This window comes from Pezoporus occidentalis, unplaced genomic scaffold (assembly GCF_034315485.1).
Source record: "Pezoporus occidentalis ecotype Australia unplaced genomic scaffold, CSIRO_AGI_Poc_V1 ctg1, whole genome shotgun sequence".
Classification (NCBI taxonomy): domain Eukaryota; kingdom Metazoa; phylum Chordata; class Aves; order Psittaciformes; family Psittacidae; genus Pezoporus; species Pezoporus occidentalis.
In genome coordinates this window covers 86,200-208,095 of record NW_026912778.1, presented here as the reverse complement: position 1 = coordinate 208,095, position 121,896 = coordinate 86,200, and the positions used below count along the sequence as shown (strand labels likewise).

General features: G+C 37.9%; 1 protein-coding gene across 2 annotated transcripts; it reads right to left on the bottom strand.

Moving 5' to 3' along the window:
• Positions 1–6,899: 6,899 nt before the first annotated feature.
• GUCY1A1 (guanylate cyclase 1 soluble subunit alpha 1) lies at positions 6,900–42,812 on the bottom strand. Of its 2 annotated transcripts, XM_062604106.1 has the most exons (10): positions 42,651–42,797; positions 30,648–30,767; positions 20,859–21,267; positions 18,016–18,077; positions 16,383–16,441; positions 14,644–15,353; positions 12,671–13,156; positions 12,055–12,198; positions 9,747–9,901; positions 6,900–7,929 (listed from the first exon to the last, which is right to left on the bottom strand). In XM_062604106.1, the coding sequence occupies exons 3-10, from the start codon at positions 21,105–21,107 to the stop codon at positions 7,728–7,730; spliced, it is 2,067 nt and encodes a 688-aa protein (XP_062460090.1). In that variant the 5' UTR covers positions 21,108–21,267; positions 30,648–30,767; positions 42,651–42,797; the 3' UTR covers positions 6,900–7,727. The 2 variants fall into 2 exon arrangements, with proteins under 2 accessions (XP_062460090.1, XP_062459297.1); XM_062603313.1 differs by lacking the exon at positions 30,648–30,767 and having other exon boundaries at positions 42,651–42,812.
• Between the last annotated feature and the right edge of the window lie 79,084 nt (positions 42,813–121,896).

Below are 121,896 nucleotides of genomic sequence, written 5' to 3'. Positions count from 1 at the left end.
TCCAGATGGATTCCAGATATAAGTAAAATTGCAAAAGTTCAGACTTTACTAAGATTGTGCAAAATAATTTTAAAATTTGAACTATTGACATAGTTCATGAAAAAAAAAAAGTAAAAATGTGAAAATGGAGTATGTGTGTTGGAACTTCCATGTAAATAAGTTAACAAATGACAGCTTTTAAAATCTTCTAAAATCTCATGTGTTGCTTGGTGAACTTTCAAATCTGTGTCAAGATCTGTTAAAATTGCTCATAAGTGAGGAGACAGATTATTTTTCCCCTTCTTGGTAGCTGGTGCATAACCATTAGAAATTTTTGGCAAACTTTGTGATCATCTCTGCAAGAAGCAGTAGCAGGAAATTGGAGGAGGTATCGGTCAGAGCTTGGTCGGGCTGGGGGGGGCGAGTTATCGGTCGGCTGGTGGTGAGATGATGTATTCTCTTCCCTTGTTATTTCCTTTATCATTATTATCACTGGTGGTAGCAGTAGTGATTTGTGTTATACCTTATGTTCTTATAACCCGGTATAATAATTTGGCAAACATCATCTCCAAGAACAGTAGCAGGAAACCCTGCTTTTGGGTCATATAGGTATAATAATCAATTCTACTAAGTTTAACACATTCCCAATCTACTGGGAAAACCGATTCATCATTTTTTAAAGAATGACCCAGAACAAAAGTTTCAATGTAACCAGTTAAAACCATAGAAATAGTGTGCTAATTTTGAAAGGAGGAAAGAAAATTTCTAGGAAAGAATAACCAAGCGACTGGTTGAAGATGCCTGCGTAGAAAACCAGACAAAAGCTAAGAGATGAAATCTCTAAGAATCTCTTAAATCTCCAAGAAATTGGCAACAGAAATGGTACAATAAATCATGTTGCTGAAACCAGACAAAAGGCTATTTTTCCCCATACCTGAGAAGGGGTCAGCTAGTCACCAGTTAACTCGGGTTCAAGTACATCAGGTCTCCGTCTGCTTTTCTGATTTGGTAGCAAGAAAGTTTTGGAAAAGTGGGAAACCATATCCTATAATACAAATGTTGTCGTTACATGTGCTTTGTAATCTTTGTGTGCCTATTGGTGGTAGTGAATTTACACTACTGGAAGATCTAAGACAACACCTGGGAGTTTTGCCCTCTGATGTTGTGTAGTCTTCCTCTTCACATACCTATAAAACAGTTTTGAGAACACAAATTGTCAAGGAAGTCCTGACAGCACATCCCAGGCAGGAAACAAGGCCTAACCCTATCATTATCAGTACTGCTAGGTCACATGCATCATGCACATAATGCAACCATTTGGACTCTATCTGATGCGCTTCCATAAAGCATGCAGCTTGTTCATTATAGCACACAGTCTCATTTCCATTTTGGAGCCCTCATACACTAGGTACAGCTTCTGATCTTGCTGCTCAAGATTCTTTTTGGTATTCAGGAGTGGGAGGGTAGCCGTGACACTAGCCACAGCTGGGATGTGTATGAGATGGAAAGGAGCCTTTTAGAAAGTTATTTTTGTAACTGAAATCCTACCAGGCAGCTTCACCACTTTGTGTCTTCCTGAACATGTTTCTCATGAGGAGTTTCCTGCACTGGCCATCAGAAAGCCAAAAGAGTTGCAGTCACTGATTACAGGAAGAAAACAACTGCTGTACTTTTTAAGTGGTGGTATACATATTTTTTCCTGATTTGAGATGCTAGCTTCATCTGGAAATTCTTGGTGAGATCCATGAAAACAAAGAGTAGCATGAGATCCTTTTATTGTGTATGAAAGAGCAGTTGCAGAGACAGTGACTTTGGGAAAACAACTAGCTGGCCAAGAACATCTACATTCAGTTTAATATGGTTTGCATTAATACACGAGCACTATAAAACAAAGTACTGTAATAAGATGCATTTTTTTACTTTGGACTTTGCTTTTACAGTTTATATTGTTACCGTAATCCTGAATAAAAATGCTGCCTCACATGGTATTGCTGGATTTCACTTACTGAAGATGGAGTTACTTTACTGACATCAAACTGAACTATGGGTATTTTCTAGTTATCTGTTTCGAATCGTAATGGTCTGAGACTTGACATTGGGTATTGTAATAATAATACTTCTCAGGTACAGAGAAATTCACTTAAGATCACTTCAGAAAGATTCATTATTTGGTTTAAACCAAACCAGACAACTTGTTCACTCACTTCACCCCCCCTTCTTGCCCTCCCCCTACTCCCAGAGGGATGGAGAGGAGAGTCAAAAAGAATGCAACTCCCACGGATTGAGATAAGAACAGTTTAGTAACTAAGGTATAACACAGATCACTACTGATACCACCAATAATAACAATGATAAAGGAAATAACAAGGGAAGAGAATACAACACTTCACCACCAGCCAACCGATAACTCGCCCCTCCCCCAGCCCGACCAAGCACCGACCCATACCTCCTCCAACCCCGCAGTGCACCAGCCCTTCTGGCTAACTCTCCGTTACATCCTGGGCATGACGTGCTGTGGTATGGAATACCTCTTTGGCTAGCTTGGGTCAGGTGTCCTGTCTCTGCTTCCTCCCAGCTTCCCCTCCTCGCTGGCAGAGCATGAGGCTCACAAAGTCCTTGGCCAAACCAAAACATCCTTGTTATCAGCTCTGTTCCCAGCCTGAAAGTCAAAACACAGCACTGCACCAGCTACCAAGAAGGAGAAAAATGACTGCTACTGCTGAACCCAGGACACTACTGTACCACTACACACTATTTCACTGTGCCATTACATTCATCTTCCAATACTGGTATTGACAAGCTTTGACTGAAACAGTCCTCAATGTGTCAGTGCTGTTCTGTAATGCCATAACCTGTGCAGACTTGAGAAACTCTGTGGGCTCTGCCCATTCCTGTAAGGTGAATGTAATCTTAGCAATGTACAGCCAACTAATCATATATCCAAATCTTCCCTAATACCTTCTGCAATCAGTGAAAAGACTTCTGTTGATTTTTCTAGGCTTGTACTCCAAAGCTCCTGGGAATGTTACTGTCCTTGATATTTTCTTTGGCAGGTTTTGTTCAGGCTGAAAAATTCAGAAGAGTGAAAGTGTATCTATGACTTAATCTGCCCCCTTTCACATCCTTGGGATGTTACAGCATGTGTTCCTCTGCGTTATTTCCTATTAACATGCTTTCAGGATAATCATATAAACATGGCAGTTCTTGGTGTAGGGGCACAAGAATTTGTAACTTTTTACTGCTTAGAAGATGGGAAATAATTTCAGCACAGATCTTTGAAGGAGGCTTATAATGGTGCTACAAAGCACTGTGGTTATTTCCACTTATATTAGGAAACAACTGGCTAAACTTGACTTCACTTTAACCACCAAAAGCAGATGAGACACAAAACTTTATCAGGTTCTTTACTTTGTCTGAGATTTTTTCACAGTTTATTATTTCTTCAACTGGCTCTGCAGTTTCATGTTCTAGCCTAAGTACATGTTTAACATTCAGATCATACTGTTTGTTTTTGGGAGAGTATGGATCTTTAAACCACTGCACCTCAATGTAGCAGTAGTTCTGGAACCGCTGACTATCTTCCATCTTATGCTTCGTAATCAGAACAATGCTGAGTAATGTAAGCCAGTGAGTTTTACTCTCTGCCTTTGCTTGGCAGAAAAGAACTGTGATTTAACTCATATGAATGGATTAGGAAATTAAAAAAAAAAAAAAAGTTTGTATCTGAGTATTTCCTTCGTATGTATTTGTGAGCAGCCATACCATGGGAGACGGTTTTAGAGGTATCTAAAGACTGTTGTCACACACATCTTGCAGACTTCTTTAAGAGGTAGAAAAGAAAGTCCTAGCTTTCACTTCAGAAACAGCCTCAAAGTTAAGTTTGGTTCCTGCCAAGCTGACTTCTGATAAACTGGAACAGAGCTTTGACAGCAACATGGTTCTTTGCTATAGGGCAAATAGCCACAAAAATTATTGCTGTAGCAGGAAACAAAAACTTCCCTTCCACTGTTTTTGCAGAACAATGAGCAGGCACAAATATTGGGAGGAGCTACAGCCTGCTAGGTTATAGGATGGGTGGGGTTTGAAAAATGGTCCTCTTGCCAAGATTGAGGAGAAATTCCCCTTAATTATGGTGGCCTTCAGCTGGAAATACTGAGTCGACCTCCTGTACTACCTGTTGCAGCCATTTCTGCAGAGAATGCAGAAGAAAATGTTGGGAGAAATAAACTGGATTTCGGGTGAGGTCTGAATTCTTCCTTTGTAAGATTTCACAGGAAAATGTAGATCTGTCCTGGGGCTCTATTATCTGTGCACTTCACTGTTCTATCAGTTTCTGTGACTTTGTTTACTTTGGTTTTACACAGTAGTTCAGAAAGAAACCATCAGCTCCACACTAATTGCACTTCCTCAGACACCAGCAATGAGAGTTTCTTTTCAGCGTCTCCCTGAAATCTTACCAGGACTTGCCTGCTAAAATAAACGAAATAAATTCATTTGAATTCTTTTGCTATAGCTTTTACTTTCACTATGTCACTGTTAAGATTCAACGGTCCCACTTGTTATTTCTTTCAAGGGCCATGAACACCTTTGGCAAAGTAATTGCACTATGACAAAATCTATCTTCCATCACATAGTGATGGAATCAGCCCCTCAGAATCTTCATGAACTAATAAAATAAAGGTAAAATAAAAATTCATATAGTAACAAAACTGCTTCTGGACATAATACTAAGGTAATTGTATACTTATATAAACAGCATTGCATCCAAATACAATTTTGTTGTACAATTGTTGTACAATAATGTACAACATCCTACTATCCATCAGTTAAAAAACAACTGGTTTATTTCCTTGCAAAATCTCCCAGTACAGCAGAATTTAAATTACCTTCCTTTTCTTTATCTCAGAGATTTTCTTACTGTCTGATTCCTTTTTATCCACTGACTTTAAGTGAAAAGATTACTTAAAAAGTGAAAGGACATTGAAGATCCAAGTGAAAAGATTAGTTGAAAATAATTATCCCTTCTTAGATACATATTCATTCAGCAAAAGACTTAAAACAGAGGAGCAGTTTCAGTGAGACTTACATTCTAAAGTTATACTTAAAGCTAAACATAGACTTGTGGGTTTTTTTGCAGAATGAGTCTGAACACAAGTACATTTTAAAGCACTTTTTGAATCATTGCCTTAAATCCATGCCTAAATCCTACTTACTTCCTTGAGATTCAAGTAAGTTGCTTTATGTGTATACGTAAGTGCTTTATCCAGTTTCTTCTCTGAACTAAGGCTGAAGTAGTAAACATGGGAATATTCGGAACTTTTCAGAAAAAACAAAAAAAGTAAATTTAAAAGGATTTCTACAGCAATTCTATCCTAGCTGGTAATGTAGCCTAGTGTGTATTAAAAAATAGATATAAAAACTAATGTTGGAAGATGAATTTGATCTGTAATCAGATCAGTTATCTGCATTAATACAAAATTATTAATTCACTCCCTTTGGCCTAGGGCACATTTAATTTTACAAATATATACTTAGGAAGGTGTCAAGGACATCCTACTGAATGACAAAGGAACATCATCCAGTCCAGCAATATTCTTTCCTAGGGACAGAACAAAATTCACTACCAAGATTCCCTCCCATTCGGTAGATATGAAGAAAGAAAGGTTTTTTTTTTTATTTAAAAGCCTATTTGTTTTTTAGCATTCAACAGTTGATGGGGATGGATAAATTCCTACTGACTTCAGTCATTACTGGCTTAACATATGAACTTACTGAAGAGTCAGTACTCAAATACTCTGACATTTTAAAATCCAGGAGTAGCCCCATGGGACTGCTACTTGCCTCTGGGTATTTATGTCAATAGAACAGAATTTTCCAACCAAAATAATACTGCAAAGATCACTTGCCAAGATTTGCATAGTTCTTGTTTCCTTGAAACACTGCTGTTAAAAATGTTACAAATGCATCTGCTTGTATATGTGCATGTATATGTATGTTGTGTTCAAGAGAGAGATGGGTATATATATAATATATAGACTTTCAGGTTCCATTTTTGTGTCAAAAAACTATTTCTAAGTGTGTTGGTGGGATATAGGAGACCTCAAGCAATAGCAGGATTCAATGTTTCAAGTTTTGTTCAAATGCTGACTACAGGAAATCTGAATTAAAATATTCTTTTAAAATGTTCTTTGTGCTAGTTCATTATCAGAATTTTTCCCCAAGCCTTTGATGGTACCTGTTCTGTGTGAGATGGTACATGTTCTGTATGAGTTTCTACTCAGATAAAACACTCAAATAAGAAACTGACACAAAACAGGATATCAAGCTTCAGAATGAACCAGACAAGTTCAGAAAACAAACAGAATGGCACCTTAGTCTAATGTAATTGCTCCCTGTAAATGTGCAGAGAGCAAAATCTGATTAAGTGGCAACTAGCTTGAAGAAAGACTTTTATGGCTTGATATGTCTGAACCCAAGAGTTTAAGAGGTTAGAATAATAACTAATAATATTTGAAGCTACTGGAAATATTTGTATGTATCTAAGCAGTGCAGTTCCTCACCCTGCAGCTGGGATCAGAGAAATTTCTGTGCATATGGATCTGCTAGTCTGAGAGGCAGAATCCTAAACTCAGAATTTGCAACTAACTCTACTCCGCCTGTTCTTGAGGCAGACCCGTGAGAGTTCTCCACTCACATTCCAAGTTTGCAATATGTGTTCATACGTTTTAAAGCATTTTTGTTTACATGTAGATTTCCTTGGCATCTTTAAAGTAAGTGTACCATAGGAATTTCAATAACATGTCATACCCACATTGCTGTCCTTGAATAAGGCTCATAGCTTTAAACTAGTGTGCTTCTGTTCCATTTTATACAGTCCCACTGAAATTTCCTTTCGAAGTAAACACTCCAAAGCATGTTTTATTACATATCTTTTTAAGCATTTCAAATTTAAATTACAACAAAAAGAAACCATTTATTGCTCTAATACATAATAGCAAGTGGATATTATTTTTTAAAGTAATTTAAAAACCCCAAGAACTAAAATATTGTTCGATGATTACAGAAACTTTAGTATGATTATACAGTGTTTTAATCTATATTCATTTTATACACAAAGTTCATGAAACAGTAAGCAGCAACTCTGCTAGATATATATATATATATGTATTAGCTACAATTAGCAGCCTGATCCAGAAGATGCTGAGCACCCTCAACATATTGACTCTGATCAGTGTTAGATGTCAGCAGCTTCTACGATGGGGCCCAGAAGATGCACTGGAAGGAGTATGTAATAGCAATGACAGTATTTTAATGGATATTTTCTTATGGAATCACTAAGAAAATACATTTGAATAGTCATTGATAAGCACCAGCTCACAACACTGCATTTGGCTGCATCACTTGTACATTACATTTCCTGACACACTGCATGTAGAATACATCTAGAATCCTCAGCACAGAGAAAACCAAGAGTTGTTACACAGCACTTACAAATTACCACAGGGAAAATGTAGTTTTTAGTAGCACTTTCAACAGTGAAGTTGCAATATTATTTCAGTGACTATCTTCCTTATGCAAAGGAAAAATAAAAAGTAGTCAGTGACATACTTCCTGAAATTTTAATACTGGCTTTCAGGTGTTAACAACCTAAAGTGCTTTCATGTTTCATACATTTAAAAAAAAATTCAATTTATTAAAAAAACCCAAAATATTTATAAATTTATTTTATACACTTGCGAATATACAATTTAGTCTATTCCTGTTTCCTCACCCAAAAAATTGGCATTGCCATCTCCCATATCTCTTTTTGGAAACCAAGTCTGTGAGCCTGCTTCTTGAATATAAGCATCCAGAAAATAGCAAATTCCAGGGATATCACTGGGAAAATTAGGTGGAAGCTCTTCTCTTGAGCGAGGCGTGAACACAAAACCTGGATATTCCTTTAACATCCTAGAATAAAGACAAATCCTCCTGATTAAAAATGAATCAGTCACTAACTGTAATTACAAGTACAGACATTCAGTAATCCTTCATGAAAGTCGGGGCAGAATCTAATTTAATATTTGTAAGTTATTTACTGAAAATATAACACCACCAACACTACCACCCGCCCTGTTTACCTGGTAATCTTGATAGCCTATTAACTTATACCAGCACACACAGGAATATTGCCTCTTCTTTTTGTCTTGTCAATGCTTTCCACATAGGCGCTGTTTGTTGTAAATACTTTCAAAAATTATTTGGTACTGAAAGCTAGCTCACATTTGCACATAAACTGGCACCCTAATTAATGTTTCAACTAATGAAATATTGAAACGCTTATTAACTATTCAGATCTATTCAGATCCTCTTGCTAGTTCTAACAATTTTGCTTTTAAACACATGCACCCAGTAAACCCAGTGGTATTATATATCTGAAACACAAATTGTTAATCTGTAGGGATAAATACCCATGACTGGTATCTAAGTTACCCGTAACTTATATAACATACCCACAACGTAAGATGCCCGTATCTGGTATCTAAGTTTCCAAACAATTACTGCAATATACAGGAACTGTGCAAGGTGCCATAATGTTTTCAATATGTGTTTAGAACTGGTGAAGGAATCAAAATGAAAAAAAAAAAACCCACTCAACAAGAAGGAGGTTAACACATCATTCGCTCAGGGAAAAAAAACAAACATACCATGATAATAATAGTTTTCTATTTTCTAGGGGCTCAGAGAATGAATTTCAACAGTACACTAATTTCAAATATTCTCTTGAGATGAATACGCAGCCATGCAGAAACCTACTTGTGCCACAAGTTATAAGCATGTCATGTGTGGACAAAGTGTCTAAAGGAGAGATGCTGTATTTCCCATGGGAGAGCCTGCTAGCTGTCTTCATAATTACATAGTACACATTACTAAAAATTTCTTATCTCAGTGGGCATGTAGTGACAGGACTAGGGAGAATGGCTTTAAACTGAAAGGTTTACATAAGATATTAGGAAGAAGTTCTTCACTATGAAGGTGGTGAGTCACTGGAGTAGTTGTGTCTGCCACAACTGGTGAAGTTGTTGCTTCCCCATCCCTAGAAGTGTTCCAGGACACATTGGATGGGGGCTCTGAGCAACCTGGTTTAGTGGAGGGTGTCCTTGCTCATGGCAGGTATTTGGAACTAGATGATCTTTAAGGTCTCTTCCAATCCAAACCATTCTATGATTCTGTGATAAACAGTACAGCTGAAGGTCCATACTAAAAAGCTTAAACTCAGTTGAGATCAAGACCCTTATAAACTAAGCCGTGGCATGGCTGATTCATTGCAACCTATGAATTCATCTTCCCTGACTAAAAGAGAACGAAAATGTGTAGGGTTATGTTTAACAGCTCTTCAGCTAGGTTGTATTCTCAAGGGCACTTGCAGCTAGTTTGGCTTCCAGTTCACACTGAAAGCCACAGAGCTCAAAAAGGAGCCAACTATATGGGGGGGGGGGGAAGGCAAGAGATATGCAGCTGCAGGGTAAGAAGAAAAACTGGCCCGGACAGCCCATTTATCTTAAATATAACATCAAAAAATAAAGAAGAGTCAGCTTTTGTTTCACCTTTTTTCTTGGTGCTGCTGATTGGATTCTGACTGAAAATAATCATGGTGCATTCATGAGCAATCAGAGAAAAAGGAAAACAGCAGTACTTGGGGCGGGGGCGGGGAGAAGAGAAGGAAGATAATGAACTATTACAGTAACAACTTCAGATGGACATTTTACAGATATGAAGCACTGTACCTGTAAGTTGTTGGGCTGACATTTATTTTTCTAGGTATACTGCAAGATTCAAACTTATTGGCAAGGGTTACATTGTTTCCAAAAAGGCAATAACGGGGCATTTTAACCCCAACAACTCCAGCAAAGACAGATCCAGAATGAAGGCCAATGCGCATCTTTAAATAAAAGACACAAAATAGCATTATTAAGCAAAACAAAATGGTTAAAGACAGTTTTATAAATCCATCCTCTATTAAAAAAATATAATGAGCTACTAATATACATTGAGCTAGTACAGTCTCCTTAAAATGTCTGTATTCTGGTCACCACTGCTTGTGGAGAGGAAACAGCTTGAAGTTTACCTTGCTTTTTGCATTTATATTATGTAATCCTTCACCTGATATGACTGTGATAATGCTGGTCTCTGTGGCAGTATATTGACTTGGAAATATCAGTAGGAATTACTATAATACTTGGATGCTTTCCTGGGAGGAATTACATGATACAATTTTGTTAAACTGGCGACAGTTAATGAATAGTACTTGCTTCGCTGTTAAGGTCAGAAAGACAAATCTTAGGGAATAGTAAAGACAATATATATATGCTGTAGTTCCAACTGAACTCTATTGACAAGCTCAGACAAACAGTAAATCCCAATCCCTGGGTATGGACTTTTGATAATTAATTATACAGTAGCTGAAACGTTTTGATACCTCTTCATTGTAACTCATACTCAGATTTTTGAGTTTTGCTTAGCTGGTGCTACTTTCTGTGTTTTTAGGTTCCTTTTTTTGGGATGTGCTCCTTTTCTTATGTGCATTATACAGATGCAGACATGTTTTTTTTCAGAATAGCACTCTGACACAATAATGGCAAGATGTCAGGAAGCTTGCACATATACTACATGTGCTACTTTTACATACTGAGAGACTATCATATCATTATGAAGAATTCACAATTTCTAATTTTAAGTGAAAAGCAGAAAAGCCTGCAACAAAAGCAAAATCCACCCACACACCAAAGATAGCTGAAATAATGTACATCGATATACAAGTCTGATTTAAAATAAGCGGTTTGCAGTCATGCTTTTTCTTTGACAACTGATACATAAAATGACAGTAGACTGTGTGATATATTTTGTGCTTTGCAAAACAACTAATGCTTTCATAATGCATTTCATTAAAATAGATGCATGCTTTTGTTAAAACCAGAAAGCTTCAGTTTTCTTTACGAAGCTTCCAGTAAGTACTTATACAATTTTTTCTCCCTATTTTATTAAAAAATGTAATAGCATTCCTCATTCAAAATTACAGAGGTAGCTTTTTCATGGAAATTATAAACATATTATAATATTGTCAAGATGTTTCCAGATTTCTTAAGCTTAACTTAATTTGATATTGTGAAATACAAAAAGAACAACATTTATTTATAATATAATACTGCTGTTCTCTGTGATAGATGTAGAGTGTGTAATCCTCTTAATAATCATTTTCTTTGTCTTGGAATACAAATATTCCTTAATCTAAAATCAAAGAAGCCTGAAGTTTTCTAAATGAACAAATGAACAGATAAATGTTAAAAATGAGCAAATGAAAGAAAGACATAATGAACTGAGACACCTGTATTAAAAATAATAGGACCCTATTGCAGGATATTTTAACTCAGAAGAATGTCCACATCATTTATAGGCTTTTCTCTTCTTTTTCTCAGTGAGAGGCGAACCTACATCAAAAGTTCAGCAGATGTGTATGTCTTCATTGAAAGGAAGCTACAAATATAACTACCACTGAAACTAACACTTGGCTTTAACAGCACTAACACCATTACCTTATAGTAATGATGGCTCAGTATCTGGCTGTAAAACAAGAATAGCAACAGAATCCTTTAAAGACGTGTGGATTAGTGCAGTCAGAACAGGTCTTTGATGATTCGTCTTTATACCTGTTACCTCAACACAGATATTCTCACTGGGTCTAATTCTGAGAGAGGATTAATCTTCTCATTAGAAAATGTAACAGAATATTCCATGCCACTTGAAAACTTACTGCTAATGAGAGAAGAACTGCAGCACGTCAGTGTGCACCTGTTAATTTCACTGCATTCAAGTTTTTTGGATTGATTTTCAGATCTTTGTTTCATCTTTACCCTTCCACAAAACTTTAATTCATGTAACTCAAAAGATCAGCTTCTCCAGTCGTGCACACTTGATTCCCAAATGTGTCTGAGTTAATGCAATGACAAGAAATTTCCTCAAGACAAAAACCCGAATAGCAACTAAACAAACAAAAATGGCTACTTTAACCATATAAAACAGAATAAAATATATGACCTTGATAGGTTCTCCATGGGGAGACACCACCTCATCTGACAGCTCCATCATCTTCAGGGCCATCAGCGCTATTTGAACAGCATGTGTTTCACTTTCTTTGTGTAAACCTCCAGCGACACAGTAGGCATCTCCAATAGTCTCAACCTAAAACAGGCATTGAATCATAGAATAGTTATGGTTGGAAAGGACCTTAAGATCATCTAGTTCCAACCCCCCTGCCATGGGCAGGGACACCTCCCACTAAAACTGCCACCCAAGGCTCTTTGTTCCCTGCTGTTAGACTGTGACACGTAACGGAATAGTCTGTGGGTTCAGTAAGAACTGTACCTACATATTGACTGGGTCTTATTTGTTCTGCTGATTTAAGTCCTGCCCAAATCCTGCAATATCATTCAAAAGGAAAAAATTACACAACTTGTATTTATTGTTTGCTAAAATGCTTTCCTTTAACGGCTGATTCTATTGATTATTTTTTTATTAGATCTCTTAAATGTCTTTTTTTTTATAATGATGGTTAGGGGAAATAAATTTTGGACTTCTATTGTCCTTTGTCCAGTTTAGTCTTCCATTTCCCTTTCTGCCCTAGAATCCCATAGAAATGAAATAAATTGTGTACCTTGTAGACATCTAGCTCTCCACATTGGTAATCAAAGCGGGTATACAGCTCATTAAGCATGGTGATAACCTGCATAGGTGAGCACTGGGAACAGATGGCAGTGAATCCCACAATGTCAGAGAAAAGCATTGTGACATTACTAAATTTCTTGGCTTGCACAACTTGTCCCTGCCACAGCTGCTGAGCAACCTCTCCAGGAAAAATTGAAAACAGAAGATCTACGGTCTTCTTCTTTTCTTCTTCAAGGGCTTGATGGGCCTGCTCAAGGGTTGCCTTTAACTTTCCTAACCTCTTCTTTAGTCCATCCTGAGCTCTGGCCTGCTCCCCTATCAGAACAACATCTCTCAATGCATTGTGAATGGGAATATCTGAGAGGTACAATCCACGTCCTGTAAAATCTTCTAGTCTGTCCACACAAGGAGATCCCAGGAATAGGATGGCACTGGATTCAAAAATATAGATCATCTGCCCTTTAAGATCCATTACCTGAAACAGTTAAAGAAACAAGAATTCATGCAAAACATGCATGGCAGTGGTTTAGAAACAAGTTTTAGAAGAAATACATTTGTCTTAAACCTAGGAAAATGAGACTGGTCCATAGTCCCTATATTTTCAGTTAGTGGCTTAAGAGAAAACATAGGGTGCTAAATCATAGGGCTATCAAATAAGTTTATTTTGCTTGAGCCTTCTGGTACGAAAGTTAAGACCACAACTTAAACATCTAATTGTGTTTGAGTATCAGTATCCGTTTTAGCTCAGGAAGGAAAGAAAAACAAAAAGAATTTTGTGTATTTTCACCAACTGATAAACTGTTAATGACTATAGTGGCCTCTCAATTTCTGCTAATAGCTCTAGTAGTTTCGTTCATGCACTACTTTCTTTGTAAGAGACAGTGAGAAAATCTGCTTCAATTTTATCACAGGATGTTCAGTACTCGCTGCAATTTAAAACTAAAGGCATAAATGGCAGAAATACCCCATTTTAATCATCTAAAAAAAGCAAAATATTTTGTGTGAAGTGTTTATATGTCCCTTCTGTATTCAGTTGTGTAATGCGCAAGGTGCTGCAAAGCTCTGCTTAACGTTGCTTGAAAGATCATTTTTTCAAGAAAACCTGTTACATGCTAACAGAGATTTGTGGATTTAAATACATGCAAAAGGAACTCAGAGTCTACTACCCCTTGTAATCATTAAACTATTTCCTAGTGCAGAAATGGATCTGAGACAAAGTAGCTGTTCAGTGCCACATTTTTTCCCACTTCAGTAATAACTGAGTGAAACCTTTATTACTGTTCTTCATTTAAATTCTTGGAGTGCTGAGGCTGAACAGCTAATTCATCCTGGAGTACCTCAGGTATATATAAGATGGAATTCATCTGAGAGGCAGTGATGAATAAAACCAGTCATTGAATATTCAATATTTTTTACTGTCCCAGGTCATTTGCCACAGACCCAGCTTCAGCAGAAAGCAAGTAATCCCATCAGCTGAAACTAAGTGGGACCTTTGGTGATTGTTTCTGATGAAAACATCAAAATATCAAAGCTGCCAAAATACCAAAGGGTGAATGAGCACAAGAAATGCCTACATCTTTCCCCAAACCACAGAACTGCTGTTTCCACATGACTGAGGGGCACTTTGGGAAAGCTTTCCCTGCCACTGCCTTTGCGTTGGAAATGCCCTTATTCTCAACAGCATAGCCTGTCATTTGCTTTATCTCAATTTACTGACTTAATCTCAATATTTTTTTTTTTATAAAATCAAGTTAACAGTCAGATTTTACTTGTCCTAAAGCAGAGTTTTGACTGAATATTCGCTTCACAAGCTGAATTACATTACAGCGCTCAATAAATCACTGTTCTTCAGTTGTATTGTATGTAAACAATGCAAAGTGCACTGTGTTCAGTGGCTATTTTCACTCTTACCTGTAGAAACCAAACTTCTCACAGAAGTAATGATTATAAAAAGTCTCTTACCATGGATGATTTCATATCAGTATTATCCCATCTTCTGACTCTTACAGTAAACTGCATATTTAGCATTGTCATTATTCCACTAAACGTGCAGCTTACTTTCGGGGTAAGAATTTCAAAATACTCTTCAAAATTGGGCTTAGCTTGAAGTTCTCGCCTGGTCAAAAGTCTTTTTATCCCATTTCCAATCTGAAGAACTGACATATCCTTGTCGAACATAAAATGAAATGGGAAAGTCTTACAGAACATAGAGGCAGGAATCACAAGTGAAGACTGTGGTTTACATGGAGATAAGGAAGGTTTTGTACTTTTGACTTGTATAGAGTACAGCAAATAAGGCTGATTAGCAAACTCAGTGCAGTCATTATGGAAACAAGGAGGCATGAGCATCACTTCCACCTCAGTTTCATATAAAACATGAGCTGCCGCTTTAATAATACCAGATAGAATAAGACTTGTGATTTTCTTAGGAAAGAAATAATACACATTTAAGAAGTCCTGATCTTTCTCCAGGCATAATATGGAAGCATCTTCAAGTCTGTCCTTTTTTCCTGCTTCTTGGCTGTGGCCACTCTGCTTCAGCAGAGTGGTGAAACTATTCAAGAAGTCCTTAAGGGTTCCTCCAATAACACCTAATATGTGTTCATCCTCTTCATAGCATATTTTGAATAGCTCTTCACCAAGGGATTCCCGTAGAGTCTCCACAGGAACACCTGCATGGAATCACATTTTAGTCAGAACTGCACTCATCACACTGAATCGCAGGCTAACCTCCACTAGACCAAATCAAATTAGCAATAACCTTCCCTGATCCAGCAAGGTCACCTGAGGGCCCTCTCTTTTAGGAGTCCTGCTGTAACCAAAGACATACTCGTGGTGTCCGCACAACAGGGAGACAACAGGCTGTAGTTTGGAAAGATCCAAGACTCATGTTCTTTGTCAAGATGTAGACAGAACGAATGCACATTTTGGCACAGGATTTAACCCAGTTCCCTTAGCTCAATATAAAAAATTAAAATAAGAATTTAAAAACTTAAAACAAGAACACAAAGGAAGAATAAAATAGGATCTGTGCACCCACACAGATACAAATACTATGCCTGATCCAATAAATTAAATGACCCTAGGAATACTCCGGGACACTGAGGCCAGTTGGCACAGCACAGCTCACATTTTTGCTAGAAAATTTGTTTTAACAGCACAGCTGCAAGCAGACTGATGGTTGGGAATTTTCCAACTCCCCAACTGTTACTGGGAATCATTTGGAAAAGTGTTATCTGTCACAGGCCAACTGCGTGCCAGGACCAGCTTAACAGTTCAAGTGTACAAAAAACCATGTTTCCGTTTCCTGGAAATGTTAATTTACTATTACAGATGTAGCCAGAGAGTTCCATATTGCAAATTACAGCAGTTCTCTTCCAACAGACTACAGTCGTTCAGAAGAAAAGGATCAGTGTAAGACTGTAACTTACTACTGAACATATGTTTCAACTCCTTCTAGATGTTGGGTTTTAGGGGTAGATGATTCTATGGCATCTCAAACTTGGGAAACTGTTAGTTGCAGAGATCCCAGTTCAGCCTCTGTGTTGCCAGCATCACTGAAGCCCTTACATGGAGGAAATTATTTCTTAGTAGCAACCCTAATTTATATATACATATGTTATTTTATATACATGATAGCTGAAACCAAGACAATAATATATATGTTTTTATATATATATTATTAAATGAGATTATATTACCTGCTGCATTTGCATGATCACTGATTATTTTTTCAAAATCTTCTCTATCCCCAGTTTTTCTGTAAAGATCATAAAAATAAAATAAATACTATGAAAGTCAAGACAAACCTTGTAAAAAATAGGAAGTAATGGCAGTTACCTACCCTGTCTTTAATGTGTATCAACTAAGCCTTGCTGATCAAATAGGCAGTTATTCATTAATTCAAAATAGGGTCTTGGTAGGATCTTAGATTATCCCGTGTATTTGTGATAAGTTAAAGTCTTAGTGGTTTGAGCTCAGATACGGATTGAGGCCAAATGCTACGACCCACCATTGATTAAAAACTCTTAGGTTGCAACAGTCCTGTTTTTTCATTTGGTTAAGGTTTTTTGCTTGAAGCCACAACTAAATTTCATAACACATTTTATAATATAAATGGAAGTTATATTCAAGCATTTAATTACATTGTGTTCAATTCAAAAGAGATGAGAGGGCATTTCTGTTTTGAGAGGAAATACCAGTAATATCTATAAACTTCAAAATGATTTTTTCATTGGTAGTAATTCAGATTCTGTGATACAAAACTGCATCCCTCTGAGGTCAATAAACATCTACCTGAATACCCAAACCACAATGATGAGAAGAACATTAGATTAACCTGCATATAAGAGATAAGCTTTTGGTGCATGCTTTCTGGATTTCTTCGTTTGAAATATTGTTGATGTATTTATGTGCAAAAGCAATACAGATATTTAGATCTGTTTTACATTTGCATTACTGCATCATTCAGAATAGCACAATACTTTTAGGTTTCAAACTACTACGCCAGGAAGCAACACATAATTAACGATGGGGAAAACACTCATAGCAATATGCCAGTCAGTAATTGCAATGCATATATGACCAGCTATCTTTGGTTCAGTCTATGCATGTAAACTGCTTTGAAAATATCAAGTATAATTTAAAAGATACATTGCAATTATCTGTTCTTATCATGGGGAGCAATAGTGTAGTTTTCAGTTTTGTTTTGTTCTCCACTTTTTTTTCATTCAATAAATTGAATCCCCAGCGTGTAACAAGATGCTAAGAAATTCTCACTCCCTGAGAGGCTCAGATGATTAATACTGGGTTAGTACTAAGGAGTGCTGAAAATCAAGGTGAGTTCCTCAGAAACAGAAACAAGAAGCCAAGTGAGCCCAGCGAAAACATGTATGTCAGTATGTGTAGCATATCATTGTTCAGAAGCCATTTTTTTTTTTTTTAATAGTAACTGTTTGCATTTAAAAATCTTTTTCTGGGATCTTAGAAGCATTGGGACAGATCTATATACAAGTGCATCTACCTTTCCATTTATGCCTGACTAGTCTCTGACTTCCTCCAAAACACCTGCGTATTTTTCACAGTTGTTGCCTTTCTCCCTGCACAAATGGCTAAATTTGCTCGTTAACTTTATGAGTGATATAAATGTTTGTGAATATTTTTAAATAAAATCATTATTAACTTACATTACATGAAATGTTACACACCAGTAGGACATAATAACTGAAAACAGATTCCAGAATCCCGATTCCCAATTAGCACTCCAGCCCTTATGAACTGTCTGCAGAACAATTTTGCAGTGAAGTGAATTTGAAACCCATTACACATACATACCTGGTTTCTTTTATTTTGTGTTTTGCGAGTGTCCTCTGAAGTGCAAGATTTAGTCTTTCAAACTGGGGAACAAAAAAAGGTATGTTGATTAAATGTAATTGCTGAAAATTTAATCATAACATTTTCATACAGAGAAGAATTACTTCACTGTCCTTGGGGCTAATATCCCAAGTTTTTTACTGTGAGGGTTGTGAGACACTAGAACAGGTTGCCCAGTGAAGTCGTGAATGCTCTATCCCTGGCAGTGTTCAAGGCCAGGCTGGACAGAGTCTTAGGTGACATGGTTTAGTGTGTGGTGTCCCTGCCCATGGCAGGGGGGTTGGATCTAGATGACCTTAAGGTCCTTTCCAACCCTAACTATTCTATGATCCTCTGATTCTAACAGAAAAGATAGTCATATTCTGCATTATGCCCAGAACAAAACAGTAAAAAGTAGCTCTTATACATAGTAACTTTTCTTGGAATATTAAGAGTTATTTTTTTCAGGACAATTTTCAGAAGTGCAAAGATTGAAATTGCAAAAGGTAACAGAGTTTCAAATGCAGCTATAAAAGATCAATACAGCATTCTGTGCTTCAGATTACCTCATTTTCTTATTTCAAGACTACAGCATTTCAAGACAATGTTAGAATAATTTATTTTACATTTGTACAAAAAGAATAATTTTGGCTATGTATGCTGCAAAACTAAATATCCTCCAGATGAAAATCTAGTCACTGTTGATAACCTTTGTAAGAGGATTCCACAATAAAAGACCCTTTAGAGTACCATGAAGATTTATTTATCTTAATTTACCTCAATCCCATGGTTCCATATTCTTCCTGTAGTTCCTAATTGGAAGAGATAGAATACTTTCCAAACATGCATATTTCAAATTGCTGGGGCCAGTAAAGCTGTCTTATGTGTGTAGTTTCTGATCACTTGAAATTCAAACTTCCATAAAGACAGGGTCGTAGACTAGTGTCATGACACAATTTGGCTGTGGGGCTTGCTGTAGTCTGTTTTTTCTTTGGTTCTCATTCCCTGAAGAAACTAGCATTTTCTATTCCATCCTTTCTGTATTTTGAAAAGGAAAGTCTGCACACTCAAAGAAAATACCATGTGAAAGCAAGGCAGTATATTCGGGAGACTTTTTCCAAGCAAAAATCTAAACTGAGTAACTTTTCTACCATGTATATGAACACAATGTACACAATGTCTGCATATAAACTGGTACAGTAAGTGGAATACCTTCCAATTCATTACTTACCAAAGTCACCTGTATTTCTGTAAACACCCAAAGAAGTAAATCTAACAATAACACATACCACACTATCTCAGATTTAATCAAAAGTTATTCTGGATGTGCTATGTCCTGGACTTCCACGCACAACTCACTTTTTCATGGGGAGTCCCTGAATCAACTGGGGCCATAATGTGGCCCCTGTAAAGTTTCCAATTTATAAAGATTATGTTAATTACTGATTGTTAAGTAAGGCACTGTAAAGTATCAAAGCAATGAAAAGTTATGTTCTGAAATAAGCAAAACCCTTCTACAGAGAACTGGGACTGGCAAGCTGATCAGGACTCCAAATCAGCATGAGGACAGATTACTATACTTGGACAAAGTTCCAATGAATATGACTTGAATAACTGGAAATAGCAGTGACAGTAATCTTGAAATTCAGTAGCTCCTGGGGTAAACGGTCATAACATTCTTGACTTTGCTAAGCTTTTGTCGCAGCTGATGTACTAGCTTATTGGGATTATGTAATAAACAGCTGCATGTATCTATACTACTCTTTAAATTAAAAAAACCTCACGGTTATTTCGTTAAGAAACCCAACAACAACTATATACTAAAGAAGCAATACAGCAATGCTGACACCACAGAAAGGGTCCTTCGCCAGCTCATTCTTGAGTTAAAGGTCTTTTCCTTTATGTATGGAAAGGTCAGTTTAAAGGGATGAATTTCTTCTGTAAATGCAGCAGAGGTGAAAGGGCGTCTATCAAAAAATGTATGTAGAGTTTTAGTGAAAGAGTAATAGATGAAGAGTTGTGAAAACAGATCTGAAAACAGATTTAACAAAACTCCAGCACTTTTTAGTAAGGAACACTGAATGTACAAACAATAGAATTGTAATTAAATGAGTATATAGACTTGGCCATTTGCCATTTGTAGCCCCAATATATCACAGACAGTTCCTTCACACTTTCAACAGAATCTGAGGCAAGCCCAAGTGTTGAATATTATGAAGCTGCATTTTTCGTGTTCTTTTTACAGAAATAAACTATATTTATCTCCACTCAAGCAAACCATTGTGCATGCACTGTATCTGTTTTCAGTTGAGTTGAGCAGAGACATAAGAATACCTTTGTGGTAAACATAGAGGGTTTTAAAAATAGTATGGCAGGAGGTTAGCATCACGGCACATGAAAACAGCTCTTTTAATTTTAATGCACTTAGCAGTATGGATTCACTTAGTTGAACTGATGAGGTGACCACATAATTTACATAATTAGGTAACACGGCAGAGTTTCTCTAATTGCATCTCTAAAGCAAAATAAATTGCTACAGAAATACATGGATTTTAAAGGAATAATTAAAATGATGAATGGAATGTTGCCAATACAAGGCAAAGCTATAGGGAAATACAGTGGAAGGGATGGTGTGTACAAAACTGATTGTGGCAAAATTGTATCCAGAAGGAATGGAAGAGGATGAAATGAGGATTTAAACTATACAGAACTACATAGGAACACAAACTCTGTAGTCAAAAGACTTCCTAAAGGCTGGCATAAAATGCTTTTTTAGTATTTATAACTGAATGCTATTACAGTATTATTATGCAGGATCTGTTTACCTCAGGAAAGATTAGTTTGCAGATGCTTTCAGTTAATGTGTGCAGGTACACTCTACTTCTGCTTGTTTTCCTTTGTGGAAGGTTTCCGTGAGCATCTTTTTCATGGACTTCTTTGCAGATGGGCAAAGCTGCTCTAGAGCTGTTTTCTGCACAATCCTTGTCACACTCCTCAGTAATGTGACTTTGAGTCAGTAAGGAGAAAGGACATTCCCCTGTGATCTTCAAGTCTTTCAGTTTTGTACAGAACATACTGTACGAAGTCTCTCCTTTGAGATTCAGTACTTGGCTTTGTGTTTAATGGTTCTCTTCTGTTACCAACAAGCGCAGAAGATGCCAGAATAGTAGATAAGGCAACCGCTGTGGAAGATTATCGGTAGCTATAAATCACCGCAGGAACAAATGTATGCCCCTGCAAAACAAGAGGAAAGAAAAGAAAAATTAAAAACATTTATTTTCTCTTTTAAATTCCCATGATGTGCTAGTTTTATCCTATGTGCATTACAACAATGGCTTTTTCTAGGACCTTGCTCAGGAAAGCATTTAAGCTCATGTGGCATTTTAAGTATATAATCCCTACTGACTTCAGTGAATCAGGTAATTAAAGTTGCGTGCATGGATAAGTTCTTGGCTGAATTTGGGCTCTAGTGATTAAGGCAGAGAAGTTGTTTTATCTGATGTATCTTTCATCACATTGATGGATGAAGCTTCTGAAACAGTAGAGAACAAAATTCTAATGAGAAAACCTTTTAAATTCTTCATAAGCAGCTATTAAAAACTACATGATATGGCACAATGAAAATGATTTGTTATGGATACTTAAATTTCAATTTACTTGATGCCCAAGACAGCCTTTCTGTATCAGAGAGATGTATAACTAAAGTTAGTACTTGTACTTCTGGAATAGAAAACCATCCAAGACCAAAGGTTAGCACATTGGGTAAAAGCCACTGACTGATGACAACTACCCTAATGGGAATTTGACCACATAACTGAAGTGGCTTGGAAACACCAAGGGATTTTTATGCTTTTGAAGGTAATACCTTTCAAACAACACATTTAAATAAAAAAAAAAAATCTGAAATTCTCATTTTAATAATTTTAATAATAAATATTTGTTATGTGTATTTCAGGCTGAATATTAAAAATATTCTTCCATTAAGGGCTTTATTTTCTATTAAGTGTATTTGATTGAATCAGATCCTCTCATCCTCATATAATACTCAAACAAGAGAGCTTTTGGCTGCTCTGGGAGAAGCTGATTTGTCTCTCTGGAGATATGGTACGATAACTCTTTCTTTCAGAGGCACTATGGCTTTAATCAGCCTGTGAACCACACTGCTTATTTCTGCCCCCGAGACAGCCAAAGGGCTTTTAGGGTCACACAGCAACTGTACCAGGGTTAAAAATAACTAATTCCCTGATACAGGTTATGAGCTGCTTCTTTTGAAACAGCTGGAATAAATGGCACAGCAGAGGAGTGCTGTAGACCTAGCACAAGTGGCATGAATACAAGGAGAAACAGGACGAAGCTACTTTGGACCTCATGCTGCAGAAAAATACTTGGCAGAAAAGGCTCTTTTAAAGCACACTGTAATACTGATGGTGTTAGACCAGCTTCTAGTGGACATCTATCAGAATTATTAATGTATTATTTTAAGAATCAATAAACACAATGCTAAGAACAAGAGGTTGAAAAATGTTTACATAACATTCTATATTTCTGATTTCAGTTTTTTCATAGAAACTAGTTTGTTTTCACTGCATGGATATTAGTAATGCTTTATTTTTTATTACTGAATACTGTTGTGCAGCAAATGAGGCAGTGAAAAATTTCCAGCGAGAACCACACTTTCAATACATAAATATATGCAACACTTTATAACGTAAGCACATTATATACATGTAAAAGTACTTTTATTCAGGAGCTATTATATAACCGTGCATTACTTTACATTACTTAACCTTTGTATTACTAAACAAGAAAATTATTTTTCTGTTTCTAGAAGACAATAATCTGGAATTACTTGGGGGTTCAATTCCATGATAGCATGTTGCATTTTAATTAAATTACATTTGATGTGGTAGCTAGAATCTGAAGGAAGTGATGCCATTATTTTACACTTGGAAAACCTGCAATCTTCGCAAGCTGCCAAGTGGGAAGGAGAGGTCCCAGAAGAAGATTTTGTGCCAGGACTTCTGTTCAGGGGCAAAATGGGCACTGATGTCCAGTCAAAGCTGATGGACATGTACCTACTGTGTCTGCAGTTTCTTTTTGCAGTACAGCCTGCCACCCTTTGTGCCACAGGACACTCGCATTCAACCTCTTCCAGCCCTGGAGGGGACTAGAATTTATGCCCTTGCTCTGAACATGACTCTGTGCCCCTTCCAATTGCGGTTTATGACAAAATCATCACTGATTTGCAAGAAAGTGGCAATCCCTCATGTTTCTAGTAATAATACTGTTGTACAAAACCAGTAGCATTAACATACAGATCTTTAAATTCCAAATAATGATGACACAGTTCCTAAGGAAAGCTTCCTACAGAACCATTTTTCTAAGTACCCTGATGTTCTTGTTTTCCCAGAAACAAATGGGATGGTCCTTTGTGAACATTTATCCCAGTTCAAAACCAGTATCAACAATTTTCAAGCAGTGAGCAATTCAAAACTCTTGCTGACCTCTGCAATGGCAAGACCCCCTTAATCACATCTTTAGAGAAACAAACTGGAAAACCTAATTCCATGACCTTCGGAGGATTCAAATACTGAAAAAAAAAACACCAAAAACCAAAAAAAAAAAAGCCAAACCAAACCAAACCAAACCAAAACTCTCCTGCATGTACTAGGTCTTCCTTTATTAAAACACCAACTTTGTATCTGGTATCCTAAGTACATCTTGCCCTTAATATATTAACTAAAATTCAGGAAAAAAAAGTCTACTGTGTTATAGGGAAACCTGTCTCACTCAAACAGTAATTAGACAGTGTTTTTTAAGGCCTGACAGGAGAAAGACAATGAATCACCAGTGTAGAGTCTACAGAAGGAATTCCAACAGTATAATGGACCTTAAAAAGATAGAAGAAAGATGGCACATACCACAGGTTAAATCTGACATTTGCAGCTGTGTTTCAAGAATGAGGAACAGCAGCCCTCCCTTTGTTCACAGTGTTTAAAGACATTTTCTAATCATAACAAAAAAATATTAGGAAACATGGGAAAAGTTTCTGGGTTTAATTCCTCTCCAAATATGCTTTGAGAGATCTCATCCCAGGGGAGCAGCAGTGTTTCATGTGAATTCTCCATCACTGCCATATTAATTGATGTCATATTTACCTTGGGAAGCAAATTTAAAATTAAAATTAAATAATCTCCTGTGAGATCAAACTACAAGCGACCAATTTATTCAGTGCCTGGCTGAATGCAACATGGCACTGTGCCACTCAGAAAAATGAAGATGACTTTACATAGTATAGTCATAGCAGCAGAATAACTTGAGGGCTCAAAATGCTTTGTGCAAACATTTCATTGTACTTTTCCATCTATACTTGTCATAAGGCCAAAATGCTTTCCTATATGCTTATTTTTACTAGTTGCTTTTGAATATTTACTTCTGCTAGAACATTTCTTTGACAGGGCCATGAAATACAATGCAATTAATCAACCGTACATAAACCCCCCCTAATATTAATACAGCCATTTATAAGAATCACCACTTGTTAACAGTAGCTAATGATGGTTTATAATCTTAGCTTATGGATATGGCACAAAAATCAGAAGCAATATTAAATACTTTTTACTTCAGAGTCCCTTGCTTGAGGGAACAGAATATGGTATGATGCTAAAATGTCACTTCTTGGTTTTAATCACACATATCACTTTGGTAGTTGAACTGCTGCATGTTGAGCAAGAATTAAGAAAAAAAAATAGTTTGTTTTGCAGCAGTCAGAAGATACCACTGACGGGATCTACCTTTCTTCAGCACAAGTGTGACTGCAGTGCTTGCAGGAGCTCAGTGTGGTCTGGTAGACATTGCCTCAATAGAAGCAGCTGTTAATTTCTAGCTTGCCTTTAGGGCAGACAGAGTCTTGCAATTCCCTCTCAGATCCAATCATTATGGGATGTAGAAATCCCTGCCTTTTGCCCCTTGCTAGTCATTAGGCCTCTGCACAGAGAAAGGCAGGAGCTTCTACTCACAGGCAAAACACAATCATCTTCTAGCAAGACAGGTTAGTACCCATCATCCTATCAATCAGTAGCAGCTCATTGTGGATTCAGTTGCTGTGCCTCTCAGCAGACAAATACAGGGAAAATAACTAAATCCTATAATTTTGTCTTATTAATCTAAAGTGCAATATCCACACTTTATTTTTTCTACTTCAAGTGCTGTGTGTAGCAACAGAATCAAAGCCCTTGTGATTTGTCTGTTTCCAAGGATTTTAAGGAGGCTTCTAAAATACTCAGAGACAACTGCACAAGTCCGCATCAGTAAGTTAATATTTTAAGAAGTCAAAGTAAGTATTTCTTAGGCTTATTAAATTCTGTACAGATAAGAAGCTTTCGCTGGCTGCTTCACTGTTAAACACATTCAGAGGGCAGGGCACACACCTTCAAAGCATTAATTTGTTTGGGTACTGCTGCTTTAGAGAGCACAAGATGTAAGTAACTGGAGCAGACAGGGAAATCTGATTTCAGATTTCCTAGTGGTAGCGGGTGACGCCTAACAGAAAAGTTCAGTTGTTGACTTAGGTTGAGGACATCTTGGAAAAAATGTGTCCTTGTGAAGAGGAGTGAAATGTTTTCCTGCATCTCCCCAGTCAGCAACTAACCCATCAACTGAAATGTGAGGATGCTTCATTTACCTCTTTCCAGTAATTTGGTCCTGTCATTAACACACTAATTACATTTGCTAACCTACCACGGGATAACCGTGTCATTGCACAAGAATAATTTAAAAACCGTATCGTGTATAACTTGCATATTAGGGAAAGCGCACAGTAGGGACGGGATTTCTAAATCTGCAGCAGCAACATAAATGTAATTAAAATATTAATCAAACTGTACTGCATAAAGAACATAACTATAGAAAGAAATTGCAAAGCAGAGGAGTTGAGCTCTAGGAGATCCCAGATACAGGTGACCATTCAATCCTAAATCATGACCACCCTTGTGTAGACACTGGCATTACTTATACTACAAAGTAGTACCCTTTTTCCAGCAAGATCTAGCCTCTTTCACAGCACAGATTTTTGCTACTTGAGCAAAGGCAATAACTGATGAAAAGGGTATTATCCTCTCTACACATCAGGATGAGACATAATATTGGACAGTAGACTTCACAGTAATTTACTGGTACCCAAGAAATTGCTAGATTCAGCAAATTCCACTCTAGCTCTCAAAATATCTTAATCAGGCATCAACTTTTCTGCTTGTTCCCGCAAACTTCCACCCTTCTTTTTGACGAGTCATCCCTAGTGCGGATCTGTCAATATCCCAGAGCCCTTTGGAGTAGTTTTACCATTTTTTCTCCAAAGCACTGATTGCCATTATGTGCTGTGCAAGCCCATTTCCAGTGTCCTTACAGCCAGACATAGCTCTGCCTGGGGCTATTTCTAAGATAAGTATACTCAAAAGTTTTCTGTAAATCACAGTATACTTTTGGCAGTAAGGAAATACCACAGGACACCACAGCACTTACTGAACTATCTAATGGAACTGCAGTGATAGCTAAGTGTCCTGGGTTCAGCAGTAGCAGTCATGTTTCTCCTTCTTGGTAGCTGGTGCGGTGCAGTGTTTTGACTTTTGGCCTGGGAACAGAACTGATAGCGATGTTTTGGTTTGGCCAAGGACTTTGTGAGCCTCATGCTCTGCCAGGGAGGAGGGGAAGCCGGGAAGAAGCAGAGACAGGACACCTGACCCAAACTGACCAAAGAGGTATTCCATACCACAGCACGTCATGCCCAGGAGGTAACTGGGAGTTAGCCGGAAGGGCTGGTGCACTGCGGGGTTGGAGGAGGTAGCGGTCGGAGCTTGTTCGGGCTTGGGGGCGAGTTATCGGTCAGCTGGTGCTGAGGTGTTGTACTTTCTTCCCTTGTTATTTCCTTTATCATTATCATTGGTGGTAGCAGTAGTGATTTGTGTTATACCTTAGTTACTAAACTGTTCTTATCTCAACCCGTGGGAGTTGCATTCTTTTCGATTCTCCTCTCCGTCCCTCCGGGAGCAGGGGGAAGGCAAGAAAGGGGGGGAAGTGAGCGAATGAATTACCTGACTGGGTTTAAACCACAACACTAAGCTAAGTACTTATTAACAGTCCAAACATTTTAGTAAATCCAAATTCATCCTAGTGACTGTCCTACATGACTGCTTAGGGCAAGCTAAAAATCTAGCCCTTGATTGCAAGAAAGACTTTCTCCCAACATAATGTGGAATTTCCTTACCTTTCCAACTTTTTTATCAAGTGTTTTAATAAACAGAGAAACACGATCAAGTGTTTCCTCTGTACTCCAGGTTGAATGGATTGTGACCTGTGTTGCTGCAACATTAGATAGCTACAAAGTCAGGAGATTAAGAAAATAATTACCTTTGTTTTCAGAGAAGAAAATAAGTTATCTCCTTTTCCATCTTGTCCCTGTTGTAATCAGCAGAAAATAAGTTTCAAGGAATACATAAGTGAACTTCAAAACTGCTAATATGTCTCATTTTAAGGTCATTATGAGACAGACATTTCTGCTGCAAGTGACAGGACAAGGAAATGGCCTTAAATTGTGCCAGGGGAGGGTTAGATTAGGTATTAGGAAACATTTCTTTACTGAAAGGGTTGTCAAGCACTGGGACAGGCAGTCCTGGGAAGCGGCTGAGACTTCCCCTAGGGGTATTTAAAAGATGTGTAGATGTGGCACTTAGGGATATGGTTTAGTGATGGACCTGGCAGTGGTAGCGGATGTTCTTTAAGGTCTTTTCCAACCTATATGATTCTGTGGTACTATAATATGATTTGTGCAATACGATCTGTAATAAGGTACCTTGATATTGAAAACAGTGTTCTTAAAGACAGGGGAAAATCCTGAAGTATCACTGAATTTCTGGTACTAATTTTATGACTGACTCATTTCTCTCTAATGGTCTGAAGCAAATCCCTGGACCCAAATATATCCCTGGGAGAAGCCCAGACTCCAGATGTGAAAGTTATATTGCAGACACATCTCTGCTTTCAATTAAAGGCACAGGGGGAGTCCTAATTACTGCACCCACGTTTTGGCATGTAGCTAAAGGAAGGACTGATTCCCAAATGTTGTTTATAAAAATATCTATTTGTCATTTTAAGTATCGCATGTACTTTCATAGGGTAAATGTTTTCCTACACCAGGACCAAATAACAGGGAGGCACGCTGAGAAGATAGCGTGGGAAAAATACTCTCTTCCTGTGAGTCAAAACCTATCTGTGAAAACACTCCATAGCAAGCCCAGCAGGCAGCCTCACAGCACCTGATTCTCTGCTTCCCTGCTCACACGCTCAGGCAGAGACAGCAGCCTTTGGTTGCGGCACATCTTCGGACCCTCACACCAATTCGAAGCATGGCTTGTGGCACCAGATAAGCAGCTTATGATGGAGGTGCTACCCCTGAAAACCCCAACCTGCTTACACTGTGGGAGCTCTTGAAGGTGATTGCTCATGGGCATTTTTCCTGAGGCAGAGTCAACGATACCTCACAAACACTAAAAATAACCTGCTGTATGTAGCCATAACACATTAGTTAGGTTGTTTGGTTGTTTTTTTTTTTAATGAGAAATCCTGCTATTGAACTGACATAACTGTTGACACCTCAAATGACCTGGGTACCCAGATGAGGAAACTATTGAAACAGAGGAGGTGCTGCAGTGAGGGCAGGCAAAACCAAAAGCAACCCACAGTGTCTGGAAACGATTCTCACACTTTAATATATTTTAAATATAGCATTTAATCTACATTTGCAGTCCATGAAAGTACAATACTTTTATAAAAATCGTAAGAAGAAAGATAAGGTCTTCAGAAGCCTTTCAAAAATTAAAACTTGTCCTGAGGACATGTGGTATTTATGACAGTTATCAAGAGTTAGATGTAAAGACGTAAGTCTTGCCTACAGCAAATGGAATGTAAATTAGAATCCACAAAAGGAGAAGGGCTGTGTTTCTACAATATGAAGTAATTATCAACAGTTGTTCTTACTGATTCTTTACAAATACCTACTTACAACTGCATCTCTCAAACTTACTGATGCATAAAACTTCTCTCATATAACTGGACTTCAAATGCCCACAAAATCTGATTTTTACTTAATTCATAGATCAAACTTTCTTTTTAGGAGCAGGGAATGTAAAAAAAATACTTGCGATTATTCTAATAAGAGTAAAATCGAATAAGTTTTTATCTCGCACTACTTTTTTACTGAAATTTTTAGCTAGCATACATGACTTAGCCAGGATTGCTGTATCATGTAGAATAAACTATTTAAAACATCCAAATTTCCAATGCATTAAGTAACTTCTCATTTGAGAACCATGGTCTGGATTAACTGTGAAGCATGATGATAAAATAATTATCCTACTTCTTCAAAGACACTTATCTTGCTGAGACTCCTACATGCATGCATTCATCTGATTGAAATTCAGTGTGGGGAACTGCTTCCTCAACTGACACACAGGTTTGCATAAACACCATTATTGTTGTTATTTTCCCAAAGATACTGAAGCATTGTCAAGTAATACAAAACACTGATTGTAGTGTGGTATGACGGTGCTTATGGTTAAACATTCCCTTTGTGTTCACAACTTGAAATTACAACGAAGAGCAAGTTTTATAAATAAAGGTCTCTGAACTCTGTATTTCTTAAAGAACTGTTTGAAAACTAGGTCTGCAGAAAGCAAAGTGTTTCATTAGTAGATTTCAATTGCAGAGTTTTCTGACTGAATATCTGCCACCTGCCACTTCTGTTTAGAATGTCGACACAATCATTTTTGCACTGAACATCACTGACAACTACCTTTCACATTTATTTTTAGTTAAGCACTCATGCCAACTACTGTTGAAGTCAATAGCTGGTTTCTGGACATAGCAGAAATAAGATTAACCTAACAGGTCTGTGACTTTTATCACAGAAATACTGATTTGCATCTCTCTTATTTTTGAAGCCAAATAAAGCCCAGGCTTTTTTTTGTTTTGTGTTTTCACAGCTTGGTGGGCAGATGTGATGGTAAACACTGAACTGAGGTATTTGAGATTCTGGAGAAGTCAAAAACTATGCATGGAAACCTAACAACAGGAACTTCTAATTAGTGAAAATCATTTATCCCACACCAGCAAGGTTATGTCCTTGTCATTTTTCTGATAGAGAAAAATATATTGACTGAAGAAGAGTATTCAACCGGAATAGATGAGTGAAGAGCTGTTTTCACAGCCATCATGCAGCTACTGATTCTGTTTTAGCTAAAGCCCATGGCAAAGAAAGCAGCTCTGAAGAAAAGGAGAAATCAGCTACTTTCCCAATTGTTCTCTTCCATGGTATCGGCAAGGCAGGACCAGCAGGCACCTCGTTTTTTATTAAATGCTTACAAAGTTTCTGCTAGAAAACAGGTTTAAAACCATTTAAATTGCTGATTTGGGCATGTGCATTGTAAATGAGTACCTTAATTTTTTATTTCCCTGATTGGCCTGTCATTTTTCTCAAAAATGTAAGGGCAGCTACAGCTATTCACAGCCCACCCCTTTCAAAATCTGCCAATTTAAATAAAGATATGAGCAGTAGATCTTACCTTTGAAAACCACAGTTGCAAAGCCTATCAGCCCATCCTCTGAGACTGAATGCTTTAGGAATAAATTACAATTCCAATTTCCCTGTTGAGCAGATCACTTAGTTGCTTTCTAATACTACTCTGGAAAATACAGCAGATATGCATTTAAAGCAGAGAAAGGTAGGTAATTATGGCAAATATATAAATTTATATTATCTTTGAAAACACAGGCTTCTTTTTCACTAAAATTACAAAGCAAAGTAAAGATAAGAAGTTTTGTGAAATACTGAGCTTGCACATGTGGTATTAAGAGAAATTAATGCTGTGATTTAATCACAGCAAATATGCCCTCAATGACTAAGGTTAGCCTGATGTTAGTGTATACCACCGCTATAACAAAACTAAATATTATAGAAATCAAGACGCAGATTTTGGCTTCCTGTAGACTGTTCAATCTGTGATGCTTGTTATTGCCTCCAGTGCAATTGCTGGGAGTTATCAGAGTTACTGATCCTTCAAATCCTTCCGTTCAATTTATTCTACTTCTCTTTTAAGCATGTGAAAGAAATCAAATTGCACAGATTTCTCAGATTACTTTTGCATAGGAAACGTCAGCAAATGCAAATGACAGCAGCAGGGAGAATAAACCATGCAAACATAACTCAGAGATAATGCCATGTTTGCCACATACTCTGTAAGTGGAACTTCCCCTTGGCCTTGATGGTAGTGGTAGAGATTGAGGTGAAAATGTGGCCCTGCAGAAAAGTAAGCTGAAAGTATTTATGGGTCATTCAGCTTTGACACATCTATTTAAAAGTGAAAGGACCGTATAGGACAGACTATAGCAAAAATCTAGGTTATTCAGATCTAGAATTGTGAGATCCTTTATAAAGGAATTTCTTATTTAAATAATACTTCCATTGAAAATCAGAGGATTATTGAGGCATTAACACAAAAAAAAATACATGACATATATGCTACTTCTCCAAACTTTCAGGGGTGCTAAACAATGAAGATCCATCCTTATGTCTAAAAAAATACTATCAATTTGAATCATAGAATATGATTGAATCAATCAGTGCTGCTTCCCCAGTTATAATAGATGCATTTAGAAAGATTTGTCATGCCTTAAACCATGCTTTATACTGATTCAAGTGCATTAACTGTTGAATTGCAGCTTCTTATAACGGTATCAAAGCTGAATATTAAATCCCACAAAAATAAAAATAATGTCATCCATCTTTTTGGAAGTTTTGAGTCTGCTTCAGTTCCGGTTATTTCAGTGATGGAGTGCTGAGCACAAACAGGCACAGGAGCATATGCCTGGCTTGAAATACTTGCGAATTCCATTGATATTCTCTCATTTCTGTGGCAGACATTTCAGATTAACAGAGATTAAAGAGATTAAGAAATTTGGAGTAATGAAAATCCAAGAAAGCGTTAACAAAGAACACACTGCAGAATCTCTTATCAGATGTACAATCACTGGCCTCTAATTTGAGGTAAAAATTCAGGGTTTAAGTATGTAATAAAAGTAAATTAGATGTATTTAAACCACAAGGATTCTCCTGCTACTTTTCCCACAGCCTTTTGTGACTTTTGGGGAAAGACTCTCAGGTCTTTGTCTCACTAGGAAAATGCAGATAATTTTTCCATAAAAGAAGGGGGATGATTTCACCAGAGGATTTGGATTTTCCAAAAGACTAGAATCATATGAAAAACTTTTACCAAAAAAATATGTCATGCAAACTAGTAAGCTTCTATAATACACAACATGAACTTTGTACATTGTAGGAATAATGGGTAATCGTCCTGGAGTTATTATGGATACATGGTGGACAACTGTCCATAGTTTTTCGTTTCACAACCTGTGTAACTGCATTGACTGTAACAATGTTAACATCACAGATTCTGCTATTTCAGAACAGAGTCTGAAAGATCAAAACTTTGCTCCAGTCCTCAGACAGCAGTTTTTCTCATTTATCATAGCACTATTTTGCAATACCTACTGTCTTTCATTATGTCAGAGAGAAAAAGGAGAGAAGGAAGATACAGACGATTTTGTTTCAAATGCCACTGATTTAAAGACCAGATACACACTGTTACTGATTTAAGATTTCATAGTTTTGCATTTTTTTTTCTTAAAGATATTTCACTTCTCTTTCGTAATACGTTTATAAGGAGGCTCTTTTCTTTCTCCATCAGGCCTTCTGAAATACCAGTTAGTGCTGCACAGGCATCTGAGATCCTGGGATGGAAGCACTACTTACCTAGCTTACTTGAAAGCCCTGACCTGCAGTCCAATGAGGCAGCACAGAAGTGCACTAATGTCACTAATCACCAAGAACTGGAAGCCAGGCTCTCCTTGCACTGTGCCACCACAGAAGGTAAGGAACTATAAGGGGACTCAGTTTCTTAGTTCAAGGAGTGGCAATTTATGCTTCAGTGCTGGCAGCCTTTGGGTTTCAGTGCTCAGGAAAAATGAGCACAGAACACAGCTTGAGAGTCTTGCTCTAGAGGGTAGGGCTTCAAATGTGAGCATCAGCTAAGGAGAAGTAGCAGCAGATAGGCTTGTGGAAATAACAGCTGACTAATGGACATTGCCAGTCATCCTTGAAGGTTAAAATCTGAACGCTCAAGTGACAGGCAATGACTGTGTGGGATCTTGGCTGCACTGACGTTATTGAGGTAATGGAGTCATCTCAGTTGTACTTCACTGAGGACCAAAATTAATATCAAATGTAATTGATAAACATCTTTATCTCAACACTTCAGCTTGTGCAATGACAGATAAACTACCCAGGTATTGCGAAGCTCAGTTTTAATGTAGGACCTATCCCACATCAAAGGTCCTTCAAGTACTTTTTCCCACCAAAATGTAGAAGAACAACCACTCTGTATGTTCTGTTTTCTAAATCTGTAAAATGGGCATCTACCACTGAATACCTGTTTTTTTTTTTCATTATATTAAGAAACTACATTCATTTCAAAAATGGAGCCAGGTTACAAGATGTCTCCAACATGCCATGTCGCATACTGGCACTGTGAATAATAGCTCAAGCTAATACAGAAAACATTTCATCTGTTTCAGAGGTGAAAGGAGAGACAGACTGGACAGTGAACTGTGGGTGAAAACCTAAAAATGAACCAAAATCAAATTCTGGCCCTGGCAAGTCCATATGTACTCAGAGTAGTACTTCAAATGGGTTTTAAATGGCATTGAAATAGAGTACCCTGTAAAGAAATGCTCCTTTGACTGGAAAGTTAAGGGTTTTTGTTTACTGGGTTCTCGATAAAAGAAAAAATCTAACAGATAACAAGTTTTACCTCTGTATTTGTGTATGCGCACAGACAGAGAATGCTACATAGCCAGTTCCCCCTTCTTCTAGAAATATATGAAATTCCATGATGAAAAGGCTGAGGGACCATGTGTATAGTTAAGCAGGTGGGAGAGAATGAGAGGCATGAGTTTCTAGAGGATATAACTACAAACCTAAGTTTAAGGATAAAGAATGGTAGCATCTCCTCCATGAAGAACTTCTTGCCAAGATGTAGACAGTATTTTTTTTAAGCCTTTTGGCATTCTGAAGCATCCGGAAGCACCATGAATCTCGTGGAGTGTACACTCTCGACAGGTAAAAACAAAACAGGAAAGAAAGTTTGCTGCACTGTGTATAATCTTTCTTTACATGGGGTCAGAAACCTTTGACATTTCCGCTTACAGTTTAGGTGATGTTGAAAATCCAAAACATTGTTTTAAATGTTTGTACCCGGCAAGTTCTAGTGAGGCAAAAGCACTAACTTTACAAGTGTCCTGTGACAATGGAGAAATTACGTTCTCACAGTATCACGCGTATCTCTGCATCATATTCACGTTGTAAACCCCTGCTCTAGGTTTTTAACTCTGTTTATAACAGGCATCTAAATCCCACACTGCCCATACTATATTAAACTGACAACAGGATTCCATTCCTAATTAATGCAGCCTCTTTGTTAAAAGACAGTACCAAATCTAAGTTTAGCATTAAAGATCTGAATGCATTTATTAATATTTTACTAAAGATTATGAGTGGTTTTCATGATTGCAGAGTAACAGTTGGAAAAGAAAACACTGAGGATATGTTATAGAAAATCGTGCAAAAACCGTCTTATTTTTGTGCATTTATTCCAGCATTAGACAGATCAGCCATTTAAAATACAGTACATTACAGAAACTGCAGTACAACTATTTTTTTTAAATATTTCAACCCATTAGATGCTTTTCTGCCACCACTACTCTCATTTCAGTTTCTTACCTCATTTTTTCCCTATCCCACTTTATTGCTAACAAAAATCTGCCCACAACATGGGCAGGGATGGATGTTATTTTTTAGTTTTTACTACATGTAAATCATAATCCTGTATTCCATCAGTACTCCTTGCTCTTCACCACTTCAAAGCCTATCTGAAAAAAGACTTTTAGCTTTTAATTCCCCTCTATCTATCATTTAAACCTAATTTTGCTTAGAACTTAGTATTACTTAGGACTGCAAAAAAGGGAAGGAAGATATCATGAAACCACATTTCATATATTACATTAATCAAGCATTAAAAACATTTTTAATGGTATTTGCTATGCCAGTCTCTAATCTTCTAAGAGAATGAATATTCTGTGATGATGCCCACCACTATCTCACACATGATACAGTTGCACACTTCAAACTTTGACTAAGCTGTGATGTTATGTTTGGTGGTGTTATGGTCAGTGACTTTTTCCACATATAATTGACTATTACTGCATTTTCCACAGATTTGGAGCATGTAACATGCAGAGTAAGTGCAGAGGTGATTTAAGTTGATGCCGATTTTCAGATCACCTGTAGACTCTGTGTCCTACTACAAATGTAGTCTCTGCCTCCTTGAGCCTACCAAAATGTTTTGCAAGCCATGCCTAACTTACGACTGGAAGACTGCTCTCTATGCTACTTCACTGCCACCACACTTCCAAATGTTTTTTCTCTGCGAAGGGAAATATTTCATTACCTTTTAGCATTCGTGTAGGCTGCCTTTCAGTCAGTGAGATCAATACTTGGTCAGCATGTGAAAGTTCTTATGGAGGTTTTGCTTAAACCTAAATAATGGTATTTAACCTTCTGTCTGGTGAGTTCATCCTTGGGCAGGTTGCTCAGCAGACAGATTGTGCCAGTTATTTTGCATTCTGCTTCTTCTCTGTCACTATTGCTAGGTGTATTATTTGCCTACTTTAACCTCCCAGAAGGTCCAAATTAAGATCAGGGCAATACCCAAATATAGAGTAAAAGATGATATTTGACCTGAAGGGTTTGCCTTCTGAATAGTTAAGACAGAAAAATGGGATATGAAAAGAAGGGGTCAGATGCCTCTTTTAGAAGTGGGGAAATAAGTCATGCTGGAAATCACAAAAGAAAGGCTGCTGCTGAGCTAGGAAGTGAATGTAGACTTCTTGAACTGAGTTGCACAAGTTTTTTTGGCCAGGAGTTTAGCAGACCTGAGTGATTTACAAAAATCAGGTCAAAGCTGATAAAAACTTGAAGTCAGATTTTAAAATAAATATGAGAATACTGCACATTTCTACAAGTGAAATCCAAATATACTTTGCAGGTAGGATTTGTAAAAGGCTGTAGGTGCTATATATAAAAGCAGAACAAAAAAGCTGTCCTCACCCTATAGGTTCATGGCTAACACACACTTGGTTTAACTTCACTTTCCCATTTCTAAAGGCTCTGTAATTACTTATAGGAAAGGCATTTCCTCTTGGCTGGTTTTATTAGTACTATGCAACCTGTTTGAGAACCTTTAACTGCAATAAAATAAGGAATAGCTTTAAACTGAAAGAGGGGAGATGTAGATTAGACATTAGGAAATAATCCTTCACTATGAGGGTGGCACAGGTTGCCCAGAGAAGTCGTGGATGCCCAATCTCTGGCAGTGCTCAAGGCCAGGTCGGAAAGGGATTTGAGGTGGTGTCCCTACCCATGGCAAAGGGGTTGGAACCAGATGACCTTTAAGGTCCTTTTCAACACAAACCATTCTATGATTCTATGATAAAATTAACTGTAATTATTCTATCATGATTTCCTCAAGATTTTGAGGGGAAGAAAAGAAAAAAATCAGTTCCACATTGACCAAAATCCTTGAGAAGCTTCACAAGACAATCCCTCCCTTCATACCACCCTTCCCATGTGAATCCCATTAGAATTTCCTAAAACCCTACCTCTAAATATGCTTTATGAGCTCTACAACCAAACGGCTATATTTTCACCAAAATTTGAACAGTTTATCAATGCACCAAATATTTTTTTCTCAGCATGAGGCAAGTGGTTTTGCACTCTCAGCTTACAAGTGCAAATCGACAACTACAAAGACCATTTTGGCAAAAGAAAAAAATAAGTTAATTTAAAGTTAGATTGATGCATGCTTTCTCCAAAGACAGGGAAATTTTAGCAGTGCTATTTAAAACAGGATCTGCAATGAGTATTTTAGGCTCCAGGGTGCCTGCAGTCAGGACTAGGGAGCCACACAGCTATTAATATAAGCAGACACCCCTCCCTGTTAACCAGAAGGCAGCAACTGGGTATATTGTCTCGTGTTTTCAAATCATAGGAATAATTATGAGCAACTGCAAAATCACAGTTTTTCCAAGCACCGAACTGGAAGTCTTTCTGAGGTGTTCCTCCATTGTAGTCAGGCCTTTACTATTGCTTTTTCATGTGCGAAGAGTTTCTGTATTTGCCGAGGAAAGAAACCAACTTTCCCTTAAGAACTTTTGTCAGTCTCCATCTGTATCAAGTGCCAAGTGAAAGGTGAGGTTAAAATTAAATTAAAGATATCTTTACCTCAGTCAGCATTAGAAAGGCAGTCATCACTATATAACACACTACTATCTAATATACCATAGGGAAACCTGCTATTCATTAAAAACAGGGAGTTTAACAGCAACTACTGTATGTGGCATCACAGAAACCATAAGTTTTACTGCACCCTCTGGAAACGATGACATTCCAGAATTAAACCAGAAAGATTCCCACAAAATATATTTTCTCCACAAGAGCAGGGAAATATATTTTTGTTCTGAATACCTCAGAATGGACCTGGGGAAGAGATTCACTTCATAAATGTATGTTTCTTTCAATTTCCTTTTGTGGAAGAGAAAATAATCAAAGGATTTTAGCACACTGCTTTCTAGTAAGAAATTTTTACTCACTGAAACAATTGGATGACTTGCATGGGATATTCCCTGAAGCTCTCTAATACAAATAACTGTCAAGGGCTAGATTCTGCAACATCTTTGATAACATCTTTGGAACTGGTTCCAGCCTCCTCCATGATGATGCACACACCCTGCTTTCTCGATTACAAGCCACATAATTAAAGCTCTCTTCCTGAGCCGCTGCATAGCTGACCTATTTTCTATATGGACTTGTCCAAAACAATCAATAGACACAGCCATGCATAAAGTGCAAGGCATAGCTGAACAGCAGCCAGAGAGGGTTTCGGACAGCCCTCTGCCCTGTAGCCCCATGCTGGGATGCAAGTCTTCAGGTATTTTTCCCCTTGCCCTAGGGCACAGAAAAAGTGGTCCTGGCACTGAATCAGGGACAGCATAGCATTCCCTTCACATTCAGGTAGATACAAATAATAGGAGGTACATACAGCAGGTCTCATGAAAAAAGTACCCTCTCAGAAATCATATGTACAGTCACAACTTGGTTATCATCTAGGGTTAGTGTGCTGCCTGTAAGAAATTAACCTAATGGTGCAGACTTGCACGAGAAAGTGGCTACTTCTAATAGCAGGGCACCATTCTCTTGGAACAGATACTTCTAGTATGAACATGCAAGAAGAAAATCAACTCACAACGCTAGGGCATTCAGTGCGCTTAAAAACCCTATCATATAATAGGAAATATGAATGAAAAATAAGTGGAAGTGTGTATCACAAAAGACTATGCTCTGATAGGGTGAGAATGTCCCAAAGGCTGAAGGCCTGCGGAAGCCCTAAAGCTCAAATTCACCTAGTGTCTGAAGCAATGAACAGGACTTGGTGAGGTATAATGTCCTGGGTTCAGCAGTAGCAGTCATGTTTCTCCTTCGTGGTAGCTGGTGCAGTGCTGTGTTTTGACATAGGAAAGTGTACAGATTCCTGTGTCTCATTCCTGTGATGCTTTGGCTGAAGGGACACAAGCTGGGAAGTTAGGGGGTCTGTGTTTTATACCAGCCTGCCCTATGGAAAGCAAGGATGGGCTAGCCCTCTACAGTGAAGTAGAATTAACCTGTAAAGAATGTATTTGTTCTGACTTAGGCCATGAAGCAGCAGAGCAACTGACAGCACTGAAACCTGCATTCCTATGAAAAGGGAGTAGATGTCAGCTTGCTCCGGACTCTGCATCTGCAAAAAGTAAGTGAGCATCCTGTGTGAGCTCTTATAAATGAGCAGCCAAAATGACAAAGAAGAATTAACACTAAGCTAAGAGTAGCATCACCTGAGCAGGACAACAAAACAATGGGAAGAAGGGCATATTACCAAACGAGTAGCAATCAATACCTGTGTTACAATTAAAATGCTTTGTTAGAGATATTAACATAGTCTATTCAATTGTTTCATAGCAGGTAGATATATAAGCAAAAAACTCATTAAAAATATCCCTTCTCTAGCAAATTTTGCTGCCTGTATTCAAAAATAGATAAATAAAATTCTTTGTTTATGCCCTATCTAGAAACCCTGGTCAGAAGCCCAAGTCCATTTATGCACATGATCAAATTCTACAGGAATTTTAAAATTAAGTAGATACTAATATCCGGTCCAGAACAGTGATGCTTTCTTGATCAAAGACTTATGCCCTGAACACTGACTGAAAAATACAGTATCTGTTCAATGATAATCTCGAATCTTTGTTCTACCCGTCACACAAGACTTCCTGAATAAATCTCATATGCATTAGAGGCATATCTCAGATGCTCAAAACATGCTGAATAGAATATTTAATGTGACGTAAATGTGAGATTTGGCTTAATTTAAATTTCAAGTGCTAAAAATCTTAATTGCAACACTAAGCATCTAAATAAATGCAGTGAATTTTAATAAACATATAGACAATAAAGGTCTTTAAAAAGGAAATCGTACAAAATGTGCAAGGAATTCCAGCAAAGGAGCTCTAATGGCAGCTCTCCACAGCTCAATTTTCATTTGCTAATAAAATGTGCAAGCTGAAACACAGTGATTTCTAAATATCATTACAACAAAATTTCTTATAACACATCCTGTAGTTTCCGATTAACTGTTTTAAAGACTTATTTTTACCTCTGTTGAACTCTTCTTAAATGAGTAAGTTTGTATAAAAAAAGGAAACTGGCTGCTTGTCTACAGAGTAGATGCAAAATGCATCCAGTATCTTCCAATACATATTTCCTTGTTGATAATTTAGAATATTTTGTCAGTTTCCTTAGATTACTGAGGTGCTTTTTTTTAACAAAATTAAAATTTATAACATCTCTTGGTTAACAATTCATTTCAGTTATAAGCAAAATAGCTGCACTTGCTACAAACTCGACTTCGACTTCCTGGATTGCTTATTTTGAGTCCCAGTATTTTTTTTAGATTTGCAAACATATGGCATTTATCTTCATAAAGGCTGTGGTATTTTATGTTGCATTATGTGACAACCCCGTTTTTTTGACTGCTACTGCTGTTTTGAGTATTATATTTTATTACAAACTCTTACTTATGTTTTGATTTCACTATGGGATCTGTTTTGCAACAGCTTGTCATAGAATGGTTAAAGACAGGTTTCTTAAAGAAAGCATTAATCAGAATAAGATGCATACACAAGACTTCAGTACTTATTCTTATGGACACAACATTAAAGACCAACCTTGACTTCTCATTTTTAACAGTTCATCAAAAAATTAATTGAATAATATAAGTGAATACTCAGCAAGTGAACCAGTGAGAGAGGGGATGGTGAGCCATTTTATTGATAATGTCAAAAAAGGCTAAAAAACCCACTGCAGAACTAAATTCCTTACTTTCTCCTGCAGCATTTGCCTCATGATCTTGCACTTTCATGACTAGCAATAGCTGCAAGCTACAGAATTCCACTGGAAAAAATACAACCATGAGATCTCAAGATGTGATTTTCTTCTTTCTTCTTCCTTACATTTCCTGCCTGCTTTAAATCAGCATGATTTCAGCAATTGCTTTTCTCTTCTGAGAATTTGCAGTGTAGTCTTTTGTACCACCATTACGGTATTCCTCATGCTTTCTTACAGTCATCTAGTTCATTTAAGGTTCTTGCTATTGGCAAAGCAAAGCAAAGAGAACAGTCATCAGCACTGCAGAATGTATTGCCATATGTAGCACCCCAGAGCAACACAATCCAAGCAAGACACTTTGCTACTATAAGGAGAACTTCCCATGCTTGCATTTGTAACACATCAGCACACACTCTCTGGTTGCTTAAATGGCTTAACTTCTCTGAGTGAATAATTGTGTAAATGGTCTGTTACTGGAATCTCTTTCCAGCATGGGCTGGTACCACCTTTTGTTCCTAACCCTGGAAAAGCAGCAGACCCATTAATGTGATTGAAAGTGTATGCTGCCCTATGCCTACTTTCTGTAGTATGGAAACAAATCGTCTTAATCTAACTACAAGAAAAGGGAGTGGCTCCATTGGGAGTCTTAGGAAAACCTGTAGGATTAGACCATTTCCAAATAAGTAAAACACTGTTCTATTCATAGAAAAATAATTAAAGTCTACACTTGTTATGAAAATGTGCGCTGTTACATTTTTCTGTAACTCTGTATTCTGAGACTTCACAGTGGAAAATCTGACTGAATAAAAATGTCTTTTTTTCCTACTAGTATTTCAACTACCAGAACTCTTACCAGTTCTCTTTAGACTAACCCATATGCAGGCCAGTGTAACCTGCAGTCCAGTGAAAGTGCAGAACCCAAATCAAGCATTGCAGACAGTTAATTTCAGCGTAGTACTCATAGTTAGCAGTACTGAATCCTTGCTTAGGAATTTTTTCCGGTTAATTCATCCTTCGAACTTAGAAAGCCATCGCCCTATATACACAAAGTGACCAGCTCTGAAAACAGAGCCATTTTAGGAGGAGCATTAGATCGAACTTGAGAGAGCACATACAATGTGTAAAAGTACTCCTTTACAGCAGAAAGAAAACTTTTCAAGTGTCTCATGTTTATACATAGAGATGATTTTATGCAAGGACTACTAGGCCTAGGCTAGTAACGGCCACTGAACTTCAGCCACAGAAACAACTCTTATCCACTCAGAAAAGGAATTAGAAGTGTAAAGTCTTGACAAAAACAGAAAGAATGGTGTAGCAATGAAAATCGACTGAAAACGTAAACTGCCAATCATAATGAATACAACACAGTCTAGGGTTTCATTTTTCCTTCCTAGAATAAAAAGAAATGAAATAACAAATGCAAAAATGCAGTTATTATTAAAATATCGAGTATGTGATTAAAGACCAGGTTTGTGTCTTTGTGTCATGAAATGCAATGATACGAATTACTCTGAAAACCAGATAAGAAACCTTACCTAAGTACAATGCAGTAACACTAGCTTGAATAGGTTTGAGTCGCTTGACGGGCAGCGGCAGTTAGCAAATTCTTAGAGAGCCTCACAATGCACAAAGGCAGACAAGCACCCCTCCTGGCTGGAGATCTCTGCGAGCTGCCAGATGGCTTCCAGCCCCAAATCGCGACATAACGCCGCTCAGGACCACATCTGGCTCAAGGCAAGGTGCACAGGGGGCTCGGGGCGCTGACAGGAGGGGGCCTCCGCGCCCCACTCCCAATCACGGGGCTCAGCCCCACACCGTGAGCCGGCCGAGAAAACCGGCCCCGGCCCTGCCCCGAGCTCCCCTCTCCCCGCGGGCACGGCCCGCCGCCCTGTCCCAGCGCTGTCCAGGGTCCCCGCCGCGCCGCCCCGCTCCGCTCCGCGCCCCGCTCCGCGCCCCGTCCGCGCCCCTCACTCACCATGTCGCGGGGAGTACCCGCGGCCGCGCAGCCCCGCGGAAGGGCTGTGTGAAGGGCAGCGCTGCCGATCCCTGCCACCGCAAAGGTGTATTTGGGGAGCGGGCGCGGCACGGCGGCGGGGCCGCCCCGGCGGGCGGGAGGGGGCCCGGCGGGAGGGGCCTCCCTGCCGGCCCAATCAGGGCCGGGGCGGGCGGCCGCGGGCCGCGGCGGGGGTGGTGACGGCCCGGGGAGGGTTTGTCGCTGCCCCCCGGGCGCCCCGGGAGCGCGGCCCGGCCCCCAACAGCCGCGCCCGCGGAGCGCCGGCGGCACGGCGCGGGGCTGGCGCAGCGGTGGCTGTACGCGGGGCTGCAGCGGGGCTTCGGAGGGCGCGTTTGAACCCGGCTTCGTGCAGCGCCGCACGGAGCTGGGTGTCGAGAAATGTCACTTGCGCAGTCAGGAGGTTCAGCCTGCGGCTCCCGCGCGGGTAGGAGCTGGTGGCTGCAGGGGTGGCAGGGCGTGGTGGTGGCTGCTGTGTTTTGCACACAAGCATCCTTCCGAACGCTCTTTAGTTTGAAAATCGTGTGCTAGCTTATTCGTTTCGTTTGCACTTCCCCTACCACTGCTTCGATGTACTCGTCGATGGTGATGACACTGTGCAGCCCGTAATATATACGTTTTCATTCTAGCTTTGGATTGTGACTATTGAAACTAACAGCCAAGCGATGACAGAAAAGAAACAATACCTGTCCAGATAAGCACAGAAAACAAGAATCATTCAAAATACCGGATAGCCAGGTTCAATTACAGATACAGATTCATGAAATAAATACAGATTCACGAAACGCTTTTTATAGAGGTGCCCAGGTCTGAAATTATAATCTTAATTCTTGCATGTCACCACTGAAACAGAATGACAACTCCACACTTCTTAAGTCTTCACAAATGCCATAGCGCATTTATAGCATTTTCATCGCGAAAATATCAAGACAGTTTTTGGAAGCCCAAGGTCAAAAATAGTTATTTTGTTGGAGATGGAAAACCAGCAGTGACTGACCTCATAGTAGTGTTAGTTGCCTTAACAAATCTCATGGAAAGAAACAAGATCCACCAAGAAAAATGGCTTCTGTAAGCTGAAGGATAAGTTTGGAGGAGCAGCATACCTACACGGCAAGAGAAGAAGGGGTGTCATTTCTAGTAGCTCACTGCTGTACCTTAGCAAGCTAGTATGAGAGAGTTGAAATCAACCAAGCCAAAAGCAGCCCATCTCCAAATGGTTTTGAACAGAACAGTTTTACACAGAGTATCAAAGCTCAAGGTGTGAATGTTTTGTTGCTTCTTTGACTGTAAGAACTGAAAAATACTTTAACAAATGTGTCTGCTGCGCACCATGCTTCCCTTACTGCAGTGTTAAAAGGAAAGAAACCTGTCAGCTGGAGTATGGAACTGATGAATTCCTTCAATCACCGGTTAGTCAGTTGAAAATAATCTGCCAAAGCCGATTTTATTGCCATTTCTGAAGTTATTGACAAGCGATGTGAAACTCAATTGAGTGCTAAATGGTCTAGGAGATTGTGTACCTTATAAAATTACTCTGTTAATGGATAATGTATCGATGCAGCCTGTTGCTTTCAGAAACAAAAGATTAGTCCCAAGGCAAGGTTTGGTCTTGCTGATGTTTGCCTTTACCTGCAAATCACCCTAATTCTTGCTGTTCTCTCTTTTCTTGCCTCAGGGAACCGTCTTTTTTTTTGTAAAAAAATAAAGTGGAACCAGCTTCTGAGCAATTGATATAAATAAATTCCATTACCAAGTTTCTGTTCCAAAAAGGAGTAAGAACTCCTATATCAGGGCGTACTATGCAGATTTAGATGTGCTGAACACTTCAGTGTAAACCTGCTGTGCCCAGTGTGGCAAATTGATGTTAAGCGAGAAAGGTGAATTTGGACATTTGGTAGGTAACTGGATCATCAGCACCCAGAGGTCTCTCACAGTTCTTGAAAAGCCATCATTCAATTGCTGTACGTACTTGTAACGGCTTGCAAACTGGCACCAAGTAAAAACCAAAGAAAATGCTTATAGGTAAGCATTTGGAAGAATAAAGTAATATTTCAACTTCTATTAATTGAAACATTTATGTAAAGCAGTATTCATTTTACTTTAGTGATTGAAAATTTAGTCCTTGAAACAAAAATAGCTAAATTTCTTCCATAAAATCCTACAAATACCAAAAAGACCATTTCTATCAAGAAACACTTATGTCACACTTAAAAATGGCTGCATTTTCTTCAGCTTCTTTAAATTAAAGGTCTCTTTTTGACAGATAAAATAGAAAGATTATATTATATGTAACGCTCTGAGATATATGTATAATCAAATATAAGGGCATCATATTTCAGAGTATAATTAGCACTCTTAAACTGTCATTTACTGGCATCTGCTGTATTTAAATCAAGTTCTCAAAATCAGATGTCTTCAAAGAAGCACCTCTCAAATTTATCATCTCCCCCATGGCAACTGAAATTTCTGAGAGTACAGAAAGCTGCAGCCCAAAGCTGTGGTGCTAGGCAGCTGATGGCTCAGCTTTGGTGGCTTCAGGCACCAGCAACACAATGGGACTGGAGATGCTGGCAGATCACAGAACTGCAGAAAGACTGAGGTTGGAAGGCATCTCTGGACGTCAGCTAATCCAACCCTGCTGCTCAAAGCAGGGGCGACCACAGTACGTTGTTCAGGGCAGTGGCTGGTCAGGTTTTTAGCAGATAACCTCTGTAGGCAATGTGCTGAGTGTTTGACAACCCTCACAGCAAAAAAAGTTTTTTCTTCTATTTAAATGGAATTTCCTGGTTTTGCCCACAGCCTCCAGTCTTTCCACAGGATGCCACTGAGAGCAGTCCAGCTCTGTATTCTTTTCTCTCCCATCAAATATTTATGCAAGTGGGTAAGTCACCCGAAGCCTCCCCTTCTCTAGGCTGAACAGTCACAGCTGTCTGCACCTCTCGTCATATGTCAGGTGATGCTGTCCCTTAATCATCTTAGTAGCCCTTTGCTGGGCTTACTGAATTGAATCCATGTCTCTCTTGTATTGGGGAACCCAGACCTCAACCTAGCACTCCAAGTGTGTTTCACCAGAGCTGAGTAGGAGGGAAGCATTATTCCCCTCCACCTGCTGACTGTGCTCATCCTAAAACAGGCCATATGCTGCTTATTGCAGCCCAATTGATATTATTTGCATTTATCACCAACACTACAAATAGCATTGTTGCAACTGTGCAGTGCCCCAGTTCAGTTAGTAGTCCATTTGGCTGTAGTACTATGCTTATTTAGGTTTTCAGCTCTTGAATTTTATTTGCTCAATCAAAGTCCTTCTTGTGGTCTCCCTGGCTCAGTTCACCTCTAGCTGGTGAACCCAGGAGTGATGTGGCTATTCTTTTTTCAAGGTGAGGGCAAACTTAATCCTTGCCTTAACTGTAATGCTTGGCTTTGTAGATTTGACCCATTTTCATATTTTTTTTCGGGTCATGTTTCTTGTTTGTTATTGTAATTTCTACTCCATTCTATAATGGTACATTTTCAGTATTGTTATTCAACGACATTTATTGGAGACTTACATGAAGAACACATTAGCTTTTCATTCCAGTGCAGAGGCAGTGCACATGACATAGAAATGTGACAGTCACCTGATCCATGGCACTAGTAATCAAATTAGGTTTTACAGAACAAAAAAAGACAATTTTTCCTGAAGGTTAAAGGAGAATTTGAAAACCTAAAAAAAAACCCCAAAATTGTATCATGTATCTTTTCAAGAACCTTCTAAGATCAATCTAAGTGCCAAGGGTGTGCTGCCAACTGAGGAGTTAATTTCATTTTGCAGTATCTAAAATACAACTGTACTGAGGTTACATGTGGGTTTTGGATACCTCTGCCACCTGCTTAGTATCCTTTTATTTCTTCAACTGTTCTTGCTATAGGGAGTTGAAAACACCATAGAAAACATACTATCACTGATGTGCCTGAAGGCATCTACTGGACTTTCTATTAAAATTAAATAAAATTCAGAGGAGGCTTCAGTGACTTATCCACATCTAGCTTCATTTGTCCTTTTCTGGACAACGTAAAATCATCTCAGAAGTTACTTGTTGTTAAGTCTTATAAATATTTTCCTCAATATTAAAATGCTTTCCCTTCACTCTCTTCCACAGAAGGACTCCTTTTCACATAGTACATGTCATATTCTTACAGCTTTGGGCAGTCAAACCTGAGTATTTGCCTACCTTTTCACCAAGGAAAGTTTTGTGCAGAGTTTCAAGTCTGCCTTGAAGAAGGGGTTTGTTTTGTTGAATGAATAAAAGCACAGGTTCCCCATTCTTTCACAGACTTCATGCGCATGCAAGCAAGCTGTCTGGGAACACAAGTTTTCTGAGGCTCAAAAGCATTTTTGTGGCTGCTGCAAGTTTTCTTGGTGAATTGCTGTTTCCTGAAGGGCAGGCTGGATTTGTTTTGTGTCCTCTGAAAACATGTCTGTGTCTTGTGTAGACAAGACAATTTTGTGAAGTTCTTATGGTATCACCATGGAAAGTCACAGAAATATTACAAAGGTTCTAACAGCATCATCAGATAAATAGGATTCTCAGCCTTCATCTTCACTGGAAGTTACAGGTAGTCAGATTTCCTGTGGAAACATCTTTCTGCCAGTTGGATTTGCTTTCTTGCCCAGTATTCTTTTTTTTTTTCAGTTGGAAGATGGATATCATTCTTGTTTGTACTGATTGAATATTAGTACCTCTTTTTAGACAAGGAAGTAGTGCTACTTGGCCAGAGGATAAATTTATTTAATTTCTTAAGTCATATTTAGGAAACTCTCAACTTTAAATACAAGTTTCAGCTTGAGTAATTGAAAACTCTTTGCATCCTCCTCTAATTCTTATGGCATCCTTCCTGTTGCAAGTGAATTGTTATGAAATCTTTGTCATGTGTTCTACTAAACATCAGCTATGCCTATGCGGTGTGATCCCGAATAATATTTCAGCTCCCTGCTCTAGGTGCGTGCCCAGACAACAACCTAACTTTGTCTTGGATGAGCTCTGCGAATGCATTCATTTCCATTGTGCATTGAGGAAGCCCAGGCAGGCAGGAAAGCAGCTGCAGAGTGCTCCCAAAGAGAACACAGAGCCTAGGGAATTAGGAGTACAGGGAGTAAACACCATAAAGTGCCTTTAAGCTGCAACAAGTTTCAGCCTTTTTCACACTTTATCTTCAGGTTAGTTAACTGATTCCTCAAGGCACAGGAATTCAAGTTTACCAAACTTTTGGTATTTCTTCATATGCAAGAAACTTGATATAGATTTTATATAGATTAGATTATTCATCTATTTAATGCATTTGTTACAGTTGGGAAAGACACAGCTATACTAGACAGTGGTGGAAAACTTGTCCTGAGACAATTTCAAACCATTTTCCCTGCTATTTAACAGCCTTTTACTGATGCTGTATGCCAGTTATTATATACAAAAAAAAAAAAGAAATTCTAAGCTACTCATTTTTGAGAAATGTTTATGTACTGTAGCCCACTGCTGTAATGCCACCCTTTTTCCGCAGTCTCCGAATATCAGCTTAATTCAGCTGTTAAAATTATGTGGGAAATAAAAAACCTGTGCACAAGTTGGCAATCACATCTGAGGTATTCTCCTCTTATCTGCCATCTTAGTATTATTGAAAATAGGATGAAGTATTATTCTTTAGCATAACAGTAGTTCCCATTCAATATTTCAATCCTTGGTATTCTAAATTAGATGAAGTTGCATTACTACATCATTATAAAGATTACTCATTCACTTTTTGTTAAGGAGATTCTGTTTTCATTGTGTCAAGTACAATGTGTTCCAGTAATTTCTTTACGTTTGGATGCTGTGAGAGTACAAACATATGCGAAGATCCAACTTCCTATACACATAAACTCTCAATTTTCTATAGATATAATTGCTCATGAAAACATTCTTGAGTGAATTCATGAAGCTTCTCTTTTGCAGACTGTTTTGCAAACATCTGGATCCATTACTGATTTTGTGGGAAACTGTCATGAGCAGTTAAAGAGACTTTATTCCAGAAATCCTTTTTTGTCAAAAGAAAATGGAACACAGTACTGAATCATCACCACTGAGAATGCAGAGCATTATTTGCAAATTAAATTAGGTTAACTTCAGTTTTGCAAATGCTGGTTCGTATAGATAAGGATGTCTCTTGTATTCAAATTAATTACCATGGCAAATGCCTACTGACCGCACTGTAAGAAGGTAGGGTTTCTTGTTTTCAGTGTTTGTTCCGGGATCATTTTAGTTTGAAACCTCTTAGCTTGGTTTGCACAGAGTTAAAATGAATGGCAAAGGTATTATCATCAACAAAATCTAGCTCTCAGCAGTTGCTGCTGAAATCTGGAAATTTTGAATAGGCTTATCATGCTACTGATTGGAGTAGGTTTTCTAACTCATCAGAAAAAGCCTGCAAACACCCTACCCCCTCTCCCCTGCCTCCCCCCCCCCCCCCCTTTAAACTGTGTTGTTTAATTTTTGTTAATGCAAATAAACACTGAGCTACGGTGACCTCATTAATCTCAATTCGTCTAGTCAAAGAAATCATGGCTAGGTAATGGAAACCTATCTCAAAATTCATATGGAGGAAAAAATAGTAATTCAGCCTTTTTTCAGGTTGTTCTTTTGGAGAAAAACAGAAAATAAAACAAAGAAGGAACATCCTTCTCACAGGACTTCTCATGTGGACTACTCACATGCAGGTGGTCTTATTTTTTTTCCTCTGGGAACTCAAGCAAATGGGAACTGCATTTTCAAGGAGTTTCCTGTTTTCCAGTTTTCCTTCTCCTGCCTGCCAGATCTTTCCTTTTTTCCCCCCTTCCACTTCCCTGCTCCCTGCACCCCTTCAATTCATCCATCCCCTTTTTTTCCTTTTTTATTTCCCAGCAATAGTGTGAGCTACTGTCCGGTAACTTTCCTCTTCTTTCATTGCTTCTTCCTTTTCATTTTCCTCATCTGGTAGGAATAACACATATATTAAAGCCAGACAGAAATGGAATGTCTTACAGAGAACTGAGAAAGGAACTGCCTCCTGTCGCTCTCTGCAGCAGCAGAGTACTTCCTATTAAGCACCAGGAAAAAGTTATTCCAATAATCTTGGTGAAACTCAATGCATTGTGTCAGCTGAGCACTGATAGTGTAAGAATAACCACGTGTTAATTATTTCAAGACAGATGAAAGCATATTATCACAAAATGTTGATTTCTCCCCCCACCCCAATATATGTGCATCTTTCCCTCATTCTAAAACTTTCTGAAGTATTTTTTAATACATCCCACACCTTGGTAGAAATCTTCTGTTTTATATTAGGCATGAACATCTGTCATTTTCCCTTTACCTCACACTTTATTAATCACAAAGAATTAGCTCTTTACAGTGAACATTGTCCTATAATGAGCCTGACACTCCTTTTGTTCTATAGACCTTTCCATGGAATAAGTCTATGAGTAAATTCTTTGTCTAAAGTCAGTACAAAGTAACATTTATGCTCTCAGTTTTGAATAACTAAATATGATAATAAGACAACAAAAGAAGGAAATCTGAAATTGGCTTCATATAATGACTAGAACCAGAATAAGAAAAAGAGAAAAGATGCCAAGTTCTGAAAAGCCTGAAGAAGTGCTACCTGGCAAAAGATAAAATTACAGGTAAGAAGAATAAAAAAAATGTGATTATTAATAAGAGAGCATCACTTGAATGATTTTATTTTTTTTGTCTCTGAATTTCAAATTTTATACACATTATCTGTTCTATGAACATTTCCACTGCTAGGTTACACCAAATGCCACTGCACCTGCTGCAAGACAGTTAATAGTAAAAATATGTCCCTGCACTTCCTTGGCTTGTAGTGTCCGAACTATTGCTCACAAAGTGAATGGGGAGAAATTCAAAAGCTTTGAAAGTATGTATGTTTGATATGAAAAAAGTCCTGAAATCTAGAGCTCTGTTTTAGAAGTCTTGCACAGCTGGAAAATGCATCCTCAAAATTGAAGTAAAACAAGTCCTTCAGCCATCAGACTAAAAGGCATGTTTCCTCAGATAAAGATCATATGCACCTGTTAACCCCATCACTTCCCCTAGTACTTATTTAATATCATTAGGTTTAACGTGATTTCCTTGAGACAGCTCTTTAGGTGAAAAGTATGAAGAAAGTGATGTGAAAGTACATTTTATTACGTTTGTAATATTTTCAAATTATGTACTATACAGTACCAACCAGGAAAATACAAAGCACATGGTCTTACAGACACATGCACCTATGTTTAGTTTCCTCCTGCACACCCAGATGCTGCCACCAGGACCACCCTGTGACATTTCTTGTAACAGAACCACAGCTCCTTTACTTTGAATCTGAATTTAAAACCCTTCATTTTAAAATCTATTTTTTAAGTGAAAACATGAAGGATGGAAAGACCTTCTATTAAGCATTCTGTAAGGATTTGTTCTGTTTACAGTGGGTTTAGGAGTATGGGTAGGTAAACAAGGCTTCAAAGTTGGCTAATCTTTCCCCTAAGGAAAGGAGCTATCACAGGCATCATCACCATGGACTAAGTTATATACAAAGCTATGGATCTTTTCAGTTAGCAAGGCACTATATAAATACCATTGCAGCTTAATTAGAATCATTTGTAGGTGGTATGTGAAAGCTTGTCATTTTATAAATGCTTTCCTAACCTCAGAAGTATATTTAGTTATCTTTCCTGATTAGGAAAAACATGAACACACACCACAAAACAAACAATCAGAAGCCAAGGCAAAAATTAACAAAGCATTGATGAAGTTAAAGATAATTTTATGATCCTGGTCTGTCCTAAGTCTCCTTCCATTTGTTTTGTTTTTTTTTCAGTGAAAAGACTTTTTAACAGACCTTTCCAGTAAATACCCAAATAAGAAAAAATGTTTCAGGATGAGGGAAAAAAGATTCAATAAGATTGTTTACCTGTCATTCTGTCTAAGAAAAAATGATTAATTCAGTAAGCTTTAGAATGAAGAATTGCTTCACAGTTTCTGGATGTGGTGTTTCATCTATTTGGATAATGCAGATAGGAGCAGGAATTTTTTGGCAATAATTTAATTTTTTTTTTCAGTTTTTAATATGTAATTTAACTTCAAATATAATTAAACCAGAAAAGTTTCATTTTATTCAACTCTAGAAATGCACATCTTGAATGCCATTTGCCTAAAAAAGAAAATAATTCTGCACTTTCTAAAAAAGTTGTAGTTCTGATAAAGTGTGAGCTGCTGAAGCATATGAGAAGGGATAATGGGCAGGCAGCATACCGTGAACTGGATGCTAACCTTTCCAAATGAGAAGCACTGACTTTACAAATCTACTGGTTTTCAATTCTTCTGAAATCTCCTCAAGTAACTCCTTGATGAGTATAGATTTTTGTATCACAGGCCACTAGTAATTTATAAAGTACAAAGCACTGTAACCTCCTGAAAGTCAATATGTAGTCTAAAGGTTGCTTTAAATTATACTCAATATGAAACACCCTATTACAAAAATTATAGGAATCAGGGAAGTGTCAGAACTGCCATATTGAAATTTTTTTTTACAGTTGGTCTGTGCTGGCTGCGCACAAAATTTGCTCCTGTTGGTATACAGAGTGGCCACACCTTATGCTTAAATCTGGAGCTGGTGCTGTTAGAAAACATGTTTTTGTGTTGATGGGTCTTAATGCTAAAATAACTAATACCAAACCTGTTCTAGAATATGTTGAAAATTTTCATCCGCTTAATTTGTACCATCTTTAAGTACAAATTTTTAAGTTCTTTATAACTACTATGTGAGTTTTTCTAAGATGAGATTGAACTATGCAAATTTATAAGCCAGCCCTCTTGTGTGTGGTGGAAACCCATCTAGAATCAGATTATCATTTAAATACTAAATTCCCAATCCTTTCCTATATGCATAAAAAAACCTGTCAAAATCTGCTTTTGCTGTTCATATAGTGCATACTTCCAGTAGCCAGCTTTTTGTTCCTTTACTCAGCTGCACAGATAGGCAGTCCAGTTTCTGACCAAGTCCATGGTGAATGGATTTTTTGTAACTGCTTATAATTGTCAACTGATGAAAAAAAAAACAACAAAACTGCTTGCTGCTTCAGAAATAAGCTGAAAAATTAAAAATTTACTGTATTTTTTTTTTCCTAGCAGCCACAGTTTTAGGACTGTCAAAACTAGGATGTTATTGCATTGCTTCCTTTCTTTTAACGCTGTCACAGAGCTCACAATAACAGATCTCAAGATGAGACAATTCATATGCGTAAGACATTCTAAGCAGAGGTCAGGTTTCCTCCATATGCTTTAATTCTATTTCAGTTATGTTTCACCTCAATGTATAAACTGCTGCCATCCCACAGGTGGTTTTGTCATTTGTGATGCAAACCAGTCTCTTTAAATATCTGTCTAACGGTGCTAGAAGAACAGGTGATGGTGGCCTGTTGTAGAAACCCATATGTGGGAAACCCCTGAAACAGATTACAAAACCAGATTATGGTGTGCAGTTTTGTACTTACCTCTCTGTGAAGCTGTCAGTCTGTAAAGTAGCAGCTGAAATAACTGACTTCAGCAGGAATCTCAAAGAATCTGACTGAATATCCTGCCATGAGTTCAAGCATGACACTGACTTATTCTTGCACAGAGTAATGTCAGTGGCTAGATGTTTTGGGACCAGAAGTCGTAAAATAGCTTGACACTCAAGTGATACCACTTTAAAAAGTTACAGAGAGTTCTTCCTAGTTCTATTAACAAATAGCTTTCACATGGGTGAGTTGTTTAAACCAGACCTTCCCGTAAATTGCTTGTGCTGTTCCTCCAACCTACATCTGCACAGGCTTCTTCTTACCTGTAGCTGCATCAGTTTTTTTTGGCAACAACATAGCAGTTGTTTCCATAGCAGATCAGCTTTAGAAAAGCATTCTTTGTATTTCAAGGCATCTTGTAATACAACTCAGTTGCTAGAAAGCGGAACTGGCCAACATCATTAAGTGAGCTGAATTTTTGCAAACCACGATGAAGTACTCTGAGAAGCCGCAGTATAGGCTATATTTTTTGAGATCCTGGTCTATGAAAAATCTAGTGGTCTGCCTACATGTTTTGGTGGCAATATTTGTCTGCATTCAATAGGAAGTCTAGCTTTGGTTTGGAGAAGGTATTCCTTACTGTGATGATTAGAGGAATCCTTGCTGAAGGTTGTGCAAAGTAAACTGTACGTGTAGGAGACACTGACTAGTCTTGCCAAGCCATTTTTTGCTATGATCACTTCATTGTTTTATTTGGGTGAAAGACTGTTACCCTTCTCCATTGTTTCCTCTAAAAAAGTATACAAAACATCAGCACCAAATCGCATTGCACCACCATACAGCATATTCCATCTCAAGTTCCAGGTTATTTCATGTAATTTCTGTTTTCCAGAAGGTAATTTACTGTGTCCTACTCTCACATGCATAGACTTGGAGCAATGTTTGCATTTCTTTTATGGATGAGAATGAATATGCTCATTGTAATGTTCATAATGAATGATTTTTTTTCTATGTAGAGTATTTCGTATGATTGAATGTGGTTTGCTTCATACAAGGGGTTGACAGACACTGAATAAAGCTATTAAACTTTCCTGTCCCTGGATGATATCAGAACAATGAATTTATTTGTTATTCCAAAGGAAATATTTTTAATTCTGCAGTCCTTAACGTAGATAGACCCTTGAGTTTATCATATAAAATGGTAATTACTTGAACCATATTTGAAGTACTTATGTTCATATTTCTCAGTACTTTGTTAAATAGACTGTATAAATGAAGTGCTTTGATAATTCCAATATGATGTGTAGGGGTGGATATTTACAACTATGGCACGGGCTGAGTCATGTCACAACTAAAGGCTAACCTTGGCTGATGAGCCTTAGATCATGAAAGACTGTAAAGCTCCAGTGCAGAAAAGTTCACCTGCTTTCCTGCCACCTACTTCTTTTAACAGGGAGGACATCTGAGCATTATTCATCAGTCAGCATAAACTGTATTGCCATAATTATCTCATAAGACCTCATCTGTATTCACTGCATCATACTCTGAGAGCCAGATACTCTTAAGAAAGAAATACACTTACAGAGTTGGTCTCATAATATACTCCTTTGGTCTGGATTAAATGTTTTTCCAATATTTTTCTCATGGATTTTTGTTAAGAAAAAGACCCAACACGGCAAAGACAGTTGTTCCATTTCTGCAGTTTCAGGTCGTTACTTATGAACTTTGCATCTGTTTTTCTGGCCTCAGCTCAAGTAACAAAAAGTGACAAAGGCTGTTTGACACCATTCGTGTTGTCTTGTGTTAGGCAGCTGTTCTGGGCATTGCAGGCACACAAAATACAGTGTATAGAGCATATCACTTTCATCTGACTTTTTGCAAAAATGAAATTTCTGGTAGATTAAGAGGGCTACTACTTATGGACTAATTTCATGCTTACCTACCATTACCATTACGTCCAAAAAAGACTGCCCTAAGGAACTGAAGAACAGAGTTCTTTTCACAGTACTGAAATGCTAGGCTCAAGGCTGGTTATGACAAATAGAAATAAGGCAAAGATGTAAGGCAACATATGGATTAAATATCTGCTCTCAGTATTTTATTTCTGGTGAATGCCATTCTTTACTGAATTCAGTATTTTTCTGGTGTAGAAATTTTAACTACTGAAATGAGAAGCATAGATTGACAGAGACCCAGGATCTGTTGTAGACGAAAGTAACTTGTATGCCCTGTTAGGCATGCAGCCAGTTCTGCAAGCTCATAGGCTGTCTGCTTTTTCTTGAAAGGGAAAGAATGCCTCTAGGGCTGCAATGTGGGAAACTCTCGACCTTATTGTAGTGTACCCTAAATAGTGAGCATCCATCCAAAGCCACTATTTGATTTCTTCCTTTCTTCTGTATTTAAATAGCTGGCAGGAGCTAAAGTTGACAGACAAAACAAATCTGTAACTGTTGGTGGTTTTCTGTGTCTATGAGCACAAAACACCCAATTGCGATCACCACAGATCTTTTATCATAGAAGCATAGAATCATAGAATAGTTTGGGTTGCAAGGGACCTCAAAGGTCATCTAGTCCAACTCCCCTGCCATGAACACCTTCCGCTAGACCAGGTTGCTCAGAGTCCTGTCTAACTTGGCCTTATTATATGCTTTCCTTATAAAGACCATTTGCTAAACAAAAGCTTGATGCTTTCTCTCCCTTTGCTCCCAATACCTTCCTTTAACAATTCAAATATTTAATTTTATTTCTAATTTCACTTCAGCAGAGCAGTATTTTCACAGCTGTTAAGGCAATTCTAATAAAAAATTTAGACTGTGTGCTAACAGAGGAAGTACCTGTTAGCCTTATGTAGCAAGCCTTAGTATGTGGCCTTTCTCTCTAAGACCCAACAAATGGGACACTAATTATACAGCAGACCCTTGGCATTTCTCTTTCAGACAGTACCTATGTATTTATTCAATAGCTGGTTTTAGGTGTTTGCTTTAACTGTTAAGAAGAAAGGTCTGTAAATTAACTAGAGAAACTACCTTTGTTACAAAGCAAAATTGAATATTATTTTTTCTGTTTGACACATTCCCTTTATGCAAACGTGCACACAATTAAATTTGTGCAATCAAAACTTCATTATATCCATTTTCTCTTTTCAGATTTATTTCTCTTAACTGATTTATTATTACATTAATTAATCTGCATTTTGATGATTGTAGGATTGTTGACAAGTATAGAAACATTAGCCTATAAATCCCATAGATCCTATCTAGGGTAAGGATTTCTGAGATTTACCCTTCTTCTTTCTGCTAGTCTCTATCTGCTCCTCCCTGTTTCAGGAACTCATAAAATCCTCTTTTCATGCTGTTCCACCACAAAACATGACCTGACATTGAAGGAATATCCCCATCATGTTGCTTGATTCAAAGCTGCAAGAGGCTTATTTGTAACACACAATGTGATTATGGCTATACACCATTGCAACCAAAGAAGGGCACTTTTTTCAGATATTTATAACTTACAGTAACCAAAATTATTTCCATTGTAGCTAAAAAAAGCATAGTGCATATCTTCTTGCCTGTCAGCAAGATAGATTATATTCAATTTTAGAATAAAATTGTGTATAGAAAATCTATGGAAAATACAGCCTTTGTACTATCTCTGTAAATCCAAGATGTGGTACTATGCATATTTTCTCAAGACAAGAGCCTTCATGAAGAATGCCCAACCTGCTACTGCTTTCCTCCTGTGAGAAGCTGTGTAGATTCTCTCCATAAGGGCTCAAGCAGATGAAAAAAGATGCTTTTCCTGCCCATTTCTTTATGTGGCTACACTAGACTAGGTAAAGCTTTTTCCACTCACAAAAACTTTGGACTTTTGTGTTTCAGTTTTGAAGAGGCCTCTGGATTTTCCATATAAAAACCTTCCCATTTAAGCAAGGAGTATGTAATTATATCAAGGCTTGCATTAAAAGAGAGTAAAAAAAAAAAGGTAAAAAAGGCACAGAAGTAAAGATGTAGAAAACCATCCTGTGATGCAGCTGCTGAAGAAAAACCTCAGGTTTTAATTCTTGACTTCTTGACCTGTTTTGTAAGAGGAAGGGGATTTTCTGCCAGCACCAGATGCTAATATGGCTCCATCAGTATGAATGGCTGTTGGCCCCACTTGATTACACTGTTTGAGGTTGCTGGTTTCAGTTCTGTACAACTTTGCAGTCACCTGGAACTTATTCATTTGCCATGTTTGAATGGCTTCAAGGTTGTAATCCAAGCTCTGCTGAAACTAATTTTAGTGAGACCAGGATCAAACCAATGTATACTAGCTAGACTTAGACAACTGTCGTGGTTTAAACCCAGTCAGGTAACTCGTTCACTCATTCCCCCCCTTCTTTCCCTCCTGGACAGATGGACAGGAGAATCGAAAATAATGCAACTCCCACGGGTTGAGATAAGAACAGTTTAGTAACTAAGGTATAACACAAATCACTGCTGCTACCACCAATAATAACAATGATAAAGGAAATAACAAGGGAAGAGAATACAACACCTCACCGCCAGCCAACCGATAACTCGCCCCCCAAGCCCGACCAAGCTCTGACTGATACCTCCTCCAACCCTGCAGTCCCCCAGTCCTTCCGGCTAACTCTCCGTTACATCCTGGGCATGACGTGCTGTGGTATGGAATACCTCTTTGGCTAGCTTGGGTCAGGTGTCCTGTCTCTGCTTCCTCCCGGCTTCCCCTCCTCGCTGGCAGAGCATGAGGCTCACAAAGTCCTTGGCCAAACCAAAATATCCTTGTTATCAGCTCTGTTCCCGAGCTGAAAGTCAAAACACTGCACTGCACCAGCTACCAAGAAGAAGAATGACTGCTACTGCTGAACCCAGGATGACAACAACACTGGTAAAAGATGGAGAAAAAGGAAAGAGAAAACTCAAGAATCTGAAATAACTTCAGATACCAGGAATTCAGGAATATGCATTTTCCTTTTATTTGATAGCTCAGTAAAATCTGAATACTTTAATGATTATTTAGTGCAATCTCACCAATTCTAATGAGATGATTTGGCATTTGTACAGGTACCACATATTTCCAAGTCCCATCAATTCTAATTGCCCTTGCATAGAGAGCCCAACATAAACATTTTCCAGCTTCAAATTAGATTTGGCAGCTGTGACACACACATTACTATGATTTTTATCCCTTCTAGGAGGCAAGGGGAGTTATGAACCCCTAATTGCTGCCTGAGAAATATCCCAGGCCTGCCAACAGGGAAAGCCAAAAGCTTGCTTCAGCCAAAAGCTTGTCATTGACAGCTGTCTTCACATAGCTTATCTTCATATACTGTTCTAGCTACAATAAGTGACAATAAGTTAGACAAACTTCCAGTTTACTTGAACTGTGAAACCTGAAGATAAAGGATTTGATCATCAGTTTTCAAGTTCCCTGTCTAGAATGTGATAAATTCACCTTGTTTCCAAAACAGGCTTTTAAGGCTGCCTACAAATGGCAGATGAACCCAGTACACACTAAACCCAAAGAGATTGTCAGTCTGGACTGCTGGGTCCTAATGACTATGCTGGCTTGACAGGCTGTATTACCCTCTGCATCCTCATTACACTTGTGCTTCTGTCCCTTTCTCCGGGAGAGGAAACAGGTTAGGGAGAGGAATTAATGCTTTGTGTGGGAAAAAAAATGCAAAATGAGAAAAAGCTCTCACATAAAAATTCTAAAGGCTAAGTTGCCACCAGTATTATAGTCTCCTCCTTTTTTAAGCATTTGAAGCTATTAGCTAGAAAACATTTATAAAAGGTATCTCAGTTATTTGTAAGAAAGCAGGAAAAAGATAAAAGAGATGAAATACTATATTAGTGTGTGTGTCTGTTATGCATTCTATAAGGCTTCAAGGAGGTTAAAAATGGAGGGATTTATTTCCTTCCTTCAAAGCAATGGAAACGTCTTTTGCCCTTTAGTTTAGCTTTTACTATATAAAAATGATATAGATTACATAATAGAAATATTTTAGTTCACATGGTTCCTTATTTTTTTCCTTTTCTATGAATAACATGCATGTTGCAAGGCATAAAAAAAGGCAATAGTTCAATAGTTTAGATTTCCTTATATGCTCCAGTGACACACTGAAATAAACCTTACAGTTTATTCTTTGTATATCATAGAATCATAGAATAATTAGGGTTGGAAAGGACCTTAAGATCATCTAGTATCCTTCTCAAACAAAGCTTTATTAATTCTCTGTTTAAAATAGCACACATTGTATGTCTTCATAATGGGTCATATCCTGCTATCAATATTTTAACAGATCCCCTATGGACTGTAATGTGGAATCTGCTAAAAAATTGATGGCACCATTATGTTCAACTGCAAGTATATTTATAATTAAGTTATTTTTCTTTGTATTCATTCAGATTTCTCTTCATGAGAAACAGAAGTGCCCTGATTAATTAACTGCAAACACATTGTGTTTTGTTTGTTCTGGTAAGGTTTGTTTCAGTCTGAAAACCTGTCAAAAATGTTCATGATTTCGTGCTACGGATTAGCACACAAAAGTTCAGCAGCTTAATACGGATTCAGAAAATTTTGCAAAAAACATTTACCATAATTATAGGAAGCAACTGTTGTAATAAAGTGTAATATATGTATACGTAGGGCCTTGCTGAATAAAGCTACATAATAGAGAGGAAGGAATTGTGAAACAGTAAAGCTTTGATAAAAACTTAAATAGAAGAATTTATGAAAAAGTCCTGTTTTTTGCTTGCTGACTTTCATCAGGATTGACAGAGCTATGGAAAACAGTCCATAAGGTATCAGCAAATGCCTATGAAATCTTCACTCAAGAGCTAATTTGCTTTAGAAAAAAAAAAAGAAATCCATGCCATTCAAAATTAAGCACACAGTTATTATGAAAAATACACTGAGCAATTTATTTAAGGGAAATACTTTCCAGTGTAAGAGAATTAGGGTAAATTTCTGGGTTGTATTACATTGGAATAAGCCTTTTCACTACTGTTTTCCTTTACTGACCACCTTAAATTCTTATTTCTGATTATTTCCACTGAGAGATGGAATTAATGTGTTGCTAGCTGGATTTGAGCTTGTTCTGGCTTTCTCTGTTGTTCCTCTGTTTCTCTTGGTAACTTTTTGAGCTTTATTTTCCTTCTCTCTCTAGTGCTCTGCAGTTTCTGAGCACTTAAAAATCTTTTAATGTACTAATTTTCAGAAACCATCTGGAAGATAAGGTAAGACTGGGTAACTCTCAATGCATAAGATGATCAAAAGCTTTGTGAATACAATGTTTGGAATTTTCTTTTTTTCATGGTTTATGATAAATATAACTGAAGTTTCTAACCTTTCATGCTTCAGAAATACATATATGTCTGTTTCCAGCTGTTCAGTTTGTTGTTTTGTTTTTGCTTGTTTTTTCTCAAGTGTTCAGAAACAATATACTGTTATAATAGGTTTATATTCTGTGTATGGATTTTATATTCTGTGTATGGGTTTTATATGTACGTTTTTTTCAAGCACCAAACTTTGAGTGGCTAGATTATTATGTGTCTCTCAGACAGTTTTTTTCAGCCAATAATAGAAAGTAGGATAAGCCAACTGAGCAAAATTGGAGAACAGAAAGAACATATTGCTTCACCCTTCTGCAGTCTTTTAAAGAATATGGGAAGCATTGGGCTAGGCTCTCTGAAATGCAGAGTACCTCTCACACAAATATGAGACAGTGAAGGGGTTTGGGCATCTTGATTTTAAACAGAAAATCTGTTCTTTCCTACAAAGTTTCTGACAGGATTGGAAAATGAAATTTATGAATGACGGTTATTGAAATGAGAATGTAAACCAGCTCCATCATAGCTACCTGTCTTCACCATATTAAAGCTGAGCTTTTGTATTCCTTCTTGGATGCAGCAGGAGGACACATATAATATTCCTTTTTATGCTGCAGTTCCTTCAAATCATTATTCAGTAAATACACTGCAAGGATCTGTTGCAGTGATAACATACAATTTCATTGTTGATCATCCCTAATGTGACTCAGTCTATGTACCAGATCCATTTGGCAAGTGTTTTGCAGATATACTTGCTCCTAGAGTCAGACCTTACCTTTGTGTGGTGACTAACTTAGTAACTTATGACAGAACAGGAGCCAAGCAAAATTTTCTCATTTTCTTATGAATAAATCAGAATAAACATGCAAGTTTATGAACTGTTTTCCTTGCTTTGTACAGTACTACAGGATAAATACAGTCAAAATCAGTTGCCTCATGAATTCTTTGGTCTTGCCAACCAGAGAAGATGCTCAGGAGTTTAAACAGTTTTCATGTGTATGGCTAGAAGTAAATTTATAAATCTGTGTATATGTGGTTTTGTAGAGAAAATCATCTAATCTGCTTATTCCGGTTGTAAATGAACCCTGTTTCACCAAATTAAAGAACCCAAAATCCCATAGTAGAGGAAGGCTCCCACTTTTTACAACTGCACAAAAGAGTTGCTCTAAATGGACAGAGTGAAGAAAAGATAATCCTTCCCTGTTCCACACACATGAAAAGTGCTGCAATGTGGGTGGTGTATTCTTGCCATGTATTTTTGGGCCACCAGTATGAGACGTATCTCAGAAGGTTACAAAAATAATTGTAGCAAGGTCTTTTTCTGGAGTCCCTATCTTTACACAGCTCTTTCAGTCTGCTAGTTGGTGTAAAACTGCAGTATGAGAATATATCTTGAAAAATCTGAGAAAAACTATATAGAAAATGAAACTTATAAAACACAGTGCAAGTGGACGTGCCCAATTTGGTTTGCTTACAGCTGCTTTCAGCAGATCTGCTTAAAAGTGCTGTAGGCTGATAGGTCTTACAGGTAAGAGGCAGGACAGTAATAATCAGTATATGCAGGGTTTTTTATGATTATCAGAGGCTTGAACTCAGCATTTTCCTATTTCTACTTGCAACTTAAAGATGAAATTGGTGTTTATGCTGTAAAAAAATGTTACGCAAATAGCTCAAAAAGCTTAGTTACGATTCCAAGGCAGATGCACCAGTGTGTGATATTTTTGAGATGCAGATTTTGTGCACGTGCAAATTTTGCACTAAACTATACAACAGACGAAGGATGATCTTTAATGCAATTAAGGAACAGTATGTGTTTCACATAAATCATTAGATTTCCTAATTTTAATAAAAGCACTATATTTCTGTGGTACATCTGATTCTACTAGCTACATGATGATAAGCCTTACTTCAGTTTATTTAAATGAACCATAACTGAATCCCAACACCTACTTTAGTTGATTACAACACAAAATCAAAAAATAAACATGGCTTCAAAGGAATAAAACTAAACCTCTATCACCTACCAAATCCCTATGACTATTCCAAAAAAGCTCAGGGAGAGTTTTAAAATAACTTTGTGAGATATGTTGTGAAACAGATGACATAATATTCCTTTTATATTACATAGAAGCTTTAAAGCTCGTAACTGACAGTTCAGCTAGTGTGGAATTGCTCGTCTGGAGTAAAGCCAAGTGAACAGGTTCTGCGTCTTACTTGGTCCTCTATCCCAAACATGTACAGGTAGCCATATGCTACACTCTTCTGATAACATCATCTGGAGGATATTCAGAGTTAGGGCACAAATAAAGCCTCTGAGTTTTAGGTATTTACCACTTATCTGTGGTAAGGATCCTGAGACTGATTTTTGTCACTTTAAAAGAAAATTACATTCTCCAGATAAGGGTAAAGTAGAAAAATTCTAATCACCAGTCTAGTAATGGTTGTAAGAGAGCTAACACTAGTGTTATCTAGCACATAATGCTAAATTATCAATAGCAGTATGTACTTATGCTTTCAATACATTGCTCTAGGAAGTACTGCAGATTTTAACAGGGCAGGGCTTCTTTTGTAACAATCTGATGCAGATTTTATTTATCAATCATGGCTTAAAAATGGATCCACCTAATCAAAGGCTTACATTTACCTTGTCATCTCTTACTCCAAACTTAGTATGCAAGCAATGCAGCAAAACCACCTTTGTTCTGAACTCAGTGGGATGTGAAATGCCAGCATAGCAAGAAAACACCATTTCTCCATGTAGAAACAGACCATCAGAGATGTCAGGATTAATTATAAAGTGAGCTGTCAGAAGTACTATCTGCATTGAAAAAGACAGATACCAAACAGTTTTCAAAATGGAAGTAAAATGCTGCTTTCCCCCCTCCCCCTTTTATGCATTAAAGACTAGTTCTGAGTTCATTTCTGTGTCGTGGGTCAAAACTATCCCATCTGGCAGGAGAAGGAAGCTCTTTGGGTTCTAGTCACAGTGAATTCAGTTGGTTCAGCTGAAGGCTATGTCTATACTGCACATTGCAATACAACATAGAATTGTCAAAGTTATGTATAAATGGAGAGGCTTGAATACTGGGAGTAATAAAACCAAATTAGTGGATATTTCTGCTTGGATTAATATATTTCTTGTCATCATAGGACTGGTCCATTAAAATTCCAGTTGAACTAGCTTCAGTGGAAACATTGCTATATTGCTTCTAGTGTCCAGTCTAGTGGACTTTATGTAAAACAGCTGGGATATCCTGAAACAGATTTTGTAGGCACAGTTAATACAGAACACTATCTTGAGTATGAGTGCTTCTCCACTCTAGAGTCAATTTACGCCTACACGAGTAATCTCAAGATGTCTGTTGCTTGCCACAAGCCCAGACAAGGATATTGCAGAAGAATTGCCAAGGCAGTATCTCATGAGAACCACTAACCTTTGCTGCTCACAAAAAAATGTGGTAAGCACTCTCAGGAAGCTAACAAATGGCACTAAGCTGGGGGATCAATTTTTATGCTGTAGTGTACCTGTCCAATTTTTGTGCTTCCAAAGACAAAGTGGAGTCAGTCTAGTGGAAAACCACCAGGATGTTTGGCAGGCTGAAGCACATAATGCACGAGAAGCTGAAAGACCTAGATTTGTTCAGTTTGAAGAAGAGGAAGCTCAGGAGGGGTCTTTATTGTTTTATGGAAGGCTACAGAGAAGGGGGACACAGAATCTTCACAGTGTGCACAGCAAAAGGAGGTGATATAGGAGACACAAGCTGCATCTAAGGAAATTCTGACTAATGAAAGGAAAAAAATCTCACAGTGAGGGTAGTCAACCACTGCAGCAGGTGGTCCAGAGATGTTGCAGAGTCTCCATCTTTGGAGATATGGAAAACTCAAGTGAACAGTGGCTTCAGTAATGATCTAACTGAAGTTAGCCTTACAGTGATCAGGGGATTGGACCAGATAATGACCAGGGATCCCTTCAAACTGATTTTTTTTCTACATTTCTGTGATTATTAATGGACTATCAAGTCTTCTCTGGTCATGAGACATACATACTCATGTCTGTGCCCCTTAGCTCTTACCCTCAGAAGATGATCACATGGAGACTGGTTACTGGGAGCAGTCCCTGGCCCATGCTGTCAGTTGAACTGTTTGGGAAATGTTAGCTCTAGCAGGTCAAACTCACAACAGGCAGTTTGGTAACATTTGAAATTATGAAAGTTGATCACCCATTGATCAACCTTGTGGTCTAATTGTCCTCTTTGGTTATTAGCTTGTGTATAATTGTATTAAGGAAGATAAATAATGTAGTTTGTAATCAGGTGTGATCACCTAGGTAAGTTCCTGTTTTATATATAAAATATTTAAATAGTTGCTATAGTGTCTGAATACCATTAAAAGGCTTTCTGCTGTCAGAATGTGAAGAGGAATTAGTAAAGTGCCCTGTAAATATAATTAATTCCTATCTTGCTGAAAATATCTATGTAGGTCATGGATGTTTAGAATTCTTCTCATTTGGAAAAAAAAAAAAAAGAAAAAAGTATTTTAATACAAATATGTGCTTTTGTGGTTTTCCTAAGGCTGTTTTGGTTTGAAAAAGTATTGTCTAAACAGAAAGTAAGTGTGGTGATTCATTTTCATTGAAATACAAAGGCCTTTGGTACAAAGCATTTATCCACAAATTGGTTTGAAAGACTTCTTTCTGTTTTTAAGTTGTCATAGAGCCAAATTCTGCTTTCAGACAGAAGCATGTGGTTAACCTGCAGTCAGCAGATACCAAGTCACTGGAAGCTGTGTGTAAACTTGCAATGGTACAGTTTGGCTCAAACTTTTTAATATTTATGCTTTATCTTTTTCAGAAAAATATTAAATAATATCAATGCAAAGCTTTATTCAAAATGCTTTTTGATAGATTTTGTGCAGCTGACTGAGCACATAACAGTAATGAGTTAGTTTCAGCTCCACCAACTTGGTCAACATATACTTGATATTAAATGTCTGAGTCAGCTCACAGGAATAATAAGGTTGCTCTTGTATTCAAAGATAAACACACACTAAAATGCTTCTCTGGGTACAGCACAGGTCTGGCTTTCTATCACATGTGCTTATGCATAAACATCAACTTGGCTGCTACCCTAGTAAATTATAGCGTTACTCTTATCAGAATGGCTGAGAGTGCTTGGGAAATAAGGATTATAGTTCTCATCAAGAATTTATATTACTGCTTGTTAAGTAAATGAAAAAGGTCATAACCACAATGGATACTGATGTACAGGCGCAATCAGTTGTCTACATTGTAAAATCCTACAGCAATGAGGGCACTTCCTGTAGGTTAATAGCTAGCTGGGAGTCCAAGCACATTTACAGTTACAATGAGAAAGTTAAAGTAAGTTTGATTTTAATAGTGCTGCAGCTACAGCGCTAGAAGTATGTGATATCCAAAGCAATGATAGAAAATAGAAACTGGTTGAATCTCATAGTTGAAGAGGGAAGACTGCTTGCTCTTCAGTGAAGATGCAGTCAGACCCTTTTTCCAGGGATACATATAAAAGCCATGAGTTTTGGAGATTTTCCAGCACTGCAAGTTGTCTTTCCCCTGGTTTTCGTTTTATTTAGGAGATGCACAATTTTGCATCAGACCCAGACTACTTAGTAACTAAAGTAACATAAGACCATTCACTTTGTCTTTTTATTTACTGACCTTATTGCAAGCTCTAAACATGAACCACATCATTACTTCTCATCAGAGTAGTTTATTTGATAAACCAGCCACAGCTTCATGTACATGAAATTCAAGTAACCAGGCAAAACCTCCTTTTTTATTAGGCCTTTTCAACTGGCAGTGAGAAGATTTAGATCATTTTACTGATTTGCTTTGAAATCCATGTAGCTGATGAAAAATAGATTTGGGAGCAGCTTCAGTGCAGGGTGCCTCTCTGTCATCTTCAGCAGGGGCTGGCTGGATGTCCTACAGTAAAGGTTAGGTTATTGTATTTACTCCTCTGTTAATGCATGGCTGGCAAATTGGCCAAGGGACACTTCCTGAGGGTATATTATAAATGCATTTTGGAATTTGAAGAGCATAATGATGAATTAGCATATACACTACCAAAGAGGTTGCTGACTGAAAATAAGCAAGTCACAGACCTTTACTGCTAACGCCGTCATCCATTAAGAAAACGCTTGATCTCTCTCTCTCCCCCTCTTTCTCTCTGTCATTTCAGAGTACTCTGTGGGAAAGAGACGTTCCAATTGAAATTCAAGCCAAGTAAAACAGAGAAGAAAAATGTTGTTTTCTGTGAACTGAAAACTGGGTTACAAGTTTGCAGAGATGGAAGGAGCTCCAAAGGGTCACGCTTTTGGAATCCTTTGTACTGTTTGACAAAAATCTAAAAATACAAGTGAACTTAAGGTTTCCATTTATTTATGTTTTTGGGTTTTTTTTTTATGCTACAGTTTGGGGTATTTGCTACTGATTCAAATAAAGAACTTGTCCATAATATGATTTTTAAAGAAAAAAAAAAACAACAAAGCACCTTAAATGACTTAGTTAAGATATAGGTGTATTTACTCAATTCAGTGAGTAAATATAATTTTATGTTCTTTTCTGAACAAGTGCATTCCTGTGCCCACAGCTACTATTAGTGGATGTTGATGACAGTGCTTGAGAACAATTATAGAGTATAGCCCAGTTTAGCTGGAATGCATATGCTAAGGGGTCTGAGACAAGCTACTATACTGAATAGGTCTGTAGAAAATTTGATGCAGACTACTAAAAAACTGAGAGAGAAACACTAAACCACATTAGTGGTAATGTGACATAGGGTGATGGACACTCAGGACATTTCTCCTATGATTTGCAGCCTTTAATTACATTGATTAATTGCATAGATGGCTTGAGGAATAGGGAAAGTTAAAAAAATTATTGTTAGATTCTCTGGTAATACTGCTGATGGGCAACATACATAAGCATTAAGAAGCAGGACTTCTATGATTAATGTAACTTCCTTATATATACTAAATGTAAACTAGAAAATATGGCTGGACAAGGAATTCAGAATCTGCTAGAATCTTGCATTTAGGAATGCAAGGGAAGGGCAATACATGGGGCTTATTCTTAATTTGCCAGGAAGGGCTGGACCAAATGATCCTTGAGGTCCCTTCCAACCTGGCGTTCTATGACTATGATATGATTGCCAGAAGACCCCTGGCCTAGTAATTCACTGATCTTTATTTACATAGCTATGTAAATAAATAATAACTATGGCTGATCTTCCGATCTTCCTCAAATCCATACTCAATGATCATCAGGATTGTGTTGTCCCCCCCTCAGTGCCCCTGGAAAACCAGTTTATTTTCTGGTATCTGGTAAACAATGTTCCTTTTTGGCAAGTTTTTTGAATTTGCATGCAACAATTTACTTTAGTGAAGAAAGTTATTAAGCATTAATATAAAAGTTCAGTTGTCTTCGTTTGCAGCACTTCCCTCCCCCTTCTCTTGAGTGTTTTAAGTAGAGACAACTCAGAGAGAGAAGTGACCCACAGACTGGTTACTGAAAGTGTCTTACCAGAAGGAGCAAATGCAAAAACAATTTATATAAGCGTGTTCGCATACATTCCTTTTCAATCATATACATGAACAATGCAACTTAAAATGATTTCAAATACTGATGGGCAGTTAAAAGTAATACTTCTTGGGAAAACCCAGAGAGCACAATATTGAAACTGTACTCAGAAAGACTGCTTTTTCTGTCTATTTTTTTTATTTTTATTTTTCATCAGGAATATTAAACCAATGTATTCCTTCTCAGGCTGGTTGACCTGAATCGGTATACTCTATTTCATTTGACTGTCTCCAAACATTTCACTTTATTTCAATACTTTCAGGGTGATGGGGTGGAAGGAGGTTTGTAATGGTGCCCACAGATTTTGTATTTTGGAGGGCAATGTCTCTTTTTTTTTTTTCTCTACACTGACATTCCTGGTTGAACTACATCTGTCTTCAATAAATCTAAGGCAAATTACTTTCTGCCTGAGCATCGGAGTGCACAGGAGGGTCAGCACAGGTGACTGTGAGTCCTGAAAGAAGATGTTGCTTTGACGTTATCCTTGACTGCTTACGGGGCTGTAGCTGACTTGGTACTAACATAACTCTCTTAGGTACTGATAAAATGTGGCTGTGGCAGCAAGTAGTTCAGTGCATGTTGGCATCACCCTGCAAATTCAGTAGATATCTGGGAGGCGAGTATACACCAAGTTCTCTGTTGCCATGGCTACACACACTGCCATCTTCTAATCCAGTGTCATTATTTTGGTCATTTGTTAACGCCTGAAATTGAACAAAGCTAAAAATAATAACACCAAGTAAATTTCGTTTCACATGCTGCTTGTACTCTAGATTATGGGAAGTTATGAAAGTATAATTTGTTTTAAAACACACAAGGGACTAAAATGCCAGAGTGATTTCCACTTTTGCTTACATTGTATAAATGAGGGTTTTTTTCAAGATTTGTAGACCTTGTATCTTGAGTACAACTGGCTTTTTCACTTACAGCTATTCAAACATGACATGATTATATGTAATAGGAGTAGTATTTAACCCATATAAAAATAATAATAATCTGACAAAGTGCTAAGTAAATGTTATTAGTCCTCTTGACAGAGGAAGTGAGACTATCCAGAACCTTCCTTAAGATATTGCTTAGTATAGCATTTTAAAGAAAAAAATTACTGAAGTTTATGTGGCAATATGTAGCCAGAGAATGACATAAAATTTTGCTGGTGACATAAGGTGAAAAAAATGTAAAAATATGTAAAAATTATTACAAAAATGTGGTAGAGGAACCGCTTTTTTGGTTGTTTCCGAAGCGTCAAACTAAACCAGTTCTTATGTACATGGCTGGAAAGCAACTAAAGGAATATAAAATCTTATTACTTCTACTGGACAGCTATCGTCATTGGTCAGCATATTTTGTAGCTAATGCATTATTGTATCCCAAAATCTGTGGACTAGCTAGCAGAGCAAGAATTGATGACCAGAACACAGACAAGGAGGCCAGTGCAATAATGGTTTTGCCTTCCTGGAAGTGCCGTCAAGCTGAGACATCCCTTCTCCTACAGCAATAGTACAATGCAGAGGAGGGAATACATTATTACCTGAATTTATCCTTTTTAATATTAGCACTAGTCTATGAAATTCAATTGTAATCATTCAGAACAAAAAATTAGAAATAAGAAAATAGGATTTTTTCAAAGTAAAAAAGCTCAAAACTTCTTCCAGAGCTGATCATTTGCCTCATTTGCAATTAAAAGTATTAAGACTCAATTATGTGAAGGACTACTTAACTATGTAAACTCCTGGGAAATTTGTGCTTATATAAAAAGAAAAGCTTAACCCTATGATTTACTGGGGTATAGAAGGAAAATATTTATAATCTTTTTGAAGGGTACTGCCTCAGCAGAATTCAGTAGGTAAAAGAAAATATTCTTTATTAAAACAGCAAAGAGTATCCATAATTTATACCTACATTTTCTCTGATACACTTCTCATTATTTCATACCTTTTAATTTATCATGCAAGGAACTTGAAAAGTCAGGGTAATATGCAATATAGAAAATACACTAATAGCAATTAATTACGCATTAAGACAAATGCATTTCCTCTGCTGATTTCTAAGTCTAGCACTAAATCTTGAATTTCCTACCCTATGCATAGTGTGAAGCACTTCAATACACGTAGTCTCAGCAGAGGAAAAAAATGAGGAGTCAGGTTTTGCTCTGACTTAGATACTGTCACTGTAAAACTTGTCTCAAGAAAGTTCCAAGTGTCACTTAGGGAGCTTAGAATAACTGTAGTTAAATCAAAGAAGAGCTTTGATAGCAGCTATTATGACAAGTTATTTAAGTGAAAAAATTGCTGGTGTGAACTGAGGAAAGGTTCTCACGATAATTAGATGTAATAATAGGAGTAGCTGGCAGAGCAACATAGCATTTTAATTTAGCTAGTTATTTTTGGACTTAACTCCCCCTGCCCAGCTGATAATAGTCACATCCAAAAGCAGTGCCCCCCTTCAGAGGCAAAGATATATACTGGCTGGTTTAAATCAATAGCTCATGATACTGCCCCATTCCTGCAGCATTGTTTAAAGTACAATGCTAGGCACTGGGTCAAAGACAGCTGAGACCAAATCCAGCCCCCTAGCAATGGCTGTGCACTGTTTCATGTAAAACTGACATTGCCTGCTCCTATGTGAATAAGCTTCCTGTGATCAAGGATCAAATATGAGACTTACCTTATGCTTCCAGTTATTAATCAAATATAGCTGGAAATATGAATCCCATGAGTATTTGTAGTTAAAATGTAATGTTTTCAGTCTAGCAAAACTGTTAGTCAGAGACAGCAAATCCACTTTTAATGTATAGATTAACGGTATTGGCTGGAGCTCCATTCAAAAAACACACATTCTGGTTGACTCTACCAGACAGCAAAGTTTGCATATACACACATAGGCATACAAGCAATAAGTAAGCTACCAGTGAGAATGGAAAGATACATACAACAAGTTGGAATGGCAAAGAATTGCAAATATTACCATCCTGTGTGGAAACGAATTAAGCAGGCTTAACCATTTGTTTTCCTTTGGTTCAGGCAAGATATATGATTTTTATTTATAGAAAATGAAGCTGAGGTTAGATCTACAAAGAAATTTAGTGAAATACATTTGGTAAATTTGGGGAGATGGGGCTCATCAGTTACTATTACACACAGGGTGGAACACTTTCTCCTTCCTTCTCCCTGGGGTTGTTGGGCAGTGCTAGAAATACAGTGATAACATTCCAGAGGACAAGTCTTGGAAATGGGGTAATGGGAATATACCCTAGTACTGTTTCTGTTGCCTGTGCAAACACCCTTATTGAAGCTCATAGCAGAAGACACACATATAGTAACTTTGATGATCAGGCCATGCATCTGTCTATCTGCGACATTTCTTTGTTAGAGGGTCAAATGATTATACTCTACAAAACTGTGAGATACCTATTTTCGTATCTATGTTGAAGAACATGTACCAATGCACACCAGGATTTCTGTTTTTTTTTTCTTATTTTGACATCAGCAAGAAAAAGTGGGTGTCTTGCACCACCATATGATAAGCAACGTATGATATTGCATGGTCACTGTTGAAACTGCATTGCCGAAAAAGAGGTTCATACTTGTACTTTTATAATGAAGATAAACCATAGTATTTTTTCAATGTAGCTATTATTACTTTGATGTCAGATTGTCAAGAGATACAAGTGAAAACAATGTGCAAGAAATACCTGTGATACTTTTCCCTCTTTTTTTTTTTGGGCGGGGGGAGGGGGCTGAAGTCATTAACATAATTCAAAGTCTCAAATATGAAATATTTCTGTTCCCAGATCTTGGTAAAAGTCCATTGAAGACAACAGGAAGTACTCATCGCTTTTGATGGGAAGTGGTTGTCTGATCTAGGAAGCAGATTCAAAAATAGAAGTGCTTGCTTTCATTCTGAATTTAGTAGGTATTGATTCAATAAAGGTGTACAGAGAGGCCTACAACTGTAAAAGCGACTGATGATGTAGTTACAGAGTAGGGTGTTCACTATGCAGTGAAGTTCTATCACATTATTATAAAGGCATGAAACTCAAGTGGGAAACATTCTCTGATGATTAATACAAACTCCACACTGGCCAAGAAAGTGTTAACAGGCTGCTGTAGATTAAATTAGCCCTGTCCTAAATTACATGTGAAAGCTATTGCAGAGGAGAAGTGTCAGTTCATCTGATAGAGGCTGGAAGGAGGTATGCTTCTCTTATCTGATGCTTTTGTGGAAGTCTGGGATGTGGTGGGCATAGCTCAGTCTTCTTATCTGCCAGCCAGGCTGTACTGCCTACAACCATAACAACAGTTATGGTTGCATAGGTATGTAGTGTTTCTGTCACTGCGTGGGACTGGTCTTTTTGACACATCAGAGTTGTGGTGATGCAATTATGCAGGTCCACTTCAAAGAACTGAAAAAGTAGATGTAAATAATAGATTTGGAAGAGGTTGTCTGTGGAGCAGCCTGCAATTATGTTTTACAAAGCGATGTGATCACCTCCACTGTTGCCAGGTGTTTTATTTTTCCCCCTTTCAGTGAGTCTTATTATCACATTCAGTCACATAACGCCAGAAAGCTGCTTCTGTGCTGTTGAATGTGATGCTGAGAAGGTGGTTCTGGAAGGAAAGAAGTGGTGTCAGTAGGGTATGCCACTTTGGCTGGGCAATCCTCTGAGAAGTGGGAATACTTGGTCTGGGTACAGTGGTGTGCTAATGCAGGCCTGTAGTATCTGAGATAACAGCTCCTTGCAGCAATGCATGGTTGTACATGTATGCATTGAAGAATATTTAGAGTCAAAGCATGGAGTTCTGTAATTCTCTTCAGTGCTTGCAGGAGGAAAACCATTCTTATTTAAGTGATGAGACTTCTTTTATAATGCAGAGAGATTGCTGTGGGCTCTTCAAACAAAAAGCCTGCCCCAAAACCTGGAAGTGCCCTAACCTGCCCAGGTGGGAACATTGGTGGCTGGATTGTGGCTTAAGTACCTAAAACATTTTTCCTGTTTGTTTTTCAGTCCTGAGCTGCTGCCAAGCCTGTGAGAAATCTGTGCATTCTGAGACCTGGATGCTTTGGTACTAAATTTCTTGTTGCACCTGCAGTAGTGTTTCTGGATATGCCAGAAGCATCTTAGTGTGTCTGTGGGTGCTGCTTAACCTCTAGATTCATAAAACATTAGAGTAATGCACTTACACTGCATTACATTGACTAATTTGTGGCCTAATAGGGCTGGTTGGCATTGAGCCCTTAATGTCTGTCCTTGTCCTGGGTTCAGCAGTAGCAGTCATGTTTTTCCTTTGTGGTAGCTGGTGCAGTGCTGTGTTTTGACTTCCAGCCTGGGAACAGTGCTGGTGAAGCCGATGTTTTCGGTTGTTGCTAAGTGATGTTTACCCTGACCAAGGACTTTGTGAGGCTCATGCTCTGCCAGGGAGGAGTGGAAGCCGTGAGGAAGCAGAGAAAGGACACCTGACCCAGGCTAGCCAAGGAGGTATTCCATACCACAGCACGTCATGCCCGGGGTGGGGGGTAACTGGGAGTTACCCGGAAGGACACGGGCTTCTGGGTGGGACTCGTTTTCTTGGCCGGTGGTATCGTATTCTCTTCCCTTGTTATTTTCTCTTATCATTGTTGTCGTACATTGGTTGCTGGACTGTTCTTGTCTCAACCCCTGGGAGTTGCACTCTTTTGATCCTCCTCCCCATCCCTCAGGGGAGCAGGGAAGGGGAGAGCCCCTGGGGGGGGGGCTTAAACCACGACAGTGCTACACAGTTCTCAAGGGGTTTTGCTTCAGACAAGATCCTGTGGATTGAATGGTCAATTGTGGTCAAAGCCCACTAGGTGAGTTTCTAGAGTCCATCTTCAGCTTTCATTTCATCCAGAAGGAATCCATTCATGTACTCCAAGACTGTTTTGTGACATATAAGCAGTAAGTGGGAGCAATTAGGAGATTTACTTTAGAAGTGCGCTTCTGGTTTGAACTAAATATGTAGATGCACCTTTGAGTAACAAAGAGTGTCCATATCCAAAAGTGGATGAATTAATCTACAAAATGTATACAAGTTGCTGCAAGATGATGGGGAGTTGGATGAGAAGACAAGGCTTTTGTATCATGAAGAATTTATCAAGCTAATAAAATAAAGCACGCTTTATATTGTTGAGGGTGTTTTGTTTTTTTTTTGTTTTGAAAAGTTGGTTGACTTTTCTGGACAGCGAGAGATATAATCAATGATCTGCTGAAACCTCTTCCTGCTGTTACAGGAAATGAAATTGTTCTGTGGAAAAATAAAAAAAAATATTAAGTGAGTCTTCCATTTTCTAGTTGCGCAACTTTTTTTTCAAGTCAAAATTTGACTAATAAACTTATTTAAATACTGCCAAAATATTCTTTAATTTATTAATAGACGTTTCTGCCATTAACCTGGACAGGAATGACTGTTCTTTTCTTGTAAGGAAGAGTTCAGCTATAAATCAAAATGGAGGGAACACTGGTTAAGCTGTCTCCTTAGTTCATGGATGAAGAGATGGTGAGTGTCCTGTGTAATATGTCTTGGAGAAAAATCTATCACAGAACAGTGAAACTGGACTTGTAGGGTTTCTCAAATTCAGAACTCATTTGTTTTAATCTACAGTGGAAATATTCAGATGTTTTGTGTGATAACAACAATGAAGCCATACTACAAAGGTGCGGAAGGCACAAAGTGCCATTTCATCATGTAAAGACCATTTCCAGAGATTAATTAAATACAGTTTCTTTGCCCAGGAAATGAAGATTTGAGTTGACCTCAATTATAATACATAAATTTCAGTTTCCTTATGTTCTACAGATATTTGTCTGGTGTATAGCCAAGTATTTTGCAAATCATTTGAACAAAACAGCCTTCTGGCAGTGCACCTGGTCTCTTATTCAAAGACCTAAATGAAGAAAGGATTCACACACAGCTGTCAGTTTAAGTCCAAAATCTTAATACTTGAAGCCTCAGGCACTTCTTAAAAACAATTCTGCCATGTTCCAGCAAGGTTTTAAGTAAACTCAAATGTCACTAAAAAGGATCAGGAGACAGTTTGTGGTAGTCATGAACTCTTGCAGCTAGTACCCTATGCTGCTTTTATTATGAAGAATTCTTCACATTATGTGAGGAACTTGCTACAGATTGTTTGGATTGATTTGGTGGCAGAGCTATTCTCCAGTCTTCCACAGCATCTTCAGAAAATGAATCTGTATGAAAAGTGGCTCCACAAGGTTTCAAGCAGGTATTAGCACTATAGAAAGGGACTTTTATTGTTGGATCACTGCAAATATATGCAGTTTGGAAAAAAAACCCACCATTTGGTAATGCAGTGTGAGCTTTTCCTATTGGTAGAGATACTTTACACAACTACAATAAGGTAGGTGTTTAAAGAATCCAACATTTCATCTGGGTGTGACTTTGACCTTGTTTGCAAGCAATTAATGTATTAGAATCTGTTTGCCAAAACCAACAAACAAAAGGAAGGATTACCCCATTTTAACCCTCAATAACGGTGTGGGGAGCTAGAGGAGATAAAGGTATTTAAGGCTTTAACTTGACAAATCATGCTCCCACCACTTTTTGGTGAATGTTAAGCAGCAGCTCTGAAAATGGCCTTTCATGAAGGTTGTGTTTTACTTGGTAAATATTTGCTGTGTGCCATCATAAAGGGAGTAGCTCACTGTAAATTTCCTTTGTTTCCTGTGGGCTATGAGGCTAAATAGCCTTAACAGTTATTTTAAACATAGCTCTGTTACCTCAGCCTTGCTCAAGATTCAGCTTGCCAAGGATGGAAAAGAGCATGGTGGGATGTAACAGCTAACAAAGATCTGAAGCAAATCCAGGGCAGACCAGGCATTGTATATTTTTAGTGAGTACCACAGGGCACATAAGAGTTAGATAATAAAACCCAGGGATAGGGGAGTTGATCTGAAGTGGAACTAGGTATATAAATTCTATTTAAATCCTTAACTGTTATTTTCAGGCAAGTTGCTCGGTCCCTCAAGTCCATTGCACGTTACATTTGACCTTAAGATCCTTGGAGTCACAGCAATGCTTCAGTAGTACGGATCTATCCTAATTTTTAGCCTTTTCTCTAGCCACTACTCTAATGTATCATGTGACTGATGATAACCCTCCTTTTCATATCCAAGGGGCTAGACCAGAAAGTTGATCTAGTGTCAGATCTTCCTGAGCCTGCAGGAGTTACAACTCAAATGTTCCACTTTGCATAAGAGTTCTATTCCCACAAGCTTTATGCTACGTTATTCTGAGACAGATGCTTTTTACCCCTGGTTGAACTGTGCCACAATGCAGGAAACTCCATTGGATCAGAGTCCTGAGATGATGGCTGTTTTACATTAAGCAGTTCATTAATGTGGACTGCTGTGAGAGCAGAGCCCAATAACTTAGACTGGACTGTATTTTAATCACAAGTCATGGCTACAGGTATGTGAACTTCTTTTTCTGGACCTGCTCTTAACATTTGTAGATCCCAGTTTTTCTCAGTACAAAATTGGTGTTAACATCACTTGCAGCCTGCTTCTACTAGAATAACAGGTAGTTATTCATGAAAGTTTCTGGTATAACAGCATTTCATATTTGATGTGCATTGTGCACTTTGATGGCAGGCAAATTTGATCTTGTCACATAGCTGACCAGAGGAGAATTTGATTTGAAATTTACTGCAGAGTTTTCAAAAAATGATTTTTTCATCACACTGTAATGGAGATGATTGCAAGTTTGTACACAACACAAAAGGGTTTTATAAATTGCTATTTCCCTACAGAAAACAAGAGATTTCCTGTTCTAGTTAGGATGGCTTTGGCAGTCCCAGATTTCAAACTTTATTTAAAAGCATCTTTGAAACCAAAAATTTTGGCTTAAGTGAGGTTGCAACATTTGAAAGACCACAAGAATGCCATTTCCGGAAAAAAAATCCATCATTAGTGACAATCCAGATGTGATTCCTCGTGTTCAAGTACTGATAGAGGATATGGAAGTGTGGGAGAAAGAAGCAATTTGGTTTCTATTATGTATGATAGGCCTCTCAATTACAACTATAGTATAGATATGCTTATGCAACTGTAGTTGTGTCCTGGTTTAGCTATAAAAAGTCTGCTTTTGCTTGTGGACATATTGATTCACTCTGAGTCATTTCTTCTCTGTCAGAGTTGCCAACAGCAATAATTACTCTGAAAACAAACAAAACTAAGACCAAGGCTTCCACATTTGTTTTATTCTGTGGTTTCTGAGACAGGCAATCAGATACAAGGAGATATATACCAGTCTGGGTAGTTTTGATACTAGCTCTGATTCTCCTGGTGGAGGTTTGGCTACAGATGCCACAATGGCATTTCTAATGCTTCTGATCCTTGCTAACACACTCCCAAAGGAGCCCAGAGCTGTAAGAGGAGCAGGGATCTGGAACTACGCTATTGTAAGCAACATGCTTTTATAATTTGTCTTAACTTGATTTGTTCTATGAGTCTTGAAACCAATTAAGGGTTTATTTTTTTTGCCTGGCACAACTCTCAGTACTGTTCCTTACCCTTGATGCTCTAATGGTAGGAAACTTCCTTCTGATTTCCAGCCTGAAATTATGCAGAGCAAGTTTTGGCTCTTTTGATTTTCCTTTGCTGTTAACATAATCCTCATATAGCTTCAGTAGTTCTTTTCTTTCCTGGTATCACATAAAACACATCGGGCAGTACATGTATAAAGAGCACTTGGCTTTTGTCTTGCAGTCAAGTGATCCAGTCTATGCTTATCTAGACATTTTCCCCCACCCCATCACTAATTCTAGCACCAATTCTGCATACATATTCTAATTAAAACTCAGTGAATCTCAAGAATTGTTTTTTATCTTGGTACGTGAAGGAGTTGGGTCCCACTGGTGGACAGTTGTCCATACGTATCTCTGTTGTTTCACAAGCTTGCTCTCACACACATCATATGCCAAACTCCCTGACTATGCAGCCATTTGGAAACTGTTGTGCTCACGCTCAGAGGGAAACTGAGGCACATATGGAACATTATTTCAATCTCTAGTGTATCATAATGATCTTTCATAGCCACTTCAAAATAATACATCCAGGATTTTTTCATTCCATGAAAGAATCATATTAGCTTTGCAGACGAAATGTTTTTTAGGATGAAAAGCTATGCGTTTGGGACCTATGTTGCTGAATTTCACTCTGAATCTATTAATTTACCTCCAGGCTGCCTGGGTGATAGTTAGGCACTCCTGCTGCTTTAAGAAAGTCTTCAGATATTGTCCCACTCGATTAATCTCTTTCTTTTGTTACTTATCATCTTACCATTCAGATTCAGTGCTTAATTTCCTTTAAGTGGAATTAAAAAAAAAAAGAAAAAAAAAGTATCAATATTGGAGAATGTTGCTGAAAATGCATTTCAAAAAATGACATTGTTTTGCCCTCCTTGGGGAATACATGTTCTAAAATGATCATCAGTAGAAAATTGCGCTTTCCAGCTGCACTGTGTGTGAGATTTAAATTAAAAGAAGGCAATAAAGTATCTTTTTATCCTTACACACAAGTAAAAATAGATATTTACTGTATATGTCAATAGAAAAAAGTAAGTGTGTGACCACCATGAGAGCACATCACCTTACAAGATATACTCTCGTAACCAACAGATGATCCATCTCATGGAAAAATCTTAAGGGATCTGGGAAAGGAAAGTTAGTACTTATCTTCATGTTGTATGAGTCTTTTCAGATTTGCTCCAACATCCCCTGAGTCCAGTAGACTGTCACCTCATGTGCACATCTTTGCACATCTTTGTACTAAAATGAATGGAGTTCAGTCTGTACCTCCTCTACAAAAATAATTGCACTGTACTGCAGCCAAACTTGAACTGAATATTGGCATTTTATCAAGTTATATATTCAGCATAATGAAATTCAGTGAAAAATGCAAGTTGCTGTCTTTGACAGGATGGATGAGATTCAAAGCCTATGAAAAGAAGTTAATGTGAAAGTCTTGATTCTTGATAATGCAGCTAACTTGGAAACTTGGGCAAAGCAATGTGAAAAGGAGCTATTGCCTGACTATTTTGTAGTGAGTTGAGCACATAAATACTTATGGACTATAATCCCATGTTTCACACATATGTTTGTTACAACTCAGGGTAAATGCAGAAATCCAAAGCAAAGCTGTTAAGTACAGGCTGGCAGAGGAAATGCTTGCTAGTGTGACTGGTGAAAAGGCTGAATCTTATCTGGCTAAAGCACCGACTTTTCAGTTTCCCATTTCTTACTGAAGAGTTGCAAAGTTCTGCCTCAAAATATGAAGCTTGAAAGTTATAGAAAATACCAGTGCTTTATCATCAATACTAGCTAGAAACTAATATTCAGGAAGAGAGCAAAACGTCAAGGCGAAAGGAGATAATGTTATATCAGTACTGATTTTTAAAGAATTTTATTATGTCTAGCAGCATAAATAGAACAAAGGCTGCAGAAACCGAGTCAGTGGAGGAGGGTCAGGTAGAAAAGAAAGGGGAAGGTCTGCAATATAAATTAAGGCTAATGTGGTCATGTATTTCTCTTTTGCTTGAGATGAGTCTGAATTGCATAATTCAACGTGAATAAGAGAAATACATATTAAGATCTATTCCTGTGGCAGTGAGGGTTGTGTTTAGGACATTATGGTAAAGATAGATACAATCTTTTTCCTACTTACAGTTAGTTTTCTAGATCAAAGTCACTATATTCAATTAGTAATAGCTCAACTATAGCATAACTTGTGTAATCGGATGAAAGTAATAAGTTTGTACAGAGGTTAAACAACGTAGTAGATCAGCTTGTACAGTGTTAATAAGCAGACTGTATGCATTTATAAAATATTTATAAAAATAATATGTGCATTTATAAAAATATTATTATAAGCATATAGCAGTTTTGCTAGCTTAGATCTGAGTATCTTTGATTCTATGCAGTAAAATACCACTCGCTGCTCTGTAAAATGGAAAACTTGTACCATTGCTGTCTTTCCTGTAGCTTACTATGAGCAGCCAGAATGTTTTGTCCTGCCAACGACGTAGTGTTTTTCATAGTTTAAAGCTCTCCACAAATGTTAGCAACCTGATATATAAGCATTAGGAACTTTTTAAGGAAAAGAAAAAGAAACAAGTCCATACAATCTCACACTTGGAAAGCACTGCAGACAAGGATACAGAAAAAAAGTACTGGTTTTAGAACTACTTTCAGTTAAGCCTGGCACACAAGCCACAGGCAGTTCTTTAACTTCATGCAATAGGCTTTGGATCAATGCTGTTTATTAGTGCTATTGTTACATTCTTCTCAAATTGACATTGTAAATAAACATGATTCATTGCACAGGGCATTTGATTTTATTTTTTCTGATGAGAGTATACAGCAACTCGTCTCACTATTAGGTGCTACTAGATTTTCTCTTTTTTCTGTTAGAGGTATCGGTAATGCTCCTGCATAACGATGCATTCTCCATTCTGCCATTTCAGCATTGCTCATCCTGCTATCATCCACAGAAATTCCCAAATTGGCACCTTAGGTTAATTACTGACTTTAATTTTCAGAGGTATTCTGGCATAGTTCATAATAAAACTAAGGAAACATGCAGGACAATTGTCACTTGTGAAGCTGTATTGTATTGTATTGTATACTATTAGTGTTGCTTCTGCAGTGTGGAAAAATAATCTGTTTCAGGAATCATATGACTATATTCAATAATTTGATATGTCCTAATGTCTCTTAGCCAGTAAACATTCTCAAACATGATAAAATTACTGCAACAGTTTCCGTTAATCACTGTTGAGAGCATACTTGTGCATAAGTGTTAATCATGGAAACTGCTTGCAAGTTTTACTTTGACAGACTTTTTCCACAGGTAAAAGTGGAAAAAGGAGCATTGCTCACATAACAAGCCAAATAGCTTGAGTGACTAGCAGATTGTATATTGGGTTTAGATCAATTTGGATTTACTCCCAAAGGAATACTTAGGTATTCCGGAAAGTTACATACTTCATGTGTGATAGACTGATACCCTATATAACAGAGTACCTATTTGTACACAAATGCAATAAAATGGAACCAGTGTACATTAGAACAAAATAATAGGAAGAGGGACCATTTCTTAGTTTGCTTGAATTATATAGCATCCAGTATGTATCAACATCATAGCTGCTAGGACATACATATTCCTGTCTCCAAGCTTTCCACCTAAATGAGGAGCAAATTCAAACATTCAGGGAGAAGAAAGGAATAAAAGTTTTAGGTAAGCTTGTCCTAACAATGCAGTATTAACATATATTAACATATCTAAAATATTACTAGTGATGCATGAATAGGTACTTTCTCAAGCAGTAAGCAACAAGATGGCAAATATATGGAGCAGATATTTGTAAATAATTGGAGTAATGGGAGATATTTTCATTTTCTGTGCAACATTAAACTCCTTTTCTAGATAATCTTACATGGTTAGGATTGGAAAACCCTGTCTCCAAGCATTTTACATCTTCAGAAGCAGAAAACAGAGGTTCTCAAAAATATTGTAATGTCAGATTTTTCCACACTTCAGTGACTTTAATTGTAGATTGAGCCTTTGCACATATTATGGCTTGCTGTCCTTTTCACGTGGAAACAGTCATGAAGGAGGGACAATAAAGGAAGGGATTACTAATATAAATCCTTTGCACTTCACCAACACCCTGTACACCTTAGGGCATGCATGTGGACTCTTGCATCTGGTGCTTGGTAGAGCACTGAGGTTAAATCACAACTTCTGTGACACTAATGAAAGTGCAAAGCATCTCTTTACATATGTAGGAGCCAAACACTTTTTAAAATCTGCAACAAAGTACTTGTCAAAGAAAATTTGATTGACCTGTAGATCTTGACTTTTTAAAATGAATTTTGAAGGGCTGTGAAAAAGAGGGTGGGTAAGCCTCCGTTCTGCTGCACTCAGTATTTTTTGGCACTTCCTGCCCACTAGATGCTTGAAGTTGGAAAAGGGTGTTATCTTTCCTACCAGATATCTCTTCCTAAAATTCATAACCTTATAAACAACATGCCTAATGATAACAGGCTGTGTCTTTAGAAAGGGGAGTCAACTTTCATCTGTGAAAAAGCTACAACATTGACTAAAGAATTCTTGTGGCACATTACAAAAAGGTCCTCTTATTTCTGAGGTATGGAAGAGTCTGTAGAGACTCAACACTACCTTCCCAGGGGCAATATTTAGAGAGTTCTGCAGTACCATCTCCAAGTGAGCTGAGCTGTGTCCACACAGCCCTTGGGATAGGGTGGGATGACTATCCATCTAGCCAGCAGGAAGTGCTGAAGTTGACCATAAATAAAACCATTTTTCTGGGATACCAGTGCCCCATATGCTGTACTCGGGGGCCTCAGGGCCCCACTTAGCTTCAGACTCCAGGAGAAAGGCTAGGTCCCTAAGAAAACTGCAAGATAATGTTAAAATAAACTTAGGGTATTTAAATATCAGAGTTAAATGTTCAACTTGTAAATAGTTTGTGAGACTGGTGGTGGATCACAGTATGTTCTGTGTTTTGTGAGGTGCCAGAAACCAGTCAGAAGACAAGACTGTTTGTAATTGAATCTTTTTTGTTTGTACACAGCTGATAAGTACTTGGTGTGATGTTGTTTCTTTCTGGGATGCAAGAGAAGTTTGTTATCATTTTTGTAAAGAGAGATGCAACAAAACTAATAAATGTTTACAGACAAATTTTCACCAGTTAAAATAAATTGCCTCACCATTGCATCTTTCATCAGGTTGCTGCAGCTCCTCTGTATGCAAGTTCCCAGTCAGGTATTTGTAGGAAACTGAAGAGTCACTATGAAATTAATTCTCTTCACAGCTCCACATAAACATGTAATTGAGAAATAAGAAGAAACCATTATCATGGTCAAATTATCCTGTGAGTCAAGCACTATTTCATCAAAGGGAAAATTAAGAGGGTATTCCATTATTATCCCTGTAAACATATTCTAAAATTGTCTCAAAAGAACTTAATTGTTAGAGAAGTTGATGACAATCAACTACCTTCAGAGCAGTGGGAACCATTCAGAAAATATTCATTTCCTTTAAAATTCCAAACCCTTGTTCAAGCTGTGTTCCAGACCACCCTTAAAAGCCCGTTATTTTTCACTTCATTTTTTTTATTACTTGTATTTTATTGACATGGATGTCAAGCCCAATCTGATTTTAATTCTGTTATGTCGATATCCTTCTTGCAAATAATCAGTGAGTTGACAGCCATCAATAATTTAGCAAGTATCTGAGGGAAATATTTTGGAATATGTCAATATTACTCATTGTTCAAAGTCCCTAAAAATCCCTGAGGGCACGGTAGATCTGATTTATGTGATGACTGAGGTGAAGAGAGCTATAACACCTAAGCTAATGATGTTTCTTACAAGCAACTTATAGTTATTGTATTTCAAAATTCATCCACAGAATAATTTTCCACTTGGGCTATGAAGGCAGGGTTACTACTGCTTCACCATAGTTCCATATCCTGTTTCCAGTGACATCCAAGCAATTTGTATGTCTAATTATTAGAATTGTTAACAATTTTCCCTGTAAATACTTTAACATTCCTTGTAGTAACAACTGAAAATAGGCTACCAATACAGTTTTAATCACTAGAACAGTATGCCATTTTTCTGGCAAGATTTTTTAAGCATATCAGCCTTAGCTTTGAATGAGAAAAACATTTAAACATTAGGGTACAATCTGCTGTGTACAACAGTACAACAAAAATATGAATCAACAGCAATCAAAAATTAGAGACAGCACATCCATTAGTTTGATCTTTTACAGTAATGTGCAAAGCAGGTTGAGGAGTCAGTGCTGAAAATTACATTACAGGCTGACTGTACAAAGGCAGTTAAGACAGTTCTTCTTTACCAAGCCGAACCAATTCCATTTTGCATTCTCAGTAGATCCATCTTTGGAAGAACCTTAGAATCATGTTGATGTTCATGGTGGATCACAATAAGAGCAAATTCAAATGCAACTAAATATATATCAGCTCACCAAAACATGAACATGCCTTAGTACTTAGTACTGTGCTTTCATAATTCAGAGGATTTTGGAAACCCATAAACAGATAGACTTTTTTACTTGATGATTATTTTCATGTCTATTATTTGTGCAATGCAGCCTTAGTTTTCAATGTTAGTAGGTACCTGTGACATTATTTGTTGCATTGCTTTCCATGTCCCTGCCACTCTCTCAGACTTTGCCCTCCTCACTGAACGGGATTTTTATTTTTCATCAAAAGACAGTGGGTGTAACAGTGTGTGACTTTCCTCCTCACTTTGGTTAGCCATCTCTTCTTTCTTATTTCTCTGCTACAGATGTGTATGTTTTATCTGTTCTATGCCCAGCTGCAAATCCCTTACTCAACTAGCTTTGTTTGGCTCTTTTCTCTATTATACAAGCTATGCTTAATCTTGCCTTCCTTTAAAAGAAACAAATAAAATGTCTTAACTCTCTTTTGTCTTCTTGCCCAGGATAGAAATGTTTCTTCACAAGGACCAATCTAAACAAGTTTGGGCTACTAATGAGCAATTAAAAATCAGCAGCTTAATCAAAGTCTTATTTTTATTTTGTAATTTCTGCACTTACCAGCTATTACTTGTCGATTGTTTTTTTCTCATATTATATCCCTTGAATGATCAGTAGTATTTTAAGTAGTACTCTGTTCAGATACTGCCTCTCAATTTCAATTAAAGCAGCTTCTGCAGCTTTGGACAAAATCTCTAATATCTCCCAACAGAAGCACTAAGCAAGTGTAATTTTCTTGGTCTTTGCTATCTTGGCATATAGAAACTTAAAATATTCTTATTTTTCCCACAATAAATTGTCTATATATGCCTTTTTGTAGAATTTCTTCTACAGCAACCATTGTTTTTCAGAAATAAACTAAGCAGAATTTAAAACCCCCCAAGCAAATAAATAAAGGATCAGACCAGAGACACTTGGGTTCTTCAGTCTGATGAAAAGCTGCTCAAGTTTATGCTCAACTGCTGTAAGTTGCCTTGGCAATAAGGCATGATTGTTGAATTTCGGCTGCTACTGGACCAAACCTGGTACTTTGCCAATTTATATCAACAGAGATTTCAGCCTAATATCCTCAAATGATTCTTTTAACAGTTTGACTTCCATTTAATTAACACAGAGAAAAGCAGGGCAATTTAATAAACACATCGAACACCAATGTTATGAATAAAATAATTCAATTTTGTATTAAAACTCATGTAATTGAGTTATGCCTGTACTAGGTTTCGACCAAAAGCCATCAGGCAGAAGGATGCTTTGCAGTAACAAAAATGTAGCATTTTTAAGTTGTCAAGGATTTTGATGCAGTTACTCCATGGGGATATTTGCAGAAATTAATTATGTGATGCAATTTTTGTTACTAAAAAAAAATCAGAAACTGCAGACAAAAGCTATTTCCTCCACTTGTGGATTCATTATTAAAGCCTAAAAGCAATTTAGTCTCTATTTCTTAGCTATGATGAACATTTAGGGGAGGGAGGTAATTTTTTGAGGAGACAAAGATGGCTGAGCAGTGAACAATAAAAATCCATGTTCTTATTTATAATGCAGCTTCCTCCCCTGCACATGCCCTTAATTTGCATCTTGATATAGTCAGGAATAAAGTAACATTGCTGACAGCTTTGTCTTCAAAACCAGACTTTTACAGGAGGGTAACACAGAAAAGAACCTTGCCAGGTTTCCATGTACCTTGCAGCAGTGGGAGCACTCTTTGTTAGCAGTCAGAGAAGCTGGAGAAATTATGGTGGATGAGTGGCATTGAGAAGACCTTATTAAAACAATGGTTCTGCTAAAATAGTAACATTCTTGAACTCTTAAAGAAGAACATATCAGCCTGATATAAAAGCAGATTTAAATCTCTCATCCATTTAAAATGTGGCTTACCACACTGAAGTCTTCTGCTCAATGAAGAGGACATACCGCTTTAACTGTTAGGCCACAGAATCACTGAACCTCTTGCTCAAGTATCCAAGCACTTGATGAAACCTTTATCATCAACCTTTCTGTTTCTGTTCCCAATTCTAGCCGTGGATCATTAACTAATACAGTTTTATTTTGTATTGGAAAATGTCCATCCGTCTAAATGGGGAAAAAGGAACTGAAGGTCCACATACCTGAACACTTTTCTTAATGTCAAATCACTTATTAATTTCCCATAACACTGTCATATGTCCTAATCCATATGGGACTTGATTTAAGTATATAAGATACTTCTAAGATACCTGCTTTGTTTTGTCTGTGTCCATGTCTGCACAAAGCAGTTGCTTGTGAAGTGGTCAAATTTTGCTGTGAATCTCTTTAGAAGTGCTATTTTCATCAGTTCAGCCCTACTCAAACAGATTTCCCAGACATACTCATTCTTTACTGATGCAATTCTTAGCCAAGTGTTATTGCAGACTGTGTCTTTCCGGGCTTGGCTTCGCAGTTTGTGAACTTCTACTAAAAAATCAGTCAAGCCAGATTTTCTTTCCTACTTATGCTTGTATATACTCCAACCCATTTTCTCTGACTGCAAGACAGCCGTTAAGACTGTCAGATAAGCCCTTCGTGTTCCATAGCATTTAGTAAACTGATTGCACTGCTTGATACAGATTTCTAGAACTTCCACTAGGTAATATTTAAACATCAAAGTGGAGCCATTACTTACCCTCGACAACCTGTAACAAACAATCAATAGGTCATCCTGACATTGTACACCTCCATTAGCAAAGATAGACTGTTCCAGAGTATTGTGTGGAGGGTCTGCTTCTACTCTCAACTATTTTACACCAATGAAATTGGCTAGAGACTTTGCTATCAGTTCTTGTAATCTCCCTTTAGTACATACATAGAAGCCATAATTACTATTGCAATATAGAATCATAGAAACGTAGAATAGCTAGGGTTGGAAAGGACCTTAAGATCATCAAGTTCCAACCCCCCTGCCATGGGCAGGGACACCTCACTCTAAACCATATCACCCAAGGCTCTGTCCAACCTGGCCTTGAACACTGCCAGGGATGAAGCACTCACAACCTCCCTGGGCAACCCATTCCAGGGCCTTACCACCCTTACAGTAAAGAATTTCCTCCTTATATCCAATCTAAACTTCCCCTGTTTAAGTTTTAACCCATTACCCCTTGTCCTATCACTACAGTTCCTAATGAAGAGTCCCTCCCCAGCATCCCTATAGGCCCCCTTCAGATACTGGAAGGGGTTATTCCCTAATCTCTGTCCAAATAGAATTTTCTCCCAGTCTTTTCTTCAGGGTGTTTTGTTGGGGTTTTTTAGCAACCAATTTCTCACTAGCTAAATGATTTAAATTCCATAAATATTTATTCTTATCTCCTGTGATATTTGTTCATTTATCTGTTGCCTAACCTTAAAGTGTTTGCTTTTGTCAAAACTCTTATTTACTTCAGTCATTGGCTGTGCAATACAGCTGTCCCATCTGGTTTGTGCTGTTTCTAAATTGCATGTTGCTGATTCAACAAAGAGAATGCTTTGTCTGGTAGATGTTTACCATTAAAGCAGTAGGAATAATGTCATTGTCAGGTATGTATTGATATTATGATGGCTGAGAAAAGGATGCATTTTTTTCACCATTTTAATAATTTAAAATGTATTGTTTTAAAAGTAATGGTACCATTCTGTTTCTTTACATCAATTGTAGTTCCTTCTGTTACGCTAGTAAAACTGCTAAAGAGCCTCTTTTTTTTTCAAACAAAAATTACATTATTCTCATGATCTTTGCCCCCCACTTCCCAGTTTTACTAATTGGAATGTGGCCAGAATTTAGCTCGTGAGTTTCAATTGCATTTGTAACCCAACCATTTATCTTATGTGTATCCAATTTTCTAGTGTTAAGAACAGCTATTACTCCTTTTTAGTATTTACCCTGCTACATGCCAGTAGAGGAACCAACTGTGCCACCTTTACTTGCTGGTTCAGAATATCGTAAGGTTTCTTCCTAGACTAGTTAAAAATCTCTGCTCCAACACTTTTCAATTGTTTCTGCCTGCTCACACACCATGGCTGAAATAACTATATTTCTTTGCTCATAGCTGAAAGAAATGCTATTTCTCTTATATACAGGATTCCTGTTTAGCTACAATAACTTGCAGAATTTAGCTATACTTTTATTTGATTTCCCTACTTTGCTAGCAAATGGACTTTGTTGGAAGAAATGTGAGTACTAGTTTAGTCAAATGAACAGAGATTTTTGAAGGTATGAAATGGGGGGAGTTTTGGTAAATCTGAGAGAGCCAAGAGCTGCCAATTACTCATTTCCACAGGACTCCTACTTCAAACAAGACGTGAAGGTTAATCCATTATTAAACCTTTTTCGCCTTACTTTTCTAAACAGTATCTAAAGACTAAAATGATCATCAGTAACTCATTTTGTGTGGGTAGTAGAGGAGGAGATTTTTTTTTAAAGTCAGGCATAAACTCCTACATGTAGTGTTATTAGGAAGGTTAAATACATAGTGACTTTCTAGGTGCAAGTAACTGTAAGAAGGAAAATGGAATGTCATTTCAGAATATGTGTTTGCTTTCATCTAAGGGAGTGAGGTTATTCAAAGTCATAAATCAAGAAGTAACGTGCTTTTCAGCTTCTCAGAAAAGATCAGAAAAAGCCCATCTTTTAATTGTGTATAAGGCTTTTACATTTTCTGCATTGCATTGAGAACAATTGCCTCACACTTGCCTTGCACATAAGTTTGTCTTGATGCTGCTAATAACTGTACAGCAGGTTGAATTTCCATTGAAGGCTACTGTTCAAATCCCTGAAGTAAAAACTTGACAACTGTCATGGTTGATCCCACTATCTGTACTGAATTGCCGTAAAACTCTAATTCGCCTCTGTTGTTGTTTGGTCTCCTTGTGGGACAGTCATTCCAATGAGTTGTCTGTTTAAAAGAAAAAAGGCTTTTCTTGTCCTTAAAGGAAAGGGAACCCAGGGTTTTCTTGCTGTTTTTCATGGACAGCATTCTTTTGGCCTGTATTCAGAAATGACTGTGGCTTGCAGACAATACGTGCTTTCAATATGCATCCAGCAAAAATAATATCACATCTGTTAGAATTTTGAGGACATACAGATGTCCACAGTGATACAGACTAGTTGATAATGAAAATAAAAGTGTCTTATCTTTTTCTTTTTTTTAATGTCTGATTATCCTTCACAAGATTAATTTTGAATAGGTAAAAACTTAATGATAGCCAATATTTGCATATTTACTGAGTACCTAAAAACACCATTAAGCAGATGTTACACTTGAGTATTAAAAAGAAAAATAAAATCATACCTAGTCCACAAATGTGTGCTTGGAGAATTGGAGAGTTTGGGAAGTTAGATTTAAACATGTCTCTTTATCTCCATAGATAACTATGAAATTTCATGGGGTTTGGCTTGCCTATAGTTGTTCTTCTGTCTGATTATTTAGTAGACATATATAGCTTTCTTAACTGCAGTCATTGTCTTACTCAAAGTAGGTACCTGAAATTCTGTTAATATTTGAGCTGCAACCTAATGAGCCAACATAGGCATGCCTTCTATCTAGATGGAAATACAAACTAAGAGTGTTTATGCAGAATAGTTTAAAATGTCTCCTAATTATGTGATCACATTAGTTTAACATTTATGTAAATTTTTCAGGTTTTAGGGGAACTATTTTTTGCTTTTCCCAAAGCAGGATCCCACTTAGCTTCAATACAAACATAAACGACAATTCACACTTTCATTTTGCCTAACTTTCATACAAAAGTGTTAAAAAATGCAAACTATTTGCATTTTCAGTTTTACATGGCAATGCATTCTGTTACCTAACCTCCATGTTTGGGAATAAATAGCAGAAGATAAGCAGGCACAGACAAATAGGTTGTTTCAAGTAATTGAAGGGCATTTTGAAGTAGGAATACAAGTCTTTATCTCATTGCAATTAAATTTCCTTGTAAGTTCAAACGTTCATAACCTTCCTGGGGAGAGAGCATGAAAGGCTATGACAGGAGGCTAGGGCCTTTTCTGTGGTCCTGTATTCTACAGCTGTTTCACAACCAATGAAAACTGTCTGCACCACCTACATGCCACAGCTTTTTGGACTAAATACCCTTGATTCTGTTCTTACTAATGGTAAGTGCCTGCTTGAAAGTGTGGTTTGCAGCTTACACAAGCCTTGAGAAGCATAGATGCCACGCTGTATCAAACTGAAATGCATCCATGTTTGTTATTGGCTCACTGGCTTCATAGAAGCCAAGTATTCATGGTTCAGGTGGAAGCCATTTCACTTTATTACTGTTTCTAATGCCAGAAGCAGTTGCACTCCAAGAACTGAGGGGAAAACTGTAACATCACTGAGAACTTGGGTAGACTGATAGTTTGAAAATACTTTATTCTTCTTCAGAGTTAATTTTCACTGGACCCAGGTCACCGTATTCCTTGTCCATACCACATTATCCTAAATGAGCTAGCCATCCTTTGTCCAGCAGTGGTTGTTCATTGTGAACTTCTAACCAGACTAGTTCCAATGTTGCATCATTTTTCCATGTTTTCTGTGGCCTATGCTACTGTATTACCAAGTTACATACCTAAATAATTACCCTACTTTGCTTCTATTATTTTTTGTCACGTTTGGGTGGAAAATCTCAAGTAGTGTGTCAGAGACAGCCTGCTCTGCAGAAACTATAACACTGTACTCAACTATAGTAGCATAGTTCAGAGCAACCTGACAAAGTCTCTAACTTCTATTCTTATGTCTAGTAGGTCTGTTCTGAAAGTAAATTTCAGAGAGACAAACTACCTTTCCTTTTTTCTCTTTGCAGAGGTGTCCAGCTAGCTAGACTTATTGTGTCACCTGGGCTGCTGTCAATTAGTCACAGTGGTTTCTGTTGAGACTTTTTTCTCCACGTTACAAAAGCTTGATGTTAGAGTTTTGAATTTCATTTTGAAATTAAAAAAAAACTACATAAATTCAAGATCGTCTCTGGCAGTTGCACAAAAGAAATCACAAACTGACAACCTGGTTCACAAAATCATTACTTTTCAAGAAAAAAAGTCTTGATGATTCTCTTCTATCAGACTATCGAATTTTGCAAGAAAGAGGGAAATCATAGTATATGCAGTATATCAAAGGCAATGGAGCACCTGGAAATATTTACTTCATGAACTTTTTAAGGGAACTCATGCTTAGAAAAAATACCTACAAAGTATTGGTGTCAATGCTTATTTTTTGAAGGAACAAAATATGAACTCATGGAAAGTATGAGCAGATGGATCTGTAATCCTGGAATTTATGCCAGATAGAAATATATTCTCTCAAGTGTATTCAGCTGACTTTCAAGCTGATTTCTGGGGTGAGTACAATTATTTGTGTTGATGAGGATCTGAACCTAGCAAACCTCATTTAAAAGCACAGATGGTTATTTATGGTTGCTGTCTGCATCCAGTGTACTATACTGAATCAACTTTAATTGACAAGAGAAGGCTGATGCACCTTAATGAGTGTTTGCTCTTGCCAGAGTTTTCTAACTCTTGATTAAATTATGTTCAGGTGAAACTGTGGCTCCTGGTAACAGATGATGATTTTCACTGGAGCTGACACTGATCTATAATCATAGCATTACCTTGTCTACTTGAATGATGCTTTTAAAAATTACACATATATATGTTCAATTTTATGCTGAACTTCTTATTGGCATTCAGTGGTAATGCCATAATCTTCCATAATGGACAAAGAAGGAGGAGATGAAATACCTCCTAGAGAGAGGAAAATTACTTTCTTATTTTTCCCATTGATCCCTCCTTTTGATGTATTCCTATGAAAAACAGGAACTGGGAGCTGCCTGTGGTATAAAATTTTGTCATAGCTATGACATGAGGAAACAGCACTGAAATGATGCGATGCTGTGTGAATATGACACTATCTTTTGAGGTTTACTATGATCTGTGAGTTTGAGAGTGCATATATTTTGCTTAGTTTCACTGGATCAAAGCTATTTCCCACTCCTTGGAGAACTTGGAAGAAACATAACAAAAAAATCCTCAAGCAATTTTCCCTTCCCTCTGCTTGTGTTCATGCTCTCTAGAAGAGAGGATTTGATCCAACTGTTTATTTTGGCACCAGAAATAGAGCTGCATATTACCAAAACCATCAAAGGGGATTTCCAATACAAATTTGGAAGTTCAACAGCTCTTCATCTTCAGGAAATTAGTTTTTCAATGACTTGCTGAACCAAAGCATATCTAAAAATTACAATTATTTGAGATGTGTCTAAGAGACTTTATTCAATGGCTTACTGGGAAAATTTTGACAGAAAACATGTAATTGTTCAGGCCTTTTGAAGCCTGTGAACCATAAAGATGACAAACTCACTGACAATTTGAAGGAGCATGAAATTGATATGAAATAGAAGCTCAGAATGCAAAACGTTGCCCAGAATAAACACTGGTTGCATAGTAAAGCAAAATTGTTGGAAATTTCTTGAAAACCTATTCTCAGTATGTTGCAACTTTAATACATTGCAATTAATCTATTACTTTACATTTAAAACCTCATGCCTTGTGTCAATGTGAACTATTAGCATAAATGAAAATTATACTTGATATGATTATTTTCCATTTCTTAAGAAATAGGGAATTTTATCTATAGTGTTAATTAACCTATAGGTTGATTTTCAAAACTACTAGTCACATTTTTACTTGTTACTGTATCTGTCTTCAGAAATGAAAGTAGTGAGTACTAAACACGAGAAAAAAAAATAAACCTTTTAAAAAAGAGAAACAATAAAACAAAAAATAACCTGAACTATATCATCATAACAAGCACTATTGACAAATAGAACACAAAAGTAATTTGCAGTGACATTGCTTCTGATTAAAAATTAAAATAAAATTAGATGTAATCACTACAACATCATTTAAATGGAAATGTTTACTAAGGGTATTGAAAGCCCAACAGTAATATTGTGCCATATGAGATATAATTAAGTTCCTGGTGTAAGAACAATTTTTGGTTTAGTAGGCTGCCTTGCATTGATGAATTATATGAGTGCTACTGTGCTACTATCTCTTAATTTTGTTATCTTAGATTTAAAACCTGATTCCAGCACAAATATACAGAAATAGTGTAATAAAATGCACTCTCCTGGTTAAAAAGCAGAGGTGGATTCTGTAGCTAATTCTTTTGGGCAAAAGAAAAATGTTTTTATCAAAGTACGTTCAGCTAATAAAAGGAACTGAAGGAACCTGCAGACATATTTCTGTAATCTCCTCACCACATATATCCTGCTATGGCATGCAGATGAGTAAGACAGAAGATTTAACTTCTTTGTACTTTCAAACCAGCAGTGGAGTAGGAGAGAGGTTCTGCAGCAAACCAGGATGTTCAGTTACAGTCTCTGAAACCTTCCTGCCATGCGGAGGGCCAATGGAGGCAAAAAACAAAAGCTGCAATGCATAGTTGAGAAAATGAAGTAGGATCATGTTTACTGGGAACCAGATAAAAGAGAACAACCCACCACCAAAAGACTTCAGAAACAAAGGGAGATGGTACCGGAAGGGAATAAAGACTTCATGTAAACCAAAGTGGAAACCAGGTTAAGATCAAAAATGTCACAGGAGGCTTTTTTGTTGTTGGTTTGTTTGGTTGCTTTTTTTTTGGGGGGGGGGGAGGTGGTGGTGGAGAGAAAGAAGAATGGAAGAAAAACTTTTTTTTTTTAAATGTTTCAAAACAACATTTGAAATGATGGGTCCTGTAGGGAGGGATTAAATCCTCATACTATTGTAGCATCACCCTTCACTTCCATGAAGGCATTCTTCTAACTTTTAGTAAAAAGGGTGGTGCAAAGTACGAAGTTTTTACAGGTGACGTAGAGGCTATCTGAAGAACCATATTGGAAGTTCTCATCAGATGCGTGACACCTATCCTAAAAAAAATAATATTAGGATAGCTAAACTGAAGGTAAAGAAAGTTATTAAGAGCAAGAGGGCTGCCTTCATACTAAGGCATACTAAGAGTATCAGACAAGGCAACAAGCACTGGCAGGTTAAATGCAGATGTATGCCAAAGTAGATTTTGATAAAAAATTTGCAAAGACATAAAAAGTAAAAATAAATTCTTTTTCAAACACATCAGGAGCAGAAAGCCTGCCAGAGAGGCATGAGAGCCAATAGATAAGGAAGGCATAACTGTATTTGCCATGGACAGAATTAGGGAAGTTTCCATGCTGAAACCCTTCTTTTTGGAGGAGGTGTTAGAGAATCTGTCACAAACTGAAGCGTCAGTGGAACAGATTATAGAACAAATTGACAGAATGCTCAAACCACCAGGACTGGATGGCATCTGCCCAAGTTCTAAAGGAATGCAAATGTGAAATGGCTGAACTGCTAGGCAGAGCATGTAACTTCTCACTTCTCACTTAAAGCCGCCTCAGTATAAGGTAGAATGGGAAGGGCAAGATGACTTTTTAAAAAGGGATCCAGGGAACCACACAAAGGCACAGATTAAAATCTAAGTTTTAGAACAGCTTCACATGATGAGTAATTAACTACATCAGTGCTACCCTGCCTGGAAAAAAGACAACTGATGTGCCACTATGCAGAAAGGAGCATGATACAGAAAGCATCAAAAGCTGTTCACTATCTTTTCTAATGTTTGAAGGAGGAGACATCAAACTATCTGCCTAGTGGGAGATTCAAAAGAAAAAAGAGTGATTCTTCAAATGATGTTTACTTGAATTACAAAGCCCCTTGTCACAGAGTTGGACAGTTCTGTGTCCAGATTTCGCAGAAGTTTTCACTGATTTAAAAGTCCTCAGATCAGAGCAAAGAAAAAGATCAGAGGTTAGGAGGCACTGATTTACAGAAAAAGATTAAATAAAAAGGAGACCACCAAAGGAGGACATCAATTTTCAAGTACCTGAAAAGCTATTGCATAGAGCTAAGTAACTGTTCGCTCTGTCCTCCTAGGAGAAAAATCAGTTGGCTTCAGTATGCAAACGAGTTAAATTTCTAATGATAGGGAAGCACTAGAAGAGATTCCCTGAAGACCCAGTAGAGTCTCTGCTCTTGGAAGGCTCTCACAAAGTGACACTAATCTTGGGTGATACTACACTAGTATTAGGATGATCTATATTGCTTATTAAGAGATATTCTAATCTTCTATCTATTCTGTTGCTATTTTTCTCTCCTTAAAGTAAGAGAAGAAAAATTATTTCACCTTTTATTTTAGCTTTTACTGACTTTTTTCATGCTTCCTGTCCATTTATCTAAGTCAGTGTACTATATCGTAACCCATTAATTACCAGATCTGAAGAAGGATGTGTAATGTATGAACATTCTGTAAGATAACTATTATCCATGACTGACAGTTGCAATTTCTAAAATCTAAGCCACGCAGAAAAGGAGCGCTAAAAAAGGGATCCTCCAAACCAATTTAAGCAGCAGGGAAATACATGTTAGTCAGATTAATGGTTTGACTAGTTAATTGTTGTATTATTACACACTTATTTGGACATTCTTTGATAAAATAGCCCAAGTATTTCCCTGGAAAAAAATCCCAACCCAAAGCAAAGTGTGGTATATCAATCAATTTACAGTGCATCCATTATATGTCAGCTGTTTTCTTACCCCAGAACTTCTATTTCTGCACCAAGCAATCTCAGGTAGCACCATGTGGTGCTCGAAAGCAATGAGCATATGCTTTAGTACACTAAGTCTGATACAGTTTTAGAAAGCAGGTGGCAACATAAGAGGAACATTTTGAACAAAGTGTTCAAAATTTTGGCCTGAATTGTTTTTAATTATTTTTAATGCCAAAAATGTTTCTGAATTTAGGACCCTAAATAAATTTATTTTTAAATACCCTGGATTTGACAGACAGTGGAAGACACCCATAGGATCTGTGGGTGCTGGCAGTGAAGCCAGACCAGCCACTTCTAATCTAGGTGTCTAAATATGGATTTAGCTGCCTCTCTTGAGGCACCCAAATCTGAAAAAGATTGGCTGCAATCCCTGCTGAAGCAGCTCACACCATTCTCTACATGGTCTGTGTGCTGAGGTTCTAGTAGCAATTGTTTTAATTGGAGAAAGTTTAGTTTTCATTTTTCTGGGAGAAAACTGGCCAGTTCCAATTATGGAAACAAATCTTCATCATGAAACTTTTTAAAACCCTCAGAAATCCTCCTGGGGAAGTCAGAGGCAGGGCAAAGCCAGCTTTTCCAGAAGAGCTGACAGTTGTTTACATTTTAATGTGGAGGAATCCAGCAAGTCTGCAAGTTTATTTTTAGTAGTTGTAAACTGAGTTATTTAACTCCTTTTTCTCTGTGACTGGAACCGAGACGTAAAGATGATTAATACAATGACAAACTGGTGCCTGACCTCATGCTAGAGCTTGGCTGGTGATGAATACTGTGTTAACTAGAAAGCAGTAGGATTCTTTCACATTATATTTCTTGTGATGCCTCATCTAAATATTTGCAATCTGACAGCTTCTATGCTTAGAATAGTCCTGGTTGACACAAAAGATACCGGGTTGCCATCTCTGAGCAGGATGAATCTGCTTTCCTCTTTGTGGAACAAAACTGGCGAAGAAGATTTTGGTCCCAGTGCCCTGGCTTCATCACTGCTACCACAAGTCCTGCCAGATCCAGCAGTGAAAGCTGTGGCAGTTGCTCTGCAAGTGGCTGTGAGTGAGCTACCACAAGCCAACAGCCATCTAAGCCTTGCTGCAATAGGAAAAGTGAGGGACCTCCTTCATTTAGTGACACCAGTGGTGGAGGACTGTGGCTTGAGCTCCCCAGCACGGTGCCAGGGAAGGCAGCCAGGCAGTGTGAGCTCTCCTGCTAGCAGAAAAACACTAATCAACGCAGCTACTCCTGTGTGTTTGTCAGGTAAAGGAGTTTGCTGCAGCAAATGTGTTCCTCTGTGAATGTGAAGCACCTTCCTGTAAGACAACAAGCTTGTAAAGCTGATGTAAATTGCCTCAAATCAATCCAGTTGCAGGGACTCAGTTTGGAGATCATTTTTTAATAGAACGAGGCTGCTTTTTCTTCCAAAGTCACTGTCTGGGGCTGCATCGAGGCAGCAGTCAGGACAGTGAGGGTTAAAATCATTCCACCAAGGGTCATAACAGAAAAGAGTGTTAAACTAGGCATACAGAAACCACCATTTATAAATGGCGCACAGTGAGGATAATAAACACTCATCAGGTTTCACTGTATGTCATGTGTCTGTGCTCAAAGAAACAGCTTTAATCAAAAACAGGTGAGAAGCAGTCACATAATTAAAACAGATGGCTAGTGGCTGCATGGTTTGCCTTCTATTCATAACTAAGATGCGGACTTCAGCCCTTTTCTCTTGCACATTACTTGACCTCAGAGTGTGTTTCCACATATGTCTCTAAAGCTGTGCAATTTAATTAACCAGCCTCCAAAGGGGCTGGAGCAATATTTATAAAATTTCTGCAGATGCTTTCAATCTGGGAGGCACAGCAGAAGGACAAAGCAGTATTTACATGGGGTATGAGAATTAGAAGCAATCATTTTGTCTGGTTTTAAACTGAAAGCTAAATTACATTGCAAAGCATTGAGCTATTCTGGCAGGAAGCAGAAAGAAATATCTAGTGGTTTTGATGTCTGAAACCTTTACTGACACTGTCTTCTTACAAGTCTTGTGTGTTTCTCACTGTTAATAATTAAATCTATTCAAAGTTTGCCAGAAAGAAATGCATTTGAAATCATGGTTAGGTTAGAATAAATCCTCTGATGTGTCACCAGTTCTATACAGACAATCATGTAACGATTTTGGGTGGAATTTTGTCTTGCATACCTTATACAGCCTATTAAAGGTAAGCAGGACAATATGGATAGATCTAGTATTGCACTTATTTTCTTATCTCACTAATACAATTTCTTTATAGGTGAGACCCATATCAGTCAATTTATTCCTGAATTACTGCTCTGTGAGAGAAGTTAATATTGACAGGCTAATGTTATCTATATATCTCTTTCTGAAATGCATGCATTCTGAATAACCAGGAGTAGGCAAACTGTCTTTCAGGATCAAATATTGAGCCACTGTGACATGTAAAATTTGGACAATGAAATATACAGGAATTTCAGGGGGGTTCTTTGAACTTCTTAGTGGGACGTGAAAGGCAGGTGAAGAAAGCTGAGTTGCGATTTTTATTAGAATTTGGGTTTTTTTTCCTTTCTCTGTTTAGCCAAACAAATATCACCACCTGACTTGCTTGGGATTGCCCAACAATTACAAGCTGAACATTTCAACACAGTCTGACAGATACTAGCAACACTGCACAATATGAATATTGTCAGACCACTGCTGTGGGACTGTCACCTAAGTCCCAGAATCTTTGTCTATTGCCCCATGTAAGTGAGTTTCTACAGATCTTCAACTGGCAGTGACCTAAATATGTACCTTCCCACAGCTTAAGGAAGGGGGATGATGGGTATGAGCTTTGAACTTAGAAAAAGCTGTGCTAGGCAATATTAAATTACCTGCCCAAAGTAACAGTCAACTCAACATAAACCTGGTGGATCAAATCACGATAGATCATGCACATCTATATAAATGAACGCATTTTGTGTAGAGTCTGAAAGGAGGGCACAGTTGGCTCAAAGAGTTTGATCGTAATTAGTGAAAAAATCTCACATCACAAAGTATAATTGTTATCATTTTAGAGAGAGAAGGGGAGAGGCACTGCTGTTCTGAGTAGCACAGAACTGAAGAATACGAAAGAGAGGCTGTCAAGTTTAAATTATAAATGGAAATCTGTACCTGTTTTACTACTTCATTCCCAAGAAGAGAAACTTCAAAATAGGTGTGCTGTAGGATGGATTTAATAATTTCCTCACTTCCAGTAAAAGGACACAATAAAAAAGAAAGTCTCCTGTGAAGAACAGTGCAAAAAGTTTCACTGTGTAATGCCTATTAAGACATACCACTGGCCTCACAGGATATCACAGTCTATACATCAAATGCAGAAAAATAGTATCCCAAATAATCGATGTGAGTTTTCTTTAGATATGGACAAGGGCACTGTGTTTGTGTGAGCTGCACATAGTGAAACGATCTCTTAAAGTTGAAAAGAGTCACAAGGTCTCCCTAACATACCAATAGCGGGTAACAAATAATAAGAAGTTAAATTGTAAAAATAAGCTGACGGAATCTTTGTGAGCTAACTTAGACAACTCTGAAAGACACTTATTGTTTGGAATGCAAATTTAGCGAACAATAAAGAAAAGAACATTACCCTCCAAGTGCACCATATAAGGTTTATCAAATGACTCTTTAAATTGTAAGAAAATTAGAAACAAATTACTACAATATGGATAAATTTTCTTATTGGACAGGCTATCTTAATCCCACTGAAAATATTGCAAATGCACAAGATGAGAGCTATCAAACTAATTCTGTACTCTTTTTATACAAGAGCACCATCCTCTGCGTTCATAACTGTTTAATGTCTAGTTATTGTCTAACTCCTGTACTTTTAAGAAGAGATCACTTAAGCTGTAAAAATGTGTGAGATTAAGTCTCTGCTACTTAGTGCACAGCTTGTCCCTCATTAAAATACAAAGTACAAGCATTCAGAAGACAGTAGTCAAGTCTTATTTAAACATATATTTAACTTGTGGAAGAGGGGAAAGAAAGCAGTTTCAGAAAATTTGCCATGAGAAATTATAAATTTTAGTACTCATCTGTTCCAAAGTCTAAATATACACAGCAGGGAAGCAATAGTCAAAGTGGGGAAGCAGGGTTATTATTTCATGCTTTTGACTTGCTGGTTGGAGAAGTCTGCAAGAAAAAATGGAATGCAAAGGAAGGAAAGGTTTAGATAGTAGGCTCACAAGTCAGTGACTCAGTAGACTTAGCTAGTATATTTTGAAAAATTGGATGGAGTCTTAGACTGTAGAGCTATAAAACCAGAAGAAAGGGGTTTCTGCCCCAAAAAAAAGCCCCATTTTTACTACTTTTCACCTATGTTAGCTGGTCTAATGATTTTAGTTCCAACCATGAAGCTTGACAGTGCATTCTACTTTACTGCTTATACGTAGCAAAGCCACTCCACTCCCAGACCATGTTGGGTAGGTGGTATGTGCAGAAAGACTCACTTTGCTGGGCAGCATGGACAACTGCACAGATTCTTCATACACTTCTTTTGTTTTGCATAAAGTCACTGGTTAGAAACCATTACTGTTATAACTGAGACATTAATTTTTTTGCTCTGCCTACAGATATACATAGCTTTTGGTGTAGATCTTATTAATAGAATAAGAGATACTGAGTTGGTACTCAGATCAGGGCTGAAACAGTGATATTTTTATTAGGCAGATAACTTTCTATTCTGCAATGCAGTAGTCTGAATTATATTACAAATTAAGTCTCTTCGGGGATTTTTCATTAAAATATTATATGCAATTATTTTGACATTTTCCTAGTTCTCTCTTACATTTTTCCTTGTATATTACCAAAAGGCCTATGTGCTAAAACAGTATTTCCAACAAATATTAGAAAATGTTTAATAGCATACTCTCTGTAATATAACTTGCAGTAGGATTTGCTTGTATTTTAAGTGCAATGAAATACAAAGTCCAAGAAATGCAAAAACCGTAAACAAAAGTCAGAGGAAATCAGCTATGCCAATAAAAATCAAATATGGGCCTCAGTCGTTTCCTTAACTCCCATAATCCCCAGTGTTGTTTCTGTTCAAGAGTCTGAAGGCTCCGCTGGGTAAGAGCTTTGCTGTGTAAGGCACTACACCAACACATAAGCAGACAGTTCCTGCCCTGGAGAGTTTGTCTGTTTAACCAGATTAAATTCATCTTGCATTCCCTTTAATGTGACCTTTCTTCCTTTCTTCATTTTATGTGCCTGTGTAATGTACCATGCTGGGGACAAGTCTCTGTGATATTTTTATTTGAATCAATGTTTAAGTAAAGTATTGCCTTTTGGGTCTTAGGAAAGGATGACATTCTTAACCAATATATAATGCATGAATTTTTCATGACTATGCAGCAAAAACCAGTGTCACATGCTGGCACAGATACCAGCAGCTTTATTTTTATTTAAATATGTGGACAAAAATCAAGGTTCTTCTGAAACAGAAGAAACACCATTCGCTCTCTGCTATGTCTTTTAGTGATAAAGGAAAAGCAAAACTACTTCAGGAGAACTGGTTTGTTTTTCATTCTAATCCTTCTGCTTCACTAAAAGGGAGGGTGACATCTTTCAGACAACAAGGTGCTAGTGTGTGCTGCTTCTCTGGGGGAAGCTGAAAAAACACTTAAACATCTTAACTGAAAGTACTTTAACTGAATATCTTACATGGATATTTTCAAAAGGAAAGGACCACAGGGGAGATGACTATGGAAAACGTAATCATGGCACACCAAGGTCTCCTCTTGCTTTTACATAGTGAGAAGTGTGTTGAGCCTTTAAGCAAATATATGTTCTGTCAGCAGCTATGTGTAACAATGGGGCCATACAATTTAAGTAAGATCTTGGTGTCAGGATTTGTGTTCATTAGGGAATGAAGTAGGAGCACTGATTTAGTGGAATATGTGGAGTGTAAATCAGAGCATAATTGGGACACATGGGATGGATTAAATCCTGCAATATATATCTTGAAATACGTCCCCTGAACTTTAAGTCCCAGTGAAATAGAAATAAAAAAGAACAGATTCTTTATACCTAGGGTCCAGGTTAAGTCCTATATAGCTCCATATTTTAAAAATCCACTCTACCAGGTTTATAAACATCTTTAGTGTTAGAAGATATTAAAGATTTTAAGAGGTTAAGCTAACTGCTGAAAATCAGTTCTGGAAGAAGTATGTATCACTGCTGATTACTGCTAACCTATCAAAAATCTATATGGGCATAATATTTCTGATTATGTTCTCCTATCTTCTTTTACCAATACAGGCTTTGAGTACTAGCCCTGAAAGCCTCCGTAGGTAGAGATGAAATTAATTGTTCAGAATAATACTGGGAAAACAATTTATAAACTCTGAAAGATTTTAAACCATAGTTCTGTCTCTCAACCTTATTCTACATCCTGTCTATGCCCTGAGGTTTTTCTCCCTTAGGAGGATATACATTTCTGGGGCCATGTCAAAATGAAAAGACCATCGAGTAAGCATCATCTGTGCTTGCTCATGACTGTTCCTCCACAAAAGAAAATGCACTGCCCTGCAGCAATGTAATCCTGGAGCTTGAAGCACAGTAGTTATACCCTCTGTATCAGTAAAGCTAAACAATCCAGCTGAGTCACCACACTGGGGCAGTTCTGCTGCTCTCAGTATCAGGACTATTAACAGGGTCTCTTGGCCTTCCATATGAGAACAGATCCTTCACTTTAGCTCCAGATTTGCTAACAAAGATATTGCAAGCTTTAGCACTGTATGACAATCTTGGAATTCCTCAGTTTACCAAATTTAGATAACTGGCTACTGAAATATTGGGATAAAGTTCAGTGCTTTGCACAAATTAAATTGCCAGTCTGTAAGTACAGATATATGAAGGGATTGCAGTTAAGTCACTGTATACTGCAACAGAGAACCAAAACACATAGGGCATCTGTTAAAGAAACAGAAATGTAGCCATTCCATTTAGCTGCCAAATGATCTCTATTACCGATTCTCGTTTTCTTGAAGTCCTTCTTGTAGTAGTCTTGAATATCTGCTAGAAGCTGAAAATGCACAGATCTGCTGTCTGCCAACCCTACTGTTCACCTGCAGAAGATAAATCACTGAGATTAAGGTTCTTTCTAGTTGTAAAACTAATTTTTCAGGAGCCTGTGTTTTACAATTAAGTCTTTCTTTAGTCAGGTACTTGTAACATACATGAACAATGGAATGAATGAAAAGGAAATTCTTCCAGGTGTGCACAGTAATAGCTCTTTTCTCACTAAGCAGTCCAGTCCTTTCTCAAAGTGCTCCACTGTGCACATAAAGCCAGGGAGGACTTTTTAGGGGAAGACACCTTGATACCAGCTTAATAAAATGTAGTAACAGCATGAGAAAGTAGCTAATGCAATATCCACACCCCGAGTATTGTTTGGCAATACTCTTTCACGTGATTCTATTCTATCAGGGTGCATGTGTCTCTTTAATACAAGATTTTTAGCCACAAGCACACCATACTGACAGCTTGGTGGATAGAGTGAGCATCAATGAGCTTTTCTGCAGCTGATGGATGAGCACTCAGTAGTTATCTTCTGAGGCTTACCATCATTAGCGATTTCTGTGCTACAGATGCTGATTTATACTGAGATCCAAACTATAGTCCACTTTATTGCTATCCCTCTAGCTTGAGTAGTCTTTCTTAACATCTCTGCATAGCATCTTTGCAGCCTCAGTGAGGAAGGGCCTTGGTGTATTGCTTGCCTCTTTTCCACCCTTCTTGTGTGTTTCTCCCTTCTATCTTCTTTCCCTCCTCATCTTAATGCTTGATTCCCCAGTCAATATGACCACTGTGTATGTCGCATGTTTTCACTAAGTGCCTAAAGGGTCACCGGTGAGTTCAAAAGCATGTTCCAATTTATTTTCTCTGGCTTTACTTATTCTTCACCATCAGGAGTATTTAGAAAGGTATATAAAGGGGGAGTGTCATGAGAATGGAGCCAGGCTCTACTCAGTGGCAAACAATGATAGGACAAGGGGTAATGGGTACAAACTGGAACACAAGAGGTTCCACTTAAACTTGAGAAGGAACTTCTTCTCAGTGAGGGTGACGGAACACTGGAACAGGCTGCCCAGGGAGGTTGTGGAGTCTCCTTCCCTGGAGACATTCAAAACGTGCCTGGACACATTCCTGTGTAACATTATCTAGGTGTTCCTGCTCCGGCAGGGGGATTGGACTAGATGATCTTTCAAGGTCCCTTCCAATCTCTAGCATACTGTGAAAGGTATACCATGGCCTTTTCTGTATCGGTTTCCTCATCTTCAAATGCCTGGAAGCCCCACAATATCAAACTTTATCCTGGTCCATGTTCATAGACTCCCAAATGGCAGTTAAACCTCCAGCTTCTGTTCGTTTTAGTGGATGTTTAGGAAACTCAGTTACACATATTGTGAAAATAAGCAGGGAAAGCTGATGTTCAGGGTGAGTGTGTCCTCTTCCTGCAGAACATTAGCAAAAGCATTTCCTGAGAGCCCACCACTTCTGTCTTGCCTATTGAAAACAAATAATAATACCAAAACGGAGCTCTTGTTTCTCAACTGTCCATCTTCTTAACCCTCATAGCATGGCTGATACCTGGCTTTCCTGAACATAGAAATATTGTAGCAGTACTTTTTAAAGCCAGACTGAAAACCTTTGATACGAAATTTTCTTGAGACTGCAGCAGATGATAGCAGGTATTACATTGTCACTACCTTCATGGGTTTCCCCAGAGGTACAAATCAGCACAGCATCACTGACCTGAAAGGAAACAGACTGCTGTAAGCCAGCTGCATTGTTTGCCAGATAATTTTAGAAAACAGAAGAGAATTTTCAAAACGAAAGGCCTTCTGTGGCAAGGCAGTGATTAACCCCCTCCCCTTTTGTCCCTCACATACCCTATCAACTTCAACCCCTATAGCTTTCAAAATGGGATGCTTTCCACAAAAGGCAGATTTTTAGCACCACAGAAAATAAATCAGGTGCCAGTTGAAGTCCTGCAGGTTCTAGATAGCTTAGTAGAAAAAAAAAATATAGAAAAAATCCTTGTAGTTTTCAGCTTGCTTTTTATAATTTCCACCTTCTTTTAATTATGGCTCTCCTTGGAGGTTTTCTTTTGGGAAGGGTAAAAGTGGGAAGGGTAGCTGTTTTCTTTCCCAGGAGTGGTTAGAGCACCACTTCCCTTCCTTGGAGTGGCAGGGGGTTGGCTTTTGATTGAGGAAGGCCAAGTTTGATTCCTCCTCTGGATACACAAACTTCATTTTTTGAATGGCTTATAACTGAGCAAGCAGAGTACCAGCTCCCAGGTAGGGTCTGGGGGGTTTGGGTTTGATGACTCTGCCACGCTCTTTGGCCCAGAAGGTCTGGGAGCGTGGGACAAGTTCAAGACCTGAAATCGAACCCCTTCTGGGAAAGTGCATTGTGCTAACTGGGAGATACTCCTGGGACAATCCACTTTAAATAGCATTTGTTTCTAAGTGCGAAAGTTCATGTGAAAATGCATGCGGCACTAGCTTTCCAAATGTTTCACCTCGGATTGTACTTTGTATACTGAACAGTCTCAAGCAGTTGCTGGATTTGCAGGATGTGCACAGGAAGAAAGAGGAGGGAGCAAAAGTTCAGCTGCTTTAATATGTAGGTATAGAAGCTGGATTCTCATTGTCTCCCAGTGCTCCCTCTCTCATTTAGGAGCTGCATTGGGGAATGCATGGGAGAAAGCAAGGCTGTAGCTTCCCAGAACACCGCAGCTGAAGTTTGCCAGACACATGGTGACCATCAGAAGGTTGCAGTGATTAGTCTAGCTATATAAATAAACATGGCTGAGTTCTGCCCCAACAAAAAATTGTTTGCTCTGTGTGACCCTGCTGCACGGAGCATGCTTAGGTCAGTGCTGCATGGAAAAGAAAGAGGGAGAGATTGGGTTGAAAACTCCCTCTCTCCTGCAAAGCCCAGGGAGAGTTTTTGTCTGGCTTCTATTTGACCATAGAGGGCAGGGACAGTTCAAGGAACACCTCCACCAAGGATCTAGCTGAGTTGGGGTTTTTGGACTTTTTGTGCTATGCTGGGCTTCTAAGCAGAATTCACCATGGGGGTAGCAGATGCTAAGGGCAGTTCTTATGGAGGAATGTGGGGGAGTCCTGCCTCGTAAACTGTTCCGAGCAATGAGTAGGACAACAGAACCAGTGAGTAGAAAACTACTGGGAACTAAATAAATATATTGCTTGCTCTTTTTTCCATTCCCTCATTTTATTTAATATTTTTTTTCTTGAACTTTGTTTGCAGATGAGCCTGGCTCAGCTGAAATGTATTCACAGCCTTTCTAGCCTCTTTCAGAAGAGCTGCTTCTCTGGGTATAGCATCCTTCAGGCCTATGAGGCATCTTGCATGAAGTACCTTTTATCTTGCATACATAGATGTGGAACACAGAGGAGAGAAGCAATCTTTTACTTTGTTGGGAAAGACACTGAAGAGTAAATCCTGAACCTTGACTGATGTTTTGTTCTCTATAACTCTCTTTAATTGAAAAGCAGAGTCCCAATGCAGGCTCTGTTTTGCTCTTGTGCTTTAAGGTCAGTGGACACGTTCAATACTGCTCCAAAGATTACTGTGAGACTACCTGAAGGACTCCATATATACTGGAAAGCAGTAAATCAGTGGTAGCATAGGTCTGAGTTTACAGTTACAGGTGACTGATTATGCAGAGTCATACTGACACAATTCTGCTAGTTTCAGGACAGAAGCCAGTTATCTCAGAATGCATTAGAACTACTTTGAATTAGGACAAAGAGACTGCCCAAGCAGAACAGCAGACAATAGTGTTTCTGGAATCAATGCTAACTGACATGGACCAAGCTGAAAAGTCTTTGCATAGTACCACATTTTCTTAGAGATGTATTTTTTGTGCTATGAAAAATGAGCCAGCTTGCTCAGAATGAAACTTACGCATTTACAAGACATTCAGCTGCAAAACTGAAGTATGTCCTAAATCACTCTTTCAGACCACCTGGTAGTGTATTTGAGGCTATTATTCTGAAGTAGTCTCCATCAGAAGACCCTAGACTCCCCCATTCTGGAGGATGAAGATTTCAAACATTCTCCCCTTTCATATTGCTCTCATATGAGGTAGCCTAAGCAAAAGGGTATGTGTAGATAAACATGTATTCCAACATGGGGAACCATAGCAACACTAGCTACAGTAAGACTGAAAATATTTCTCTAATAGGAGATATGAAGCAACGATATTCTGAGTCTATTGCAAGTTGCTAAATGCCAGGTTCAAGATAGCTCCACCCTATCTTACTGCTTTTTATAGCAAAATACTGAAAATGTCATTGGCCTATTTAAAATCTACCTCACATAGAGTGCATGGATAGAAGAGTGCGTATATCTTGTATGGCTGCCTCTATACACACATGATGTTGGATTTTAATTTTAATGCAGTGGGAAAGATGTCACTGCAAAGTCCTGGTTTTATGACAGTTTAGGACTTCTCCTTGCTAGAGTTATGGTATAATTTTCTTTGTAGAGCTTCATGACAGTAAGATAGTGTCTAGAAAGATGCCTGGAAAAGGTAGGAGAAAGTAGCAAGATCTGCTAACCCAGGAAGTGTTAGTATGCTAGACTAGCTCCACTGCTTCCCGTGATCACAGCTCCCATGTCTCATTTATGGAGATAGCATAAAAACTACATGACATACGGCATTTTCTTTTATATACCTGTCCTACAGTATCACAAAGTAGCAATATGGAAAGTTTAGGTTATTGTTGGGATTTCCTGTCCTATGCAGCACAGACCTTCCCTTTCCTACCTCACACGCATCCAAAAAGTTCACACAATGTTCATCTAACACAGCTGCAGAATAGTGGCTATGGTTGTGAAAATGGAAGGGTGTTGAGGTGATGTCCTGATACTGGAATATCCTGAGACTGGTAGTCTCTACTTTGAGAGTCCCATGACTGAGAGCAACTGAAAAGAATGCTGTTACATCTGCTAGCTAGTATCGGTGGTCTCAACATCATTCTGTGGGAATGATTCAAGTAGTACAGATTCTTAGCTTAACAATGCTATGTTATGTGTAATGTTTGCTCATTATATGTGAGGGTTTATCCTAAAACCAATAAATTGTCAACAGTAACTTCTCTGATAAAGTTAAATATTACTTTCCAAAAAAAAAAAACAACCTCTTTAATCTTCTTCTATGGTGCATATTGTTTTCACCATCATGCACACACATCGCTACAATTGTGATCAATATGTAATGAGTCTCTCCATTGTTCATTAACTAGCCCTTTCAAGTTCTCAGACAAATAGAAACAAAGAGGTTTTCAGGCTGTTTAACTCCAGACACCTTTTTCTTGTATACTTATGGTAAATGGATGCATTGACAGAGCCTAAAAATTTCCTATGAAGCAACTCGTTAGCCTGCTGCTTTGAACTGTACCCTCACAAGAGGAACATTAACTTCAAGTTTTTCCCACTTCTACCATCAAGAGCAACACAATCGTTGGGGTTTTTGCCATCCTTTCCAATTCACTACAGTCACCAGAAGCTAACACTACCTTTATGATCATGACTGCCTTACACTATTGTGATTTCTATGCTTTGATAGGATAAGCAGTATTTTGTGTTGTTCAAAAGCAAACTGAATACATTACTAGCCAACACTTGCACAACAGCAGCAAAAGTGTTTATATATTCATATGTAAAGCTTGTTGAATGGTTTAGATTTCCATATGTATCTCTTTTGAACAAACTACTCATATAAGGATTTAGAACAGTATAAAATAATGAGCTTAAAATCAAAATGTTTGCCTGGGGAAGTCTGCCTTATCTAATATTACTTAACATGGATGCCGATGACTCACTTATCTCTGATGCTCAGCTCCTTAAATGAAGGAAACAGCAAAAGCATAATAAGAATAATATTGCTCTTAATAAAGTTAGCAGCTTCGCATATAAATTTTAAATCCCCCTGCATTACTAAAATGCCAGTGAACTATGGTCCTCAGGCTAGATGTAGCAATAAAATTTAACAGACTGTAAGCATACAGAATGTTTTATATAATCTGCAAATTCTAAAAATGATTGATAGGTTTTGAAAAGAGACACACTGTTCCTGAAGTCTAAACTTTTTCCAGTAATTACCACCAGGAAAGGATGACTAATTACAGTACTCTCTATGCTACGCGATATACATAGCAGACAAATACGCCGAAGAGTTTTGATTTAGGTGTTCTCCATTTGGTAGAAGAAGTTAACCTATTTTTGGAAAGAGACCTATGTGTCTGAAGGCTGTAGGCTGACGAAAGTCTTTGTACTGTGCTTTATGAAATCAAAACATTTTCTGATGCTGCTGTAAGTCAAAGTCAAAGCTTTTGAATTCAATATGATATGCACAATTACTCAAAGTGCAATTAGATTATTATTATTAAAATTGCTATCCCTTTAGTTCAGCACTGCAAATGGTTGACATGCAAAACAGCAGTCATAGTTTCTCATAACACAATAGACATGTAACTTTCAGCAAGGGCTGGACATGGCAAGACTGTTGAGATTTCTGTTGCATTCATATTTTTACCCTCTTAAGCCAACATCTCTTTTCCAAGAATATTTATCATTTGCAGGATATTTGTAGAAGCCTATTCCATGCTCATAAATTAATTTTGTGCTTTCTTAAAACAGAGGAGAAGCCTATGCAAATCAGTCAATGATAAATAGGTAGCATGAGGGAAAAGGAGTAATACCCCTGTATTGCCAATTATCCATCCATGTGGAATGGATAATTTTGTGCTTTATTGTGCTTTATTGACTTATCTTTCCCTGAGAAGTATGTTAGGAATTACAGTGTTGGACTTTGTAAAGAGTGACAACTAAGACCAGAAGTGAGGATTTGTCAAATGGGCTATGGTTCAGACCCTTAACCTGAAGAAAATCAGCCTCCCTTAAGATAAATTAAAAAATCTGTCTGGTATCACTTATGTGCCACAGAGTTTCCTGGGCTTCTGACAGGTTTTTATCCCAGAAAACATGCTTCCAACTTCGGTTCAAAATTAGCTGACCTGACTGATGCCATACAGCAAAATGAGTGACCTTATAACACCTCCTCAAATCATGGCCAGTATAAAACTTAGGTTCCCTACTAGAGCTTGGATAAGATTACTGCCATTTTCTTTTGGATAAGAGGAAGAGGTATTACATTATATATGTTCTTGTACACAGTGTGCAGCGCTTCTTATCTGTGAACTATTTCACCTCCTGGAGTGTTACTGTGATGAAAGCAGAGTGTCTGGGCCTTGAACTACCTCCACCCATCACTGCATGTTTAACTTTTGGAGTTTGGAGACCAAAAGCATTTGGTAGCCCCATGGGTACATTTGCCAAAATTTCCTGTAGCAGGTTTTACAGCTGAGGTGGAACCTACAGAAATGTTGCTCGGGGAATGTGTCATTGAGAGAAAGAGAAATACATTCTTCTCTGTACCTTGGAGTTGAATAAAACCTCCAGATTGTGTTTGGTGTAGGTGGCAAGGCTTTGACAGAGAGGGAGCTGCAGGGGTGGCTTCTGTGTAAGGAGGCCAGGGCCTGCCCTGCGCTGGGCACAGCCAGATCCAGACAGCTCTGCAAAAGACCCACCGCAGAACACAGCACAGAGCCCATCAGCCAAGCTGGTGGCACCTCTGTAAAAACATACTTAAGAGCAGAATGCACTGATGGGGGAGGGCAGAGAAGGGAATAAAGGAGCAGTGGAAGGAGGAGTGAACAGAAAGAGAAAGAACAGAGGGAACATCACAGGAGGAGTAGGAGATGCTCCTCAGTAGAGCAGGCACTTTACCGAAGGGACTGCAAACTGCTGAGGACCAACACCGCAGCACACAAAAAACATGCAAAAAGAAGGAACTGGGGAAAGAAATTGCTACCTCTTTGACCACAATCCCCTGTGCTGCTCATTGCCTCCCTGAAAAGACTGAGTGAAACTGGTAGTGATAACAAAGGGTGAGGAGCAGAGCCTGGAGTGAAGTTGAGCCTGCAAAAGGGAGAGGATAGGTGTTTTTAATGTTTCTCTTCTGTCTGTTTGTTTCCCATTCTCAAATCAGTAACTAAATACTAAATTCTTCAAATCCAATCTGGTTTTCACACAATGGTGCTTGATGAGTTGTCTGTCTTCGTTTTGACCCATGAATTTTTTCACCCATGTCCTCCCTATTTTCTCCCATGTCCTGCTGGGCAGGGGAAGACTGAGCAAATGGCTGAGTGCCTCGCTGCTAGCTGAGGCCACCCCAGCACACTGACACAGAGACCTTTTAATGCACACTGACCCTGTGGCTTGAGCTGGGTTTCAAAAACTGTTTCCTTGTAGAAGAAACCTGAGGAAAGATCCAAAAGCCAGAGCGGAAAGGCCAATGGTTTTGAAATATTTCACAGCCTGAAAACTGGACTTATTCTTATAACTTTCTTTTGGTGTCCTTAAGCGTTTCCAGATTAAAACCACCTTCAGATAATTTACAAAAGGAAAAAGAAAAAAGGGACAAAATCTCCCCATACCAACAAAACAAAACATGAACATATAATGTCTGAGATTTTTTGGAGAAAATATGGTGAGATAAATGGATTTTAGAAGGAGTAGGATGAGAAAGGAAGGCAAAAAACCTGAAATGCAATTGTGAATTCTTTGTTTCAGCTGCAAATCAGAACAACTTACAATAGTTCTTACTGCTTTGGAAAGGAGTTTTATACTGATGACAGCAAATTATGCTCAACATGATAGGCTATACAGACTCAGGAACATTTATCTTCTTCTGTAAAGGCCATTTATCTTCTTGTATTCTTGAAGATGAATTGGTTGTCTTCAATGTTTTATTGCTCATTTGCTCTTCTACGCTAATTAACTACCTGAAAATGCCATTTATGCTTCTCAGTACTGAGAATATTGTGTAATTGACAGTGGTTTAACCTATTAAGTGTTTCACAGAACAGCTCCATATTCTGTACACTGATAATTATTCAAACTCCATCTGTAAAAAATCCCCTCACTTAGTTTCTGTTTTTTTCCTAGGAATGTTTTGGGTATTCACTATTAGTTAAAGCTTCCTATTCACTCTAGCAAGGATAAGAAATGTACACTGACAATGAGTTTAGGATTCAAGTGTATTCTTGTAATAGGTGTTGACTGAATTCTGTCTATTACAATCCAGAGTACAGATCAGAAGCCACTCTAGTGTAACTCTAGTGTAATCTATTAATCATACTCTTTCACTCCTTTGTTGACATTTACAACAACTGCTGCAGTCAAGTGATGAATGATAGATTAAATGTTCTGCACTTAATCTGGTCCTGTATGTTGCAGTGTGCTGTGAAATGGCTTCCAAGGTGTACCACAGGGGCATAAGTATTTGCACAATTAGTCTTACACATGCCTCAGGTTCCTCACAGGCCTGGATGGTGCCTGGTCTGTAGAAGTGCTCAAAGTGAAGAAGCAAGGATAAAGCTTCTAAACATGGGGTGACATTTTCACCACAAGAAAATAAAAACACTAATGGGACTAATGCTCCAAAGTCCTTTGAGTACATCTGAAATCCCAGTCCTTGTGCTCCTGCAGAGAAAATGAGGTACAGTCTTGATGAGAATAGTTATCTCTGGTCTGTGCACTGAAAACAATTCTAGGAACTGTCCAGAGACAGGCTACTACAGTGGAATGCCCCTCTGCTCACAATGTTTCAGTAAAAATGTTGGTTAAAGGCAGAATCCAAAGAATTTTCAGATCATCAGTGAAAGGCTTAGACAAGCTGTGGCATACGCTACAGCTGGAGCAAGGGAGTGTATTCCAGAAATATTTACAAGCAAGCCTTATTCCGTAAGAAGCCTTTTAGTCATATTTTTGTCATTGTATTTTGTCCAGCCTTCCTATGCATCAATGAAACATTACTTTTCTCTTCTTCCTTATAGGTTTTCAACTTCATTAAAAGTCTGGAATTTTAATCAAATCAATGGAGAATGAATTCACAGATGGTCATTTTTTCTTTCCTTCTAAACTCTCCAGAAGGATACTCAGCAAAGCAAGACACAATATACTGTAAGCTTTTTTTGCCTCTGAAACATTATTAAGAGAAAAGTGAGAAAGAGGATTTTTTCCTATAAAGAATGAATATTTGAGCAGAAATATGCAGCTTCATAACAGGAATCCAGTTCAGAGGGCTGGATAAAATTCCGAATTCTCCCGGAATTCAGAAAGGATTGCTGATGTAGTTAGGGCTTTCATTAAAATGTCTTTTATTATAAATCATTCCCACAGACATTCACCTATTCAGGAAAATATTTGGTCCAAGTACCTCTTTTTTGAAGTCAATATTACTGTGACATCAATGAAAATGGGAATAAACCCATTTCAAATTATGGTGTCAAGATTCAGCAGCGGTAATGGTATTTACAAGAAGGTGAGAATTTGGAAACTGTGAGCATGTAAAGTCTGTTGAATGGTTTGGTCATGTCCCTAAGCTGTTCCTTGGTCCTCCATGTGGTGCTCCTCATGCTCTGAGGCATAATTATTACTTTTTGCAGGGTTATTTTTTCCAGTTTGGTGTCTGTAATAAGGTGACTGCTCAGCTGGAACTCATCAGAGTGATATTTTTCTACCATGAAACTGAGGATATATATACAAAGAGGACATAAAAGGGTACAAAACCTTCTGTGTGGTGTTAAATAGATTTGCTTTGGTTTCAAGAAAGCTGGTTCATTAAAAATCAATTCCAGGATTATCATAGAATCATAGAATAATAAGGTTGGAAACGACCTTAAGCTCATGTAGTTCCAACCCCCCTGCCATGGGCAGGGACACCTCCCACTAAACCATGTCACTCAAGGCTCTGTCCAGCCTGGCCTTGAACACTGCCAGGGATGGAGCATTCACAACCTCCCTGGGCAACACATTCCAGTGCCTCACCACCCTCACAGTAAAGAACTTCTTCCTTATATCTAACCAGAACTCCCTCTGTTTCAGTTTAAACCCATTACCCCTTGTCCTATTACTACAGTCCCTAATGAAAAGTGCTTCTCCTGCATCCTTGTAGACCCCCTTCAGATATTGGAAGGCTGCTACGCCTTATATATGCTATATTATGTTGTAGTATTTATGCTGTGTAGAAGTGCCAGGAACAGGATTATTAGTAAAGTAGGTAGCTAAATTGTTTGATGCACTATACATTTCCTATGAATGCTTAATACCCTCATAATAATTTTTGTAGTAATTTCCTGTAGTAGGAATATACGTCTCAGCCTTTAGTAATGGTATCCACAGGCAGTTCTGTTGATAAGCCTGGCAAAGGTTTAGACATTTTGCACGTCTCAGCTATTTTACCTCTTCTTCTTTTTTTCTTTTTTCTTTTTCTCTCCTTTCTTCTCTTCTACTTTCCTCTCCTGTTTTTTCCTCTCCTTTTCATAAGAGGATATTTTCAATGGCTGTGTCTCTGGCTTCTAGAAATGAAGTTAGAAGAAATACTTTTTTTGCCTATGACTATTGATAATGCATTCTTTTTGTCCTTTCACTGTCCATATGCTTTTGGAGCACAGTGTGTTTGGGCAGCCTCCAAATTTCACAGGGATAATTTGCCATTAAGCATAAATTTTCATCACTTCATATTACACATGCACACTTACCCACTTATAAATGGCTATCACACATATTAGATATAGTCCTGTAGTCAGCTGTTTCTTTGGCACAGCTCCCCTGTTATGGCAAACAATCAGCATTGTAACTATAACTTAAAGTTTAGGTTGACCTGGGTCCTTTAGATAATTCTATCTTTTATTCAACAAGAAGCCCATTTTTTCCCAGGCACTATTGTTGTTTCTTCAATTTCAGTGTTGTTGAGGGAGTGTTTGCACTTCATACGTTTAAATTGCTCTAGGTGGAAACCTTCAAAGGCATTTGGCTTCTGTGTGGATTAGTATGTGGATGACATGCTCAAATTATCTTAGGTACCCAGGTACCTGGGTCAGCTGTTCTCAAGGATTTACTTACGTTAGGGGAATGTATTGCAGTACATTTCCAAAGGTTTTTAGCAGTTGTGGTTACTGTAATGTAAATAGCTCCCTGGGACTTGCCTACTGTTTAGTTAGTGCTGCTAATGTGGAAAATGAATGCTTTTTCTAAACGTGATAAATCAGACTATGAACTATGCATATCTGTGGCTTGGCCCTGAGATTCACTGTGTCACATGCTTCTTCTTCTCATTTTAGTGGACGTTAGTTTCTGCCATTAGCAGAAATGATACAAAATTTCTCTAATGCTTCAGAAACACTTTGTAGTTGTCTTATCTGGTTGTGCCCTTGGTATATAATCCTTCCCAAAAACTTGAAAGAGAAAAGCCTACCAGTTCATGAGTGTCTAGAGTAGCAGTTCATACATACATGTGCCTCATACATATATATATGTCTTCATACAAATACATATACATACAGATATATGCTTCCATTCGTGATGCTTCAGATTCCACAAAGTGTTTGGTAATACTCAGAAATTAAAATTTCTCAGTACTGTCTTAAGTGAGACTGATGAGACAAAACCCACATCAGTGAGATAGTGAGTATCCAACTCATTACCTGTTTCTATCCAAATCTTGGATATTTGAAAAATACAAGAGAAGACAGCAGAGGACTGGTGGAGTAAGTTATCATATGTTATTAGAAGAACAATTTCTGCCTCTCCTCCTCAACTTTTCCATCAGCTTCTCCTAGAAAACAGCAGTAGGTTTCTGAGCTTTTGCTTTTCCTTGATTCTGTCGTGTTATTTTTGAGATAATTCAGACTGACTCAGTTACCCTGCTGTCAAGCCTGAGAAACTGCACTGACTGCAGTAAATGTGCTTGGGTGGGTGTTACCATAGCAGGAGAATTTAGCAGCATGGCTGTGAAAAGGAGCTAGCAAACGGGATTTCTTAACTTGGGTAACAGGGAATAACAAGACATGTGAAAATCCACTCCAGCCTGATGCTGTGACCACTGGTTCATTCCCTCCAATGGGAGTTTTAATACTACATATAGAAAAGTGCATTGGCACCTTGATGGCATGTTACAACATGATTTCTGTTCAGCTGGAGCATTGTCCCTATGCTTGCCTGGAAAGCTGCAGTAACTACTGTCTCCTCAAAAAGATAATATTTCTACACATGCTATTCCCTCTCCAAATCATAGCAAACTCTAGAGGATGTGAATTTGTTTCGCTCTGGGAATTTGCCACTGGAAGTGGTTATTGCCTGCATCCAAATAGATCCTAAGGATAAAAGCCAGGTTCTTTATCAGCTTTTCAGCTCCAAAGAATCAGTGGCATTCAACTTCCCTCCTTCTACATTATTCCCACTCAATGTCCACCCACTGTTGTCACATTGCTGGTCACCATATCCAAGTCTCTATTTATGCCTGGTTTCTGAGAGGTTTTTAGTATAAACTAATTTGTTCCTATGTAAGCAGTGCAATGCTTTTCAGTGATGCAGGTAAAGACCATGCTATTAATTTGTACCAAATCATTTATTTCTAAGATCCTTTTATAAACCTCTATAAATAAAAAGTTTTGCTTTTCTACAGCTCCAAGAAAATAAAAGCATTACAAGTTATCATTAGTTTGTAGAAAAACAGAATAGAGAAAACACTCCCTTAATATGAAGGCACTTTATTTTTCCCTAAAGTAAAAAAAAATGAAATAGCTGTCTTTAACATAAGATTTAAGAAATCTACTTGCAAAAGCTTTCAAAATCATTCTAAATTAAGTACATTATTCATCCTGTTGTCTTCACCATCCTTTCTGTGGCTATAGAGCCTGAAAGAAAAAGACTGAATATGAGACACAGTGTATCTGGAAAAAGAAGCTTTAAAATAGTACTTGGCATTTTCCAGTTTATTGCAGTGAATGTTAATGCACATTGGGAATTCATAAACATAGAGAAATGATTTAGTCTTCCCTTCCTGTATAACAAACACAGCAGGACAGAGAAGTGCAAAAACTGATATTCTGTTGTTTACAGCTAGGATCCAATTATACGAATACTATTTTAATCTCAGCTAGTTTCTTGCTCATATCCTAGGCTCTACCTAGATTCAACCTATGAGGAATGCTTGGGTGAAGCACATATAGGACAGCTTTAGTTTAGCTTGTTCAGGTACTAGTATGCATGGCCATGACTAAGCAGAGATGAGGCCACGAACCCAAGCACTGGCATGTGATTGCCCCCTATGCTCCTACTGGGGTCATGCTCCCTAGCCCAGTTCTAGCCAGTGCCAATTAGGGCTTTCCCAGGGAACAGGTTAGGGACAGCAAAGGCCCACAGTGGCACCCAGTTGGCTCTGCAGTCCTGGCCTATCTATTTTGGGAAATGAAGAGAATGTGCCTGTGTATACGTGATCTATGCTGTGACACTTGCCCTCAGGGCCAGCACACAGACACGGCTTGTTCTAGTTATTGACGTAGGCGTAGCCCACATCATCCAGTTTTAGCTACATGAGCAAATCCATAGGGTCTCTGATGGGCTCCCTTCAAATCCTACTTGCTGTGCTCCCTGCTTTGGTAGCTGAATTATAGCTAGGTCTATTCAGGTAAGACTGTGCTCTGCCCCATCTGGTTAATTACAGCACAGCCTGCTTCAGAAGAATGAGAAACAATGACCTTACTGATAAGGCTGCTGGCTATGCTGGGAGCCCTGTTCTGAGATGTTTAAAAGAGAAAAGGTGCTAAAACATGTTTTGCCTTTCCTTTGAAGTGGCATCTCCATTTTCAATAGAAAGGAAGTGTGAGTGATGTACTCTCTGTATTTGACAGAGCTAATCCCCAACTTGTCTCACTCCACCGAAGCTACCATGAATCATCTTGCTGGTACTTGTCACTGAAATGTAAAAACTCTTTCAAGAAAACAAATTCGATACGTACACACACATGTACATACATAGACACATATATATATTAAAAGTGATTGATTATCCCTTAGTCCTTTTTGACTCCCACTTGCTGGTTTTATTCATATGTTTTAAGAAATGTCACCCCAAAATATTGTCGGAGCAGTTTATTTGTCATGCGGATTATTGACAATCACCTTCCTTACCTTTTGGTTTGACATAGAGTTTTTGGAAAGAAAATTAAAACAGATGATTTTTTGACATACTAAAAAGCTTGTGAAGTTGCCTAACAAAAAATTCTCTGTGTCTGTATGCAGTGAACTGATTTCATGTGATTCTAGCTAACTTAAGTTAAAAAGCATCTCTGGCAGATGGGAAGGAAAGTTAAAATATAAAGGGAAGCCAGCCCTCATTCATATAAGAAATATCATCTCAGCTATCCTTCTGGCAGGTAACATGGTGTACAGATGAGTGAAATTCCAAAGTGAAAGAGCAAAAGACCAGTCTGTTGCTGGGCTGTGGAGAAACAGACAGATCAGCACAAAAAAATGGCATTCTAGCATCGCTTAAATCATGTGTCTTTAATCAAGGCTTATCACGTAATGCAAAGGACTTGCATAAGTTTTGTTATATAACTTTTTTTTTTTGCTGTTCTTGGTAGAACATCATGAAAACATTGATCATGTCTTATCATGCTAAAGGGACATCCTGCAGGCCATCCAAAGATATCCACCTCTAGAAGGTCAGGACATCATCAGCCAGTGGTCTGACCTAACCAGCTCTGCTCAAGTGCAAGGTGTGTTAGCTGGAGCAAAGAGCCCCCGTAATGTGACTGTGGTGCTTTCCAACCTAAGCTATTCTGCATGACAGCCTAGCACAACATAGACACTTACTTAGGATAAATCTCTAGCCTTGCATAAATTAGGAAAGGCCAGACTTATTCCAGTTGACATCATCTGGAGATTTAAATCATGTTTTGTAATCAGGAGACACGTCTGGATTCGAAACATAAGCACCCAGTGAATTCTTCCCATTCCTGAACTGCAAGCTTTGCCAGGTCCATCTTGTTTGGATTCTTAAATGTATTGCCAAATTCTCAGTGGAAGGAAAGGAGGTTTTATTTTGTCTTAGCATTTAGAGACAGACAGTAATTAGGTTATTTAGGTATCGAATCAGCATGACTTTCTGCCATAACAGCAGGCTGAATGCATTAAAAACGTGAGAATGAAGATGCGTTTTCTGTTTAATATTATTCTTCCATTTAATATTTATAAAACATAGAATTTAAAGTCAAGTAATCCAGAATTCTGGGTGCTATACTCAAACAATGTGGAGAATTACTTGTTCAAACTGTTTTTTTTCACATGCTTCCCCCCCTTTTAATCTGGCACTTAGCATCAGTTGTGAAAATGCCCATGGTGTTCACTGGGGCAAAGCCTAGGAAATAATAAAGAAGCTTTTATAAATGTATTTGAAGTTTGAGACCTGTGAGAATTCAAAGCTCTTCACTGATCTGTATAAACATGAATCTGAGAACTGGCAACAGGTTTATGAGAAATGAAAATTTTAAAATGTCACTGCCAGCTAAACAATAAGCATACAAGTGACAGGAGCTTGTGGACTGGACCCTGGAACTCCCTAGCGATGGGTTTAGGTGTTACTGTGAGTAGAAAATCAATCTGTCTGCCTTCAATAGAAAAAAAAGGGCTTTAAAAATTCACAACTTGAAGAAAGCATTTTATAGCAAAATTATACCTATGACATCCAAAAATTTTGCTTTATTTTAGCACTAATAAATCCCAGAATCAGAGTTGTTAAAAATGCCCTTTCTTCCTTCTCAGTCCGTCAGTGCTTTGGTTACATCATTTTTTTCCTATTCTTTGTTATGGTGTATGACATTAAAATGGTTCACAGTCACTAGTCCATTTCTTGCTGCAAAATCATTTTTTGCATGTCTATCAGACTCCTAGTGCACAGAATTGTGCTCCCAGCTGAGGCAGGGCCATGAAGAAAACAGACTGCTGTCAGTTGCCCTCAAAATCATTCATTGTGGCTGTATCTTCTGTCTCCTACCTATTTTCTCTACAAAAGACTCATATTAATGGGTTTTGATGTAGCTTCTACTGCAAGCCTAATCTTTCCTTACCACAAAAGAAGGGGATAGTCTTTTAAGAATGTAAAATGGGATTCACCTCCATCACCACGTCTTATTCCTATGATCCTTTCTCTCTCCTCTTCCACTGTATCAGTAAAGAGATGAATTTTGCTTCTTATTGATCACTTATGGCATTCAATTTGTACCTTTATCTCAGATGAAGTTTTTAGTATTCAGAATTAGTATTAGTCCTAGCACAAAAGCCTGGTGGTAATAACAACAGCAACTGTAATGTTTTAGTCTACACAGAATCATATGTAGATAAAGATACACCTACATGTAAGCCAATAGTCTGTTGGATTTTACTGTTACATTCATCATTTAGCTTTCCCTTTACCTGACAAAGTAGCAAACATTACTGAGAAACTGAAAGTTTTTATATTCTATAACACTGTTCTGTAGGTTTGTAAACCTTTTTGGAACAGGGAGGCTACCTGAAAGCCTGTGAACAGACCAACTACTCAAACTCATACACATAACAGAGTCCAAAGCCTTGTATCTCAAAAGAGATAATTAAATAATAGTATTTCAGCACTGGAGACTGTTGTAACAAGCAGGGGGCTCTGGCTGCAAAAAACCTCATCTCCAGATGTGCTTGTTTATCAACTTTATGGACAGTGCTTCCATTATAGTCTCATGATGGCTGCATTCAGCATGCTCATTTCTGCATTCAAAGACCTAATAACTTCTGAAGCTACTAAGCTTATAAAAAATTTGTTAATCTTAGGTATATGTTTGAGATGCCTGCCAAAAGAAGTACATCAGATGCCCTGCATAAACAGTTTTGTTAAAAGCCAGCTATTAAGCCTAACCAGCAGGGGCAATTCAACAGCATCCTTTAAAACAATGGCCAAGACACCATAAGCACAGAAGGCAGGAGCTGATAATTTAATTGCGTCTATCAGCTGGATTTTGGGTACCAAAATGGTACCCAAGGGGAAAATTGACACCCAACAAGAGTCCTTTTGGAAAAAAAGTAGGGATAAAGAGATGCTTCATCTATCTCTGGCCCAAGAAGGGCCATCCTTGAGGATGGATGAGGCTCCAGGAGCTGCCTGAGCCTCAGATATCAAAGACCTCTCTTTGATCATATTCCCATTTCAGAGGAAATAAGCAAGAATGATTACTCAACCTCACGCACCTATTTTTTCTCTTTTGTGTGAATACCTCAGCTAGGGACAAAGTCTGAAATCAATTAAACATTAACAATATTTTCAAACTCAATGTACATCTGATAGCACTAAATTCATATCACATTAGCCAAACCTTAACAGAGGTTGCTATTACTGTATAAAATTGCTATTATAATTATCCATTTACACTGGATTTTTAAATCAACTGAATACTGCTCTGACAACTGTGAAATTATTATCTCTGTAAAATAAGGTGAAGATAACAGTAATCCCATGTCATGCCATACACTTCCAGGGATTAGAAAAGATTTCCTAACAGTCCTGTCCTTCTCTTACGTGGTCCTGAAACTGATTTCTTGTGTACAGTGGCAGGGCTAGAATTGTAACACTGCCTGTGTGCCTGTGTGGAGAAAATAAAACTGGGACAAGCTCACCATACTGTTCAATCTACTCTAAACATGGATTTGTAACACTACCACAAGCAAGTAGTTTAACCACAAGGAAACTCACCTGCATTGATTCTTGCAGGCTTTTTACTTAGTAGTATTTTATTATTATTATTTATTATTACTGCTTATTTATTGCAAGAGGCAAGAAAACACTAATGTTTAAAAAAAAATCAACAGACATTAAAGCTTTAGGTGGTCTCACTCATTTTATGCATGATACAAAGCTATGTAGAAAAATTGTATGTATAAATCAGAGTTATTAAACTCTGTAAAACCCCAGCAATACAATTTTCTGAGTTTTTAGTTACTACATATTCCAGTATTTATTAGCCTATGGCACCAGTAGCCTACAGGTTAT

Excerpts from the sequence above, each read along its gene's own strand:
- GUCY1A1 (XM_062603313.1), bottom strand. The coding sequence starts at position 21,107 with ATGTTCTGTACAAAACTGAAAGACTTGAAGATCACAGGGGAATGTCCT. Across the intron at positions 16,442-18,015 it reads CACAAAATAAAAGAAACCAG|AAAAACTGGGGATAGAGAAG; the intron begins GTATGTATGTGT and ends TGATCTTTACAG. Across the intron at positions 12,199-12,670 it reads GAGAGCTAGATGTCTACAAG|GTTGAGACTATTGGAGATGC; the intron begins GTACACAATTTA and ends TGCCTGTTTTAG.